This window comes from Xenopus laevis, chromosome 9_10S (genome assembly GCF_017654675.1).
Source record: "Xenopus laevis strain J_2021 chromosome 9_10S, Xenopus_laevis_v10.1, whole genome shotgun sequence".
Lineage (NCBI taxonomy): Eukaryota > Metazoa > Chordata > Amphibia > Anura > Pipidae > Xenopus > Xenopus laevis.
In genome coordinates this window covers 63,047,270-63,168,066 of record NC_054388.1, presented here as the reverse complement: position 1 = coordinate 63,168,066, position 120,797 = coordinate 63,047,270, and the positions used below count along the sequence as shown (strand labels likewise).

At 37.4% G+C, this 120,797-nt stretch overlaps 2 protein-coding genes across 4 annotated transcripts; both read right to left on the bottom strand.

Annotated features, from left to right (window-relative positions):
* Nucleotides 1-4,933: 4,933 nt before the first annotated feature.
* Nucleotides 4,934-18,610, bottom strand: tbr1.S (T-box, brain 1 S homeolog). Its single transcript, XM_041578759.1, has 6 exons — nt 16,195-18,610; nt 15,196-15,350; nt 14,843-14,964; nt 13,337-13,495; nt 12,294-12,355; nt 4,934-6,713 (listed from the first exon to the last, which is right to left on the bottom strand). Exons 1-6 carry the CDS (start codon nt 16,899-16,901, stop codon nt 5,876-5,878), a joined length of 2,043 nt encoding a protein of 680 aa, XP_041434693.1. The 5' UTR covers nt 16,902-18,610; the 3' UTR covers nt 4,934-5,875.
* A 7,752-nt stretch (nt 18,611-26,362) lies between these two features.
* psmd14.S (proteasome 26S subunit, non-ATPase 14 S homeolog) lies at nt 26,363-83,376 on the bottom strand. 3 transcript variants are annotated; one of them, XM_018237264.2, is made up of 12 exons: nt 83,275-83,330; nt 76,978-77,090; nt 75,028-75,079; nt 58,701-58,772; nt 57,350-57,469; nt 56,292-56,362; nt 52,157-52,307; nt 40,977-41,084; nt 30,456-30,530; nt 30,241-30,366; nt 27,269-27,331; nt 26,363-26,700 (listed from the first exon to the last, which is right to left on the bottom strand). In XM_018237264.2, exons 3-12 carry the CDS (start codon nt 75,073-75,075, stop codon nt 26,602-26,604), a joined length of 933 nt encoding a protein of 310 aa, XP_018092753.1. In that variant the 5' UTR covers nt 75,076-75,079; nt 76,978-77,090; nt 83,275-83,330; the 3' UTR covers nt 26,363-26,601.
* Nucleotides 83,377-120,797: the final 37,421 nt, after the last annotated feature.

Genomic DNA, 120,797 nt, shown 5'->3' with positions numbered 1-120,797 from the left:
GTGAATAAAAATGGAGTTGTATGAATGACTGAAACTGGAACATCACTTACAAGAACCTTTAGCTGAATTGGGCAAAATAAGTAGAAAAATAAAAAATAAATAGGTTTTGCAAAATTAAAAAATTTCAATACGGTTAGTTCCAAAAATCCAAAAAATGTAATGATTAAAGGCTGGAGTGACTGAATGTCTCCAAGGAAATTCACTGGCTCACAGGTGATACCAGCAGGATAAACCTTGCTAATTTATTAAGTGTATTGCAGCATGCTGCAATACACTTAATAAATTAGCAAGGTTTATCCTGCTATTATCACCCGTGTGCCAGTGAATTTTCTTGGATCCATTGGAAGTGGGGACAACGATTTCTCCATTGCTGTACACCAGGTATCACCGTTCGAGAAGGCCAGGGTGTCCCAGTGCAACTTGATTACTTTCCAATAGGGACTGGACGTCTAACATAATAGTCAGAACACTACTTCCTGCTTTTCAGCTATCTTGGTTTCCACCAGGCAGTAACCAATCAGAGACTTGAGAGGAGCCACATGGGTCATAACCGTTTGATTTTGAGCTTAATGCTGAGGATCAATTGCAAACTCACTGAACAGTTATGTCCTGTGTGGCCCCGCTTCAAGGACTAGAGAGCTGAAAAGCGGAAGTAGTGTTCTGTTATGTTAGACATCCAGTCACTCCAGCCTTTATACATTACATTTTTGATTAACTAACTATATTACAATTTTTTTTATTTTGCACAGCCTATCTATTTACCCAGTTTTTCTGTTCCTTTAAGGAAATAATTGTTTCTCGACACTGTTCTTGCAGTAATAAAGAATAATTGTTGTTTTCATTCACAACAAGCTTTTTATGCTGATGATTGGGCCCTTAAGGCACCCAGGGTGAAAAAAGGTACTTTGCAGTTGCCTCTTTTATTTTACTGTCGCTACCCACTGTTTGCGTATGTTATACGCGCTGCTGCTGCATATGTTCTGCTAAGGAGAAAGAGCTTTGTCTTTGTGATCCTTCTGTCTGTGTATGTATTACAATGTGTTTCCATTCTACCTCTGTATCTCATAGCTACAATATTCATTTCCATCATACAATTCTTTAAAAACACCTTTTTCGGGGTAGTTTTAATCAGCTGCCACTCTGGGACTGATCCTGTTGGTTCATTCACTATAATGTGTGCTAATTGCACCAGAGCTGTTGTCCATAGCAACAGGATCTTTGCTTACATTTTCTACAGGTATGAGATCTGGGACCTTCTGGATAAGGGGTCTTTCAGGACTATGCAATATGGCAAGTGTTGTATTTGAGTTTTCTGCATAATGGATAAAATATCCTACACATGCAATCACAACTGATTGCTGGTTGGTTGCTATTGGCAACTACACTCAAGTCTTGACTGAGAATAAAAATGGGCCCTGGAATTTCAAGTACACAGAAGCTTAAATAGCCCCCCTCAGGCCCATTTCAGTCGCATAACTATGGAGAAAGCAGACCCTGTGGTCGCAGGGGGTCTGGGGAATGGGAGGCCAGACTGTGGGGTCAGCTTCTTTTATAGCATTAAAATTCCCCCTCTGGCAGGGGAGGGAGGTTGCTGGCCACTCTGAAGATATTTTTGGTGGTGGGGGGCCAGCGTGCTCTTGTTACATCACAGACCCACTAAATAGTTGCTGTCTTTGGCATCTTACAACAATTCCTGACATTTGCCAGAATCTGAAGATTGACAGTCCAGACCTGAAACTAGAGCTATAGGTCCCCTATTTGATATCCTTATCCTACAGTTGTATGCATGGCATGTGCAACTGTCATGATAAAGGGTCTCTTTTGTATTTTGTTTTCTATTCATTGTTCAGGTATAGAATCTATGATCCGGAATGCTCGGGACCTGGGGGTTTACAACCCACCTTACAGCTGCCGAAAAACATTTAAATATCTAATAAACTCAACAGGATTGTTTTGCTTATAACAAAGTAGAAAACAAGAAACTTGAATTCCTTTATAAAACTTTGAATTATGTCTAATAATAATTTGCTAATCTCTGTTAACATTACTGCTAGATTTTACTTTATATGCACTATGGATTCAGCAGATCAACCACTATTGCAATTGTACTAAATTCCATTTGGTCAGCTAAAATCCAGGATACACAATGGCCTAATTTAATATATGTATAAAGGCATAAAAAGAAAGCCAGCATTCATTTATACAAAAGATAGGGATGTGCAGGACTGGCTAAACTGTCCTATGTTTTTTTTTCCAAAATAACTACTAAATTACTTGTTTTTGTAGTACGCCTTTTTTATTGCACTGACTTTCTAATGATACAGACCACTCATTATACGTGGGGTTCACATTGGTGTTTGTTTGTTTGACAAATGAAAAACAACTTGTTGATGTAGTACTGAGGATGAGTATTTAATACTAGTATAACTGGGCAACTAGGTTGTAACTAATCGCTGCATTTTTTTAAAAGAATAATTGTGGTGTTTCTTTGTGTCTTGTATCCCTTTATGAAACTGAAAAGAGTATAGTTATCTGGTGGTCATCGATGCAACTGTGTGACATAACAGTTCCTGTGCAAACATTACAATTTGGTATCCAGTTCCCTATTACTATACCCAGAGTGGTATCATCAGTCCCTGTAAGTGACTTTGGGAATGTGCCTCTCACTTGATCTGATAGGAATCATCAGTTTCCAGTAAGAATCGCTTTTGAAGGCAAAATATAGCCTTATTGGATTGTTGGACTGGGGATACACTGGGTTTGAGATTTAATTTTAATTTAAACTTTATTGATTTAAAACTGATAGGAAATGTGCCTTGTGTGCCTCTAGAATAACTGCAGTTTGGGGACTTGTGTTGTCTTTTCCACAAGAGATAACTAAAACACTATCCAAATATAAGTAAATAAGCAAGTGGCTCCAGTGAGTCTTAACTTCCCCTTTTAGCCTCAAAGGGTTTAAAGCGAGAGAGAGAGAGAGAGAGAGAGAGAGAGAGAGAGAGAGAGAGAGAGAGAGAGAGAGAGAGAGAGAGAGAGAGAGAGAGAGAGAAAGAGAGAGGGAGAGAGAAAGAGAGATGATGATGGATAGATAGATAGATAGATAGATAGATAGATAGATAGATAGATAGATAGATAGATAGATAGATAGATAGATAGATAGATAGATAGATGAGAGAGAGAGAGAGAGAGAGAGAGAGAGAGAGAGAGAGAGAGAGAGAGAGAGAGAGAGAGAGAGAGAGAGAGAGAGAGAGATGGTGGATAGATAGATAGATAGATAGATAGATAGATAGATAGATAGATAGATAGATAGATAGATAGATAGATAGATAGAAATATAAAATGGATAGAAAAGATAGATGACCGGTATATGTAGCTAGAGATAGATAAATGATAGAAAGAGAGAGAGAAAGAGAGAGTGAGAGAGAGAGAGAGAGAGAGAGAGAGAGAGAGAGAGAGAGAGAGAGAGAGAGAGAGAGAGAGAGAGAGAGAGAGAGAGAGAGAGAGATGGTGGATAGATAGATAGATAGATAGATAGATAGATAGATAGATAGATAGATAGATAGATAGATAGATAGATAGATGGATGGATGGATGGATGGATGGATGGATGGATGGATGGATGGATGGGGTGGATGGATGGATGGATAGATTAGATAGATAGATAGATAGATAGATAGATAGATAGATAGATAGATAGATAGATAGATAGATAGATAGATGATAGATAGATAGATAGATAGATAGATAGATAGATAGATAGATAGATAGATAGATAGATAGACTCAATGGGATTGCTTTGCTTATAACAAAGATTAATTATAAATTAATTATAAATTGTTTTGTATCATGTACAAGAAACTTGAATTAATTTATAGAATTATGTCAACCACTGTTGCAATTGTACTAAATTCCATTTCGTCAGCTAAAATACATATATAATATATATACTATAAATATATATTTCATGACCAGAAACATTGGATGCCCAGTGATGTTGCAATAAAAATTTGGTGATTGAAGTAATTGGTGTGCTGGTCCATCTTGAACTATCATATATAATTAATTGACCAAGCACCCATATATATATATATATATATATATATATATTACTAGACTACATATTACATACTTTCATACTTTAGCCTTTAATAAGTGACTAAAACACCTAACTCGTACAAAACTCCAGAACAATTTGACTTGTATTAAATGTTTTAAGTTGACGCTATTTTAAAACTAGTATCAAAAGGCAATATTCTAATTTGGAGTGCATATTAAATCTGGAAAAAAACAACTGTTCTGCTATTATTCCTGTACACAAGTGGCGTCGGGATACTGTGAGATCTATTTCTACCCAAAAATTAATTTGTGAAGAATTTAAATGTACATCTTTCACATTTTCTGCAAAAACTGGATTAATAACCATCACTTTAACAGGGTCGAAGTCTTAATTTAAATATCTAACCCTCATTTATTGACATACTATATATATATATATGTGATAAGAACATTATCTTAAATTCTGGTTTAAAAAAATGTAATTCAATGGCAATGAAAGGTTTCTTTGTGTGACTATAAAACTCCAGTGTATGAAGCAATTTCCCGGATTTATTTCAGTTGTGATACAGACAATACAAACGAGCAAAGCAACTAAAGCACAGACGCGTCTAACTCGGTCTAAGCGACAGAACAAATATATATACAAATAGAAGGTAGAAAATAAAATGAAAGCCACATCATTTACAGAAGAGAACCAAACAGAGGTTTACAGGGACTGTGTGGTATTTAATTTAGATTCCGTACAGGTCTGGACATTCTTGATATATAAGACAAAAATAAATTGGAGAAAAAAAAGTGCCTGGTCTTCTACAGAACCATTTTATCAAGACAAAAATAAACACAGAAAACATTTGGCTACTATTTAGCTTAGACACTTACGTTTAGAAAATGGGCCTTTAATCTAAAAAGCATTAATGATACAATTTACAATTCAATTTCACCGGACTTGACCACAGCCAGCAGTCCTGCACCCCCAAAAAGAATAGATTAAATGTATTGTTCCTTATTACAGAAGTTTAAAAAATCCTGGAGCATGTAAATGAGGGTGGATATAAAGTTTGGCAACAGCATTCATTTGGCACAATAAATGAGAGGTGATATGAATGGATATCAATTCTGTATTGATGACACTAACACATTCAAACACATGAGGGGAATTCGACAGGGCACTACTGGATACATTTTAAGATTGTAATATAACTTGAAAAAAAAATAAGTGACCACTAGTTTATTAATAAATTCTCACTTAGGTAAGACCTCACATGGCCGTTCGGTTGTTAATATAGTACAACTCCCAGCACCCCCGCCTTGGGTGCGGCTAAAAGTTGTAGTTCAGCAACAGGCTCCAGAACCGCAGCTTGATCATCTCTGTAGGATTAAAAGTCTGCTGGCGGCTTTAAAGGCGACAAATAAAAAATAGCATTATTAGTAAAGTCCTTTGTTATTAGCACATCCCTATCATAAACGAGAATGATCATGGGAGAACACATTATATATTGCAGTTCAGGCGCAAACCAGGCTCCAAGGGAAAGGAATTGAATAGAGGCCTTGCGCTGTCCTTGGTGCTGAAACATCTCGTTGCTGTCCGAGGTGCTCAAACATCCACAGGCCGAAAAGATATATCAGGTGAAACAGTTGCTACTTTAGATGTAGTTGAGGGGAGGTCCGTGCTAGACCCTGACAGAAGGTAATGGTTGGGTGTTAGTGCTGTTAAAGGGCTTCTTGCCTGTAAAGCCATAGGGCAGAGCCTCAGTGTCCCACCAATGATAGATTGGCCAGTGATTGTCCTCAGAATGCCTGACATTATGGAGGAGGTGGTGGCCTAAGTGTGAGTGTAGAAACCATAATAACTCAGGTCCTTGGTACAGTTTTTCTCACAGTCCCTATGGGGCACCACTTCACTCTTTAATGGGGAGGAGCTGCCCGACACCGCGGGGTCGGAGGGTGAGAGCCTCCTTCTCTTGGCCTGTTCGTATATCCCGGAGTCAGAGGAGTCCATAGACTTGATGGAAGGAGGTGTTTCGATCCAGCTGGAGTCGGATAGGTCTTTGGGTTTTGTATCCTCACCCAAGGGAGACCTATCTGCGGTAGCCAGATTTTCTACCTCCTCACTCCCTGTTAGGTAAGGGTTAGTTGTTGTTACCCTGCCCCCTGGAGCCCAGCAAGGTAGCACAGAGCCGGACTTGGTGCAGTACTGAGGGGGGCTCCGTGCTCCCCAACCTGTAGGATCACTGTAGTAACCAAGAGGGCGCGCTGTGCAGCCAGTCCCAGGCAGAGGAAGCGCCTTGACTCCGGCCGCAGCGTAGGACAACAAGGTGGCCGCGTTGCCAGCGAAGTCTGTGGCCGCATCGTAGGCAGAGGCGGAGGTGAAGTCAAGCCTGTTGTTGGCTGGAGTTACAAACCAGCGTTGTGGGGATGGAGCCCCAGGGTCCTCCCCTTGTTGGGGTGACAGCAGTCCATTAGTATGGGGGACACTGCGGTCCGTTCCTGGCCCTGGCACCCCTACCGGAGTGTGAAAACGGGACTTGGCATAGTTACTAACAAACTGGTCCTGCAGAAAAGTGCTGGCCATGGAGTAACGGGCCCCGGGCACAATCTGGGAGCGCGGGGAGTCATTGGGAGATGGAGTGAGCCGGTCCAAGTCACAGCCTGTGTAGATCCTGTTAAAAAGAACCAAAGTCAGGTATAAATTGCGGGATAAGTCGGGGTCCGGGGACTCTAAGGAATAGAAAGGAGTGTGGTTAAATATCACACACTAGAGATGTTTGTCCTACCAGGTGTAGCTTAATTCACAACTGCCCTGGGGTAAAAGGAAGATACAACAAGGGACAGACTACCAGTCTACAGGGCCCCACCAGAACACTACTATACATAATGTATATAATAAGGCAGGATAGAGTCAGAGGAAGGGCCAATAAGTGTGATATTATGTGTGTTTGAAAATAAGGAAGTGAGAAAGGGCATATAATTGAGGAATAATGTATACAGGTGAGCAAGATGCAAGCGGTTGATAATTTTGGGTAAAATGAAGAATAAGGCAAGATAGGATTGAGGAATGGAATTTAACTGTTGTGCAATGTAGGCATAGTATGAAAAGGGGCTAAAAATATGGGATATATAAGCCATCTGTCCTGACCAGTGATATCTAGGAGTATATATTTGATATTACAACATATTATTTTTACACTATGTGTTGCACATGTATCAGCAGAGGAATGATTATGCTACACGTTTTTACCCCTGTTGCCAATAAACTCCCTTAATTTACTTTTGCATGAAAATTGCTCTCCCTCCGCTCCATGTGCACAAACTAGTCACAAGCAGAGACAGGTATTTTGCCTAACACTGATTTCTGATGCAGGGCAGAAGCAGCCAAAATGAGCCATGTGCCACCAGCCTAAGCCTTCCCAAACAGATATACTATACACATATATAATAATATATATTATATAATATAAGTATAGCTTATTCAGTGGCAAGCCTTCTAATGGTTGCTTCCCAAAACGAATGTCTCCCTTCCTTCCCAGGATAAAATCAAGACTAGAGGAATAATCTGACCAAAGACAAAGTTACAAAACAATGCATTTGGCTCCAATTTAACCAAAAACAATATATGTGTAACACACAATTTAGCTGAAGGTTGCCCAGCTGGAGGCATGCAGTCCATTGTGGATCCAGAGCTCAATTGAACTTTATGGAACATATCGTCATTTTATTATTACCTGGCCCACGTTTCCCAAACTAGGGAGGTGCCCAGCCACTATTGGGGCTAAAAGTCTTGGTTGCGGGTAGCAACCTGAAGGCCAGTTAGGGAAAGATTTGGAATTAGATACTCCTGGAATTCCACCATGGAGGTCTTTTAGACTTTAATTTGGTGTCCTAGAAATCCTTGGAACTATGCCTAAACTTCTTATAAAGCCATGTAAATTAGCAACCTTCTTATGACCTAATACTGGCACTCAAAATGAGACTTGAACTAAATAAGTAGGACAAGTTCTACCTCAAGGGGACATCTGCTTTAACTTCATAATTCACTTGCATCAGTGTCCCCTAGTGGCAACAGTCTGTGCAGATTCATATCAGTTCCCAAGCCTGTCTCAACCACCGCCACTATTCCACACACTCTATTCTCTCTTTCTCCCCAAGCACACTCTCTTCAGGATCTACCCCACCCCATTAATAAACCCACCCTCTTCACTGTCTGTCTCTCTTTTGCTTTCGCTGTTTACCCACTACCCATAGTATCCATCACCCACAAACACACACACACACACAAGCCATGTGACTTTTTGCTTAGAATTAAAAATAAACTAAAACAAAAGACTTCAAAACGCATTCCATACTGCAATAAGGATTGTGGGAGGTAGATGACGGTTCTTAGGTAACTACTACCCTGTAACTTGGTTAAGGAGAAATTAGAAACATTTCTTTAGGGAGGAAAAGTTGTCATAGTTTAATATTTTAATTCCATTGTAGATTTTACAATATAATATTTCAAATTTGCTTCTCCATTACCTGTGGGAGTCCTGCTTATGGCACTAGGGAAGGGATGAGATGTTGAACCTACTCTCCCCAGCACCCACACATTCTCCAACACATTAGTGTTCTGCAGGGTATAAGATATTAAACGAAAGGAGAATTATAATATGAGATACAAGGTAATGACACCTAATATTCCCTCTTCACAATGAAAGAGGATTCCTATGCGTGGTCAAATTTCATGTCAATGTACATTATTTGCCTATCTTTAGCCGGAAATTATACTGGGAAACAGAACAAGTAACTGAGGTTACCAACCAATAATTTGCCAACTTTTCAAACAGGACAGGGATTCTCAAACAATTCGGATATGTTATATGAAATATTTATGAAAAATAGTATGAAGAGTGAGCTGCAGTTTCTAGACTGTTTATTGAGGGGTCCACATAACCTAAGCCTACTTGTAACTGGCAGATCTTTATTCAGTGACTTTACATTATAAGCATAAAGTGCTCAGTTTTTCTGAAAAAGTTGTGTGTGTAAATATAGATGATGATGATGATGATGATGATGATGAAGATAGATAGATGGATAATGGATGGATGGATAGATAGATAGATAGATAGATAGATAGATAGATAGATAGATAGATAGATAGATAGATAGATAGATAGATAGATAGATAGATAATGGATCGATGGATGGATGGATGGATAGATAGATGATCGATAGATAGATGATAGATAGATAGATAGATAGATAGATAGATAGATAGATAGATAGATAGATAGATAGAATGCAGAATTACAATTTTTGCACTAGGAAACCGTTACATCCCGCAAAGGGGATCATTCGTTTGAATAACAAGCCCTGCCCTGATTCTTCAGTTCACAAATCATTATTTAGTAGCGCTTCTAAATTTAATTCACTTACACTGACCGCAGACATATCTACATTACCATCACTACCTGGGGAACATAGTGCAGCTGCATTGCCTATACATTTATATAGATACTTGTGCAATGAATAATTATTCAAAACATTGAGTCTTTCTGATACCCAGCTGGATTACTCGTGGATTATCATGTTACTACGCAGGCACAGGGTCCATTATTTAAGCAGTTATGGTCATTCATTTAAACCGCATTGTACCTTCAACTCAGTGTATTTAGAGCCTGTGGCGCTGCAGATTTATCCCGTTACACTGTTGCAGATACATCTCCTTATCGTGTAGCAAATGTACACTTGGACACTTGATATTAAAAATACACGTATCTATTCCGCTTGCGAAAATCGTTCTGTTACTCTGTAAATCCATACACTTTCCGAGTGTTTCAAAATAATTCAGCTGCACCGCTGCAGAATCGCTCTCATCTTGTTGCGGAATAATTCACTTATATTATTGCAAATCCATTCAGCTTCACTACTGCAGAGCCAACGCACAATAATTCGGCTAAACTGCCTCACAGAATCGCTCTGCTACATAGTTCTAATATGATTCATTTACACTGTTTCCTAGTCATTCAGTGGTATTTCTGCAGTATCACTGCTGCACAGACAATTTCTGTAACACTTTTTAGCGGATTCATTTGCTGATAAATAATTCTGTTACACTGTGGCAAATGCGCACGGTTACACTGGTGCGGGATCTCTCCTGACATTGTTGCTGCAACAGTTGTTCTGGTACAACGAATTCCTTCAAAGAATGCCCACAGCTGTTTCATAATTAAGAATAGTACAATTATTAGGTTCGATGTACATTCTAGTAAGAAAATGTATAGATAAAGCTGCATTGCACATTCTTTTGCATCACTGCGCAATCCTTTGGTTTGACCTCTGTATATTCAGTCCATAAAATGCGCATTTTATAAAACGCGCTTCATTAAAAAAAATGACCATTCATTCCACACTTCAGTAGGGCAGGTTTCTAACCACCACCTTCCACAATAAATAGGGGAACTAAGTCTATCATTGCATGTACAACATTGTTGACAGGGAAACCAGAATAATCGAATCAACCAATCAATGGTAATTGTGTCTGTATATTTAATCAAGGCAAAATATCCACCCTCTACAGTCTTCAGTTATAGAGCATTGTTACTAGTGAATTCCCAACAGCCAAATCTCATAAAAAAGGCCCAGTGCAAACGAAGTGCACAATAATCCTTAGAGTGTTGATCACACGCCCTGTTGTTGAGCGCACTATACAAACCAAAATTAACTATGATAATGCCCATTGTTATGAAAAAACATATTCAAGTAAATTCATGAACATATAGGTAACTATTTCGTGTGAAATGTGTACTACATGACCCATACAGACTGGAATACTGTATAACGTCTATAGAACAATCATTCAACCAAATATGACATTCTTTTGGGAGGAGGGGTACCTGCTTGGAACGGCGTAAGAATAAACTGGGTTACACTGGTCCTGCAGCGCAGACTAACCAAGTGTTGATCGGTTGGAATGGAGAGAATTATACAGGTGTCAGTAAAGTGGGCAACTTCAATATGCCAGGGCGAGGATACAGGCAATAAAAAGGTCCATATGTTGGTTAACTGGTGGGAGGTTAAAAAGGTGACATTGGTCATCATCTCCACAATATAGGGGTGATTTATAAAGATCAGCACAGTGGCCATCTTAACTATAGAGAAGTCAATAGATTGCTAAATTATTAGATTGCAAACTTCAGAGAAAGATGAGTTATTTTTGTATAGGGTAGCTCACATGTGTTGGTGTTACAGAGAAAGAGATCAGTAGGGGGCTATACAGACATGAGTACAACGGCAGAAATACAAGGGCCTTTCAGCGTATCCCCAATTTTCGTAGTAATAGTAGGCTCGCCTTCAAAAGGTCGCACAGCACAGACCCCAAGATTCATCAAACGTAAACAGGTGTAGGAAGCCACAAATGCAGAACGCTGCTGCTTAGTGTTTTGTTGTAGACATTCATTGTATATTATTGTACACGTTCTGCATTTTGTGGCTTCCTTCACCTGTTTACGTTTGATAAGTACAATGGCATTTCAAGTAAAACTGCCCAAGGCCAACAGCTACCCACATGCCCAATAAATAGTGACTATTATTACAGCAGCCCCTCTGGCATGTGCCAGAATCTTAACTTCTTATCTTCAAATTTCCATTGTTGGCCTGCCAGCATCCCTGCCCAAATCAGAATTTATCTGTGTCAGTACATTGGTCAGCTCCACTATACAGAGAGCACCTGCAGGAGACAGGACGCTGGACAGCTCCACTGTCGCCTATAGCTATACTAGGAGAGGCCTCTGATCAGTTCCCTATATGGAGCAAAGAGATCGATATATTGCACAGATCTAGAGAAACGCAGGGAATTAGACTCAAATTAAGGCAACACATAAACATTCTCCCCATAACCCAAATGTAACCTAGCACACACTTATACAGACAGCCATACAACAACAGCACACACACAATCCTACATGAGAACACAATGGCATGCCAACACGCATATCTTAAATAAATACAAACACACAGCACATAAAGAAACAAGAAAGGAAATTCACACTACACTGGACAATAAAAGCTCTTTCACCTTGTCCCCAGACAGTATAAACAGAACTCTGTGCGCAATGAAAAATATTGCAAATATATCCCTTTATGCGTTCTCCTACGCAGACCCAGCAAAATTAGAGACCATAAAGTGCAGAGTAAAATCATCACTGTGAAATAAACATATTATATAACAAGAGATATTATATCCTTTTTAAACTGTCACTTACGTGTCATAATTGTCCCGAAATCCTTTGGCAAATGGGTTATGGTCAATTTTCAATTGTGTGATCTAAGAAACAAAAAAAAGCAGAGTGATCTATTCGGTTGTAAAAGATCAGATTGTTTTTATTCTTTCTATCTAATAAATATGTGTGGGGTGGTCATACACAGGCTGTAGTGGATTCTACTTTTTATCAGCCAGATATGTCGGCAGATAAATACAGGAAGCAATTCCAGATATGCTTCTAAATACGGGCAGTTGGTGGCTATAAGAAGTAGAATAAATTAAAAAACCAAAGAATATATATTAAGGCTATAATACCGGCCTATAATATTTTTATGCAGCTTATATATATTATATATATATATATATATATATATATATATATATATATATATATATATATATATATATATATATATATATATATATATATATATATATACTGTATATACGCTGCATAAAAATATATATATATATATATATATATATTTAGCTACAACATTTTCTTTCTATTGTGGATAAAGTAGCATCAGCATAAGAGGACAGCCTTTTCCCTATTTTTCCTTTTTAGTAAACTAAAAAAAAAACGTACCTATATATATATATATTTTTTTTTTTTAACATATATTTGTGGGGGTTTTATCTAAACTAAAAATGGGGAAAAATTGCCCTCTTATGCTATTAATAACAACAATAATAACAATTGTAAGAATTGCTTGGTAAAGAAAAAGCCCTGGACGAATTTGTAAAAGAACAATGCTGTAGAATGTCAGCGAGCCTTTCAGCCTGGATTTGCGAACTTTTCTACCTATGCCACTCTATCCACAAAAAAAGAAAATTAGAAATATTGTATGATTAACATATTGTCAAATTCTTGTATTTTAATGAAAATCTCAATAAAAAGGATTTCAAAAGAAAAGAAAAAGAAAATTGTGTATCTCTATAGATACATTATATATATATATAGTCTCTGCATAAGAATATTATCGGTCACTAAAAAGAGCAGAGACCCTGTGATTTGTGATTATCATTGATATCATTATTTACATCAGTATTCTGGTAGGCGGTCACAGCAATGAACTGATTCTCCGGGAAGGTGAAGGTCTGGACCCTTCCAGGTTGACTGGTATCTTCTGTGCCATCTTCATTCACCTCCACCACGTGTAGTCGAGGTTGGTACTTGTGTAGAGACTGCAAGACAACCATCTGCCAAAGGGAGAACAAGGAGGGGTGAGAGGAGGAAAGTGGCAGCAGGATAGGCTTTTCTCAAACAATAACGACCCGTCGCTACAAGGTTTATGAGTTAATTAGATCTAAAACAGGAGTCCATTTCATACTGAAAAGGGTTTGAATTCAAGCAGTTTGCATTTTTGCAGGAGTGCTTATAGCTGGCCTTTCAGCTTGTTGAAATACAACTTCCAGCAAATTGTAGGTGGCAGACTGGATGCCCCTGGGATAAAGCATACAGAGGATTGGTGGAGATCTGACTATTCTAAAGAGATTGCATCAATGAGTAGACAGAACGCTGCTGATATACATTATAAACATGCACAACATTAATTTATTCCAGGCTGATTTCTGTTTTTTCAGCGTTCGAAGTGCATGCAGATGGCTTGTAATGACACATGGTATAAATATATCCCATGCTGGGTGAGAAACCGATGGGACCTAGAAACGAGGGGCTGTCCTTTTATATTCGGTAATTGGGGATCAATGGATGTGCCCCAGGGCAGTTTCTATGTATAAGGGGGGATTTACACATGTGCCCCAAGAATAACTTTTTTCTTTGTTGTGGGAAACCATGCAGGTGCCTCCAGAATAACCTCTATCTGTAAATAGGGAACCATACTTGTGCCATCAAAATAACCTTTGTGAGTGGGAGATGATGTATGTTCCATCAGTGTTGGTCATGCAAAAGCCTATCCCTACCTGAAGAATCATACCTGTTTCCCTGCAATGACCGCACATACCTCTGGCCTAAAATTACATTTCTAGCTATAAGGAACTATGCATATGCGCCAAATCTGTAAAACTATCCAGCAGCTTCCCAGGATAAGCTCTCCAGGTAATGATGCAGCTGCCCACCTTGTTTCTGTATTCATGTCCCATCTAATCAGTCTGTAAGGACCCATTTATATATCTTCAGACCTATATCCATCCGTAGGCATGGAACAATTTATGTGCCCAAAGTAACCTCTGGTTATAAGGATGCCCCAAGATGCGCCAAAGTTTCATGGACCATTCAAATGCGCACAAAGGAATCTCTATCTGTTAACAATGCACCCATAGGCCATCCTATATCTTCCAAGGGAAAACGCTGTATATTCCCACAGACGCCACTATTTGTAAGAATGGGAACCAGAAATGTGTACCAGTCCAAGTCATCCCCATCTCCAGGTAAGAAGTGAACCACCTACTCGCCCCTATACTATAAAGAGCCCTATGTGAATAGGACAACAGCGTGTACCCTTGTAAAGTGTGAGCTACGTTTGACCAGTCTCTGTAATTATAAAGTCATGCATGTCAACACAAACTACCCTCCATGCCACTGACCTGCCCGGTGTTATTGGACGCCCCTTTGTTGTTGGTGAGTTTTAATTTGCCAAAAGAGATTTCCTGGCGCATCCAGTGGGCTCCTGTGTTTGGTGAGTCGGGGTGCATATACACCCTATTGCCTGTTATAGGAGATACACAAATATTACAGGAGAGCTGCACGATTTATCAAATAAAATCAGCCAAATGACAATGGTGTTTCCACCACTGACTTCATCTATTTCCATTTGCATTTTCACTGCCTTCCCCTATCATCTGCTCCCACAATTCGCTTTATTCGCATCACAAAGGGCTTTTCATGAATATTTTCTCACTTAAAGTGAATGAAAAGGAAATGTGTTAATTGGACTCGCCTTGAACGTTGGTGTCCGCTTTGCCACAAGGTACCCACTTGCCCCCTTGGAATCTCCAGTGATTGGGATCAGCCAGAATCACATCAACAAAAATATTGTAATGCGCCGTGGGATCCAGCCCCGAAATGTTAAAACTCAGGAAAGGGAACATGCGCCTGGCGAATTGAGATCAGATACAAGAGAAAAGGTGTTAGGAGAGGGAGGCACTGTGAAACCGACTAGGAATAAATCATTCATTATACTGGCAAATCAAACTTTTAAACAAAGGGGGAAAAAATATATATATAGCATAGGCGTACTAAATAACGTAAGGTATAATTAGTATGTGCGTGAATATAAAGAACAGAAATAAAATAGAATCGCAGAGGGACAGGCACAAAAAGGATAATTGCGTATAAATATATATATTGCTAGATAAAAAATTAATGACAGATGCATAGAAGAATACAGAAAGGCAATTGATACAAATTCATGTCAAAATAAAATATAGTTAATGATAAGGAAAAAAATATTCTATATACAGATATATATATAAAAGAGGCAGAGGAAAAATGGGTGAAATGAAAACAAAAGTAGAAGAAATTCGGATATATTCGTCTGGAAAAAGTTTGGAAATAGTATTAATCCTTATTTAATTCTGATTATTGCATCGAATTCAATAAAATATGATGGACACCTTAAATAATACTGCACACATTTAAAAACAAATAAACCCATATTTTATTCCTCTCTCCACAAATTGAATTATAATCTGTGTGCGAAAGTACAGCGAATTATATCAGTGAAGTGATTTAAACTGTTTTTTGTTCTTCTGTTTATTAATGATGATGATAATAACAATAATAGTAATAATAATAATAATAATAATAATAATGATAACAATAACAATAATAGTAATCATAATAATAATCATAATCATAATAATAATAAGTGACTGCTGATAGAGGGGATGCTGGATTATGCACCCACAGAAGGGCACACAGAGCACTTTGTACCTACCTGCCTTGCTTTGTGATGATCATTTCGGTTTGGTGCCTGTGAAACTTGAGCCAAAGTGGCCTATTACATAGGTAGACCTGGGCTTTGCCAGGGACTAGTCCAGGCTGGGTGGCAGAGAACTGGTAGAAAGGAGCAGCCTGGTAGGAATGAGCATACTGCTGGCTGTAGGGGTATCCAGTTGCTGGGTATCCTTGTGGAGAAGAATTGCCCAGGAGACTGTTGTAAGCTCCATTGGCGATGACAGGGTGGTGAGCCATGTACCTGCTGGGGCTTCCGATGGAGAAGGCTGGGTGAGCAGCTCCATGCTGGCTTGGATAAGGAAACATAGTAGTAGTAGTAGGAGCAGAGGCAGCAGACTGGGACTGACTGGACTGAGGGAGGAGATAACGATCTGCTGCAGATCCATCGAAATTGTGACGAATCTCAGAGACCCCATCCAAGACTGGAGACAGCTTACTCCTCTGGCCGTCCCCTGGTGTGTCCTTAGAGCCAGAGAAACTGTCTGCATCTGACTGATTCGTCATCCCCCTGACAGTCGTTTTTTTCAGAGGTGAACTTCTCTCCAGGTTGTCAGCAGTGGAGATAATAGGATGATCGTGCAAAGCGAGCTCAGATGCTGCTGGATGGGAGTAACTGCTGCTGGTGCTCACACTTAGGAATTTCTTGGAGAGCATCATAGATGAAGAGAGACAGTGATCCACCTGCATCGCTAGCAAGAGACACTTTAGTCCCCTACACTCCCCTCAGCCCTGCCATGAACTGCGACATCCAGGGGAAACAATCACAGCCCCCTTTAGCCTAGGACACTTTTCTGGAGCTTCCCAGAGCTTTGATCCCCTATCCAGGGATGATCCGATTGGCCAGTTGACTCCAAGCAGCAATAAGACAAGACTCACTTTTGATCCTGCTGCACCACTGGAGCTGATGAAACGACTCTTGTCATTGGTTCACCGCTGACAGTAATTTAATTAGATAGGCATTAATTAGGATAATCACCTGGCTCCCAGCCGCTGGGATGGCACAGTGAAGGGTAGTTTATTGTGTGCAGAGTGGGGGAGGGCTGCCAATTGTTTGTATATTCAACATTCCTTATCCAACATTAAGCAGGATTTATTAACCTTTTGCTTTACAAGCGTGGAGCCCTCCAGCTTCTGATGAAGTGCAAATAAAAAACGTTTTACCTAAATGCTAGGGCGCTGCAGAGGGAATATCGCAGATTTTAGACCTTAATCGAGTTGTTGTTACCGGTGCAAAAGCAGATGTGGCATCTCTAATCACCCCTCCAACCTTTATTAGCCTTACAGCTTAATAGAACCCTCCTAAACCAAGACACCCACTCATAAGGGTATGTGGAAGCTGCTGGACCTTCATCTGTAGAGAAATGAGCTGTTTTGGGTGCACATGGGGCATTCTCCAAGTTAGCACTGACATCATTTGTGTGATAAAAGTGCTAAGCCCCCCATTCAGAAGTGAGTGCGAGATGCTGGACCTCCAGCTATCCATAGAATGTTGGTAGCAAATTAGAGGGCAGCAGAATGAACATCATCTAAGTTAGATTTATGACTTGTGGTTATTGTGACAAAGGCATCCCCACATTCAGTAGTGGATGCTGTAGTTGCTGAACCACCAGCTGTCAGTGGAATTCTGGTAGTTGTAGTCCAACAGTAGATGCAGACTGGACAACCTGACTTTAGTAAGAAACAGGCGTCCAGAGCCATGCAAGCTCCCTATTCAGCAGGGAAAGCTGTAGCTGCTGGACTGTGAGATGTCAATAGAGAGGCAGAATATAGGGACCTTAGAAAGGGGTTTGAAATAATCATAAGCTGCTGTGATGGAGTGACTTGATGCATTTGTAGTGATGTTTACCACATCTTTGATAACTAAATATTTCATCGGAATCACTAATGCAGAAGGTTATGGAATGACAGACCTGTGTTCCGTATCCATCTGCACTTTGCATTGGCACTAGGGGATTTATTGACTTTATCCTATCATTGTGCTAATAGGGACAAGGTTCTTGCAGTGTTTTGTATAACATTCTCTCTCTCTCTCACACACACCAGCCCAGAAATTATTTGGTTCCCTCAGTCTTAAATTTTATTACATACAGTAAATTAAATGCCAATATGCCACATATATAACAAGCCAATTTAAATAGCTTGCAAACTTACAGGTGAAACAGTGCATATAGAATCTCATTTGTCGTTGAGTGTTCACTTTGTAAAAACCCCTAATAGATGTTAATGTAGATGTAGTGCATTATAATATAAACACTGGAATACCATAAAGTGTTGCATTCATGAATTGCATTTGTTTGTTTAGCTTCTACAAAGAAAACATTCTTGGCAACAATAATAATAATTTGTGCAGGAAAGAGTGGAATGGATCTTTCTGTAATTTGGATCTTCATATTTTAAGTCAACTAGAAAATCATGTAAACATTAAATAAACCCAACAGGCTGGTTTTGCTGCCAATAAGGATTAATTAGATCATACATCATCTACTGTTTTATTATTACAGAGAAAAAGGAAATCATTTTTAAAAAATTGGATTAATTTATTATAATGGAGTCTAAGGGAGATGGCCATTCCGTAATTCGGATGTTTCTGGATAATGGGCTTCCCGATTACGGATCCCCTACCTGTATTTCTTATCTAACCTTAACATAAAAAAAATTGGAATTGGAATAGAACAAGAGGTGATTTAGACAAGCTGTTTGTTGACAGTGCCTTGAGCTCTACTGTTCATTAGCTAAAGATCGCCTTTTGGACACTCCTGGTATATACCATTATAGCAGTGATCCCCAACCAGTAGCTTGTGAGCAACACATTGCTCTCCAACCCCTTGGATGTTGCTCCTAGTGGCCTCACATCAGATGCTTATATTTGAATTCCAGGCTTGGAGGCAAGTTTTGGTTTCATAAAAACCAGGTGCACTGCCAAACAGAGTCTCAATGTAGGTTGACAAGCCACATAGGGGCTGTCAAAGGACCAATCCCAGCCCTTATTTGGCACCTGAGAACATTATTCATGCTAGTGTTGCTCCCCAACTCCTGTTACTTCTGAATGTTGCTCATGGCTTCAAAAGGTTGGGGATCCCTGCATTAGAGTACCCCAGAACACGTTAAAGGGGCATTCATCTTAAAAAGAAGTTTTAGTACAAGTTAGACAGCAGAGCTCACACCCAGAGAAACACTCATTGCAGGGCTAATAGCAGTGGCAGGACATTAGTTATTTTGTAGATTATATATGATTAATACTCGAACTTTAACCTGTTCTATCACACTTTCTGTGACTGTTGCTATGTTGTAATGCTTTGTCCTTGTCTAGGATCTGGCAATACAATGTAAATCCTCACACAAGGCCTGTTTGCATTTGAGGTCTTCCATGTTTGTTTCAGGCTGGTCACAAGAATGAGGCATTGGACCTTGTTCCCCTTTCATTTGTAATTAGGGTCCCCACTTCTGGTGAATACAGCTCTGCCTGTTTTTGGCAGTATGTATCATAAGGGGTGGACTAGTTAGAGTATATACATCATGGATTCTATAACACCTTTAGTGTTTAGGTTTTAAAGTGATGGCTGCTCATATAATCTCACCTATGTAACCAATAAAACCTTTCAAAAACCTTTATTCGTTGGTGTCTTCTATGCTAATTCATTTGTTTGATGGGTTTACATAGAATATGTGTATCCAAAAAAAAAAACGCATGTCCAAGAGTCAGGCATTTTTCATTCGTTCTGTAGACTGGGTCAGTTGTAAGCTGGGGTGGCCATGATAACACACTGAAGCCATGGGGTGAAATACTTTTCTTGTTTAATTTCATGAACAGATGCATCTGCTTATCCACATATAAACTTCTGGATATGTTTACCAGTTTAAAGTGGAGGGAGCCTTTAGCCACTGAAATGTCTCTACTGCGTAGTGTGGAATCAGTCTTGTTTGTAATATTTCTTAGCAGGTTTGTTAACTGACTTCTGTCAGAGGACTCATATCTAATTAGACTGTTCACCAGGCAACTGCTCTGTATACAGCTTGTGCCACGTGGTGGCCAGTAACATCTGCTTTATTTCTCCTATTAGGGGGATGGTAAAGATATGATCAATGCGACACAATTCCAGCAAATTATTTATAGGACATGCCTTTCTCAATAAATTGGGGGTAGAAGTAGCTACAGAAATGTGGAACAGAAAAAGAGACAAAGGTTTCTGGTCTATTAAACTGGTTCCCAAATTGCACCCTGTATAAGTATATCTGGTCATCTGGCAGTTAAGTGGTAATTTCAGTTTTCTTCATAACAATGTTAAAGATAAATTAACACATGGATTTTGCCATCGTCCCGCTAAAAGGTCCAAGAATAACTACAACAGATAAAACCCACTTTAGCCTATTTGGCCCCAAATTCACTGCTACAATGAGGCCAGTCTAACAGTTTGATAACCAATGATCTAAAACAGTGTTTTAGGTTTTTTTAATATATTAAATTATCTGTTTGTGACCCAAAATGGCTTAGTACCACACATTCACCACGGTTTAACAATAGGAAACATTGTTACATTATTTAGAGGGATCATGGGCACCCATCCAAAACAGAACATGGCCTAATTCTTTGGTCCCGTATGTTTTCTGATCTTAAAGGAACAGGAAAGCTACGGAGGCATTTTATTGGCAATAGATTAGCTGCAATAGTGCAAGCTAGAATGCTATATTTATTCTGTAAACTATTTTACCATACCGGAGTTAAAAGCGCTAGAAGCTCTTCATTTGAATATATAGCAGCTGCAGTATTAGCTTGGCATGACCACTTCCTGCCCGAGTCTCTCCCTGCTCACTTATAGCTCTGGGCTCAGATTACAGCAGAGAAGGGGGGGGGAGAGGAAAAAACTGAGCATGCTCACGCCCAGGGCAATGAGGTTTAAGCTGAAGGCAGGAAGTCTGATACAGAAGCCCATGTGTACACAACAGAAGGAAAGAAATGCAATGTTTCAGAGGGTTGAGGGTTTACTGGTATATTTAGGTGGACATTTATCATTCTCCTTTAAGTATGGACAGAGAAGATAAAAATATTTTAATTGAAAATGCACATTCCACATGCTGTAGCTCTGCCTGTAGAGACTAAAAGGGTTGTCTAACTAAACAAGGACTCTTTTGAATTGTCTGATATTAAAGTGAACAATGCAAACACATTGGAGATCAAAATGTATTACTTAGGGGCCAATTCATTAACTTCAAGTGAAGGAATAGAAGAAAAAATACTTTGAATTTCGAAGTGTTTTTTTTGGCTACTTCGACCTTCGACTTTGAATCGAAGGATTCAAACTAAAAATCGTTCGACTATTCGATAGTCGAAGTACTGTCTCTTAAAGAAAAAACTTCGACCCCCTAGTTCGCCACCTAAAAGCTACCGAACCCAATGTTAGCCTATGGGGAAGGTCCCCATAGGCTTGGCTAAGTTTTTTTGGTCGAAGGATAATCCTTCGATTGTTGGATTAAAATCCTTCAATTCGAAGGATTTAGAACGATTATTCCTTCGATCGAAGTATTTGCGCAAAATCCTTCGACTTTGATATTCGAAGTATTTTCATTCCCAGTCGAATATCAAGGGTTAATTAACCCTCGATATTCGACCCTTGATGAATTTGCCCCTTAATGTGTTATTCCACTGGGATGCTAATAAAGCTACCCACGTCTAACTGCCCTGTCACCAAAATCTCACCCATAAATCAAAACCAATTAAAAAATATCTGAATTTTTTGGTGTCTTTTGGGTGCCTAACATATTGGCACCCCTCAGCGGATTAACCTTTCTTTGCACTTTAAAATACGGTATCAAAAGGGAATGCAAGCCACTTTTGCGTCCTTTTAAAGACTTTTTTTAGTGCTAATGCATTAAGGGGTGAAACTTAAAGTAAAATGTGCCAATTATTTAGACCACATGTGATTTTAACTGCAAAGGGGTTAACAACTAAACAGAACTGTATACAATAATGTTTCTATAGAAGCATCTCCAGCCCTTCTAATTTTAGCTGTTGTGTGTGTCAGGGTGCATTTCAAGCTCTACAAATGATATATATGACTGACAGATATGTAGATTTAACTGCCTTCTGGTCCTCAACACAATCTTGTAGTTGTTTAAGCCTGCAGCAATAAGTGCAGATGAAGAGGCTTATCTCTTGTTGTAGATAGAAAAGGCTGCTAGTTTGGAGAAAGTTTTAAAGGGGACCTATCACCCTAAGAAATAATTCCAAATCCTATTTTATGTTAGTCAAGCAGAAGAAACTTCATTTACACTATATAAATTATTTCAATCTGTTTTTTTTTTTATCTTTGAAATTACAATTACATCAAGTGGGCAGATGCCATTTTGTGGACACTGTTTTTGAGGCAATCTTTGCATCATGCTGAAATCTTCTTTGCAGCAGAATGTGGCACCCGATGCCTATGCACTGGCTACACAATTAACGGTGATGGGGTGAATATGGGGAGTGCAGTGACATCTAGGAAGGGCAGAAGCCAAGACTTTTAAACATGTTTATAACCGGAATTAATGTTTTGATTAGAAAAAAAAAAAATTGGTTTTATGTTTATTTGAAAAGGACTTTTATTATACATTTTCTTATGTTTGGGTGACAGGTTACCTTTAATAATGGGGATTTTAAATCACCTTGATTCTGACTGGAGCAAAAGTACTGCCAGGACAAGTTTAGGAATTTGTTACGTGTCAATTTTAAGACACAGATTGTTGAGGGCCAACCAGAAATCATGCTATACTGAGGCAAAAACAGTTTAAAACAATTTAAGACCAGTACTTCAGTGTATAGATGTTTAAGTTTCCCACTAAAAAGAGAGAACAGAATTGGTTGTCATTTAAAATAACGTTTTCAATTGATTCCCTTAAAAATGCATGTGTAACAGCATTAAGGGCCACCCTTTGTGACTTGAATGGGAGCTCAATAGGAATAAAGGTGAAAACATTAAAGAACTACACATCAGGGGACAAACATTCATTTTAAAGTTACATTAACAGCAAAAAATTAAAGTGTTTTAAAGGAACAACACCATAATGTAGTGTTTTCCTGCACTGGTACAACTAGTATGTTTGCTTCTGAAACACAACTTTAGTTTTTTATAAACAAGCTGTTGTGTAGCAATGGGGGCAGCCATTTAAGCACAGGGTACTCAGTAGATAAGTTCTGAAGAATCTCATTGTATACTACAGAGCTTATCTGTCATCTGCTGTGTATCCTGTGCATTTTTTTTTCTTTTTCAGCTTTGAAAAGCTGTTCCCATGGCTTCAAATCAGCTTGTTTATATAAACTATAGTAGATTTTCTGAAGCAAACACACCAGTAGTTTACAACTACAAGGGTTGTTAGAGAGCAAACAGGAAGGAAAAGATAGAAAATGAGGAACTCATTGCTTCATAGGCAAAGAGTAATCACACAATTTTAGTGGTAATTAAAAAGTATATCAACAGTAAACAGATGCAGGTTGAGACAGTGGCTCCATTAAAAGAGGAAATTGTTTGGCTACAAAGGGCTTGGAAAAGCAGATAATCCGACCTGCTTTTTTTCAAATATATACAAAAAAGGAAGCAGCGTTTCAAGATCAGCTGGGTAAGGGCACAAATGTCTCTGCTTTATCAATGGCTGACAGTGACACAGTATATGGTACTTAAACAATGTACCAGGGCCTGATGTAATAAAGCCTTGGTTAGAGAGCTTAGCTTAGTTTTAGTCTGGCTACTATGTCAGATATTTTCATACACTTTCATCTGGTATGGTAGGAATCAGCATAGCTTTATGAAGGACAGAACAAATATATTTTGTCACTTTTTATGATACAGTAAGTACCAAGCTGGACAATTGGGTTGCAGAAGATGTGATCCGTTTGGATTTTGCCAAAGCTTTTTACACTGTGCCACGAAAGTTTGTCGAAGGTCGTCAGCCTTGGTAATGTTTTTGTGGGATGGGAAACTGGCTACAGGATAATGTACAGAGGGTGGGTGTTAAAGGTACATTGTCTACATTGTATAGGGTTCTTTGTGGGGTCCTACAGTGTGTGTGTGTGTGTATATATATATATATATGTGTGTATGTATATACATATATGTGTATATATATATATATATATATAAATGATGATGATATATGTGTATATATATATATGTGTATGTATATATATATGTGTATGTATATATATATGTATATATGTATATATGTATATATATATATATATATAAATAATTAGATATATATATATATATATATATATATATATATATATATATAATATATATATATATATATATAATAATTATATAATATAGGGATGCACCAAATCCACTATTTTGGATTCGGCCGAACCCCCGAATCCTTTGCAAAAGATTCGGCCGGATACCGAACCAAATCCTAATTTGCATATACAAATTTGGGGTGGGAAGCAGAAATCATTTTTTACTTCCTTGTTTTGTGACAAAAAGTCATGTGATTTCCCTCACCGCCCATGTCAGTTCGGCCAAATCCTGCTGAAAAAGGCTGAATCCCGTGCACCCCTAATATAATATAGTAATATACTTGGCTGCAGCAAGGAATGCCAGTCAGCAGTTGCAAAGGCAAACAAAGCATGCAGATTCATGGGAGGAGAGGGCTATACTTCCCCTTTGCAAAACACAATGGGATGTTTATGAATTTGAGAAAGGTGCAAAGGGCAACTAAACTTGATTAAGCTATGAAAAGTTTCAGTTATGAGGAAAAACTGGACAACTGGGGAACGTTTACACTGGAGAAGAGGCATGTGGTTGTACTAGAAGATACGATTGCTTCAAGAAAGGGTTCAATGTCATTTTAGCAAGTGAGAAACTACAGAGTTACTGAAATTAGTTTTTAGCACAAAGTTTATCCAGGTACTGGTTGGTTTGGTTTCAGGAAGTGTTTTTTCCCCCTCTGAGGCAAATTGGAAAGGCTTTAGATGGGGATTTATGTCTTCCTATTGATCACCTACTAGTTAAGGCAGGTTTAGACCAAAATATTAAACTCAATGATGTGTATGTTTCTGTTTAGCAAGATAATGTAATCTTGCTGTGGCCAGTTCAAGCACCAATACAAAACAAGTCCTTCAGTCCGTCCACCCCTAAACTCAATAGCAGCCTGTAACCAGAAAATTGTATCATGTCAGGAAGCAAGGGTCTCGGTTCAATCAATAATCATTTACAAATACTGATATCATCAACTGAAGGAATTTACCAGCCAGAGGTGTGTTTACCATATAGACATTCGAGGCTCAGTGTCTAGGTTGGTGGCTTTAAGGTGGTGGCTGTCAAATACCATTTTTTTTAATATGGTTTAAAAATAAATAAAAAGCAGCAGAGGTGGGGGGGTCGATGCTTCATTGCGAGCGAGAAGGGACGTCACGTGCATGTGCCGTGACATCTTGTCTGTTGATGCCCCAGGCTTGTGCAGATCAGGCACTCACAAGTCCAGTGCCAAGGGCAGCACCGCACCTAAATACAACATTGTTACCAGCATGTATCAATTTACTTATTTTGCTGAAAACATGCAGGCAGATGTTGGCCATTGGTATAGCAAATTCAAACAGGTACAGCAACAAAAATATGTTGCTTTGACATGCACACTAGCATCAAACTCAGTATGGAGCTGATGAAAAGGGTGATGTCAATGTATTTTATTATAAAGCAAAAGAGAATACATTTATGATACAGATCTTTCAAATATCAAATGCAAACTTCATAAAATTTGCACTGATGTATTCCCGTGCCACCTTGCAGTCTAAAAAAGACCCTGATATCTAGGAACAAAAGTAATTGCACAACAGAGACTAAAAGGTGCTACTGCGCCGCTCCCAGACTGCAGATGATGCCAGCTGTCCCCCATACTAACCAACAGTTCATGTTATTGGATGTCTTTAAGTCACCTGTAATGGAGATTCTCCAGTGACAGTGAAGCTTTAACCCCTTAGCACCCAGCTGGGGGGGGGAAGGTCTGCCACAAAGTGAATTGCAATTAATTGTAAGACCGTTTGCTAAGAAGAGACTACCAAACAGGTCAGTCAAATGTTGCTTAACTACAACTCCCTGTAGTTACCAGTCAATGCGGTGTGGGTAAGGATAATGGAAACTGCAATTTAATAACATGCGAAAAGGCCTAACAGATTATATAAACAAAGATGGATTTATTTCTCTTTATCCTTAACAGGTTTTTTTTTTTCCTGATAGCAACTTGTTTAACTGTAATAAGATAAATCAAATACAAAGGCAAATAAAGATCTCCTTTATCATGAGTTCAGTGAAGGTACAAGGCATCCTCTAATATTGACTACTGATCACCCCGAAGACCAGAGGATGTGCTGTATCCCACGAATATAAGCAGACACAAAGAAATGCTCAGTCCATTATTTAAATACCACTGTGTCCAACATAGCTGCTAAACACTGAACAATATTTGAGGTCATCAAAACATCCACATGCTCCTCCAAGTGACGCTTGGGATCCTGAAGGATGAAAAAAAAATAAAAAGTAAAATCATAGTAATTCATTTAACTTTCATTTAGTAAAAAACACAGCTTGAAACAGTTACATATTGGAGGATGTGTACAAAACAGTATGTCCTGAATATCATGCTAAGGGATGGATTCTAGGTGGGCATCATCTAGGCATATCTGCTCTGCTAACACTGTACTTGGGCATCTCAAACATGGCAGCCTTTAAATAGCACCTCTAACTGCTACAACAAACTGGCCCTGGTGATTTTTTTTTAGCCTTGTTTTTTCAACTGTGTAGGAGTGTGTCATTAGGAATGTTTCAGTGGTCAGTATGCAGGGTGGTTGCTGAATGATTAAGGCAGTGCCTGAATGATTTAGGGTATAGCCAAGAGTCCAATGGCTTATACACTATTACATTACAATATACAATAATACAAACTGTTCTCATGCAAGTTATACCCATGGTTTTTAGGTAGCCTTGGAGGTTCTAGCAAACTACATCAGTATATGCACTGAAATCAGATACAGAACATGGGGGGCTACAAGCTAAGAACCCCTGTCCTAGGTTACTACATACCTGTTTTCCAACATTTTTTATTGCAAGTTGTTCTGGTGTCATTTTATCTTCCTCCTCTACAGCCTGCAGTGAATATAAACCAAATGGGCATTATCAAACACATATCAAATACATTTGGAAAGTAATAATACTATTAAAAATGCTAGACCCTATGTATTTGGGAAAGAGACTGTACATTGGCGGGGGCTTAAATACCTTTAAGAGCCACTAGACAACCCGGTCGCAGAAAAAACAGCAACATTTCCATATTGTTTAAAGGAAAACTAAACCCTAAAAATGCCATATTTTATATACTGAACTTATTGCACCAGCCTAACGTTTCAGTTTCTCAATAACAGCAATGATCCAGGACTTCAAACTTGTCACAGGAAGTCGCCGTCTTGGAAAATGGGGAGCTACTGGGGCATCTTTGGGGGCACAGATCTTCCCTGCTAAAGGGCAGAGGTTGCCTTTGGCTTGTACAGAAGCAGAAAACATAATGTACAACATTTCTAGCATACTTTTTTTAGTTAGGCTTTAGTTATTCTTTAAGACTAAGACAAATTAAGGAAATCTAGCTGGGAGGTGGTACTGTGCTGTTGAGGGGATGATGCATGAAAGCATTTAGCTTGACTGTCAGTTTCGCTTTAACTGCCCTTTAATATGTTAAGATAATTTGCAATTGCATTTACGACTATATATTTTTAGCACTTTGTAATAATTAGAAGAATAACAATTCCCAAAATCAACCTTCCCGCAATTAAACTGCATTTTGATAAAGACCAGTACAAAAAACTTGCAGAGGTGCCCAGGTGTCTCTCTGCACATGTGTGACTCCAATTAATGAAATCTATTCTAATCAAGTCCGACAGGCAGAATGTGTTTTTCCTGCTCAAGACAAATAATTACCAATATATGCTCTAACTGAAGAAACTGCTGTGTTTTCGAGTCATTCAAAGCTAACTAGCTCTGTTCTTAATGGCATGCGCGCGTCTTAAAGGGGATGTTCACCTTTCAAACAACTTTTACAGTTTACAGTAGTTTTCCCCATAAACAAAGACTTTTTTCAATTGCTTTCCATCTTTTATTTTTTACCATTTTCCCAAAATTGAAGCTTAATGGGATTGTTCATCTTTAAATTAACTTTTAGAATGATGTAGAGAGTGATATTCTGCATATATATGTAATTTGTTTTCATTTTTTATTATTTGTTTTTTGATTAATTTAGCTTTTTAAGCAGCAACTCTCCAGTTTGCAATTTCAGCTATCTGGTTGCTAGGGTCAAAATTTCCCTAGCAACCATGCACAGATTTAAATAAGAGACTGGGATATGAATAGGAGAGGCCTGAATAGAAAGACCAGTAATAAAAAGTACATACAACAATACATTTTGTAGCCTTACAGGGCATTTGTTTTTATACGGGGTCATTGACCCCTATTTGAAAGCTGGATAGTCAGACGAAGAAAGAAAATAATTTAAAAACTATAAAAAATAAACAATGACTGCCAATTGAAAAGTCGCTTACAATTGGCCATTCTGCAACATACTAAAAGTTAATGTTCCTATATGTAGTGTTTCTGTGTGGCAGCTCGGTGATCCAGGCGAATTAAGAACTGTTACAATTTGCTATATTTAGTTGATACATTTCTCCGCAGTATCTGTGGAATATTAGCAACTATTGTATCAATTCAGGGTTTCTACAAATCTAAGAACTGTAAGAATATTTAGACTAGAAACGTATCAACTAAAAGTATCAATTTAGATCAGTTAAAGAGTCGGAATAGAGAAGGAATAGTGCTCAGAAAAGTAATGTTTAGGGTTGATCTACTGAAAACTTTTGCAAAAACCCTACTCAGCACACTGCATTATAGGAACCAGCCAGCAGCTAGACTGACCTGATAGGGAACTGAAGCCTGCCTTTGCCTGTGTGATTGCAAGGCTGTGATTGGCTCTCCCACATGTTCTGGCAGGGGCCATTAGTACATATCTACCCCTCATGTGAAACGCACACAGGGACTATATTAGAACTATAGGGAGCTACAATAAAGGTATCAATAATGATCATTTCTAGCCCAGAGAGAAACCAGCACCATATATATATATATATATATATATATATATATATATATATATATATATATATATATATATATATATATATATATATATATATATATATATATATATATATATATATTCATTACTGCCTACAAAATGAGCGGTTTTTCATTTATACTATATGTCCCCTTTAAAGGAGAACTAAACCCCCCATGGTGAGAATTCTCCACTGGCCCCCTCCCTGCACAGTCTTACCCCTGAATTCTGTCCCCTCTAGAAATAGTTACCGCACATGCAGAGTGAGCACAGCGAAGCTCATGGGCGCCATCTTCTCTTTTGTAATATTGGTGAATTGAGCGGCGTATTGGCGCATGCGCAGTTGGAGCGACAACTGCACATGCGCCGAAAGATACGGAAATTGCCGAAGAGGAGGAAGAAGACATGAAGATTACCGAAGAGAAGAAGATGGTGCCCTGAGCTCCGCTGCGCTCACTCTGCATGTGCGGTCGCTATTTCTAGAGGGGACAGAATTCTGGGGTAAGACAGTGCAGGGGGAGGCAGGGAGGGGGCCAGTGGGAACTTATCACCATTGGTGGTTTATTTCTCCTTTAGACATCACAGTTCCAAAAGTGCTATAATTCCTTTCTCAACTATAAGGCTAATGACACAAGAATGCAGTGTCCTTGCTCATTGCGACCTTAAAGAAACAACTTGCTCCAGTGAGTTTGGAAAACAACCCGCCCAGGACATTTATCCCCAATAACTCTTAGCAGATGACTGTAAACCAGATGAATTTTAGATGGCTAATTACTTTGATGCACAAACTTAATAATGGACCCACAGTTTAAACGTTAGTTGCCATGGGAAAGACCCTTGCTGCATTAGCTATAAAACACTGACTCCCCTAAGTGAAATTCCAGCCAACATTTATTACCTTATTGTAGTTTTTCGCCAGCTCCAGCATCTCCTTTACAACAGTTTCATTAAGTTTACAGTGTTCACTGTAGTCCTGAAGCGTCAAGCCCTCCATCCAACTCTTTTTATGCAAATTCAACAGCATCTGGGGACAAAAGGAGACATTAGGCAGGACTTCAAATAGTGAATTTCAGAATATAAAAAATTCCCCATGCTCCTCATGTACACATTTACCTTTTGTTCAAGTTCATTTTTTCTGTAATTAATGGTTATTGAGTAGTAATGCCGGTTAAGACCATGAATAAGAGCCTGAAATACAAAATAGTCAATGTTAGCAATGTACAGTAAAAATAAGCACACTTTCATAAAGTCAATATTAGCTTGGTGTGACATCACTTCCTGCCCGAGTCTCTCATAGCTCTAGGCTCAGATTACAGCAGGAAGGGGAGGAGGAAGAAGGCTGGGGTAGAGGGAGAGTGGAGCAAACTGAGTCCTAGCCCTGGAGGTTTATGCTGAAAACAGGAAGTCTGATACAGAAGCTCATGTGTACACAATAGAAGGGAAAAATACTGACAGAGGCCTTAGAGCAGCATTACTTTGAGGGTATTTATATAGACCTTTCTGATAAAGCTTACTTAGTTTTAACCTTTCCTTCTCCTTTAAGAAACATTTACTTTATCTGTTCTATATCAGCAATGATACATTTGTGGGCCTCATGATGTTGTGAACAGCAGCTTACATCATACACCTTTAAGATACAGCCATGAGATGTTTTTCATACTTTGGCTAGTGCTTTGTGAAATCAACAACTAGGTAAAGGTCAGTTAAATTCACTTAAGCAATACAAATATTAAATTATGCCCAAACTTCATGCTCAGCCTTGGGACACTGAGTGCTGAGCAGTTAGACACAAACAGAATATACTAAGCAGATGCTATATTCCACCCAAGCTGAGCTAGAAGTGAACAAGCCCTAATTTTTTTTGGGAAGCAGTATTCAGTTTTATGAAATGAAATCAAATGTGAAAAACTGGCTGTGCAAAAATGTGGGTACCGTTGTAATTTGAATGCATGCAATTGCTCAATACGGATTACTGGCAACACCAAATTGGTTGGATTAGCTTGTTAAACCTTGAACGTCATAGGCAGGTGTGTCCAATCATGAGAAAAGGTATTATAATATGGCCAATTGCAAGTTGTGCTTCTGCTTGACTCTCCCCTGAAGAGTGACAGCATGGGATCCTCAAAGCAACTCTCAAAAAATCTGAAAACAAGGACTGTTTAGTATCATGGTTTAGGGGGAAGGCTAAAGAGGTCAGTTTCAACTGTAAGGAATCTTATCAGGAAATGGAAGGCCACAGGCACAGTTGCTGTAAAACCCAGGCCAAGAAAAATACAGAAGCAGCATATGTGGAGGATTGTGAGAATGGTTACAGACAACCCAAAGATCACCCCAAAGACCTGCAAGAACATCTTGATGCAGATGGTGTATCTGTACATCGTTCTACAATTCAGTGCAATTTGCACAAAGAGCATCTGTATGACAGGGTGATGAGAAAGAAGCCCTTTCTGCACTCACACCACAAACAGAGTCACTTGTTATACCATTTAGAAAAGCCACAGTCATTTTGGAAGTGCTTTGGACTGATAAGACAAAAATTTTGTTATTTAGTCATAACAAAAATGGCGGAAGAAGAACACTGCATTCGAAGAAAAGCGCCTGCTACCTACTGTCAAATTTGGCGGAGGTTCCATCATGCTGTGGGGCTGTGTGACTAGTTCAGGAACTGGGGTCCTTGTTAAAGTCGAGGGTCGGATGAATTCAACCCAATATCAACAAATTCTTCAGGATAATGTTCAAGCATCAGTCACAAAGTTTAAGTTACGCAGGGGGTTGGATATTCCAACAAGACAAAACCCTAAACACACTTCGAAATCTACAAAGGCAGTGGGAGACTTGAATATAATCGAAAATCTATAGGATGATTTGAAGCACGCTGTCCATACTCGGCAGCCATCAATTTAACTAAAAGGCTATAGGAGGCGTCTAGAGGCTGTTACATTTGCAAATGGAGGCTCAACTAAGTACTGATGTAATATCTCTGTTGGGGTGCCCACATCTATGCACCTGTCTAATTTTATGATGCATATTGCATATTTTTTGTTAATCCAAAAAACTTTATGTCACTGCTGAAATACTACTGTTTCCATAAGGCATGTTATATATTAAGTTAAGGTAGTTGCTACTTTGAAAGCTCAGTCAATAATAAACAAAAAGAATTAAGAGGGGTTCCCAAACGTGTACACACATACTGTACATACATAATACAGGTATGGGATCTGCTATCCAGAAACCCATTACCCAGAAAGTTCAGAATTACGGAAATACCGTCTCCCACAGACCCCATTTTATCCAAACAAATTTTTAAAAATTATTTCCTTTTTCTCTGTAATAATACAACAGTACCTTGTACTTGATCCAGACTAAGATATAATTAATCCTTATTGGAAACAAAACCAGCATATTACGGTTTATTTAATGTTTACATAATTTTCACTAACAGTATGAAGATCCAAATTACAGAAAGATCCCTTATCCGGAAAACCCCTGGTCCTGAGCATCCTGGATAATAGGTCCCGTACCTGTATATATAATCCAGGTTTTTCAGACTTGTTATTACACCACCAAAAAAATTGTATTAGTACAAATAAAATACAAAGCTGGATGTATATAACATGGTTGATGTTTAGCATTTAACTGTTGCTATGTAGTTAGTGGAAAAACAAAGCAGGGTGTAATCACTCTGGACTTGCAATATCAAGTTAAATAGCTAGTTAACTTTAAAAATAATGATGTTATGGTGCTATAGTGTTTTCCAAGAAGGTCATTACACACTGGCTAAAGGGTCCAGTTTAATATATTCTCTTGAAACTAGCAAGTATGGGCATGTCCACACGCATTCAAAAACAAACAGAAGCCTGTTACATACTCATTAACGCTAAATATGTCTCCTGATTATACTACAATGTTCTGTTGCACCATTCTCATTCATCTCAGTTATCGCCTATTTGACCCAATACGTAAAAAAATATACAAATGTATTAAGTATGAAAGACAAAAAAACAAATAAGATAACTAAACTTTTTAATCCAATATGCACTAGCCAAGGCTGAAATAAGATTTCCAAACCACAATCCCCATGAGAATCGGCTCCAACTACAACAAGACCCATCTAGAATTACAAAGGTGTGTAGAGGAAGCCAATTCTCTGCACTGAATCCATTGCATTTTGTACACAACCCTCACTAATGTCCTCGCTTGCAATTAATCATTAGAGAGAAAAATATAGGTTAAGAGACCTCTACAAGTTTTGTGGCAACTAAAGAACACCAACCTCAAAATCATAAAACAATCTTGCAGTTTGAAAATTTTAAACCCCCAAATTTAATTACTGGTACACGAGAAAATTCACCACTTTGAGAAAACTATACAGATCAAACACCTGGTGGCAGCCATCCCCAATGCACTTGAAAGGTGAAAATACTCACTATTGTGCCAGTAAGTGGTTACAGTTAAGAACGTTAACTTTTCCATTAAAACACCACAAATGTTGCAAGAGGCAACACATTTGTCATTCAAGTGTGAAACGTCTGCTAGTGGAGAGAGTACTTTTACTGTCCTTGAATGGCCGTGGCTCATGAGCCTAACCAATTTGGCAAATATGAAATTTGTGATTCATCTGTCCAATTGGGGACTGCCTGCCTACTCATGTGATCTATACACAAGGCAGGCCTATGTTTAGATGAAGGGTATATAAATAAATATATATATATATATATATATATATATATATATATATATATATATATATATATATATATATATATATATATATATATATATATATATAGTAACATAGTTATCCTTGAGAAAGAGCACAGTTGGTATTCGAGACGTCAGATTTTTTTCAATAAATTTCCGATAAAAATTTTTTAACCTGGCCGATAAATTTTCTGACAGATATCGGACTAAAAATCTTAAGATGCACGATCATTCGATTCCCACTAACCTCACGATAATTTGCCGGATTGCACTGAAATCGATCGTTCACCAACGAAAAATCTTTGCGTCTATGGGGACGTTAACTGACAGACTGAGATGGGACAATAAGGTTGGCAAAACAGGTCAGGTTTAGGAACTTCAAGTAATAATTACTTACAAAAGCAGAACTATCAGCAAAAAACGATCAAAGTGACCTATATATAACTTTTAATGTAGATTAATATTTTGAAAAGAAAATTTTTAGTGTCAGTATCACTTCAATATATAGCAGGAGTGAAGAGCCTTCAATCTCTGTTCCCAACATGACAGCATGTGTGTGGGGTGGTACATATAGTTTATTAACAGCATGGTATGCAACATGGAGAACACATAACCACATAGTGATGAGAAGATAAGTCACTTGCTTTACGATTAACACACATGGGTGAAAGGTGATCTTTACAAATGGCAATTTGCACAGGTAGAAGGTCAAAAGTCAGGAAACAGACCATATGGTTCTACACTAATATCATGATTATTATTCAGGGTCTGTATCAGAATACATTTCAACAACAAAAGTATTTACTAAAACCTGGTACTTCCCAACAAGAATAAAACTGCAAGAAACTTTCTACCAAGCTGGTATAAAGCTGGCCATACACAGAGAGATCCGCTCAGTTGGCGATGCTGCCAAACAAGCGGATCTCTCCCAGATATTCCCACATTGAGGGCCTAGGGCCCAACAACCGGATCATAATGCTGCCAATACGGGAGGTCGGATCGTGGGGCTGTATCTACGAACAGATGCTGCCGCGAGCTGATGGTATTTTTAACCATGCCCGATCGGGGAAGCCCGTCGGAGGGCCCCTTTTATCGCCCGTGTATGGCCACCTTAACGGTTGCGTTATTTATACATCTGAGCACACTAATTTAATAACTAATTGAATTTAATAAATAAAGTTGTAAAAGATCTCTGTCATGCTCTATACACTCAGAAGATTTGGACCTTGATCAGATGGCATTTATGTTTTATGTTAGCTTGGTACAGAAGACTTCTTGTTGGACTGGTGGAGAATATGTCCATAATTAGAAATGTACTAGTATCACCTTGTATACATAGGCAGAATTCCCCCCCCCCCCATAGTGACAAACATTTAAGATATTTTATATGACAATATCAGTCTCAGAGTAATTTATATAAGAAAAACTTTTGTTATATGAAAAGAAGGTATCCATCTGTATAAAATAGGTTGCTCTTTCCAGAATCTTGCTTAAGCAGATGGATAGCAAAATGCTGAAAAAATATTTGGCCTCCTTAATGGAAAAAATATAAGGTCATGTGTCTCTAGCATTCAAAGATCAATGCTGTTAGCAAAGAATGATGAACTATTTATACTGGCAGTGAGAAGACAGTTCTAAAATACAGTTTACAAAGTATTTATATTTACAAATAGCTTACTGAATATTGATTGTGAAGGTGAAAAAAGATCTACAATATTAACCTGACATTATCCAAATCAACATGTTACTGCAATGTGATGAGTTCACCAGTCCATAGGTTAAGCACTGCATACATATATACTTGTACAAGACTATTGAAAAAAACCCACAATATAAGATGGACAGATATGGAAGCCTGGTGTTTAGTATTGTAGCCTTGGAGTACTAGGGTACTGCACTCTGTTCAAACAAATCAATTATCAGTGTAGTGTAGGATTGTAATATCTTTAGAGTTAATATATTTTTGGTGTCCCTTCCAGGTGCCCAGCATAGTGGCTGACCTGACTAAGTGGCTTACATTTGCTAAACTGAACCAGTGCAGTACAGACAAGGGTGGAACTATCCAGTATCACGTACTTTCTAAGGATTTTAACAAACCTGATACAGCCTCTAATTAGAACAAGTAACAAGACATATTGTTTAGGACAGGCACACAAGGTAAGAAAACTCGATCCTCAGGTCGAGTGGAGATATTAATGACCTCCCCATACAAGAACAGGTGGTTCAGTCATTAGCACAGGTGCATCTGTCATAGTAAGTGATGCACAGTTTGACATAGCTGCGCTCAGATGGGGATCTTAAAGGCAAAGTATCACTGGGAAAGGCAGGTATCTCAAAAAACACTAATCACCTTCAAGTGTGCCCAGAGACTATAACCAGATCTATATATTGCGCGCTCATATAATTATCTAACGGATGGAGAGTGGATAGTGACAGTGTGTGGCTGAAGTCGGAACACTTGAGAAAATAAGGGTACAGTGCAAACTCAAATACAACAGTAAATTAAAAACAGACTGAAAAGTGATCTAATTCCCACCAGAACCTGAATATCTATTACATATTATTCATGGTTATATATTATTTTATATCAGGAGTATTCTAGAATACAGGTGTGGAACCTGTTATCTAGAATGCTCAGGACCTGGGGTTTTCCGGATAACTGATCTTTCTGTAGTTTGGATCATCATACCTTAAAGGAACTGCAACATAAATTTTTTTTATTAACAAATCCATTCTACCCACATTAATAATAGATCTACCCTGCATAAAGTTTATAAATAGCAATGCTTTATTTAAAAAAAATACTGTGGGCTTTGAGAGGCTCTTGTCTGAGCTGGGGTAGGAGTTTATGCGGACTCTGGGCTCGGGTGTGTGACCGAGGTGGCAGCTTCTTATTCTCCTCAGGTACCGTTGGCTTGTTATCACCTGCCTGCTAGCCTGGAAAGAGAACTGGGCAGCGCTCAGTGTTCCACAGTCCAGCCACTACGAGGTAAGCTGGCGGGAAAGGGGGGTTGCTGCCACTTCGCGCCCGGCTTGTACGTTGTATTAGAATGGGTTACATAGAGAAAGCTTGGAAATTGGTGGCAACAGGAGGTTTTTTTTGTCCTCAGTGCTGCTGAACTCTTTGAGCTGTCAGTAGTGTTCCCGCCACTGTCACAGCTGTATCGCTTAGCTTCTGGTTTTGGCAGAAGTCGGGTTAGGGGGAAGATGTGGAGTGCAGATCTGCATAATGAGTCGCCCAATCGCTTTTTTTTTTACCGTTTTTCACTAGACAGGCAGCAGTGTTTTCTCACAGTATTTTTTAATAAGGCATTGATATTAATAAACTTTTTGCAGGATAGATATTTTATTAGTGTGGGTAGAATGGATTTTTTAATTACATTTTTTTTACTTGTGTTACAGTTCCTTTAAGTCTACTAAAAATCATGCAAAAGTTAAATAAACCTAATAAGCTGGTTTTGCTTGCAATAAGGATTATTGAAGATAATAATGGAGTCTATGGGAATCTGACTTTTCGTAATTTGGACCTCTCTCGATAATGGGTTTCCGGATAACCTGGATTTCATATATTGATAGCATGAATATGTGTTCAGAATAATACCAGTAGGACAGCATTAGCATGATCAATCACTGTTTTTGGTTGAAATTATATTTCTACACAGTAATTCATTTACTAGTAGGTGTAGTAGAGTAATAGAAAACCCAACAGACCCGACAGTCATGACATTCATGCTGCTGATTCTGTGTAACTGAATCATTAATTGAGGCTTGTTCCAAATAATAGCAGTGTTCAAAAGAATAATAGCTTGTTCCAAATAATAGCAGTGTGGAGTTCAATAAGTGAGGTCATTCATTCTGTGAAAAAACAGGTGTCAACTACGCCCCTTATTTAAGGAAGGAAAGCAGCAAATTTTGTGTATGCTGGTTATAGTGCATTTCTCTCTGAAAATATGGGTTGTTCCAGACACTGTTCAGAAGAACAGCACACTTTGATTAAAAAGTTGATTGAGGGGAAAACATATGAGCTGATAGGCAGCTTAAGTAGAATTATCTCAAATGCTTTCAAATTGCAACGAAAACATGAAATACGTGAAAGGAAACGGAAAACTACTACTCAAATGGATAGAAAAAAAGACTCAGTCAATGATCTGCTCCAGGAAGATCAAAGAAGGTTTTAAAGGGGTTATTCATCTTTAAATTTGCAATTGGTTTTCATTATTTATTATTTGTGGTTCTTGAGTTATTTCGCTTTTTATTCAGCAGCTCTCCAGTTTGCAATTTCAACAACCTGGTTGTTAAGGTCAAAATTACCCTAGCAACCATGCATTGATTGGAATAAGATACTGGAATATTAACAGGAGAGGGTATGAATAGAAAGAGGAGAAATAAAAAGTAGCAATAACAATACATTTGTAGCCTTACAGAGCATTTGTTTTTTTAAGATGAGGTCAGTGACCCCTGTTTGAAAGTTGGAAAGAGTCAGAAGAAAAAGGCAAATCATTCAAAAACTATAAAGACGACAAAATAAAGACCTATTAAAAAAGTGGCTTCGAATTAGCCATTCTATAACATACTAAAAGTTAATATAAAAGTGAACCGTCCCTTTAAGTTACCTGTAAGTACTAAGTTACAATTAGAAGAAGTCTATGTGAAGCCAAGCTATTGACAAGAAGCCCCACAAAGTCCCATCGTTGAAAAAAAAGACATACTGAAGATGTTACAAATTGCCAAAGAACACATTGACTGGCCTAAAGAGAAATGACACAACATTTTATGGACTGATGAAAGTAAGAATGTTCTTTTTGGGTCTAGGGCCGCAGACAGTTTGTCAGACACTGAATTCAAGCCACAGTACATTATGAAGTATGGTGGCAGAAGCATCAAGATATGGGGGTTTCTCATACTGTAGACCTATTTATCTATTTACTATTGGACCTATGTATCACATGTTTTGATTTGGAATATAATGTGCAGTGTTCCCAATGCATTTGTGTGTATGGGAATGAAAACTGTTATAAGAATTGGAGATTTATTCACCTTTTTAAACACACTGCTATTATTCTGAACACAGCTGTAAGTGGTCCCACCACACTGGCTTCCAGTAAGACATTTGGGATTACACTAATGGTGCAGGTAACCATATTCTAAACCCCATTCACGCTAAAATTATTCTACTTGCCCTATCCATTTGCTAATTTAATCAGCAAGGTCTGGTAAGTAAAGTTAATTTCGCTCAAAATGGTTTAACATGGCTTTCTGAGAAACCTATTGGATCAGCTGGGTAGCTAAATAAGGATTATGTGAGCAAAGAGTTGAACCTTGAGGAGGGACCTTTTCATATTTAGTAACCATGTTGTTTTTTTTAATATTCAAAACAATATGGTTATATCCTGTTGCTAGGGAATGTGCTTCAACTTAATCAAGCTGACATCCATATTCTTGCTAGTGTTGTTGAAAGGTAAAAGAACCCCTGAACTGTGCTTTGTGGGCTGCCACTGTGTGTGAGCAGAGCTCTGCCATAGCAACAAGATGCAAAATGAGACCTTTCTGATGGAGAGGAGATTAACATTTTGAAACTGCATTATAATTGTAATCCTTGAAAGGAACTTCACAGAGACCATAACACTGAGTTAACTCCAATAACAAATTTCTTGATTCGATGATTATTTGTAAAAATGTGTTACCACTTGACCATTTCTCTCATTTCACTAAAAAAGAAGTAGATGAGTAGTAGATCAGTCTTCATTATTTATTTTCTATACTTTTTGAATTAATTGCCTTCTTTCCAGCTTTCAAATTGGGGGGGGGGTCACTGATCCCATCAAAAAAACAAATATTTTGTAAAGCTACAAAAGTATTGTTATTGCTACTTTTTATTCTCTCCTATTCATATTCCAGGCTCTTATTCAAATCATTATCAGGGTGATTTGGACCCTAGCAACCAGACTGCTGAAATTGCAAAATGGAGAGCTGCTGAATAAAAAGCTAAATAACTTAAACACAAATAATAGAACAAAACAAAATGCAAATTGTTTTAGAATATCACTCTCTACATCATACTAAAATGTAACTCAAAGGTGAACAACCCCTTTAAGTCTTTTGGGGTATATACATCTAAAGACTGTATAAAAAGATATATAAACTTTGCACACTGTTTAGAAGTGATCTAGAACTTAGTTTAGAAATGCTGTACACTTGTGAAAATCAATAATCAAAGCGTGCCATAGATCAACTGAACTGATATCAGGGCTTTAACTAGTCTACCAGAGGACGTTCATCCCATTGTTCTTGAGCCACTCCATTGTTACTTTGGCCTTGTGTTTCAGTTCACAGGTCCTTCAGTAGTTTAACCCAAGCTTCAGTTTCTAAGCAGACTAAAACAGGTTCTCTTAAAGTACAGTTGTTCTGTACCAATATTAACAGTTCTGCATAGCACTGGTATGTATGGGTGGGTGGTGTAAAAGAAGTAATGTCTCAAAAAAACATGTCTGCAGTTTGCCAAACAGCATAACAGTGAACAAATTACATTTCTCTTTTCTCAAAAACATTTAGAGTGACACATGATGGTGGTAGTGAAGAATGATAATGGTAATATCATATACTATGAATATATGTGCACTATAAATATACTGAATATTGTGATCATTTGAACACAACTGCATGCTTGCATATGCACTTTTTATATTGCGCAATGTACTTACCTTTGCAACATTTTGTCAATTTGCAATGGATTTAAACCACTTACTTACCCCTTACCCCTTACCCCTTACCATATAGAAAATGATGGCTAAACACACCAGGCATGATAGCCAACATGGAAATGATTGTCTTCAAAGGAGCTGTTTTTATTGCATTGGGCTTCCAGACATGGAAGCTATGCAGTTAATTATTCAGGAAAGTAATATGTTGCTCAGTCACAGACACATTACTTACCTGTATAGATGGCTTGTTTAAATGCCCAAGATTTGAAGTGGTTTGCCTTGGTTCGTGTCCTAAGACCATCATGTTAGCATTAATCAGTCTGAAAGCATCAATAACAACCTGTAAGAAAACAAGAAGAAAATCAATTCTTTATAAAGGAGTAAACAATGTGGACAATTGTGTGATCAACTCATATCAGTTCTGGCTGTTTTCCAGATATCCTTTTAAATATAACATTAATAAAAATAAGCTTTTCCTGTTAGCTGAGCCCACAGGACATCACCATATTCTTGTTAACAAACATATAACACCAATTATAAGTTTTCTTCTTGTATGTTGGGACAACAAATGCATAGATTTTCTTTTTTTTTAACGGGTAAATGCATTAAGTTTCATGATTTCCACAGGTTTTACACCTAGGTCCTATCTCATTATCTTCAATGTCATAAAGAAACTACATTAGAAAGTAAGCACAAGCTTTGGGACTGTGTTCTGGGTCCACTCCTGTCACATCAATTTAGCTACGACATGCATGATGACAATAAAACTGCAGCCCGCAGTAAAATTCCTTTAGAATTCTCTGCTTATACGATATACAGTATTTAAATGTATTATTTCTATGTAAACTTCATTATGATTTTGTAAGACATGTTCATTAAGGAGATATTAAGTAAAATAATAATATATCCAAGATTATCTCAATCAGAATTGCCAAAACAATTGCACTGCAGGAATCACTGCACTGCTTAAGAAGAGGATTCCATTCTACAGATAGCTATATTGCAACATGTGGGGAACAACACACATTAACTAAAGCAATGCTCACTGCTTATCTTAAGCAAGTTGCAATTCTCAAGTAATCGTCAACTTGTTCCTGCCTCCTAACAACTATAATAACAAAAACTATGGTGTTCAAATAATGATCATATAGCTCCACTTTTATTACACAACCTAATCTTTACTGTCAACAGATCCATTAAAACACAATGCCTTTCAGAGAGCCACTGTTACTTTCTTCGCATAATGCTATGTTTCCAGTTGGCCAAACACAGAGCAATATGGCACCACAGCTCTTTTTCAACCGAATGGCCCACTGAATTAGCCCAGTTTTTCAGATTTTTAAGACAGTGACAAGGACCAAATAATTGTTAAATTAGTAATATGTTTAGGTCATAAAAAACAAGAAATAGGGTAATTTTCAGAATAACACTTAGCAATCACAATCTAAAGCTGGAAAAACATTGTGAGATCTGCTGATCTTAAGGCAAACTGGCTAACAATTCACTGGGACACTGCAGCAGTCCAATTGCTAATTATTGGATTATGAGATCTGCTGATCCAGGGAGATGCATTGGAACACAACAACAGATGGGATTGATAACCTGGTTGATCGACATCTGATTTTTGGCCAGATATGGGAGTGTAGGCCTTCAGGGTGAACCCATGCATTGGCCAGTAAGCAACTTGGTCTGGAAGTTTTTATCCGCCCACGTATGGCCACACTAAAGGTTGTAGAATGTCTTATTCTTAACTACAGGATGCTCTGGAACTGGTGTTTTTCCAGGTATTTCTGTAATTTGGATCTTCATACCATAGGTGTACTAGAAACTCTTAACTTTAAATAAACCCAAAATGATGGTATTGCTTCCAAAAAATGGATCCCATACCTGTACTTCCAACTTTTTGGTCTTCATTTTTAGTTTTTTTTTTTTTATAGTTTAATTATTTGTCGTATAACTGTGCTAACAAAACGATTGCTCTACAAGGCTACAATTTAGTAATTTTATTTCTTATCTTTCTATTTGGGCCAATCTATTCCTGACATGGTTGTACATGATCACTGCTTTTAAGTACTTTGGCTTTCTTGCAGCTCCAATGTGAGGTTGCAAATAACTAAAATATGTGACTTAGAAATCAGCATAAAAATGTTGAACCATAATTCATGTGCCAAAAGAATTATGTGCTTCACTGGCTTTGGATTCTAAATATCTTGTCATCTGCGTATGCTTGATATGGCTCCCACAGATTTAAAAACCTTATGTACCGCTTTGGACTAGTTCCTGGTATTTGCTTTGATAAACACTGTTTGAGAGCTAACCGTTCACAATTGTTTTTGTTTTTTAAGACCCTTCTTAAAAGTATAGCCCATAATATGAAAAATAGTTTTTTTTAAAGGCAATTAGATTGTAGAGCCACCAGGAGAATGGCAAAAAGTAATACTTTTTTATTATTACTATTACACTCAACATAAAAATACACTATATACTATTTTACAAATAAAAAAAAATAAAGACCTATTATATAGTGTGAAAACTTCTACTAAACAAAATATTAAGTTATTCCATCTATAAAAAAAAAAAACTTAAGACTGGTCCTGTAAGTTCTGTAATTTATATGGACAAAGAATGTCGCCGAAAAATTTAGGAAGGGCCTGTCTGATTATTGGTGCAGACATAGAGGTGAGTGTTATTAGTGACGCTGTCTTGAAAACAATTAATATAGTGTCCTCCCTTAAATCTTCAGCAGGGAGACTGGCCAGGATTATTTATTTTACTCTATGCTTGTTGGAATTCCTTTGCTTTTATTGTCTACTACATCAAATAGGGCCTTGCTGATTAAATGCCTCAACAGCACAGCTAAGAACTAGGGTTTGAAATGCACACAGTACTCTGTGCAAATAAGAATATGCATGAAGTCTAGTAAAGCAGTTTGCATACAACACTGTTTTTATATATCCTTATTGCTTTTTTTCTTGTGCAATTACAGAAAGATTTTATACATGTAACAACCATTTCATTACAGTGCGTATAATGTATTCAATGCAGTGCTCCAAGGGGCTTGTTTTTAATATGGTGTGTTAGACTTCGTTTGCTCAGGCAAGTGAAAACTACTACAGAAAACTAATTTGGCTGCACAAATCATCAATCTGGTGTGTTCAAAATAAAAGTCGACCCAGCTATCCTGTTATTTTTATCATTTTATTCCACATTTATAAGTTAGATTTGCATATGTGAATTTCAGCGTTTTTTTTTTATTTTAGCAATAACAAAATACAAAGAATGTTGTGCCTGTAATGGACCGGTAATACCCTATGGTAGTAGTTGTCTGACTTTTTCAGTTCAAGCCTCCCTTGGAGGTCCAATGCTTGGTCAGAGCTAGTTTACCATTAGATCAGAACAAGAAAAGTTGGATAGGAAAACATTGGTGTACTGAGCAACCCACCCAAATTTCACCCCAAATTGATCTCTGTGGGTGTACTCTAATTGGCTATTATGCTGAGCACCCTACAGCCAACTCCACCAGATTTTTTGGAACCAATGCCCTAAAGCCATGTCCTACAATGGGGCCAATTTATCAAGCTGTGTAAAAAAATGGTGACAAAACACAGCAGCCAACACCAGGCATAACTAGTAATTATCAAGCTGTATATTGGTTTTCAGCCATTGCATGTGTAAAAATCCGGTGCAATCGGCAGCAGCCATTTGAAAATGCTATGGGAAAATATAGCTTTCATCCATTAAATAAAACACACACCTTGATAAATTCTCCATTTAGTTTACACAGCTTTTCACACCATGTTTCTCATGTTAATAGGTTTACACCGTCTGATAAATAGGCCCCTTTATGTCTTCTGTGCGAAATCTGCCCAGTGTCACCGTGTGTAATAATGGACATGAAGGGTAGACTGTCACTGTATCCACATGGTGGAGTGCTTTTATTATGCCGTAACATTACATTACATCTAATAACACGTAACCTTGTTTTAAAATGACACATTTTTAATGGATTTTGTTACAAAAATGACTGCCTACTTTAATATTGGGGGAATAAACACAACAGCATCAACTGCCATCACTATAGCAACTGCCTTAAGGAAACTAGTATATAGAACTAAGTGGTTGCTAAAATTGGAATCGATACATGAAAAAATAAAATTCTGCACATAAATACGATTAGCCATTTAGTCTGCATTCTAGTTTTTACGAAGTATTTGAATTACTTTTATCTATTGCACAGTGAGAAATCAAGGCTTCTCTCAGACTATTATATCAAAATAATGCCAGTCGTTCAAGTCCAAAGCTCTAATGAGTTAGGGTGAAATAGGTGTTAATTATGCCACAGTAAGACTGGAGGAACATGCCCCAGTGGACTTATGGATTTATATTTAAAGTGACTGCGATTAAGTGGAAAAAAAAATGCAGAACTAGTGTTGCACACGTTATTTCTAAAGAGCAAAAACGGATGGTAAAAAGAGCACAGAAGGATAAATAAAAACAAAAGCAGAATGTTCTCAAGTCAAAACAATGTTTGTGTGGTTTTATAGGTTAAAAAATATATTGATGCTCGTTATCAGGAAAGGAGTTGGTAGTAAAAGAAGCTCTTTATCTGTAATGGTGCATGCACAGATTATAGAGATAGAGAATGTATATGCAGGATAAGAAATGCACAGTAAAGAGAGACTTTGGCCATACTTTATTCTGTAATACAACAGCATCCAAAGCCCAAGGTTACCCCTATAACAAAAAAGCTGGTATAGATTAATAGCCTCTTGAGGCAGCAATGGGGCTCCGCTATCTATAAATGTAGAAACTTAATAACCAAATTCCAAATCTTCAATAGACAAAACTATAAAATACTGCTGATTTTTCTGCCTGCTTTAAGACATAGAAGGTTGTTTTGCAGAAGACATTTTGTAACAAACCCATTAGCGGGTTGGCTAGATTAGGAAACCATCTATTAGTTTCCTTTTATTATCGCCGCATGAATCGGCAGCATATGATGGCTTATAATTTTGTAGGCTTGTTAAAATCATGTTAAAGGTCTGTTTTCTTGTTGAATAAATTTGGTTCATATATTGCTGCCTATTTCATACACTCAGACTTTAATAGCACCTTTGGTCTATGCGTAACTCACAGATCAAAACACGGGACTAAAATAGGGGTTGATGATGCTATTTAAATGTGTGATTCCTGCTGTCTTCTTGTTAGAAGCTTTAATATAATAGAAGACCTTGTCTGTTTTGTAATTAACACATCTTTACTGAAGAGATATTTGGAAGTGATTGCTGTGAATATACTGGTTAGTAAAATAAACACAATCACACACACCACTTTCTGTTAGCAAGACAAATTTGTGAATTGTACACATTATATTCCAGATCAACAAACTGTGATATAACAGCCAAGTAGAAGACGCACATTAATAAAGCCCTTTATCTTTCTGGAAATATGTATTTTCTCTGACCTTGCAAATATAATTAGCTGGTGGGATGTGCCGTTTCAGTACCATGGATTCCGTACTAATTGCAAGTCTTGGAATTAGATACTAAATATTTGGAAGCTGTCAATAGAAAATAAGAAGCGCATCTTTTTTGTACATCTGTGTTCGCTTGAGGAATCGTCATGATTTGGAAAACAAGAACGCCATTCCATATTTATTCTATACAAAGATGGCAGGTGACTGACCCATGGAATGTAAAAAATAAATATTGTTCAGTTCAACTAAATAAATGCCAGATTATTTTCAAACAATAGAATCCTTCCAAATTTGTCTTCTTTTAAGGATAAAGTGTCTGCTTTTTGTCATCTGCCTTATTCGCGTATTTTTTTTTTCCAGACAGGCAGACGCCTGCTTATTAAACAGTACTGTGCCGAAACGATATCCTACATAGAGATGCCAGCTGTTTAGGGTTGTAGGGTTTACTTTATAAAAATCGAACCGAAAAATATAGTCTCTTGGTATTCAAAGCTTATACTTAATGTATTTCCCTCTAAATACAAAACAAAAAGGTTGTAATTGCAGAACATTACCTTACTGTATATACAGTACACTGATTCTTGAGAGTAAAAACTGACGCAAATCGGAAACATTTCTTTTTGAATATGTTTCACCACTAGATGGCAGTGTTCTGGTCATTTCTACAGAGAATGCCTCTGACAATGTTCTGCTCATGGTAATTTTCCAGAGACAGCAGGTCTGATAACATAATTACATGCCTATATGTATGGTGGACAAGTTACAGACTGCTACAAACATTACATAATTGTAAAAAAAATATATAACCAAAAATATATATTTCTACCAATTAAAAAATATTATAAAATATTTTGAGCTTTATTTTAGAGCCCCTATTAAACCATAAACGAGTCATACAGATGTCCAGCATTGATATTGACATGGACACAAATGGAAGCATCATTAATGAAAGAAAACAATGGCAACTCAAAATGACTTTAGGACAATCTACTTTAAAAAGCCAAAATAATTTTCTTTATACAATATTTATTTTTGCATTTTGCCTTGGACTGTAGACAAGTAAATTGTATTGCAGAATGGTGCACTGTATCTATCTATGCCAGTGTTTGTTGGACATTTTCAACTTAATCCCCCCTAGGTGGTTTAATATTTGGTCAGGGCCCCTATTAATGAATAACAAGGTTACAGACATATAGAAAACATTCATGTTGAAGTCATTCAGCCATAGTTTCATGAATATCAAGGACATTAAAGGGATCCCTGTCATCGGAAAACACGTTTTTTTTTTTCAAAATGAATCAGTTAATAGTGCTGCTCCAGCAGAATTCTGCACTGAAATCCATTTCTCAAAAGAGCAAACAGATTTTTTTTATATTCAATTTTGAAATCTGACATGGGGCTAGACATTTTGTCAATTTCCCAGCTGCCCCTGGTCATGTGACTTGTGCCTGCACTTTAGGAGAGAAATGCTTTCTGGCAGGCTGCTGTTTTTCCTTCTCAATGTAACTGAATGTGTCTCAGTGTGACATAGGTTTTTACTAATGAGTGTTGTTCTTAGATCTACCAGGCAGCTGTTATCTTGTGTTAGGGAGCGGCTATCTGGTTACCTTCCCATTGTTCTTTTGTTTGGCTGCTGGGGGGGGGAAGAGAGGGGGGTGATATCACTCCAACTTGCAGTACAGCAGTAAAGAGTGATTGAAGTTTATCAGAGCACAAGTCACATGACTTGGGGCAGCTGGGAAATTGACAATATGTCTAGCCCCATGTCAGATTTCAAAATTGAATATAAAAAAATCTGTTTGCTCTTTTGAGAAATGGATTTCAGTGCAGAATTCTGCTGGAGCAGCACTATTAACTGATTCATTTTGAAAAAAACATGTTTTTCCATGACAGTATCCCTTTAAGGTTTTTACTCTCATTCTAGCTGCACTTTCAGGTGGAGTGAATAGGTATTTTCTTGAAATTTTACTCTAAGGGTGTAATTATTAAAGGGGAACTCCACACATACATAAGCTTTTTGAAGAGTAAACAATTTTAAGCAACTTTGCAATATAAATCAATTAAAAAATATGCAGACTTTTTAATGGTTTGGAACAGTTACCTAAGCCTAACCCCCTGCTCTACTGCTGATCTGTCTGACTACTTTGCTGAGCTGGCTGACTACGGTTACTTTGTACCAGCAGCCATCTGTCCTCAGCCTGTATCCTCCAAAACCCACTATTCCCTGCACACGTGATTTCAATAAGGAACAGAACATCACAGCGCAATGCATTGTGGGTTATGTAGTTCCTGCATGCTGACTGTAAGCTGTGGAGAAGTTGTTACAATTTGTAACACAGTGTTTAGTCCCTCCTTCCCTGCCAAGATTGATGATGCAGAAAGAGAAGATTTCAGAATAGGAAATGGCATTTATTAATACTTTTTAAAGAAGGTTTCTGTGTTATGTGGGCTTCTTTATCAAATTTTGGTTTGGAAGCCAGAAACATTAAATAAAACCAAAAAAGGCTGGTTTTACTTTATATCTTAGTTGAGATCAAGTAGAATGCATTGTTTTATTATTACAGAGCAAAGGAAATCATTTTTTAAAATTTGGATTATTTGATTATAATGGAGTCTATGGGAGACGGCCTTTCCGTAATTCAAAGCTTTCTGGTTAATGTGTTTCCACATAACAGATCCAATTCCTGCAGTAACAGTAATAGTAGTATAAAGTGGCTATTAAATACAGACTATTTTCTGTTATTGTCCATATAGGATAGGTATTATTGCTCTTTGCAAGCTTTGGAATAATGAAAAGAGTTGAGAGAGACTAAGTTCAACATGCTGCTTGCTACAAGCTAAGCTCAAGACCATACAACAGTGCTGTAAATGCTGCCTTTATGAACATTTTAGATCAAAGAAACAACCTTTACAGGTAATACTACATGACCCATTTCATTTGCCTGAACAATTGAACCAACCTGCATAGAGCATTCTAAATCTAGCACGCTCTTGTAATGTATTCCGTAAACACAAAAGCATTGCAGATATGCCAGGTGTGGGGGAAAAAAAGGACTAATGTCCCATCTAAACATCTTTTATCACCTGCTTCAGACCGGTTATCAACTTCTTGCTCTCCTTCTGAGAGCTTTAAAAATTAAAATGGGACATGTGACACAGAGTGCAGCTCGGGTTCTTTAGTATTAGGTTATTTCTGCTACTGTGCACTGTCAAGCATACACAAGAGAAAAACATCATTTGCAGTCTCCTGTAGGCCCACAGCATAAAAAATTTAGGGAAATCAGTCATTTTAAGCCATTTTCACTGGAAAGCAGAAACAACAGAAATTGACTTATGCCAAATGCATATGTCTAAAAATGATGTGATTGTGTGCTTGACGTTCAAATTATTTATACAATGTCAATTTTGGTTCCAGAAAACCCATTCCTAGGAGTATTTGCATTCTCTGGCTATATTCTCAGAGGATCCACTCTGGTTCTATTTACTAAACATCCTGGAAAACCAGAAGTAAAATTAACCCATCGGTCTCAGTACAGATAATGGGGAAATATGATAGAATCATATGATTTTTAACAAGGGCAAGGAGCAAGAATCAAAGTATCTGTTTAACATATGAAAAAGCTCATGGTATTTTTGTTTTTGTCTCAAAGCAATATGTATGTAAAAACTGCATTCACCAGCATTACCTTTATTAGCTACCTCCTAGCACCACCCTGTGTCTATACAGCCATACTGTTTGGAATTGAACAAGAACAGAGTGAAACACCACAGAAAACACAAAGAAATCTAAATTATATACAAAGATATAAACATATACAGGTATAGGATCCCTTATCCGGAAACCCGATATCCAGAAAGCTCCGAATAACGGAATGGCTGTCTCCCATAGACTCCATTTAATCCAAATAATCCAAATTTTTAAAAATGATTTCCTTTTTCTCTGTAATAATAAAACAGTAGCTTGTACTTGATCCCAACTAAGATATAAATAATCCTCACTGGAAGCAAAACCAGCCTATTGGGTTTATTTAATGTGTAAATGAATTTCTAGCAGACTTATGGCATGAAGACCCAAATTACGGAAAAATCCGTTATCCAGAAAACCCCAGGTCCCGAGTATTCTGGATAACTGGTCCCATACCTGTACCAGGAACAACCCATTACATTAGGCTACATGGACTTGGAAAAGAATCCTCCTTTTGTTGCACCCCCTTTGTTGTATACGATTCATTTGTCTAGGCTTTCCTTTACACACTGTGCTGCAGAATACCTATGCCACACATCAGACATGCCACCGATTATACAAAGATACTGATTATCAGTCAAGCTAAGCCATATACAACCATAGCTATTTTTCTACATCCGGTTAGTATAACAGATCCTGAGGCATTATTTCTTTATCACACCTTACTATTTTTTCATTTTACGATTGAAGGTGGAAAAATTAAGGAATGTATTAAGAACTTGAAAACCATATCCTCTAGATGAACAATTATTAATGAATACCGATCTATTGTCAGGATCTTCCATATAGTCAACACATAAACTGCAAATTTAACCAATTTCAAGTCATTTTCTTTCCAGCTTGCAAAGAATTTCAATGTATGTAAACACAAATTTAAAAAAAATTCTTTCCAGCAACAAAGTAAAACAAATGGTGGGCATTATTTGTAGCCATAAGTTGGACTGCTACCAACAGAGCAACGATTTAGTATTGTTTTTGAGTCCTCTATGTGCAGCGGATTTAGTTAAGGGCTTTTATTTTGTTCCATAAGAATGGCAGTTGGATGTTACTCTGTAAATCAATAAAATTAGCTCATTAAGAGAATGAGCATTAATCGCTGCAGTCTCAGAAGTTCTTTGGCCGTCACTAAACAAACCAATTAATACTCTGTATGAATAAAAAATGAACAGGAATGTGGAGAGAAGAATGTATATTTTGATTCAATAGATGACTTCACTTCAGTGTCTTGTCAAGAATCGTAACATATTCTGTTCGGCAAATCTAATATTATGTAAATGCCGATCAGGACTTTTACCAAACCTAGGAAGCGCTGGTTCTTGTGCTCCAACACACAATGTTTAGCAAGATACATAATGATCGGCTATTTTGAGAAGAAAAGCAAACTTGCACAATAATGCATTGCAATCATTTTATCATATCTTTTATTTTACATTACAATGGAAGTGACATGTTCCTACAAGACACCTCAGCAGTATTTTAAAGCAGTAAACCATTGAAGCCAATTTCTGGAGATTCTGAGTTTTTCTAATCCACTCTCCCTGTGGCTGAGCAAAATCGAATTGCCTCTCACATTTGCAGACAGCTCTGTGAAGGTGATAATAGAGCTGCGCCCTGCTGTCACGAGGCAGGAAATAGGAAAATGGCATATGGGGCTAGAAAAGAAATTTAGAAAAGGAAAAAAAAAGGGAAGAAGAAAGAGAAAGGGAGGAAATCCAAACAATAACAAAAGACATTTAAACAAAGGACAACCAGTCTATTTCTTTTCAAATGCATTTGAATTACCATTCACCTGCTTCCATGTAATAAAATGTGAATAGCTGAGAAACGTAAATGCCTTACATTTTAGGAGTATAAAGCAGATAAAAGTAAAGCCAGATGTTGTGTGGTGGATAATGACCGTTAAAGCTTGGCAGTGATCTAATGATGTAGAACACATCAATGCCCAATTAACCAAGCAACAAGGTCTGCTTAGGCTGTATGTAAAAGTATATCACTCATCTTAAAAGCAAATAATTGGTTATTGAGCACCACGTTTATTGAATTTCACACTATTCAAATTTAAAGCACAGAAAATGAGTGATCAATAGAAATTGGAAATAGGATTATAAGCAAACTGTTAAGAACAAATTCCCAGGAGAGACATTTCACTCATAACAACTGTGTGCAAATATGAAAAAAAATGTAATCGTACCTTTCCTTTAACGCTCTGGATAGGATCCACTACTACTGCTACTGCTCTTTCCGAAAGGGCTTCAAAGCTCTGCTGGGTATTAATGTCAACGCCAGAAAGCCAGCAGCCAAAGCCAGGGTGGCTGTGATACCAACCGACTACCATTTCAGGCCTGAAAGCAGAAAATCTTTCAGAATCCAAACAGTACAAACAGTATCATTGTAAGATATGAAAAGAAACACTAAACTAACAAGGTATAAATTAGGAAGATGAACAGGGAAACTCAGCAGTGTGAAAAAGCCACCATTAGGAACATTCACCATACTATCATTGTGAACGCATGAAAATGAATATGTGTGACAAAGAAGTGCTATCATTAAGGGATGCACATTAGCAATAGTAGATTGTGCTTTCAGTATTTCACCCTGTTACCACACCTTCCCCGAGCCAGTTTTTACCCTTTCAGCACTCGAGTAAATATCTTCTCTTTAAATATCAATTAAACCAGCAGTACAACTAGGAACCTGGTCAAAAAGCAATTTGCACCGTTCCGCTCAGCTGCTGAGCCTTTTGCTCGCATTAATTTTTACGTTTTGGTCACAGTAAAAGAATGTAGAGCGGGCACATGACAACTGTTGAGAGGTAAAGAACAAAACTGCATAAAAATCATGAGGGTCGCTACAGTACGGCTCCTTCGTAAGATTTAACCGTTTATCAATAAAGCAATTAAGACCAATCTACAGTAAAGGATCCTGTATCCGTGTCTGTAGAAACGATTATTTTATGTAAAATAAATTGTTTTTACCTCCTTAAAGGATAGTAGAATGAGATAAAATAGGGCAGGCCAACTGTCACATACTTTATTAATCCAAGATGCTTTAAAAAATGGTTGATTTTCAAACAGATATTGGGAGGGCAGGCTGTAAGAATGGCCCCACACAGTGAACAATAAGCTGTCGACCTGGACTGGTCTGATTATGCAAATATTACACACGGCACTCCACTGCTCAATTAGTCTAGAAATTATACAAAAATTAAAACTCATTGTTCCATACTATGCGTACATTTTGGTTTCCACTGGGACCTTTATTCACCCCAGTGGAATTTTCCATATTTAGATTTTTACAATTTGATTGATTATTTTTTGTGACATAAAAATGAATTAATCAAAAACAACTTGGATCTTTGAGGAAAGCTAACTTTTTAGAAGGATAATTATCCCAAACACAAGGCCAAAGTAACACTAAAGGTGAACATCCTGCAATAGCCCAATGTAAGCCCTGATCTCAATCCATTATTTAAAAAACTGAGATGTAAATGTATCATTCAACTAAGATGAACAAACTGGAGAAAATGTGCCTGGAAGAGTGGGCCAGAATCCAAAAATTCGATAAAGACAAAGGAGAACTAAAGCCTAAAAATAAATATGGCTAAATATGCCATATTTTATCTATTGGACGAACTGCACCAGCCTAAAATGTCAGCTTCTCAATAGCAGTAATGATCCAAGACTTCAAACTCGTCACAGAGGGTCATTTCCATCTTGGAAAGTGCCTGCAACACTCACATACTCAGTGGCCTCTGAGCAACTGTTGAGAAGCTAAGCTTAGGGGTTTTTGCAAATTATCAAGTAGAAAATGAGGTTGGCTTGAAATATAAGATGATGCTATAGGCTGATTATTAAATTCTGCTGCTAATTGCACTGGTTTCTGTGCTGCCATGTAGTAATTAACTGTACTAATCAGCTTTATACTGTAACATTTATATTCTATGTGTACTGTATACTTTGAGTTGGTCCATGAGCTCAGTAAGTGACAGCAGCACAGAGCATGTGCAGTGAATCAGCAGAAAAGAAGATGGGGAGCTACTGGGGCATCTTTGGAGACACAACTCTAATGCTAAAGGGCTGTGGTTGCCTTGGGCTGGTACAGAAGCAAAAAAGTCAAAGGGTGTGAGGCCAATACTTACGCAAGGCATCGTATTCATAAATATAGTGGAACTACTCTACTGGAAGAGGCTATTTGGCATTTGTGACCAGTTTGCACCATTACCTACAGATTGGGCATTCAGCTAAATTATCTGAGGTAGGTGCAGAGAGAGGCAGCAAATGAGACAGATACATAGAAGAACTTCAACCACATGCTATTCTATATGAAGATGTTTGCAATCTAGTTGTTTTGCACAAGGTAAAGTACAGTTTACTGTGGGTTTATACCATAGTTAATGAAGAAATAAATGTTCTAGCAGTGTGTCAATCTCGACTTTATTAAGGAAAAACTGTATATCCTGCAAAATATCTAACCATAATGTAAACGTCATATTTGTCCCTGGTACAAGCTTGGAATTCTATACAGTTACTTATGAGTTCAGCTTATATTACCAATGGGCAGGCAATTATTGCAGAGATAGCATGGACAGCCTTTTTCCTGCAGAAAAATACTACACCATATACTGTATATAACAGATAACATGAGAGAACATGTAAATTCCATGGATCTAAAAGATAAGATGAACTTGTAGAGTATTTACTCAAACTCAACTTTTTCTCACTATAATGTAAAAATAAATTCAACCAAACGCCCAAACCAGAATGCCCTTAATTTACCATTAAAACTCGCAACAAAATCGTGTGTCAATTTGAATTGTGACTTTTTCGAATGGATGGCCAGAAAACTTTTTATTGAATTGTCACAGCGACAACTCGAATTTATCAGATTATCAAACAGAAATCAGTGCAAACAGCTCAAAACTATTGAGAATCCAGCAGGTATAAACCATGTTTCAATTGTTAAAGGAACCATCTGCCATTGACTTCTACATGATTTCGACTGGTTGTAGCTGGAGTATTTTCGGAATCTGATTATTAGTGGCTTTAGAGCATAATACATTTTGAAAAATTCAAGTTTTTTTCCTCTAAAAATTCCAAGCTTTTCCCTTTACAAATTCAACCAGAAAAATTGGAGGTTTACTAAATACTTGGTGTATATATTTAAGCGGCACCTCTCTTAAGTCATTGTCCAGACTTATTTATTGCACGATTGCAGATCCAGTACAAACAACCCCCATTATTGTGCGTAAGGTGAAAACTGTCCATACCTTTAAAAGGGAATCTAGGATAGCCTGGCTATGTGTACATATTTCACCACATTGATTATTCTCAATGTAGTATCTGAGTGTATTTATTTTATGTATGTATATAACCTATAGGCCCATGATAGGTATTTTTCAATACAAGGATGCTTCCTACTCAGAAGTTTAAATCATTATATAAGTGCCTTGGGTTACCTGAACTATTTATGCCAACTGTCAGGATGCATCAGTTGGCAGTAAATGGTCTGGTTTTTTGCAAGTACAATTGTTACACTATATTTATAGATAACTGATGGAAATTTATAGATAACTGGTGGAAAACGACATTCCTAGCTTAACAGAAAACAATTTCCTCATATACTTTAGTTGAGACTTATACTATACCAGGAGCTTGTGTGGGTGTTAGGTGGGTGCGGGTTACGTTTTTTTAAAATCATTTTTATCATGTAGGACAGCATAAGTGAAACATATGGTTAGAAGCTGCCTTACCTAGAAGCCAAAATCTTGCAATGACTGATGAATTTTCAGTCTGACTTAGAAGCTATGTTATAATACACAACAAACCTATTTTATAAACCCTATGAAGGTCAGCTGTAGGTAAACAAATGCAAAAAGAAAAAAGGCTGGCACATTCAGGACCACACTCCACAAGTTGATGCAGTAAAATAGTATTTATTTAGGCAAAAAACAGCACAGCAAAAAGCCTTACGTGTTTCGTGCCTTAGAGACACTTAATCATAGGCTACTCAGAGCAACTGCAGTAGAATAGTCAAAGCAAATTGGTTGCAATAGTTTAAAGTTTGCCCTGAGTTAGTAAAAGAACAAGGGGTGGTTATCTACAGTGTCATTTTCAGCTGTGGTGACGTATTCAAATATATGGGTGCATTTCCATTAGCTTTTTTCAGATAATAAGCCCTATGAATGCAGAGGATTAAATTAAAAAATATGATCTAATTTTCCATAGAAGATCTACGGTATTTTTATTTGTGCAAAGGAAGAAAAACAGCAATTTCAAAAGCAGTAACATAAAACATCACTCAACAGCAAACAGAACAAAAATTCTTACCTTCCAGTCTGTTTTAACATATCCAACATTTTAGCCTGGAAAACGGGATCCACAGCCTCCACACTAACACCCTAGAAAAGAAATAGAGGTTAGGGAAAAGACTTTTCCATGTAGTGTCTGCATGGAAAAATACAAAAAGAGTAATCTGTTTCTTCAAATCTAGCATGCTAAGTGTGTGTGGTTTATTTCAATATTTTCAGCATGAAATGCAAGTTGCAAACCAAGCTGTTCAGATAGCTAAAAGTAAAGGGTTATTGCTGTTACAAAACAAGGCACAAAAACTGTTAAAAGAAGCAGTATTTTTCTTCTAGAATCAAGTTAATTAGCAAATGGAGCAATTTGTGACAAACATGACAGTTTCAGAAAAAGCCTACACAGTTATGAGTAAGGCCAATCCAAACATTAACGACTTTGGTACTGATAATGCTGTCAGAGCTGCACAAAATCTATTACGTGTTTCAGGTGTACAGGAACATACAACTTTTCTCTGGGCTTATATGGTTAATTGCTAATATTAACAGGGTCGAATATCAGCCTGTTATATTCCAGAATGTGATATGTGGGCACTGTGACCTTATCTTTTATTACTTTCTCTGTGGAAGAGCACAAACCTTACCATCCAGGTGCACATGCTGGATAAAGTCATTCAGCTAAGCCTATAGGCCTCAAGGGAATTCACTTTGGGAAGTTGAAACAGTTGTTTAGATTCAGGAACAAGCATATTACCAGATGCTAAGATTAAGGACATATAATTTTTAGTTGACTAGATAAGCATAAGTTATTGGGTTTCATTTGTCACAGTTTTTGGGCTCTTTGCATGAATAAATCTGAATGCTTGGTACAAATGAATGAATGAATGAAACAGTTTAAAATGGGGTAAGAATATGACTGCAGCTCTTTCCGCCATGCATGTATGTTTTGCCTATTGGCAATCTACAGCAAAATGGTTACTGCATGCCTCGCCATTTTAACAGTGCACAAATGTTCCAGTTCTTTCATATCTCGGTTTAAATATGAATGAGTGGTGAATGTTTAATAGTAATGCTGACAGGACTTACAGTTCCAGACTGCGGCATAGCAAAAACATCAATGACCCTGACTGTGTAATCATCCACAAACTCTCCCAGCATCAGTCCCATGACTTCCATTGGGACACCAGCTCGCCCGTGTTTTAGCATCTAGAAATAGGCAGAAAAAAAATATATAATCCAAGATGAACATTAGTGGAGATATTTTTAAGAATAAGAACAGGAAGAAAATAAATGTTGTGTGATGTAGAAAGTGGCATTCTTAAGAAAACTGCAAGGTAGAAGGTGAATAGTAGAAGAGCTAAACACAGCTAGCATTTTTTGTTGCAAGCAATAAAAAAGAGGTTGCATAGGAAGACTAATAAAATGAAAAGCATAAAAAAAATAAAAAGATCTAATGTAATATATTAGGTATTTATTTGGCGTGTTTATACAAAGACACTGGTAAGTTTTATTCACTCCATCTTAATTTTATTGATTTCTTTTGTTGGTTTAGTCATCTGTGCTACATCCCCTGGCTTTAAATATACCCTAGGTCACGCTCTTTATTATGTTACTATTTTATGTCTCCTATTATGTCTCCCACCCAGATCCTTGGTTTCCAATTTAGATAATATATACCAGCAGCCTATCCCCTATGTCCATTAGCACTTGTTTCCCCATGCTGTGAACTATTTCTCCTCCCCTTGTTTCCCCTTCCCCCATATACTTGGCCCAAGGGCATCACTTAGTATCCACACTTCCCCATAATCTGAACAGCCGTATACAATAATATTTTACAAATTTGCCTGTCTCTGTGTTTTTAGTTGTTTTTGCTCCCGTTCCACATTGCCTCATGAAGCAGGAAAGGCCTGCGAAACGCGTTGCAATACTGTTTTGTGAATAAACTATTATTGAAAATTACCACTTTCGTTGGTGTCTGCTTGGAGGAGGTAAGTTCACTACTACCTCCTCTGAATTACCCATTGGGTTTTTAAGTGCTTTTAGCTATTTTTATTCTTTTGGAGCCTCTGTTTTGTCTTACTACTATTAGGTATTTAATGTTTTATCTCACCCTTTTATTCTGTGACATATAATCCAAATTCAGTTGAGTTACTATTTTCTTACTTAACAGAGAAAACCGCATAAAAGTATAAACAGAGTGCAATAATTAGATTTAATTTTAATACTCTATTATATCATATTATAATCATAGTTTATGCCACTATTTCCCCAGCAAATTGGTTTTAACCAAACTTCAGTAATTGTAATCTCACCAATATATTTACTATGATTCATAATTTTGCAGTAATTTCCAATAGCTTTAAACTTTGCTGTATAGCAAAGCATCTGTATAGCGTATAGGTAGAAACAAAAAAACAACAAAAAAAAAACAAATTACCTTAAGCAAAGCCAGGGAGGAGATATAAACCTGTTCGGCAGTATCCACTGCAGGAGCATCAGTGGGAGGGCCCTGGAAAACGAATGACAACTATAAGCACTGTTGCAAAGAAAAACCCAAAAAACAATGGACTGCATGCCTCTAGGTCAGTGATCCCCAACCAATGACTCTTGAGCAACATGTTGCTCACCAACCCCTTGGATGTTGCTCCCAGAGGCCTCAAAGTTGCGAAACCCTGCTCTAGGAGGAAACAGCTGTAAAAAAAATATGGTTTAATAGCAACAACTCAAATATATGTGATATTAAACCAAGGATTTACATGATAAAATATAAAATACAAAAATCCAAAGTTGCCAATGCTCTCCCCCGAGAACCCCCAGACAGCCAGTCAGTTGAGAGAAATACTGTTGGACAGAGATGCAGGTTATTTTGTCAAAATTTGCACACCAAATGCATTGAATGGAAATAAGAAGCATTTGTCATTCTACCACCGCACATAACTGTAATTTCAGAAAGGACAGTATTGTGCCCCCTAAGATCAACACACTCCACTATGAGGCTGTCATTTTTTTAAAAAAAAAAAATGTGCATGGAAACTACATAAGTTAATCATCTTCCTAGTAGCTTTTTAAAACCCCCTCAAAACAAGTTAGCCAGAAAGCTTTGAAAAGCCCATCTCCCATCGACTTCCATCCAAATAATCCAAGTTTTTAAAAATGATATCCTTTTTTTCTGTATTTATAAAACAGTACCTTGAACTTGATCAAACTAAGATATAATTAATCCTTATCGAAGGTAAAACAATCCTACTGGGTTTAATTCATGTTTAAATCGTATTATAGTAGATTTAAGGTATGAAGATCCAAATTACAGAAAGATCCATTATCTGGAAAACTCCAAGGTCCTGAGCATTTTGGGTATATCTGTACAACAATATTGTCATGGGACTACACCTTAAGCTGGCCATACATGTAAAGATTTTTAAAAGATCTTTCGTTATCGTGAGACCACAATTATCTCAAAACAATCTTTTAAATGTATGATTTGTCCAACTATTTGACAATTTCAAGCGATATTGCCAGGAAAATTGAGGGTAGCTGCCTGCTTGGTCCTGCAAACAGATAGATTGCACTGGGACCGATTTTTTTAACCTGGCCAATCAATTTTCTGACAGATGTCGGACGACGATGCACGATCGTTCGATTCCCACTAACTTCACGATAATTTGTCGGATTGCACTGAAATTGATCGTTCACCAACGAAAAATCTTTGCGTCTGTAGGGACCTTAAGTCTATATAATAGAATGGTAGTCGTAACCTATCTAGTATGACATTCTCACCCAAGAAATCACACTTAGGTGCTCAGTTTTGCTCTTAGGAATATCAAGGAAAGCCAACAAGCACTGGTCTCTGTTGCAAACTGTTATTTATAATGCCTTATTAGGTTTTAAAAAGGCATAGGATATCACTTTTCCAACAAGACAATTTTTTTTTTTCCCTGCTAGAACTGCCACGACTTATATAATTACCTAACAGACCTTGCCCATTATCCTGCAGCTGTGTCTTCTCTGTATTCTGTACTAAATGTAAAGATTTTTAAAAGATCCAATTGTTATCGTGAGATCACGATTATCTCGAAATGATCGTTTAAATGTACGATGTGTCCATCAATTAAAAAGACCATTTCAGGCGATATTGCCAGCAAAACTGAAGAGAAGCTCCCTGCTTGGCCCTGCAGACACAAGATAGATTGCACTGGGGCCGATAAAGATTTTTTAACCTGGCCGATCAATTTTCTGACAGATGTCGGCCGAAAAATCGTAAGACGTACGATCGTTTGAATCCCACTAACCGCATGATAATTTAGAAGGATTGGTCGGACTTCGCTAAAATCGGTCGTTTGGCAAGAAAAATCTTTGCGTCTATGGGGAGCTTTAGTCTTGTGAATTACCAATGAGGATTACCAAAGATGATTTTTGAGTCTGACAGCAATAACTACCCCTGCAGGTAATACCCGAACATAAGGATTGACTGCAGCAAAGAGAAGAAGCCTAAAGAAGTAGTTTAAAGGGATTACCTTTGAGGTAACTATTAGTATGATGTAGAGGGTGATATTCTGAGACAATTTCAAATTGGTTTTAATTTTTTATTATTTGTGGTTTTTGAGATATTTAGCTTTTTATTCACCAGCTCTCCAATCTGCTGTTTCAGCAATCTGGTTGCTAGGTCCAAATTACCCTAGCAACCATGCATTTATTTGAATAAGAGACTGGAATATGAATAGGAGAGGGCCTGAATAGAAATATTAGTAATAAAACGTAGAAATAACAATAAATGTTTTGCCATACAGAGCATTTGTTTCAGATGGGGTCAGTGACCCCCATTTTAAAGCTGGAAAGAGTCAGAAGAAAAAGGTAAATAATTCAAAAACTATACAAATAAATACTGAAGACCAAATGAAAAGCTGCTTAAAATTAGCCATTCTAGAACATACTAAATGTTAGTTTGAAGGTAATCCACCCTTTTAAAGCAGCAGTCCCCAACCTTTTTTGGCCCGGGGACCGGTGTAGAGCCAAATCTTTTTGCAAGTACAGGTGCCAGGTCGGTGTCCAATTCATCGCACCTCGTTAATTGGTCGCTAGGCTCGGCGGTCAAGTTCAAGACTATCCGCAGCCTGGTTCTGGGCCGCGGCCTGACGGTTGGGGACCCCTGGTTTAAAGTGTGAAGCATTCCAAGCAACTTTGGGTAATCTGATGCCATCTATTCAGAGGTACCACTATAACTTTTTACACAGTTCTAAGCACTTCACAACAGTCAGCAAATTATCGGATAAATAAAATCATTTTCAAAACTGGTCTGGGAGTTATATTGCCTTGCTCATTTTTGTTTTATTTCCAACACTGTTCCAACACTTAATACAGTTCATTGCTAAAAATCCTTTGGTGGTGTGAACAGTTGGTTGCACAGAAGCACTACACACTGGATTAAAAAATTCAGTTTTGCTAAACAAATAAATAAAAAAAAGTCACCACAATCAGAGCAAAAAAAGCACAAAAATGTCACTCAAAATGCATTCACTTTTTTCAACCTACTTTATTAAATTTAAAATTCTTTTCAAATGCTATTTTTTGAATCAACATGTCTCTAACAACTGATAATACAGACCCATGCCCACATGTATTGTAAATAATTGCATTTGTATTAATTGAATTAATTAATTTGTATACATTTATATTAATGTTTATTAAATATTCACCAATAAAGGATATATGGATAGATGGAGATATATATATAGATAGATAGATAGATAGATAGATAGATAGATAGATAGATAGATAGATAGATAGATAGATAGATAGATAGATATAGATATTGTCAGGAAATTTCAAGCATGAAAAAAGTAATAAATTACTTCATTAGAGAATATGCCTGTGTAATGGACTCAGTGCTTTTTAAAATACACAGCAATCAGAGCAAAGTTCTATTATGTTTTTTATCCTTTAAAAAAACAAGGGCGATCAGTTGCATTGTTATGCCCTTCCATACGCCTAATTATATTTCTAATTATGAAGCTGAAATTGCGCAAGAGACCTGACAACAAGGTCCTTCTTAAGAATGATTTTACAGCATTCAAACCAGTGGCAAAATTAGAAATAGGGGAATGTAATAATAAAACCAAAGAAAGAAAACGAACAAAGCAAATGGCTTTCTTAGGAAGCCTGTACCAAGGCACTCGAAAAATGTGACGGATTTATATCTAAAAACTAATATAGCTGCTTCTTTCTGCTGCTGTCTAAAAGTGTTAGTTAGGGTGCTGACCTGCCTGCAGGGCAATAATCACAGCCTTCAGTCAGGACATTAAATCCATCCAAAGCCTGGTGCACCGTCATGGGATTACACATAGTAACAATGCAGGGAAACGATGATATGATAATGCAATAAGAAAACGCTCTGAAAGCCTTTCTGTGGAATTAAAGGAACAGTAACACCAAAAAATGTGTGTTTTAAAGAAATGAAAATCTGTTGCCCTGCACTGGTAAAATTTAAATTGAGCCTTTTCTCATTTGAATGGCTGCCCCCATTGCTACACAGCAGCTTATTTATTTAAACAATAGGTGTATTTCTGAAGCAACACAGCAGTTTTACCAGTGCAGGACAACACTGCATTATAATGTTATAATACACAAAAGCCATGAATATCTTGTAAGTTATATCCTTATAAACAGAAAGTACCCCCAGTTGCAAAATATAAGGATATTAGAAGCTACCTCAGAGTTCCTTCTGCCTCGTGTTTTTATATGGTCATGAAACTCCTCGGTAACTTATAATATCCTTATAATTTACAAGAGGGGGTACTTTATTCACTATATAATACACAAAAGCCATGAATATCCTGTAATTTATATCCTTATAAACAGTGACTATTATAAACAGTAATGATGGCATTTTTGTCACAACTAACTACATTTTTTTCATGTTACTATTCGAGACTATGACATGCAAGAAAGTTATGAATAAAGTATTTAAGAGATCATACTTGGGACGTTGGACTATTTAAACATCAAATAAATGCTCGAGAGATGATTACTGATAAGAGAACCAAATAATTATCTAAAGAGTTTGAGATATACAAATATATATATATATATATATATATATATACACATACATATACACACACACACGCTATTTACTATAAATAGTTTACCATAAAGTGGGGCACGTGAAAAAAAAAAAAGTCGTTGTGGTATTTCTGTTTAACTGCTATTTACTGGCTCCTTGGTTTCACATGGACAGTGCTTGTTGACAAAGTGCTACAAGAGGCACTTGAGATGGTAACAGCACAAACCTAATGTGTTATCTACCAAGGACTTTTAGCAAATTTGTTAACATTATTAGCCATTTCACTTCACCTTCCTGTTAGTGTGAACTTCCAGCACTTACTTAGCCAGGTTTATTAAATACCTGCTGATTAAACAAGAGTCAGAACGACAGAGAGGAAAACTGCAATGCAAAGCTGATCTCTGTTTTCTGTAAATAAGACTGGAAACTAATAATAATAAATAATCACAGGCTTTAAAACAATCCAAATTAAATACTTTTGATATTAGTACAAATCCTTTGTTTCAACAAGATGCGATGCAAACATCATTTATGTTATGCATTTAATATCTTTAAGTTAGGTGTTAACGGTTGATTATTTTCTCAAGGAGGTGTAAGGTCTTGGAGAAGTAAAAAAAAAAAGTATAAAAATAAATAAGAACGATATGCAGATAATGAGCTTTAATGAAGGGCGATGTGTGTGTTAGTGGGGGGATGAAACTACAGCTTTTTCGAGATCTGATTACCAAACCCAAAGGGCGCAGTACAGTTATAATGTGTAACATTTAGCATTCCAATTTCTTACAATGTACAGGCTTAACAATACAAATTGTAAGCATCTTGCATTTTTAGATGGTGGGGGTTTTTTTTGTTTTTTTTTTAAAGGTACTCTGCAAGCCAATATGCAACCTTTTAATACTTTAATTTCATGAGCATTAAACAAGGAGTGTGAAAAACAAGCTGCATGTAAACTACAGCTACAGCGTCTGCTTCAGTGACTAGCTGCGGCAACCTGTTATAGGAGGTGTTAATTGGCAATAGGAGTACAAGTCAGAAGCTTGTTCCCTATTGTCCAAACTCGGCAGAGCTTGGTCATTAGAGGGAAATGAATTCTTTCCTGCTGTTTTTAACCCTAGATGAGTGGGATTTGATCTGGCAAGCCTTGTTTCTTAACCCCCCCCCCCCCCACAATGTTCTATACCAGAACCAAAGCATTTTACTTTGAATATTTAAATTTTTCTATATTTATTACAGATATTAATTTTGTAAGCCTGAAGCTTGTATTATTTTTGCACATGCAGTCTTTTAGACACAAATCTCTCCAACCAACCCATTCATTCCCATTAGACATATTTTTTTAATTGTTGGGTTGGTTGAAGAGATATACTAAACAGTATGTTACAGACGAATATCATTTATCCCAACCAATATATTTAACACATTTCCAAAAGATTTGGCAACAATTTTTTTTTGCCTCAATGGAACCATCAAAGCAGTCCTCAAAAGCTTTTTTTATTGTGTACTTTCAAATGGTAATATCAGAAAAATATTGGAATTGACTAAGGAGGATATGAGAAATTATAGTTTAAACATTTATTAATTTTCTGCATATAGTTGCTTTGTTTTATCTGCCAATGGATGTCAACTTTTCAAGGTTTATTGTTCACTTCTAAATGCATTTTAAATTGCTTTTTAAAGGGGGTTTTCACCTTTGAGTTAACTTACAGTATGATGTAGAGAGTGATATTCTGAGACAATTTGCAATTGATATTCATTTTTTTTATTATTTGTGGTTTTTGAGTTATTTCGCTTTTTATTCAGCAGCTCTCCAGTTTGCAATTTTAGCAATCTGGTTGCTAGGGTCCAACTTACCCTAGCAACCATGCACTGATTTGAATTAGAGACTGGAATATGAATAATTAGTGACCCCCATTTGATAGCTGGAAAGTCAAAAGAAAAATATATATAATTCAAAAAGTATAAAAAAAAAATAACGAAGACGAATTTAAATATTGCTTAGAACTGTCCATTCTATAACATACTAAAAGTTAATTTAAGGTGAAACACCCCTTTAAATTACAAAAAAATGGTCTACTTAGTACAAGATAAAATATAGAGATTGGAAGAGATTTTTGTTTTACAATTTTAGGTGTACATATTAAAAATAAAGAAATGTGAAATTTCTGTAAATTTTAGAGATGGGCATTATAAATAAACCTTATTTGTCCTCAAAATGCAAGTAACACACTTGTCTTTTGGAGTACACATTTGTTTATCTGGTGCTTTTTTAGTGCAGACAAAACTGCTGCATGTTTTAAAATTAGTGAAATTGGTTCAAAATAAAATTGGATTCCAGATTTATAGAGAAAATCATGTTTATTAAAAAAAAATTGCCCACCAACATTCTGACAATGAAGTGAGACCTCAGGCCATTAACACATCTTTAAAGAACACCCCACATAACCCAGTTGGTGGCCAAACTGACCAGAGCACTTGTGTTTAACCTCTACTGATTGCTAGCAGTAACTGAGAACTCAATTTGTATTACTACATCTAAAAAAAATAAATTCCCCTTTTTGTGCAATCAGGCCTAATTCTGTAAACACCTAATTAATCATCATTTTAATTTGCTGCAGATTTTTTTTTTCAGTCATAATCGAGGCAAACAATAAGCAAATCACTAGAGAGAAAAAAAAAAAGGTGTGACATATTTTTAAGAACTATCTAATGACCTTAATGATGTCATAAGTGGCTCTCCTGTGAGTGCAGATTCGCAGGTCACTGGATAACGAGGACAAATACATTTCATATTTTTTCCCATCAAAAAGATTGTACATACTTACAAAACCAATTACCGACTCTTCATACTGTAACTTTTATATTAAAGTAGCATTGCTGGGATTAAGAGGTTATTTTCAGTTTATTTCAATTATTTATTTTCATTTAAAATATATTGTCGGTTAAAAATATTATATGTATAGTTCATTGCAGGATAAATTGCCTGGGTGCAAAATGCAGAAAAACATCCCTTGTCTTCGTTTAGGATTAACACAAGAAAAATACCTTGACAGAGCAAGACTGGTTACATTTTTATAGAAATTATGTCATTGAATGTGTTACTTTGTAGGTATTCTTGAAAGTAGAATCTATTATCCTATACACATGGACTCCTCAAAATAAAAAATACAGCATGTTGTTCGGCTTCTTACCACATTCCCCATGGTCTCTTTGTCAAGAGCCTTTTGTCTCCACGAGTAGCCCAATAATATGCTGCCTACACTTGTATCACTTGAATGCTAAGGGCCATCCCTTCTAAAATGAAATTACATCAAACTGCCAAGTGATTTGCCAGGGTGGTAGAAGGTGAAAAGTTGAATGCTGCAGAATGATCTTAATAATTTACCAAAGGCAAAAAGAAGTTGTAACAGGTCTTAACTAGGAAACAAACCTAGGTGTTCCTAGAAAAATGGCTGGATAACCAACCTATTGTAACAATTCTTCTCAGCTGTACCGACAGCCTCAGCTAGATATGGTGAAACACAGATTAAGTTTATCCAAAACTGGATCTACATCTGCTCTGTTGTGTCATACTCACAATGATTCAGTAACTTTGTAGTGGCAGTGCATCACAAGATCCATTGACCAATACAGCTATTGGCTTTTAAACATTTTTGTATTCTAAACACATCTTAATCACACAATCCAACTGTTTTGGGACTACATACAAAGCAATATCATGCCGATCTAGGTAAAAGCTGCTACTTTCCTATTGATCATTACATAGGAGAATTTGTAAAGCTGTTCCAATCAATACACGCTCCTTAAAGGAGAAGGAAAGGTAATTTTTTAAACCTATCTTTAAATGTTGCTTGGGTGCTCCCCTCCTGAACCGCATTACTTTAGCTGCCCAATTCAGTCTCCTGCATTCACACCGTCCATTTGAAGTTTCAGCCCTTTCCAAACTTTGCGGCCACCATGTTGGCCGAGTGCATAGTTACATAGTTAAATCGGGTTGAAAAAAAGACGAAGTCCATCAAGTCCAACACCTCCAAATGAAAACCCAGCATCCATACACACACCCCTCCCTACTTTCATATAAATTCTATATACCCATACCTAAATTAACTATAGAGTTTAGTATCACAATAGCCTTTGATATTATGTCTGTCCAAAAAATCATCCAAGCCATTCTTAAAGGCATTAACTGAATCAGCCATCACAACATCACCCGGCAGTGCATTCCACAACCTCACTGTCCTGACTTTGAAGAACCCCCAACGTTGCTTCAAATGAAAGTTCTTTTCTTCTAGTCTAAAGGGGTTGCCTCTGGTACGGTGATCCACTTTATGGGTAAAAAGGTCCCCTGCTATTTGTCTATAATGTCCTCTAATGTACTGGTAAAGTGTAATCATGTCCCCTCGCAAGCGCCTTTTTTCCAGAGAAAACAACCCCAACCTTGACAGTCTACCCTCATAATTTAAGTCTTCCATCCCTCTAACCAATTTAGTTGCACGTTTTTGCACTCTCTCCAGCTCATTTATATCCCTCTTAAGGACTGGAGTCCAAAACTGAACTGCATACTCCAGATGAGGCCTTACCAGGGACCTATAAAGAGGCATAATTATGTTTTCATCCCTTGCGTTAATGCCCTTTTTTATGCAAGACAGAACTTTATTTGCTTTAGTAGCCACAGAATGACACAACGTGTTATCTACAAAGACCCCTAGATCCTTATCATTTAAGGAAACTCCCAACACACTGCCATTTAGTGTATAACTTGCATTTATATTCTTTTTACCAAAGTGCATAACCTTGCATTTATCAACATTGAACTGATTTTCCAGTTTGCTGCCCAGTTTTCCAATTTAGACAAATCACTCTGCAAAGTAGCAGCATCCTGCATGGAACCTATAGTTCTGCACAATTTAGTATCATCTGCAAAAATAGAAACAGTACTTTCAATGCCCACCTCCAGGTCATTAATAAACAAGTTGAAAAGCAAGGGACCAAGTATTGAGCCCTGCGGTACTCCACTAACAATACTGGTCCAATTAGAAAATGTTCCATTTACCACCACTCTTTGTAGTCTACGTCCCTGTTAGCATGCGCTAACTTTAGTCCTCCCCCATTGCCTGTTGCCTTGTACCAACTGACCGCAATATCGCCACTCGCATGGGGGAAGAAAAGGATATTGGACGCATGCGCAGGGCTTACCAATTTTTTACTGCGCGTGTGCCAGCCCTATTAGAACAGATTTTGATAGCGAGAGGGATGGATTTTCTTTTATATGTACCTTACAAATTTTTTTACTATGATCTTGGATTACAGAAAGAGGGGAAAACGTATAGAGCAAGGAATCCTGTAAGTATCTCTCCATTTCGTGGGCAATCTATACAACTTTATTTGTATTTTACCTTTCCTTCTCCTTTAAAAAAAAATCAGGTCCCGCTACCAGTGACGTATGTTTTATTTCTCCTTTAGCTCACCTGCTTTCACACATACTTTAGTTCAGCTGTGTACTGAAATAAAACTGCCCATACATAGACACAGGTTCCATTATAGAAACTGGCAAATGCACCCCTGAGCAGTAACCCATAGCAACCAATCAGTGATTAGATGATCGATTAATTGGTTGATTGTACTTGGTTACTGCCCAGGAGTAAATTTGCCAAGAGTTGATAAATATCATGAAGAAAAAATCAACATAAGGATGGCAACTTTCAAACAAGCTTTCTATAAAGCTTTCTGTAAAAGCTGTGGGTATTCTTTGTCAGCTACAAAAATGCAGAGTAATACAATGTAGGACTAAATCAGTTTGGGGTTGGCACTCTGTAATTCAAGTGTAGGACGAAATCAGTTTGGGGTTGGCACTCTGTAATTCAAGTGTAGGACTAAAGTTGCATTATGATGAAAACTCGAAGTCCCAACTGTCCATTACAAAGGCCAACCACTTAATTCAAGAAAGGCTATGCAGGCTGAAATATGCCAACACCTTGTAGTGCCAAAAGCTTTTTAACATTTCATTTGTATTGCAAAATATTCATTTTAACATTGATGTCCTATGTTACTCTGTTTAAATTTTGGTTCTTTCTTCCTACCATTTGAAAGTGGTGTCAGTTTCTTTTAGCAGAACATTGCTAGGAGTGTACCCTGATACACACTGCAAAGAAAACGTTCACATTTCTGCAAGTAACGTGTTGATGAAATTGGATAGATCAGATTTATGATGAAAGATCAAGCAACAGGTTTAAACCTGTGGGAAGAACAATTGGATTGGAATATGAACGGAGAAAAACCGTTAAACCTCACTAATATATTTGAGCATGACATACAAATGTACTGCTTGTTATCAAAGCATTTGTTAAGGAAAATTTGTGTATATATATATATATATATATATATATATATATATATATATATATATATATATATATATATATATATATATATATATATATCTGTATATATCTGTTAAATTTGACAGGGACATTATATCTGGTAGATGGGGCTGAAACAAATAACAAATGTGACCAAAATGTGGTCACCCACAGAATACCATCCATCTACACAGTACAAAGGCTTAAAAGATAGTAAAAATATATTTAAGAAGAAAAGAATCCATAAAGCGAGAATTACTTTAACAGGGGATCTCAAAAGTAATTCTCCGCTATACAGATTCTTTTATTCTTAAATGTATTTTAACTTTACTTTGGGGGGGGGGAGCTCCAGGTGAACTTTCCCTTTACTGGGTAATTATATGTATATATATATTTTCTTTTAAAAGATAGTAACACCAATAACAGTAAAGCTGGTGTATTTGCTTCAGAAACTCTACAATAGTTTACATACACAAGCTGCTGTGTAGCCATGGGGGCAGACATTAAAAGCTGAAAAAGTAGAAAAGGCACAGGATACAAAGCAGATAACAGATATGCTCTTTAGTATACAATGGGATTCTTCAGAACTGGTATCTACTGTGTATCCTGTGCTTGAATGGCTGCCCTATGGCTACACAAGTAGCTTGTTTATATAAACTAAAGTTGTGTTTAAAGAAAAACGAAAACCTAAAATATAACAAACAGACCATAGGTTTAGAAGCCCTATAAAAGCAGTGATCCAGGCCTTCAAAGTTGTTATCAGGACATTCATCTTCTTCTGAATTTATTAGACCAGATTATGCTAGTGCCAGTGACATCACACATGCTCAGTGTGCTCTGGGCTGCTTATGAAAAGTTCAAAGTAAGGGTTGTCACGTTATACAAGGCTGATGCAGAAACAAAAGGGCTATCATTAGGGCCACTACTGGCGTGTGGTTGCCTCTGCAGTCTCTTTTGAAATAAATGGGATTAAACAAACTTTGTTATGGACTAGTGATGACCGAATTTTTTTTGCTAGGTATGGCCATAGACTCCAATAGGAGAAAAAAATTGTTGCACTTCAAATTGCCCCTATGACTTCAATGCATATGGCAAATACACACATTTTCTGCGAAACAGGTCAGATTTGCCCATCACAACCAATAACAACTAAGCAGCAAGTTTCATTTAGTGATCACCTTTTTAAAAGCAAATATCTTATTGGTTACTATTGGTTATTGTACTGGAAAAACTTTATGCCTTTTATGACACAAATAAATCAAGATAAAATCTACTAATAATATATGGGATATTTTCTTTTACTCGTTTGTTATCGGGATACACATAGCAACCTGAGGGCTACAGAGTAGATATTATTACTGGCTATTTAGGAAAAAATAAATCTCTATAAATGCATTTCGTACCATTCAACGCAGTAATGGAAGTGGATGCTTGATTGGCAACTAGTTCTCTGTTCAACTTTCCTTTAAACGTGAATGTGACAAGTCTCAGTGACGAGCAGATGAGAGACTGATTTCCTGCAACTGCCAGGTCTTACAGGTCTCCGTATATATTATGACTGTGTTCTCAAAAGCTGTAGCAAACAGTTTCTAATAACCAGCCCCAATGCTGGGAATTCATCTTCCAAGTGCTAAGATTTGAATGCCATTCATAATGCCCTGATCTGGAAAAATCCCAACTATCCCATCTGATAAAATACTTTCACAGATGGAACAAATTGATGGCTAATTGGCAACTACATTACTGAAACATAATAATGGCGATGCATGTTTACTACCGCTCAAAACCAAAAAGCAAGGCATTTGCGAAGGCTGGGAATTATTTAAAGATTAAAGGGGAAAGGGGAATGCATCATGTATAATATATCTGTGTCCATACAATCAGAGAAAACTGAAGAAATAAGAAAAATGTTAGGAAGACCTTTTAGATTTAAATGCATATAGGGACAAAAGCAGTTAAAAATAGAATTTAAAAATGCTCACAAAAAACTGAGCAAATGCATTTACTGGATAAAGCAATAAATGTGAGTGCCCTCTAGTGAGCAGATCATGAAACAGAAAAACAAGCTTGGTTGATCTGGCAATACATTTGGAACTAAACATCACAAACTTAGGAGACCCACTAATACGCTTTTCACAAAAACCCAATCAGAACAGCTTTGGGATACTCTACTTTCCTACTCGAATTAGGTCTCTTTCATTGTCATTTACAAGGTACCCCATCCAGGTCTGGACTGGGATTTAAAAGAGGCCCTGGCATTTCAGACACACGGAGCCCACAGCCCAATAAATAGTGATCTTACAGCAGCCCCTCTAACATTTGCCAGAACCCACAGATTGCCAGTCCGGCCTGACCCATTCTCCAAAAAACAACAACTCAATGAATGATATTACAGTGTACTCCAAGGGGAAGTTATTTTTTTTTTTGGTCAAAACTCTCAAATTCGAATTGTGAATAATCCAAATTTGATTCAAATTTTAATTTGAAAATAGTGATGTATCAAACCTTGACCCTTGGACCAATTTGAATTTGACTATTTGCCACCTAAAACCTGTCAAGTTCATGTATAAGTCAATGGGAGAGGGCGAGTGACCCATTTAAAGATGTTAATAGCCTTCCTGACATTCGAGTTTTTTTCTGAGAAAAAAAATCAATTCGAAATTAGTCGACTTCGATTCAAATTCGATTCATTCATGTTTTAGATATTCAATTTTTTTTTATTAAATAACCTCCCAATCAAATTTTAAATATATTCAAATTTATTAGAGTTTAAAATAATTCACAAGAATTTGAAATTCGACTTTTGATAAATGGGCCACAAAGTGTAGGACATCCCTACAACCCAAAACATAATATTATGCTAGGAGGTTCACACAGGGCAAACTGACAGACAAGGTAAGATTGTAGATAAGAAACAATAATGGCAGAGACATGTGCTGCTATTTTGGGAGATTAGTCGCCCAGCAACAAAAATTGATTCTTCTTCGGGCGACTAATCTCCCCAAGGAAACTTCAGGCGACTTTAGAATGCCGAAGCGATCCGAGTGCCATCCTGCCGGCGATTTACATTGTAGCCAATGGGAATGCAGTTCAGGAAGATTAGTTGACAAAAGAAGCGATTTGTCGCTGGCTGACTAATCTCCCGAAATAGCAGCGTGTGTCTCTGCCGTAAGGGGATAAGGAACGGAGCAATCTCAACTCAAGAAGAGAAGATTTTTACATGTTATGTATACACCCTTTTACTTTACAGGACTGCTGTATGTTGGTAAACTATTTACCCTGGGGTAAAACCATAATCAAATATACATTTGAAAGGATGTAAAAACAAAAAGTCATGGCCCTATAGGGAGACGGTCCAAACCAGTCACCAATAGATTAAGACTGACTAACTTTATCTTGCATTTCTCAGAGAAAACGTTTCAGAGCCATGTTTTGGGGCTACTTCGAAGCACTTACACCCTTTATTCAAAACAGATTCCAAAATTGGTTCTGTATGCAATTCACTATAAATTTTATTTCATATATAAATTCATTTTGCTCAATTTAAAACACAATCAATTGTATAAAGCCCATATGTCGACCTTTCAGACACATTTTCTCACATTTCAAGAGACAGATGACTAAAGCTGGAATTAAGGACGATTGCTTTTGATTATAAAAATCGTCTGATGCTTAGTTATGACATCATTAAATATGCGCATTAAGAACCTCTAATAGAAGTCAGATTTCACATGAAAGGTGAGAAAACCATCTGACTTTTCCAAAGCAGGCTTTGTACTGGGGCATTACAGACAAAAGTCAAATACATAGAGATGCACCAAACCAAGATTCCAAGTACATTTGGCATGGTTCATACTTGGTTCAGGAGAACACTCAAAAGTCATAAGATTTTACAGCTCTAGACAACCAAATGCAAAGTGTTTATTTTTCTAAAACACAAATTTGAATATGCCTTTCAATCAATATTTAGTAAAATATGTGGATTTTTTGAAGCCAAAGTATATCCCTACATGTCTTAAAATTGGCATCAATTTCAATGGCCTGTAGATTTAAAAAAATTAACCAAGAGGAGATACAATTAATTAATATGTTAAAGGAGAAGGAAAGGTTTTTTTTACTTGGGGGTGCCAAACGTTAGGCATCCCCAAGTGATCGCATGTATTTACCTGAAACCCCAGGCCAGTGCTCCTTTTAGGAGAAAACTGCACCGGCATGGGATTTTTCCAGCGAGCACCATGGAGTGATTGTCTTCCTGCTTCTTCTTTCTTCAAATTTCCTGGTGCAGAAGCATGTGCAGCAGAAAGAAATAGCTGGCTTTTTCATTTAAGTTCACAAGAAAAAAGAAGAAGCAGGAAGACGATCGCTCTGTGGTGCTCGCTGTAACAATTCTGGGCCAGTGCAGTTTTCTCCTAATAGGAGCACTGGCCCGGGGTTTCAGGTAAGTACATGCGATCACTTGGGGATGCCTAACAAATGCAAAATGTGTGTGTGAACCAGCATGTTGGCACATTCACATGTAAATACATATATCAGATACAGGTATATGTAAATATTTTAATAGACCTGGGAATTGACTTTTTTATTAATTTGTTGTTCTGTTCTGATATAAAGGAGTGCTACCCTGGTAAATGGCGCAAGCTCCAGTTCTCTGAATTAGTATGAAGTTAAACTCATACTACGAAAGCTGCAGCAGGCACGGACCAGATAACAGAGTAACATAGCAACCTGCTACTTATGGGCCTATGTACAAATGGCAACGTACAGACAGTAGAATTTTATAAAGCCACCAAGTCATTCTATATGATTGTGTGCAATGCAAGTGGCAAAATGCTGAGCGCAGGTGCAACACACAACTTCTGTTACCTGGTGTAAAGTACAGGGATTCTAAAATACAGAGATCTCTTGTGTCCAAACATAAAGCTCCTAGGTGCAAATTGTAAACTGCTTGGTGGGTTTCAGATTTGAGAGCACAGCATTGTGCATTGGATTATTTGATTATAATGGAGTCTACTAATTCTGAGCTTTCTGGATAATGGGTTTCCGGATAACGGATCCAATACCTGTACCAATTTCTGGCCTATTTTGCTAAACTATGAGCAGAGCCTGTAGTGAACAACGGCTACCAATTGTGTATTGTGTGTAGATTGATCATCAGGTATCTAGCTTAAAAAAAGTACAGATATGTTATTTTTCCTACAAACAGAAGGCAGTTCAAGATTTAAATGGATATAAAGGAACCCCTACTTCTGTAAGCTGCCTACAGCTCTTTAATATGATATTGTTGGAGATCATATACTGTAGATTGTGCACAACATGAAAAAAACCAAATTATTAAAAACATGACTGACCTGGCCAAGTCCAGGCATCCCTCCTCCAAGCCTTAAAAGTCGGTCCATATTCCTAAGTGAACAAAGACAGAAAACAGATCTGATTAGTTGTTTTTTCTGTATAATATTCACCTTCAGTCACTCAGTGTGCCAAAAATATTGGTGGTAATTGCAACACAACAACAGTCTTCCTGTTAATTAACACCACATTTTAATTCAAGAAGCTGTCTTCTATGCTAATTAACAGACCTCATTTGCTTCTTTATGGGTTGGTTACCCTTAACCACAAAGCCAAATATTTTATTACTATTTTAAGGCAGCATTTGCTGAATATTTACATTGTGTTACTTTTACAATGTTCATAAGTATGTGCCTATACTATTGTTAGGGTACAATGATTGATTCATATTGCATATTGCATTGCATAGATTGATATTTTAAAAACTTCACATGGAAAACAATGCTCCTTATTAGTATATCCTTCAATAATAAGGGAACATCGTGTCGGTTAGTATAACAATAAAGATTAAATAATAGTATGCAAATAACATGCAAGTGTAATAATAGTTGCCACTTTGGGTTGCATATTTGGCAACATACTCTCCAATTGTTAGTTTAAATTTGTTGATTCCAAATTGGGATCTACCAATTCCAGGATTTATTACGGGAATACCAAATCTGAGATTTGGCCAAATCCTTTGTGTTCAGCCTAATCAAATCTAAACCATGAAGTCATATGACGTTTAAGCTCTAGACAAGTCAACAACTTAGATTTTTACTCAAATTTAAATATGCAAATTGACCCATGGATTTGGTTCAATATTCTGTCTACTCATTGGCTGATGATACCTAGCATTTGTGTTCTCTTGGTTTTTAGCCAGAGGGCAGACTTGTAGGAGAAATTGATGGTTATATCTAATATATCTTTTGGGGGTGGTTAGCGGCTAGTGCTAACACTTTCCATATTATTGGCTCTGGCACAAATACGGTTGTTCAGAAAGAGCGATCTTTAATACATCTTCTAGACAAACGGAGTCCCCTCCAATCTGATATGTTATATTATTAGAGCTAATCACCAATGAGAATCTGGCTAGGACTCATGCATGCAAACAGACAAATGAAAGGGGGATACTGAAAGAGTTATTTGATTTCAGAATTCTTAATTGTTTAAATTGAGAATGTGCATACAACTTTTCAATTTCACAATAATTCCCCTTTAAGTACTTAATATGGAAGTGTTACGTTCGGGAATATAAAGTCGCATACTACAAGAAAAGTAGATTTTATAAAATGGCTTTTTTATATGAAGCAGGGTTTTATATATGGATTGTTTTATGTGATATACTTTGAAGACACCTGCAAAGCTTAGGACTGTAGATTCCCTTTAAAAGCAAAGTAAGAATTTAAGTAGAAGGAAAATGTAAATCACAGAGGGGTGCCAAATGTTAGTCACCCCCAGTGATTATAATCACATAACCGGATACCCCAGGCCGGTGCTCCTGATAGCAGGGTACATCTCAGCGAGCACCATGGAGTGATACTCTTTCTGCTTCTTTTTTCAAGCAGGTGCCCATGCACAGTAGAGTGAAAAGCCGAACTTTCACCAAAAAGCCATCTTTTTCACTCTGATGTGCATGAGTCTGCCCAGAGCATTGAAAAATAGAGGAAGGGGATGAATAGGATCACTATGTGGCACTTGCGAAGAAGAACCCATGGCCAGTGCAGTTTTGTGCTAACAGGTGCTCTGGCCTGAGATGTCAGGTGAGTGATTACAATCACTGGGGGATGTCCAACATCTGGCAGCCTCCCCAGTGATTTACACTTTCCTTTTTCTTTAACCACAAAAGCTTGAGTATGGACTGTATGGTCCATCAATCATGTTAATAAAACGGAAATAGTCACTGGATAAGTGCATAAAGGCAGCACCAGGTGTTCAGCATTTCTAGAGAATAAAAAATACATCAAATATACCCCAATAAAATTAGCACAAAGACTTTCAGGATTCTTTTTTTCCAAAAGCACAAAAATGTTCAGTTTGGGGAAATAAAAGGAAGCATCTGAAGGAATTCATCTGTAAGAAACAACTGTGGGCACAAATATACATTTTGTTATTCTGATTACTATAAATAACACATATGCTGCTTAATTAAGGAAAAAATAGCACTTGCATGGAAGCCATCCAATAGAACTGTCTACCACTACACTGGTAGAATGCAACATTGTCTGACATTCCAAATGACAACAGGCAGCATTAACCTGTCAGAATATCAAAGTGATGAGAGATTAAACAATGGTTTGGTTCTTTCTGGCAGCAAAATACACTGGTTCAATGAAAATTCTGTTTCTACAGGAGGCATTCAAAACATTCATACGCATGTGAAATAATCAATTTTTACTTGCTCATCCAGCTCTTTACAGTTCAGCCATACACATGGAGGACCTTTTGGGCAGGTGTGGTTATGGGTAGAAAAGTGTGCCCGTGTCTTAAGTATTTTATACTGAATTGTCTGTTTTTTGGTAGTCCAAACACAAAGGGTGATTGTCAAAATCTGGCAGACAAACTGACCAACACCTTAAAGGAACAGTTTGGGTAAATAGATATGCTGTGCGAAATAAAAAAATGTTTCTAATATTGTTAGTTAGTCAAAAATGTAATCTATAAAGGCTGGAGTGACTGGATGTCTAACGTAATAGCACACAACACTACTTCCTGCCTTTCAGCTCTCTTGGTTTCCAAGGATTGGTTAACAGGCAGTAACCAATTAGTGACTTGAGGGAGGGGCACATGGGTCATAACTATTTGCTTTTGAATCTGAGCTGCATGCTAGGGATCAATTGCAAACTCACTGAAAAGTTATGTCCTATGTGGCCCCCCTTAAAGTCGCTGACTAACTCAGAGTTAGAGAGCTGTTAGTAATATAGTTCCTTAGGCAGAACTGCTCAGTATTGATTTCAGTAGCAATTTCTATTAAATTTAAAGGAACAGTAATGTCATAAAATGAATATTTTGAAGTAATGAAAATATAATGTACTGGTGAGCTGGTAAATCTGGTGCGTTTGCTTCAGAAACTCTACACTTGTTTATATACACATAGTATAGCAATGGGGCAGCCAGTCAAAGCTGAAAAAAGAGAAGAGGCACTGGATGTAACAGATATGCTCTGTAGCATCCAATGGAATTCTTCAGAGCGTATCTGTTATCTACTGTGTATCCTGTGCTTGAATGGTTGCCCACATGGCTACACAACAGCTTGTTTATATAAACTATAGTTGTGTTTCTAAAGTAAACACACCAATTTTACCAGTGCAGGACAACAGTGAATTATACGGTCAGTTCTCTAAATCACTTCCAAGCATTCTGTTGCCCACCATGGAAATATGGACAAAAAGTCCAGAATCTTGCCTTGTGTCATCAGCCTAATAGGATTAATTAGATGTATTGAAAATATTAAAGATAAGCAGGCACAGAGGAAAATCAAATCATTTATTTTTCAAATAAGATATTATATGAAAACCAAGTGCAAATCAAAATAAAGATCATTAGAAAACTATACAGCCCTACTCATGCATGCTCTAGACATGCATAAATTTATGGGGAGAAAGGCATTAATTGAAGGTAATAAAAATTCTCATACTAGTAAGAAATAACACACCCTTAAGCTGGCCATAGACGCAAAGATCCGATTGCACGAATCCTCGATTCGTACAATTTTCCGACCGTGTGTGGAGAGTCTCGAAATCTTTTGTCCCATGGAGATCGGTCGTTTGGTCAATGGCCAGGCTAAAAGATTTGTCAGCTGCCGATAATTTCTCTGCATGTATTGTCGATCTGACAATTTTCAGTGGGGGACTGTCACCAGCTTTTGTCACACATAACTTCCGTATGATTGCTGTAGGGATAGAACATCGGCTGATCTGTTCTTTTTTTACTTTATTTGATCTGAAAGGTTAGTGGCAGGTCTGGAGATGAGGATTCGAATGATCGGATCTTCGCATCTACGGCCAGCTTAACACTTGGATCAATAAGAAAATATTGTCTTGCGCTGTCTTTTTAGATTCATGAAGTTTGGAATGTGAGTATATTAGACTTGAGTGGAGAAAAGCCAGGGATAAATACATCAATTGGTTCCCACAGAATAACTGTACCATAACAAAATCGCAGCATCACTGAATATTGAGTGCACCCTATTATACACAATTTTAAAATATATACCCTAGTAGGTCAGAGAATGGAATGAGAAAAAAAACTGATTTCGAAGAGAGTCATGAACCTATTACAGGGTGTGAATCATGCAATGCTGCAAAAGCTTTATTCTATTCCGGTTATAGTTAATATGTGCAGTGAGGAAAGGGTTATAAGACTTGTTTTCAATGAAATGGACAACATACACTTGGCTAGACCAGATTTTGTTCCATCTAGATCAAACTGTGATTTTTAATCATGTGCAGTATATTTAAAAAATGGAAGGTGAATATGAAATGCGAAAAAAAATGTTTAGTTCCCATTTTAAATAATTCAAGTTACAATTCGCGAACAAAAGGTAGCCTGAAAAAAACAAAGAAAATACAACTGGTTGCATACAGACCCGTCACCCATCTAACCAGATGGCCATTAAGATCACTGATCATACTGAAACTGCTTAAAGGAACAGTTCATTGTAAAAAGAAAAAAAAAACTGGGTAAATAAATAGGCTGTGCAAAATAAAAAAAAATTCTAATATAGTCAGTACGTTAAAAGTTTAATGTATAAAGGCTGAAGTGACTGGATGTCCAACATAAAAGCCAGAAAACTACTTCCTGCTTTTTAGCTCTTAGTAGGTTGGTGACTATAAGGGGGGCCACATGGGACAGTGAGTTTGCAATTGATCCTTAGCATGGAGGTCAGACTCAAAAGCAAAAGATATGACCCATGTGCCCCCCCCCCTTCAGTGGAAACCAAGAGAGCTGCAAAGGAGGAAGTAGTGTTCTGGCTATTATGTTACACATCCAGTGACTCCAGCCTTTATAGATCTTATTTTTGGCTAACTGTATTGAAAACATTTTATTTTGCGCAAACTATTTACCCAATTTTTATAATGAACAATTTTTTTAAATGGATACGGTCACAGAAAAACATGTTTGTTTCAAAATGTCAGTTAATAGTGCTGTTATTCAAAAGAGCAAACAGATTTTTCTTATAGCTATTTTTTAAATTGGATGTGGCTAGACATATCACCAGTTTCACAGGTGCCCACAGTCATGAGACGTGATAAACTTTAGTCACTCTTTACTGCTGCACTGCAAGACAGATTCCCTTTAAGCTTACTAACATATCTTTAGGGGGGGGGGGCTCCTTTTGCCTAGACGTATTAGAGCTCAATATTAAAACCACCAGAAATCCTGTCACTCTACATGCAGAATTTGTGCAAAAGGCAGTTTTTTTTAGATTTTGTTTGTACTTGAATCAGTTATTTGAGTGAGCTCTACTACAGTCATATGAAAAGGTTTGAGAACCCCTCTCAGCCTGCATAACAATTTACTCCACTTTAAACAAAAAAAGATAACAGTAGTATGTCTTCAGTTTTCTGAAGAAAGATTTTTAGTGAAGCAGTATTCAGTTATATGTAATTAAATCAAATGTGAAAAACTGGGTGTTTGAATGCATGTGTTTGAATGCATGTAACTGCTCAATACTGATTACTGGCAACACCAAATTGGTTGGATTAGCTCATTAAGTCTTGAACTTCATAGGCAGGTGTGTCCAATCAAGAGAAAAGGTATTTAAGGGCCCTTACTCACAGGCGTTTGAAGCTGGGCTCCCCTGCATTCTCAGGTTGGGACGCAGCATGTTGCATTTTACTTGCGTTTGGTGCTTACATTCGTCTGTGTGAGTACAGCCGCTCCACTGCGACTGAACACATAAAACCGGACGCAGGGGAGCGCAGCTTCAAACGCCTGTGAGTAAGGGCCCTAAGGTGGCCAATTGCAAATTGTGCTTCTGTTTGACTCTCCTCTGAAGAGTGACAGCATGGGATCCTCAAAGCAACTCTCAAAAGATCTGAAAACAAAGACTGTTCAGTATCATGGTTTGAAAAATGATGATTTGAAGCAGGCTGTCCATGCTCGGCAGCCATCAAATTTAACTGAACTGGAGAGATTTTGTATTGATGAATGGTCAAAAATACCGCCATCCAGACACTCATCAAAGGCTATAGGATGCTGTTACATTTGCAAAAGGAGGCTCAACTAAGTATTGATGGAACATGTCTATTGGGGTGCCCAAAATTTATACACCTCATTTTATGATGCAGATTTTCTGTTAATCCAATAAACTTTGTCACTGCTGAAATACTACTGTTTCCATAAGGCATGTTAATGAGAAACATAACCCCAAAGAATTAAGAGGGGTTCCCAAACTTTTTTATATGACTGTACATCTGCTAGGAAAGGGAGCCCCCCCCCCCATAAGATTTATTGGATCATTCATCTGACACCCAACTGCTGCATGAAGATAGAATGAAGAGAAACAGATGCGGAGAGAGGAATAGTGAATATAAACTTTATTTCAGAAACAATGCATTGAATTTTTAATTGATTGTATTTAGAAAGTTTCTTACTTTAGTATGAGGTAGCTTGTATTTAATTTTCATTTTAGCGATAGTTCCTCTTTAAAGGAACAGTTCAGTGTGAAAATAAAAACTGGGTAAATAGACAGACTGTGCAAAATAAAAAAAACATTTCTAATATAATTAGTTAGCCAAAAATGTAATGTATAAAGACTGGAGTGACTGGATGTCTAAAATAATAGCCAGAACACTACTTCCTGCTTTTCAGCTCTATAACTCTGAGCTAGCCAGCGACTTGAATGGGGCCAGATGGTACATATCTGTTCAGTGAGTTTGCAATTGATCCTCCGCATTCAGCTCAGATTCAAAAGCGACAGATATGACCCATGCCCCCCCTCAAGTCTCTGATTGGTTACTGCCTGGTAACCAGTCAGTATAAACCAAGCGAGCTGAAAAACAGGAAGTAGTGTTCTGGTTATTATGTAACTGCAGCCTTTATAGTTTACATGTTTGGCTAACTAACTATATGAAAAACATGTTTATTTTTATACTGAACAATTCCTTTAAGGGTGGCCTGCCCCATGACAGATTGATTGGGCAAGAAATCAAAAATAATCAGAGTTCAGAGTGCATTACATATATGTTGGTCGAAAACTGGCCAAGAATATCTGGCCCCGTCCCAACTTCACCGAGATCCTGGGGTCAGCAGACCAACATATGTTTGAATACACTGCTAAGCCTTTGTAAATATGCACATGCTGCTTTTTGTGCTTTCCTCTCAATGCATTTTAGATACAAATAAAGAATATATGTAGAGGTAATATTTGAAGTAAAACAGAGATAGAACAAACAAGAAAAAAAAAAGACAACTTCACCCAAGAAGTAAACAGAAAAATAAAGTATGGCTATCTAATTTGCCACAGGCTGGCCCCTCATGCTCCAGTTTCCTGACTGTCATATGGTTGACATCAGTCAAGATGCAGGACCAAAGTTAGAGCTCAAGGGGCCCAATAAATTGCAAAAAAAAAACAAAACAAAAAAAAACAATTTGTATAACCTGCCACATTTTTTGTTAAAATAAAAATTTAATGGCAGATGGATAGAGAGAGTTGTCGGTCAACACAGATAAGGTTACACATTAAGTAAAGGGGAAGATCACCTCTTAACTAACTTTTAGTATGTAATAGAGGGAACTAATCTCAGCAATGTTTTAACTGGTCTTCATTATTTATTCAGTAGTTGTCTGCCTGCATTTCAAGATGCTATTTATTATGGTTAACTTGTCCCAGTAAACAAAAAAAAAAAAAGACATTGCCTATTTGCCTGTGAAGATTCCATTAAATTGCTGTTCGTATTGGTTTTCTGTTCCGGCCCACTCCTATTAATCTCCCATTCTGACTTCTTCACTGCATCATAGTTGCTAGGGTACGTAACACCTAGCAACCATACAGCATTTCAAATTCCAAGTCAGAAAGCATCGAAAATGCTTATTCACAAATCATTAAAAAGGCAAAGAAGACCAACTGCAAACAGCATTAAACGATTGCTCTCCGCATCATATTAGAAGTTAAGGCTCAGGTAAAGCTGCCCTGTAATGCTGTGGGCCCAGTGCAAACGCCATGACTTCACAACGCTTGCCGGGATGAGTATGCAGTATTACCCGAGCCAACTGCTAGGCTTCTCCAATTGTTCAGCTATTAAAATATAAGAACATGTACATACAGCCCAATGGTCCCGCGGTCCCGATAATCTTAACACAACCCACAGTCCCGAATCACTACTTACACAAAGCCGGTATTAGCAAGCAAATTGCTTCTGTCTTACAGGAAATCCCGAATCAGAACTATCATCACGCGAGACTGCGGCGTCATTACTACGCGTGTGCGCCATGATGCATCACGCACACGTCTTGGGAGGTTTACGCGTATGGATGGCACGCTGCCTCAGTATAGTCTAATAGCAGCACTGTAGTGATTTTCACTATCAGTTTTTAATTTTGTAGAATAACCTTTTTTTCAGTTTGTCAACAGTCCTTGCTGGCTTCAGATCAGGGGCGTAGCTACAGAGAAAGCAGAACATACCTCCCAACATTTTGGAAATAAAAAGAGGGACAAAAAAGTGTGGCGATTTTGACCACGCCCACTTTGTGGCCATGACCCGTAATTGCCATGTTTATTTTACAAAATGTTGCAGGTTATAAATGTTTGAACATATTTCTGTGGGTCTTTTTTTAGTTAGTACAGTTTTGCTAATGAAGGTGAATTGCCCTTAAAACTGTGAGTCTAACTTTTCCCAAGGGACCTGTTTTCTTATATTGTTACAATTACTTATTTGTTTATCTAGATACATTTGAATTGTTACAAATGTATCTTATCTTCCGTTGTAGCTGTTCTGGGCTCTCTGCCAAAAGACAATTAAGTTAGAAACTTAGTTTCTTTTTCTGGCTGTTCAGTGCAGAGAAAAATGAACTTCCCAGTACAAATGAGGGACTGCAGGTTGAGCTGTCAAAAGAGGGACTGTCCCTCTAAAAACGGGACAGTTGGGAGGTACCCTGTGGCTGCGGGGGGGGGGGGGGCTAGAGGTATAGGGGCCCTGGGAAGTATAGGGTCCCCATGAGGCTCTAATTCATAAAAAAGCTCAATACATATTGGTAAAGCAGGTCAACCTTTAGACATTTTAGGGGTCTGAAAAATAATTTGCTGTAGGGCCAGGGTTACTATACTCTGGCCCCCCACGCACATGAGCGAATGTCTTGGCGCACACCAGCACACATGCGTGAACATCTGTGTTTGTGTGCAAACTCCGGTGTGCTTGTGCGAATGCTGATGCGCATGCACTACCGGTGCATCCATTCATTTTTATTTGGGGGCCCGGAGATCAAGGGAGGGGGCTGGGCCCACCGGGTTTTTTTTTGTGGGGCCCATTAATATCTACTTACGCCTCTGTTTCAGATCATCTTTTCCCAACTAAATCAGAACTGGAAAGAGTTTTTTTGCAAACCATGACCAGGTGAATGTATTTTTTTTATTGTGGCAGTAACTAGTGGGTTTTTTTTTTTTTTTTTGCAAACAATGGGCAGGTTTTTCTCGCAATGGTTAATTTAATGAATTAAATGATGGGGAAAATTTTTCAAAATTAATCTTGGGTTTTAGGCTCTTTGTGCAAAACAGAAAAAAAGGGGCGGTCATTTCACAATTCAGTTACAAGGGGTAATTTAGGCAAAGAAAATTGGAAATTTACTAAAAGTAATCTCAGATCCATTAAAATATGATTAGAGTTTACCAAAGGAAAAAAACGTTCTATTCATTCATTTCTATGGGATTTGTAGAAGTGTATTTATCAAATGGTGAACTCAACTTTTCACCCGTTGAAAAATATTATTCTAAAAGTCACATAGGAATGAATAGAAAGTGGGTGAGTTTTTGATATATCTCACAATTTGATAAATCTGCCCCCTTAGTTCTGCAGCAGAAATTCTGGGGGTTCAAAAAGGGTATCAGCAAAGACTGGTGCTGGCAGGTTTTCCCTCTGTTCCAGGAAGGAGTTAGACAGCTGTTACCCACATTTATCCATAATCAGACTTTCAGTTGTTTTGAGTTCCAAAACTGGAAGAAGTCTAGTACCATATTTTTCACAATTTAAGGGCAACATATGGGCTAACTTAGGAGAATTGTATGGGTAAGAAATACCAACAATAATCTTTGGTTTTAAGGTTTTCATAAGGTGGAGTTGCAGGGCCCCAGGCTTTTGTTTCCTGGTAGCCAACAGTACCTACTGCCATCAGAGCCTCTTCTCCCAGTTTTACTAGAGAAGTGTTTTTGGGCACACTATGGCTGGGTGAAATAAAGTAATATTTTTTAGGGTTTTTTTGTTGTGTTTTTTAGGGTTCCAGTCTTTTTAAATGGGTTGATCACCTTCAGATACATTTTTCAATTCAGTTGATTTCAGACAGTTCACCAGAAATAAATACTTTTTCCAATTACATTGTACTTTCTATTTGTGACTTTGTGTTTCATTACAGGCAGCTGTTACAATTGATACAATAGTTTCTAATATTCCACAGAAACTGATAAGAAGTGTAGCAACTAAATAGAGCAAATTGTAACAGTTCAGAATCTGCACCTGTATTACTGAGTTGCCAGACTGAAACACTGGAGACAGAAATATAAAATTTTGGGAAAACGGTAATTAAAGATGGAAAACAATTGAAAAAAGTCTTTGTTTATGGTGAACTATTTGAAAAAAGCTGAACTGAAAAAAGTTTTGGAAAGTGAACAACCCCTTTAATAGGAAATGAGTGAAATTCACCAATTTTTTTTTTTTTTTTTTTTGCAATGTCATTAGAGGGCTCCAGTATTTTTGTGCAAACGGGGCACATTTTACAAACTCATGGACAAAATAAGGCCTAATTTAGAAGAAGACCAAAAGTAATCTGCTAACCTTAGGTTATTCTGGTTCTAACTCTGAAGTGTACAGGTTCCCTGTGATTTCTGCAGCAGAAAATTATTTTCATTTTTAAGGCTCTGTTTTTACAGTGGCATTGGGGGTCCCAGTGTTTTTTGTGTGTGTGGAAACAGCCAGATTTCTCACAGATTAATCTTAGGTTAAAAGGCTTGTTTGGGAATGTAGAGATAGAGAATTGGTCCTGGGTTCATCTACCGGTGTGTTTGCATGAATATGTTTATCAATACAGATACTTATAATCTGTCCTTGGTATAACATTTCCTCAGGAAAATTATGGGAACAGGATTTCTGTAAGTACTGTACTATAAAACTGTTTAGTACATTTCTAAACCAAGGGCCTAACAGACCTTTAGTCTGGGTTTTCAGAAGTCTTTAGCAGAAAAGTCAATGTTCTGACCCTGCCCCCAGTCCCATAGATGCCTTTTTGTCTCGCTATGCTATTTACTTTCTAAGATGGGAGGGGTGGGAAGGGGAAAACATTTTTTACTTCCTTGTTTTGTGACAAAAAGTCACACGATTTCCCTCCCCGCCCCTAATTTGCATATGCAAATTAGGTTTGAATCCCAAACCTAATCCTGGATTCGGTGCATCCCTACATAAAAGGCAATTCAATTTGTTTGGCAAGATCGGTTGCGCAAAAAACCATGCTGGAACAAGCTCATAGTATTATGATTTGCTATGAAGTCCAGTATCTTATCCCTAAATAACCCTTCGAAAAGCTTTCCTACCACTGATGTAAGACTAACTGGCCTATAATTTTGAGGCTGAGAAAAGGAATAGCGGCACCACATTAGCAATTCTCTTGACACCATGCCAGACCTCAATGAATAATGAAAAATTAAATAACAAAGTTTGGCAATCACAGAGCTAAGCTCGTTTAGTACCCTGGGATGAATACCATCTGGTCCTGGACCTTTGTTTAAGGGTAGAACTACATGGGCGATTTAGGTCCGATCCAACGCCACGAGACGAAACTCTGGCGTCAAGTCAGATGCGCCGGAAATAAGGTAAGAAATAGAAATGTTGGATGAAGTTGAGGTATCCGACACGACACAACTGTCGGATGCAGATGCAGCATGTAGCATCTGCATCCGACAGTCCTGTCGTGTAGGATGCACACTGCGACTGCATGCGACATCACTATTTTTTACCTTACATCTGGCGCATCCGACTTGACGCCAGTGTTTTGTCGCATGTCATTGCATCGGACCTAAATCGCCCATGCAGTTCTACCCTATCTTAACATGTTCTAGTCTCTTTTGAATTTCCCCTTGCGTGAAGCATGCACGTTGTATAAATAGAATTGGGACTATTAAGAAGGAAAGCTTCATTACTTGGTTCTTGTGTAGACAGATGAAAAATAACAGTTCTCTACGTTATTTCTTTTCTGAACCCCCCCCCCATCTCTGCCAACAAGGGTTCCATCCTGCTTTATTTTTTACTATTTACATTCTGGGTTCATTATACTTCTTGCTGCAATACCATTTCCATATCGATTTTAGCCTGTCTGATAGCTTTTTTGCAAGATTTATTAGCATTCTTATATGTGACAGAGATTTCGGCTGTCCCAGTTAAATTGAAAGCCTTAAAAGCAAGCCTTTTCTTACCAACCTCAACACCAACACTTCTGTCAAACCACAAAGGTTTTGCTTTGCAACAACGTCCCTTGCTTACAAGGGGAGGGAATGTACAGGCATGTATATTTATTAAGCAGCATTTTAAAGACATCCAGACTCTTCTGTGTATAACTCTGTGAAAAGCATTTCCAAGTTAATATATTGCAGAGATGCCCTATACCATCTAAAGTTAATTGTTTTAATTACTCCCTTATACAGTTGCCTCTAAATGCTCACCCACACAAATGCTAGATATGAATTCAGTATTATTAGTTGTTACCAGGTCCAAAAGAGTAATTCCTAATAGGTTCTTGAACTAGCTGAAATAAAAAGTTTTCATTAAGCATATTTATAAACCCATTAGCTTTTTTTTTGACTGGAAACCCCATTACCCCAGTCAATGTCTGGATAATTGAAGTCACCCATAATAATAACTTGACCTAGTTGTGAAGAAGCCTCCATTTGTAAAAGTAGCTGTACCTGAAACTCGTCACTTATTCAAGGTGGTTTATAGCATACACCAATGATAATGTTTTTGTATCTTTTTGCCCAGTCGAAATCTCAACTCAAAGGGATTCCACACCCTCCCCAGTGCCATCCATGGTTATTTCTTTAGAGCATGGCTTTAATTTGGGTTTTACATAAAGACAAACTCCTCCACCCTTTTTAATCCGTCTGTCCCTCCTAAAAAGGGTGTAGCCTTTTAAATTGATAGCCCATTCACATATTTCATCCTACCAGGTCTCAGTGATACAAATTATATCAGTTTTAGATTTTACTTGACAAACTCCATTCATTTGTCAGCATACAGAGGAGGTTACTATTTTCCCTCTGATATCAACAATATTTAATGGAGAATTGCATAGATCTTTATAGATTGTACTCCAAAGACAAATCAGCTCAATGCTCTAGGAACCCAAACCCTTCCTTCCAACAACAAGACCCTAAGCTCCCACTGTCTTCCTAAACCTGAGTGTGGCACAGGAATTTTTTTTTGAGAAAATGACATTGGAAGACCTTTCCTTTGAGCCTAGATCCTAAATTTATTCCTTAAGGTCCATCTACGAGTAATTTTGTCATTACTACTAATATGTACTAAGACAGTTTGTTCATGCCTAGCCCCACCCAATAATTTGTCTACCTGATCAATCACATGCCGAACCCTGGCACCAGGAAGACAGCAAACTGTTCGGTTGTAGCGATCTGGACGACAAATTACCCTATTCACTTTCCTAATAATTGAATCCCCTAGAACCACAATCTGTTTAGGCCTGGCTCGACTCTCCTCCCCACCACTACAAGAGAAACTGGTCTCCAGGCTGTTAGAGAGATCAGCCCCATCTAGAACTGCTAATGCAGAGTTCACACTTCCATCTTCTTCACACAATCTGACAAATCTGTTGGGATGTATAAACCCCTGGAGCAGCCTCCCTTTTCCTTTTGCCCACACTAGATTTTCTAACTGCCACCCAGCTAAGTGCCTCATCATCCTGCTGTTGTTCTGGTCCCTCCAAACTATCTGACCCAGCTAGGTCCTGCTCAATAAACAAGAGACTCCTCTTAAGATTGTCAGAGTGTTAGTGCTCTAACACAAGCAAATTGTTGACCTAGTTTGGAACTCCTGTGTTTGTAACTTCACTTACAGAGTCCACACTTCAACTCCTGTGCTTAAAACACCAAATGACAGGGTCTCCACTTAAAGATAACCCACTTAATAGCAGCTATCCACTGACTAGCGCAAGCTCCACTGGAGTCTCAGGGGTTGCTGTAAACACAAAAGCATACAAAACGTTGCTAGTTAGCACCTAAGACTGAGACTAAGGCAAGCTAAACCAAAAAATTAAAACAATTAAACCAAAGTAGTTAACTATACAAACCTTTATCCAAAAATAACAGTTAATAAAAAAATAGTTATCCTTTTTGTTTATTTGAATGCTCATTTGCTTTCACCAGTCACCAGCCAATTAGTAAGCCTAGGTAAGTGCACTGTTGGTCTTACTACTCAGTCACACTGTTTGCTGGGGGACTTGATTTTGAGTGCTGGCACATAGCAGCTGATCAATGCCACAGCGTGGCACAGCTTTGGACCCGGCCCCCCCCCAGACCAAAACATTGTTACAAAACAGTCTTTTTCACTTCAACCACTTCCAGTCTGTTTTCTACCAGTCTTTTCTCCTGTACACTCTATACTAAACTCCAGTTTATCATGCCTTAACCCTAATTTAACTGCTATGTATTCATCACCTTTTCTCTCTCTCCATTTTCCTTCTATGGTCTTTGCTTCTTTTCCTGTTCTGTTTTTCTCTTATTTTCTTATCTTCTCCTTTCCATTCTGTTTTATAATTTTCTCTCCCCTTCTCCGCTCTATAATTTTGCCATTTTGTTGCTCCTTCTTGTTAATACCATCCTACTTTTTTGCAATCCTCATATAGCTAAAATGTAATTTGTCGGTCATTTTCTGCTGGTGTCTGTAGTCCATGCTTAGTAGAAGGTGGTGCCCAGGAGGTGCTTGGATGAATATGCCCCCACGTGTCACATAGCAATAGTTTGATTGCTTATAGCTAATGTCACAATTGATATCTTTTTCCACTTCCATAAAAACATTAATGTAAAAGGTAGGAAAACTTCCAAATGTCACCAGTGTCTGCAGTCCAAATGTGCAGTTACCTGAGCATGGGAAGTTGGTTATCAGTCATGCTGGGATAGGGCTGGTATAATCTTTCTGAAGACTGATTTACTGTTAATTTTTGCATTCCAGCCTATTATGACCAATGAAATGTTTCTCTCTGCATGTCGGTGGCTCTTTATTGGTAATGGTAAGTGCTGAGGGTGGCTCAAGGTCACTTTTGTGTGATCCATGCCCGATAACACTTGTGTTTCTTAAAGTTAGAGGAACATGTCAGTATCACTTTATCTTTTTAAATGTAATAATTTTTAGTACTTTTAATTTTTTATGTAGGCGGTTTTATCCAATTAATTCTGTCTGCTTCTACAATTTAAAATCAAATGTTCTCTTTTAACTACAGATGCTATTGACTGTTTATGCCTAATTGTAAGTAATGTTGATTTTAATTAGACATATGTCATTAGACAACTACCTGCTTATGAACATGGTTCTCCCTATGTATTATCTTAGAATTATTTTTAAATCTTACAAAGGAAATTGTACATATAAAAAGGCTCACTGATGAACACAACTGCAATGTACAAAGTGCAAACATTTACGCAAATCAAAATTTTTCTGAATTTGAGTGCATCAGGAGGTATGTGCTTAATAGGGTGCATCACACATTGTGCGGGAGTTACCAATACAATGCAGATTAGCACTTCCTTTGGTAAATTGCTCTTAATTGCTCTTGGTAAAGTAGCACTTTATGGCTGCCTTTCTGTTGCTACGTTCCGTCAGAGTAGCCAGAAGTAGAAAGTAGCTGCAACAGTCCCCGAACTGACCAATATTGTAAAAGTAAATGAATATTGGTTGGGGTTTTCTGGCCACCATCCACATAATCATTCTTATGAAACTTTGTTTTTCCATGATATTAGTGGCACCTCTAGGCAACATGTCTAGCTGTACTAGTGCCTTTACCCCCCTCTTGTCTAAAGCAAATTCAGTAGCCTTCTCTTGTGACCCAAACAGTTTGTAAATTCTAAATGTTTAACTGTTAGTGGCTCCTGCATTCATACAGTTGACAGACACTAAGGGGCCCATTTACTAAGGGTCAAAGTGAATTTTTGAATTCAAAAACTTCGAATTTTGAAGTAATTTTTGGGTACTTTGACCATCGAATAGGCCAAATTCGATCCGAATTACAAAGAATTCGACCTCAAAAATCGAAGTACTGTCTCTTTAAAAAATTCGACTTAGACACTTCGCCACCTTAAACCTGCCGAATTGCTGTTTAGTGTATGGGGGACCTCCTATAACCTTTGGTTAAATTTTGAGTAGTCAAAGTATTTTTTGGTAAAATCGTTCGAATCATTAGATCCAAATGATTTAATCGATCGATAGAACAATTTTTACTTCGATCGAAAATGGCCGAAAAAATACTTTGACTATCGAAGTATCAAATTCGTTTTTTAACTTCGAAATTCGACCCTTAGTAAATGTGGCCCCTATTTCTTGCAAGAAATTTGTGATATCACACTTGTATAATAATATTGTTGCAAATAAAGTTGTGATATCTCAACTCTATGATTATAACACAATATGTTGTTTAACTATATCAATATAGCATCACCATTATAAGTGGCTAATTTTCGAGCCTTTGTATGGTGGACAATATATATACACACACACTCACAAGCATATATATTAATATATATTTTTTTTTTCTTCAAATTAACTTTGCAATAGGTGTGATTCTGAGTTATATAGCATTTAATTAACACCACTTATCAGTTGTCAGATAATATGATAACCTGCTGGTTTTCTTTGTACTACCAGTGCAAATACTGATTGTGCTTCATTAACTGCCCATGACCTCTTGTCAATCATGTAAATATTAGACTTGAATAGGTTCATAAAATAAGCTGTAAAATTGTTTTACTTTTAAAGGGGACCCATCACCCAAAAAAATGATTCAAAATCCTATTTTATCACATTAGTCAATCAAAATGAACTTAAATAACACTATATAAATTATTTAAATCTTGTTTCCTTCAGTCTGCGAATTCATAATTATAGCAAGCAGGCAGGAGCCATTTTGTGGACACTGTTATTAAGGCAAGCCTTGGGTCATCTCAGAATCTTGTTTGTGCACCAGAATGGTGGACACAATGTCCATCCCCATGCCCTGGCTACACAATTAAATGGTTAAGAGAACTGGGGGGATGTGGGGAGAGCAGTGACATCTAGGAAGTGCTGAATGGAAAGTGAAAGTAATTGTCTGCCCCACCTCTATGCCTCAGGCATAGAGGAGGGACAGACAATATTTGATTGGCAGTTGAGATTTTTAAATGAGCTTACAACAGCTATGAATGCTTTAATAAAAATGAAAAATTGGATTTCATGTTTAATTTGAAAAGGACTTTTATTATACAGTTTTTTGTGTCAGGGTGAAAGGTTTAAGTAAAACTTAATAAAAAAATAGTGGTAAAGACCCATGTCCTAAAACAGATGTTTTTTTTTTTACATGTGTTTTATACCATTCCTTAAAAGCAAATATGGTATTAATTCTATGAATTATTCTATCTTATTAAATAAAAACTCAGCACTTTTATTTTACAATACTGCAATTATAGCCATAAATACATCCAAGCACAAGGCTCAAGTTCAGTTGCTCTTGGAGTTACTCAGGCTAAGCCAGTACCTGAAATGTGCTAGTCTGTCTGTTGATGGTACATTATCATTAGGAATTCTAAAGTGTACATTTTTGTGGAATATACACAATGGATATTATGTCTAATAAATCAATTGGTTTGTTTTACATTTCATTTTAATTAATTTATTGATATCCATAGAAGACAATTTCTGTATTACAATATATAGTCATTTTTGTTGTTAGCTTGTCTAATGTTTATTAAACAATCTGGTATGTTTGAACATTCTTAACAGATATTTAACAGATCTATAATTGCCATTAATAAAAAGAATCACAGGTCTGTTTTAATAGTCCCAGATCAGGGAATTTGTCGGGGGTTGTATTATCAAATCTGATGAGCTTCCAAAAAGCTGGAGGCTAGAAAGTGGCACCTTCTGGTGTACCAGCATTGAGTGATACCATGTCTTGGCTTGACCTTCACTGGGAGCAATGCTGTGCTGCACAGAGCACTTGTCTACAGCAGCAATGATAATCTCATTTACACCAAGGCACAAGATTAGTTAAGGCTGTTAATGTGTTGTGGTCATAGTATAATTTCCTGGGGAATTACCAAAAGATGTGGGAATTAAGGCCTATTTATATGTTCTATCTCAGTTCTAGCAATTCCCTAAAGCTGGCCATAGACGCAAAGATTTGATTGTACGAATCTCCGCTTCGTACGATTTTCGAACCATGTGTGGAGTGTCTCGTCATTTTTCTTGCCTTGGCCAGACGATCGGACAGGTTAGAAAATTTCTGTCGGCTACCAATAATATCTTTGCATGTTTTGCCGATATCAGTGGGAGACCAGCTTTTGTTGGACATAACTCTTGTCTGATTGCTGTCAGGGGCAGAACTGTTATTTTACTATTTTATTTGATGTGAATGGTTAGTGGCAGGTTGAGAGATGGAATGAACGATCGTTCGTCCGATATAAATTCTGCACGTCTATGGCCAGCTTAACAAACTGGCTTCTCAAGCTATATAATGTAGCCTTGGGCTAAAGATGGCCATAGATGTACAGATATAATCAGTGTCGGTCTGGCCTGGCAGGAAACCGGGAGAAAAACGGTGGGCCCCAACCCTCATGGGCCCCCTGCTGGGCCAGGACCCCTCCCCCCAAATTGGGATTCCGCCAAAAAAAATGTCTGCACTACGCCACCTGCGCATGCGCATGCCAAGCGCGCCTTCATGCGTGCACGCCGATCACTCCTACAAGTGTAAGCGCAGAGCGTCGCATCACGGTAGGGGGCGGGCGGGGAAGCCAGAGGGGGCCCTGGACAACGGTCCCTGTGGGCTCCGGGCCCCTCAGTTCCACCCTGTATTTAATCGTACAAATCCTCAATTCGTATGATTTTCGGATCGTATGTGCAGTGTCCTGACATTTTTCGTGCCATGTCGATCTGTCGATCAGACAGGTTAGAAAATTTCTGTCAGCTGCCAATAATATCCCTGCATGTATTGCCGATCTGATGACCTTCAATGGGAGACTGTCACCAGCGTTTGTTGGACATAACTTTTGTACGCTGTCAGGGCAGAACATTGTCTGATCTGTTCTTTTACTACTTTATTAAAACTGAAGGTTAGTGGTAGATCGGGAGATGGGGACATCCATTCATTCATCCGACATTGTAGGTAAACCTGCACATCTATGGCCACCTTAATAGCTCAACACGCTTCCACAACAACCGACACTATATTCACAGTTCGTTCAGAGCTTAATGTTGGACATTAAACTACTTACAGGTTTCTAGATAGATAGCCATTTTTTTAATGGATTAGTGAAAATTGCCATAAAGCATGGGGCTGAGGTAGAGACTTCTCTGGGGGCTGCTAGCCTACTTTAATGTTGAAAAAATTGTTCTCATATATGTAATATACACTTGTACTACTAGATTGTGTTAGGAAAGGTTAATAAGTCATTTTTATTTTAGGGAGATTGTCATAACAAATGTTGCTGCTAGGGCAGCAGGTCATTTCACCACTCTCTATGTGAACCTTTCTTATGATCATAATAACATATAATATCTGTAATATTACACATACTTTTTATTTTTTGGCATGAGTTTTGTCTAGGGTACAAACTGTAGCTTGGCTTTGGCAACCTATCCATTAGAGTATATATTCATCTAAGCAAGTTATTAAAATTGAAAAGCATATTGGCAATTACTTTGCAGCATAATAATTATTCTCCTACTTAAATTAATCTTCCCAAATGGTAATGGTAGCGTTGTGTCCCTTACAAAACATCAGGGGGACAAAATGATCCAAATCGCCCCTTGTAACATTATCCTAAGCCTGTTTTCTTATATTTATTCCATTCAATTATCATCTTACAGCTGCAAAACAAGAAAAGGTTCTTAAGGAAGAAAACTGGAGAAACAACCTCCAGAGGGCAATTAATCCTTGTCCATTCAAAAAACACAAGAAAGAAAGAAATAACTCCAGCTTAACGCTAAGGTTAGAGCTCAGGTAATTCCAATGAATTTTTAGTTTGGATTTTTTTTTTTATTTGCAGAATGCTATACTATTAATTGCCAATTTGCATATGTGTGCAGCTGCTGTTTTGGCTCCTTATCTGAATCCGATAAGCTTGCTGGAGGTATTGCAGATCACTTGGCAGCTTTCCTATTTGAAAAGCAAGCCTTCCCTAACTACAGAACAGCTGATAGACCCTGATGGCGTGAATTACAATTACACTAGTTTTCACACTAAATCTGGGTGATAGCTACTTGGAAAGAAGTTTCATCATTTTTTACCACAAACTGGAAAGAGAATTACATGGTCATGCTGTGCTTTTAAAGGCAGGTTGGTTCACTTTTTGTCTATTTAACACCTAATGCTATGAAGTCCATAGGCATTCAGCGATCAAAACACTATGCAATGAATCCGCTATTTTCAATAAAGATTTTTTTAAACTTCCTTCAGATTATATTTATTAACGAAACAGTAAGAAAGTGTTATAGTTGTCAGACGCCTCATTTATGAAATAATTTATATTTTCAGTTTTCATATTAACAGTCACAGGGTTTCCTTTTTTTCTATTAGTAATCAAAAACATGTAAGTTAGATGCTTGCATGAGGCAGCAACAAGACATTAAATTCCTTGGGCTCTGGGGGAGTTATCTGCTCACAATACATTAGTTCTTCTTAACACTTCCAAGATGGCGTTCTGATCAGAAATATTAATTCTCTAGAACCCATAGGTGAAAAAAATTTTGAAAACCTTTATTAGACTGTGTACTTATTATCTGGCTATCTACCACTTTAAATCTCATATTTGTCAGATTTATCCTTCGGGACATGCTGAAATCCCAACTTTTCATGGCAACAAGATGTTTATTGTTGGAGTTTATTAAATTAACTATAGTTTAACTCAGAGAATTCCCTTCTAGGACAACAGTGTTTTCTTCCATAAGCCTATTTGAGAACCAAGTTCCTATTTAGAATAATGTAGTTAGGTAGTATTAACATATGTTTCTGTCCTATTGGGGTGTCCTGTAGATTATATAGGTGGACAGTGTGTGCAGAGTCTAAGGGGCTGATTTACAAACCTTTGTATTTCTGTGGTTGTCGCCACTCATACCTTTTAGCTCTATTTGTCATATTTTTCTTATATTACTCAAACTTTTTTTGTAATTTATAAAGTGTAAAAATCACAATAATCTCTTATACAAAAAGACGCCATCTAAAAGCTGCCATGGTCATGTAAAAGTCAACGGGAGTTGTCCTTCTTCTCTTGTAAATAATTGTTGCTTTGTAGTTTTTGGAATCCGTTCATTTTAAAACATACTGTAAACAAATTCACATGAAAACAAGGATTTCGAGGTCTTCTTATTCAGATCATTGGGGGCAGATTTATCAAAGGTTGAGGTGAATTTTCTAATTAAAAAAAAAATCAAATTTCAAGCTATTTTTTGTGTACTTCGACTAGGGAATGGTCCAAATTCGATTTGAATTTGAAAAAAATTAGAGTATCGAAATTTATCATGTACTGTCTACCATGTACTGTTGCTTTACAAATTTGAGTTCGACCATTCACAATCTAAAACCCGCGAATCGCTGTTTTAATCTATGAGGGACCTCCTAGTTTTTTTTTGGGAAAAACTTCTATTGGAATTCGACTCGTACGATTCTAATTCGATTGAATACGGACCTATTCGATCAAAAAGGGACCTAGTTGGCCAAAAAAAAAACTTTGACTTAATTTCGTTGGTCTTTTTGCATTCTAATTTCTAATTTTTTTTAATTAGAAAAACATAAAATTGGGGTTCTATGGTATTTACCAATAATTATTCCTAGTTTAGGCTTGCAGTAAAGCCTATGTGCAAAATGCTTTTTCTTCCTTATCCTATGGAAGTTCATTTGTATATTTACAAATAATTTTTCCAAGTTTAGGCTTGCAGTAAAGCCTACGTGCAAAATGCTTTTTCTTCTGTACCCTATGGAAGTTTAGCAAATGCAACCTTGACATTGTTTTATATGGGCAGTGCACATCAAACACTGCAATCCAGAAGTCAGCATCACCCTAAATCCTTGTACATGGGTGCATAGCTGGTCTGTGCCAATAATGCAAATAAAGATGTTTTAACTATATAAAGAAATTCCTATGGAATTCTGCCCAGAATCTCAATGCAGTGAACACCAAATGAAATGGATTTAGCCATTCTCTGCAGATTTTGGAGTGCTTGTGATTAAAACATTTCTCTATAAATGGGCTTTGTGTACCTATCAAACATAAATACACATTTTATTTGGTATTATTTTTTTCATTATTTCATTGTCTTTCTGCTCTGCCATATTATATAATGTTTGTGATTAAAGTTTCTCACTTTCTCCAAACAGTATCTGGTTGCTAGGTAAGTAACTGATTGTGAGGTTTGATTATCTATAAGGCTAATGTTCCATTCTTCTGTTGATGCCATTCTCTGCATTGTGCTAATAATGACTTTTTGAGATGAAATTGCCCTTTCATTTACCTGTTGTTGCAAACAGTTGATTTTACATTTTATTTCTGCGAGTGTCCATGTTGGCACTTCCTATGTTCTTGAAGCTTGAGTTGGTGCGACTTCATTTTTACTGTTTCACGTTTCAATGCTTTTTATTGAAAGTTTTCAAAGATTTAAACACATAAATCTGTAGAAATAAGTCAAATCAACTGGACTTGCTGTGTTTTTTTTTTCCTTGAAGACGTTTCACCAGTCATCCAATCAAAAAAAAACACAGCAAGTCCAGTTGATTTGACTTATTTCTACAGATATACCATGACCTGGATGAATGAGAATCTTCCCAAACTTAAACAATACAGATACAGATATCCATCTAATATCAGAAGAAATCAGAGATCTGCATGTTACAGGCCTTCGTTTTTTGTTTTGAGGAAAATTTCATGAATGTGTTTTCACCATTTCTAACAAACCACTGAGCAGGTAGCATTTACTGGTCACCTGTTTTAAAACAAACATCTGATTGGTTGCCCCCCACATGATGCAAACTGTGTGGCTTTCTTTACTGAGATATTTTTTTGTCATTTGCCTTTATATCACATATGTTTTCAATCTGTTGCCATTTTTTAGCTGAGGAACGAGGGCTCACATCTTCGTCCCAATATATGTCTGTCTCTAGCCGATCTCCAAATAAATGGCTGCACTGTTGGTTTTGGGCGATACTTCCCCAGTGTTTTTTTTAGTCACTTGTGTCATGAGCCTAAATGCAAACTCCTATAAGATATTTTTGCTTCATTTATCGTTCAGCTCATGATTATATATATACAAGTATAGGATCCCTTATCCGGAAACCCGATATCCAGAAAGCTCCGAATTACGGAATGGCTGTCTCCTATAGACTCCATTTTATCAGAATAATCCAAATTTTCAAAAATGATTTCCCTTTTCTCTGTAATAATAAAACAGTAGCTTGTACTTAATCCCAACTAAGATATAATTAATCCTTATTGGAAGCAAAACCAGCCTATTGGGTTTATTTAATGTTTAAATGAATTTCTAGTAGACTTAAGACATGAAGACCCAAATTACGGAAAGATCCGTTATCCGGAAAACCCCAGGTCCCGAGCATTCTGGATAACAGGTCCCATACCTGTACATATATAATAAATATAAAATAATGTGAAAGACTGTATATCTGCATACACAAGAAGATGTAGCATTACTTCAAAGACGAGGTTGTCTCTCCTGTATAAAAGAAAAATAATTCAGTTGTATTTCATTAAAGTGTTTTATAAAAATAGAGCAGTCACTTACCATAATTTACAATATTTCAGCTTTTAGACATATCACCCTATGCATTTATTAGGTGTCTGTCTACAAGTTGAGTTTACAGAGCTGCGCTGTGGCTAATTAAGTGTGATATTATTTTCTAGAAAATAGAAAAATACGATAAATTAGCACTAATACAAATACCTAATAAATCTAATTCCATTTTTCTATTAAAACTACAATGGAAATGCGGCAGTTAAGGTGACCTCATTTATGTTCTAAGGATTCCATTTCTCTACCCCCTTGCACTGCAGCAGCCTTGTTTATTAGATGTCTACTCCCACACAATAGCACAGACTAACCAGTCAATGATCACCTGCAGTGCTGCATTTGGAGGAAACACAAATCCTCACAGCTACACTTGATCCCTGGAGACCTAAAGAACCGAATGAGATATTGAGGAAAACTAATCATGCTTTAACAAGATAATAACGAGAGGTTAAACCTTTGTGAAGTGCTGTAAATTCTTGCCGCATCCTCTATAATCGGGGATTGTTCAGAACGACAACAATAAGAATGCATTATATGTTCTCTTTATTTCTGTGGTTATATTTTTAAGCTTTATCATTTGTTTTGCTACTTAAGGAACCTTGATGAAAGGTACTAGCCTGATTGTCTCAAATTTACACTTTGTAATATGTAATGATTGTCTTGAGAAAGGTCCTAGAACAGGACAGGAGGTTGTCATTTTTTGTTGGGGGGACTTTATGATTGAACTAGGGTAAACAGAACAAAAACGTTCACCCAAGACAATTCTAAGATAATTTCTAATTGGTCTTTTTTTATTCAGTTTTATTGCATTCGTTTTATCGCATTTAAATTTGGCTGCTTGTTTCAATGACTTCACCAATAAGGCAATTTAAATGGCAGAAAAAGAATGCAATAGATAGAGCCTAACAAAGTTGGACAATGAAAAAATAAATATGTACATAACATTGTCCGTAGGGGCATTATTGAATGATTCGATCTATCCTTAATCCCTAAGGATAGAATTTTGTCTCTTTCCTCAGTGCAGAGTTTAGTTATTTATGCAAGCATGATTATAAAAAATACCTGGTGCTACTTAGGTGCTGAATTAGCTGTGCCACAGTAGTCAGTACTTATGATCAGGTCCCCTACAGCAAATACATTTCTTTCTAGTGTCTGTGATACCTTGTGCATGAATAGTATCCAATCCAATGATGCAAATAATATTGTAGGTCCAATTCAAAGTAATATTTGAATGAAAATTATTTAGAGATACGCTGAATCCAGGATATGGATCAGGAGTTGACTTAAACGCCAATGAAAAAAAGTTTCTGTGTTTTTATCCTTTATTTGTGCTAATAAGTAGGGGCAGATTTACATAGGGTGGAATGTCGAGGGTTAATTAACCCTCGATATTCGACTGCTGAATGTAAATCCTTCGACTTCGAATATCGAAGGATTTACCGCAAATAGTTAGATCGAACGAAAAATCGTTAGATCGAACGAAAAATCGTTTGATCGAATGATTAAATCCTTCTAATCGTTCGATTCAAAGGATTTTAATCCATCGATCGAACGATTTTTCTTCGACCTAAAAATTGTTAGAAAGCCTATGGGGACCTTCCCCATAGGCTAACATGGCACCTCGGTAGGTTTTAGGTGGCGAACTAGGGGGTCGAAGTTTTTTTAAAGAGGCAGTACTTCGACTATCGAATGGTTGAATATTCTAACAATTTTTACTTTGAATCAAAGTCAAAGGTCGAAGTAGCCAATTCGATGGACGAAGTAGCCAAAAAACATTCGAAATTCGAAGTTTTTTTTATTCTATTCCTTCACTCGAGCTAAGTAAATGGGCCCTGTTGTGTATGAAAAACATCTTGCTGAGAAATTTGCACCAAAGAATTACACACACTCCAAGCAGGTCTGAAACATGTGCAATGCTCATTAAAATTGCCATGTAATAAATGGTCTCATGATTTGCAAAATGCTTTTTTTTCATCCTGTACATTTTTATTCCATTAAGGGGTTTTTATTCCATGTAACGTTGTCACAGTAAAGCTCTGCAAAAAAAGAAGCTAACAGATTAAGCTTTTTTTTCAGATATGTGGTTAAATTCTAATTCGGACTTTAGTATAAAAGTTCAAATGAAGATTTTGGTGCACCCCTAGAATAAATCAGATAAATAGGAACAAAAGACCGTACTGTTGTTTGATGAAGCTCTCGGCTACTGCAGTGCAGAGTAATAACCATTAGCCTTCAATAATCTAATGAACATTTATACATTTGTACATTTCCCTGCTGTAACAGTTACCCATTATAATGAATATTAACATAGCAGCAAATCACATTCCAGGTGTGATAATTACTGTATATTTTTATGCAGCTCAGCTATCTTTAGCCAAACCTGATTTTCCATGTTTATATAAGACTGTACTACCTGTGAAAAATGTCTGTTTCTTGTACTCACTAATCCTAGCGTAAAATGCTTGGAGACAAATTTAGCCACATCCAAGCTACAGTAGTCCAGGACACTAGTATTGTGGAGAGGGTTTTTGTAGATTTTAAACCAAAAGATGACATGCGTAGGGCAGAGACACACGCTGCTATTTTGGGAGATTAGTCGGCCAGCGACAAATCGCTTCTTCTTTGGACGACTAATCTCCCCGAACTGCCTTCCCGCTGGCTGGAATCTAAATCGCCGGTGGGATGGCTTCCTTTTCCGAAGTTGCCCCGCAAGTAAACTTCGGGCGACTTCAGAAAGCCGAAGCAATCCAAGTGCCCTCCCGCTGGCGATTTACATTCTAGCCGGTGGGAAGGCAGTTCGGGGAGATTAGTAGAAGAATCGATTTGTCACTGGGCGACTAATCTCCCGAAAAAGAAGCGTGTCTCAGCCCTTAGAGTTGTATTCAGTCAGGACAAATGTGTTTTACAAGAAGCATAGCTGGTGCCTAAACTGTTGATGGCCAACTCCCTGAACATTACTGCAGCATTGCTGGGCATCGTCAGTCTGTAGTGCCACAGTGATGTCATCATGATGCGGCGACACACAGTGACCTCATCCCTAGGCTCTTAAATGGTTTGGAACGATCAGTTCACTCTTGGCTCTTGTTTCATTTTATAACCTTATTGCTAGGTGTGTTTCATTATTGTTCCTAAAATACTGACTTTGACTGTATATCATCTATGTTTGATTGCCACCTGCCCCTGACCCCTTCTTTCTCCAGCTTGCCATTGCTAATGGCTTCCTCCTTGTCTCCATACTTCCATGTTACATGTGTGAAGACATTTGAGATCTATAAATATAACTTTTCTGTTCTTGATATCTGAATTTTTCAGATTCCTTCCTTTGCAGTTCCTTCTTTCTACAGAGGAAGTGAAAGGGTAGGTCTCATAATGTATTTACAGTTTATTTAAACAAAGCATGATAACAGATATTATAAATACAACAGAATGTGTTAATTTGTTGCGATGTAGAATTACTGCTTGTCACGTCAGACAGATTACACCTCTTGATGAACTCTATTTGCACAGTAAGACTCACTGTATCTGTGCGGTAAAACCGATAAAAAGAACATTTCTTCAAAGGTAAGGAACGGGAAGACTGATTTCTGTCACTATGATCCCCAAATGTGACATTTGTAATACTACTAAAAACTCAAAGAGAAAATCCTGTGACTGTTATACACTTTGTCACAACACTTGTTCGGCTGTAATAGATGTGTATGCTTTTTTTTGACAACGGTGGTTATCAGGGGATGGTGAGCTTCTTTGCAAGACATCAAGGGCAACCTCAACTGAAATGTAAGGGTAGGGCACAAATAAAACACATCTCCAAAATATTTGCTTGCTCTATCTGAAAGGTAAAACAATTACACACAAGGAACTGGAAGCCTGCAAAAGATGTAGTTAACCACGTAAGCTCATAATAAACTGTAATTTCAAATAACAATATACAAAAAAACACACTCATACAAATATATATATATTTGTGTGTGTATATATATATATATATATATATATATATATATATATATACGGTATATGTGTGTAGTTTTGGTAGTAACTGAATTTAAGGAAAAGACATTAAAACATTGCCCGTGTCTTTTTGTCTTAACTTTGAGTGCCTGATAAAATAAAACCCAACCCTTAATATAAAATAAATTTTAAAGCACAGATAACTGAACATGACACAAAAATGTGTTTGTTTGTTTGATTTGGTGCCACTTTAATGAAAAAAAAAACAAGGAAAAAAAAAAAAAACCATCGCCCTTTGTCTTTTTGGAATGCAACATTTCCAGACTACTTTTTATTTGTGGTGGTCTGAGATACTGGGGTACATTTATCAAAGAGTGAAGTTAGAGATCACCACTGTCCTCTAGAGTGAAATTCCACCACTCTCCATTCATTTCTATGGGATTTTTAAAAGAGTATTTCTCAATGGGTGAAAGTTCATCCTTTGATAAATATCCCATAGAAATGAATGGAGAGTGGCGGTATTTCACTCTAGAGGACTGTGGTGATCTCTAACTTCACTCTTTCATAAATATACCCCAGTTAGTCCGGTAGGATTCCCAGTTTGATAAATATCACCAAAGTTTTTATTTCAATCTTTTTTTCTAAGGCTAAATTCCCAAATGTATGCTCTGTTTTATGATCACAACAGGGATCCCCTGCTAGGCCAGCTTCCTGCTCACATTCTGGTAGGGACCTGATAACCTAGGCAATGTAATCTGTATCTATAATTTAGGATTGTGGTTGCCATCTCTGAATTCATATAGGGACTATATTTTCTGGATGTATCATGATTTTGCCTGCCTCGCCCCCACCCCAGTTCCATCTGTACTAGGCCCACCCCTGCTTTGTGCTCCACAGTACTTTAAAATGAGATTTCTATGCATTTTATATTGGTTAAGTAAGGATTTGGGTACAATTTAGACTGAGTGACAGTGGTGTTACTGCAGGTGACTTGGTGAGGGCGGTGGCCAGTTGACATCTGTAAGTGCGTAGTTATTTTGAATAAATCAAATACAATTTAAACAATGACAAAGATGCAAGACCAGGGATGACTTACTGTAAAAGCCATCTTAAATATATTGAAATATATGGACTAACACCTCTTCCTAGAGAGAATTCCATAAAACCAGATTTGGTATTCTTTGTATTAAGCATATTTCTACAGGAAAATCTGAATATACTGTATATATAGCTGGGCCAGTTGGATAAGGGTTGTGGTGAACAGCGGCCGACAGAGTATGTGGGTCAATTCCTATTTGCCAGCTTAGTGGCTTTTTCTTGTGTGCATAGGCTGCAAAATAGTATGTTGCCATCCAACAAATTTGTTTTGCTAAACTGCAGCGCAAAATTGTTGCGCAAAAAAAAAAAACAGCAGCACCAAATATAATGCCCATTGACTTTAATGCATTTGGACAAAAAAAAGTCACCGTAAGAAATAAACACCAATTGACTTTAATGCATTTGGAGTGAAAAAATTGTTGCATTTATCAAAAAAATTGATATGCGGAAATTTTTTTACGTCAATTTTTTTTGCAGTTTTTGGCAAAACGGGACAAAGTTGCTCATCACTAAGGGGCCGATTCACTAACGTCGAGTGAAGGATTCGAAGTAAAAAAAACTTCGAATTTTGAAGGTTTTTTTGGGCTACTTCGACCTTCGACTTCGAATCGAAGGATTCGTAGTAAAAAACGTTCGACTATTCGTCCATTCGATAGTCGAAGTACTGTCTCTTTAAAAAAAACTTCGACCCCCTAGTTCGCCATCTAAAAGCTACCGAAGTCAATGTTAGCCTATGGGGAAGGTCCCCATAGGCTTGCCTAACTTTTTTTTTGATCGAAGGATATTCCTTCGATCGTTGGATTTAAATCCTTCGATTCGAAGGATTTTATCGTTCGATTGAAGGAATAATCCTTTGATCGTTCGATCGAAGGAATAATCCTTCGATCGAACTATCTGCGCTAAATCCTTCGACTTCGATATTCGAAGTCGAAGGATTTCAATTCCCAGTCGAATATCGAGGGTTAATTAACCCTCGATATTCGACCTTAGTGAATCAGCCCCTAATTGTCATGGTTTTTTTCCCCAAAATGCAGAGTTTTTCCCAGAATTCTAGCAAAAATGCTGGTGCAATGGGTGATTTGATTTAATACTGGGGGGGGGGTTCAGGCTTTGTATATTTTCAAATGAAAAATCTGCACTTCCATTTGACTCTCCTATAAACAAAGAGCTACACAAAATTAGCATAGCCGTTAGCCATAGTGTCAAATACTTTCCGCAACACCACCAAACCTCCGGAGCAATATAGAGTATAAAATATGAGCAGTATGAATTTGTCACTTGGCCATTTTTGCATGTAGGTTATGAATAAAAAGAAATTCATGGATTCTGAAGCCCAAGAGCGATCATTCAATCTATTTCACATCATCGCACTTTATTGCTTTGCCACCTTTACATTTTAGCTCACTATGAGATTGCCACAGTTTTCAGTGAATGTGATTTGCCTTTGTTGCTGCCAGAATTAACTGGGATATTTCCATTCTAGTTTCTCTTTTATTTCCAGCTGTATATATTTTTTTTTAAACATTCAGGTGTTAACAAGTGTGAGCAAGTGTACAGAGGCAGGCAGTCGCAATGTTCAAAACTGTCACAGGCAAGAGACATCACACAGAAGTTTATTATGCAGCTGACATATCGTATCACTGCTTGGCACCTCTGCTACAGAGAAAGGGTCCAACCAACTTGCAGCCGTAGACTCGTGGTGACAGATGGGCATAAGTTTGGGTAGCCAAGAGACCATGTATGCGTTTGTGTGGCTTCTGAGGGCTGGATTCACAGCTTGCTTCATCAGAATGGCTGTCTGTCCTGACAGTATACATGTTTATAATTAAAGAATGTGCCATTTTAACTATCTCAATAATAAACATGGTTTCAGAGTCACAATTTGTTCATTGAATAAGGGCACAGAAGGATAAGTTATCGGATTTCATTTAAAGGAATAGTTCAGTGTGAAAATAAAAACTGGGTAAATAGATAGGCTGTGCAAAAATAAAAAATGTTTCTAATATAGTTAGTTAGGCAAAAATGTAATATATAAAGGCTGGAGTGAACAGATGTCTAATAAAACAGCCAGAATCCAACTTCCTGCTTTTCAGCTCTATAACTCTTGAGTTAGTCAGCGACTTGAAGGGGGGCCACATGGTACATTTTTGTTCAGTCAGTTTGTAATTGACCCTCAGCATTCAGCTCAGATACAAAAGCAACAGATATGATCCATGTGGCCACCCCTCAAGTCTCTGATTGGTTACTGCCTGGTAGCCGGGGTAACCAGTCAGTGTAAACCAAGAGAGCTGAAAAGCAGGAAGTAGAGTTCTGACTGACATGTTATACATCAAATCACTCCAGTCTTTATACATTACATTTTTGCCTAACTAACTATATTAGAAACATTTTATATTTTGTACAGCCTATCTATTTACCCAGTTTTTATTTTTACACTGAACAATTCCTTTAAAAGAAAACAAAAAATGAATTATGCAGAAGAGTTCAAATTAAGAAGAGTTCAAATTAAACTTATTTCTGGAAAAATTAAAATGTGTTGGTTAAAAATAATTTTATGTATTACCTACAATAGATAGCAGATTGGTGAACATATTATGCACAAATATAGGTGTTTTAGCCTATCTTCTTAAATGCTTGCCAGAGGGACAAAACACCTTTAGATAAAGCTAACTGGAAAGACTGCAAAACGTTCCTTTAGTTTAGGTTGTGCTTTTTGTCTAATATAATATATAGTAGTAAAACAAATTTCTTCATTTCTGTTACTATGGTAATAAAGTTGTGTGTGGACAATAACCAACTTGCATTGGCCCCTAAAAAGGTGGCACCAGCTCTGTATTGATATTCAAAATAGACCCTGGCATTAAAAGTACATATAGATTCAAACAGTCCCCCACAAACCCAATATACACTTGTGTTCAGATTAATAGCAGTCCGACATCAGCAACCTGATCAATCACTGTATTTGGTAGAGATTATATTTCTACATGGCAACTTCTACTAGTAGGTGTAGTAGAGTAATAGAAACCCAACAGTCATAGTATGCATGCTGCTGATTCTGTGTATTTGAATCATTAAGTGAGGCTTATTTAAAATAATAGCAGAGTTCAAAATAATAATATCTTGGTCCAAAAAATAGCAGCGTGGAGTTCAATTAGTGAGGTTATTCATTCTGTGAAAAAACAGGTGCATTTCTCTCTCAAAATATAGGTCGTTCCAGACATTGTTCAGAAGAACAGCATACTTTGATTAAAAAGTTGATTGAGACGCGAAAACATATAAAGAAGTGCAGAAAATGACAGGCTGCTCAGTTAAATTATCTCAAATGCGGAGAAGTCTGGACCAAGGAGGAAACTGTAGGGTTAAGTCCAAGTTTGCGGTAACCAAAGGCATCAGGAAGTAGCGTAAACAGCATTCAGGTAATAGTTCAAGTGGCAGACAGTAAAGGGTTGTGGTAAAAGGTTCAGGCAAGAGTCAAAGTCCAGGAATCAATAATACAGGAACAATAAAGAGTATGACCTATAATCGGGCATTGAACCCGTGACCTCTGCGCCTTGTTATTTCGAATTTTCGCACCAGGTGCGTGACATCACGACACCGGTGTCATTGCACCGGTACCCATGAGGGCTATGAGCGCCATCATCTTGGACACGGCTCAGACAGAGATGGGAGCGCCGTCGGGGCGAGCCTGACAATGCAAAATCAAGACACGAAGAAGAATTGTGGAATGTAACAGGTGCCAGAATTTGATAAAAAAAATAAAAGCTATTACAGGTATGGGACCTGTTATCCAGAATGCTCGGGACCTGGGGTTTTCCGGATACCGGATCTTTCCATAATTTGGGTCTCCATGCCTTAAGTCTACTAGAAATTGATTCAAACATTAAATAAACCCAATAGGCTGGTTTTTCTTCCAATAAGGATTAATTATATCTTAGTTGGGATCAAGTACAAGCTACCGTTTTATTATTACAGAGAAAAAGGCAATCATTTTTAAAAATTTGGATTATTTGGATAAAATGGAGTCTATGGGAGACATAACTGAACATAACTGTATAGTGACTGGCTATGGCATCTCACAGCATAGAGGTGCCAGCCCCCCGTGAAAAAAAATCCAGAAGTATATTTTTTTCCTCTTTTTCTGTCCCATGTTATATTGCAGTGTTGTCAATAGTAGGAGAAGTATTCAGCCCTTCTAATACATAGCATATACATTGTCAGACCTATAGCACAGGGACATTGCTCTCTTTATACAATAATTATACAGATGCACTGTAAAGAAATTTCCCCCATTTATGTATTCATTAGCTGTATGTGCACAAGGGTGACATAAATAAAATGGCATACATATAGGGGCAGATTTATCAAGGGTCGAAGTGAAAATTTGAATTTCGAATTGAAGTTTTTTTTTATGGCCAAAACTGTCAAATTCGACTCGGGAATTGTTAAAATTCGATTTGAGTTTTTTTTTTTTCAATTCAAATTTGATTTTCGCAGTTTATCATACACTGAAGAACTCAAAATCGACTATTCAATTGCTGTTTTAACCTCTGGAAGATGTCCTGGGATCAATTTGGAGTTGTTTGCAGCCTTCCTGACATTCGAGTTTTTTGTCAGAGAAAAAAACTCAAATCGAGTTTTAAAAACTCGAATTAGCTTCAAATTTGCGGGTCAATCGTTTTCACCCAGGTTTAAAAAAATTAGATTTTTTAAATAAATTGCAATTGGTCTAAATTCGAGTTCATGGGAGTTTTAAATAACTCAGATGAACTTGAAATTCAACCCTTGATAAATCTGCCCCATAATGTAATATATAGTCCATTACCAATGTATTTGAAAGTTTATTTTAAGGTGTGGGGGGGATGAATATAGTAGAAGAAACATTTTAACCCATCCTTTAATTAAGAAATGTCACTGTATTCTCCTTCCCCTAACAGAGCATTGTTTTGTTTTGCTTTTTGACATGGTTTGCCATTTTAAATATCACATGAAACACAGATGCCAAAGTGTTTTAGAGACTCACATGTAGACAGAAAACAGAATTCCCTGAAATGAACCAGAGTCATTTCAATGTAATACTTCCTCACATTTCTTAATAACCATTAAGATCTCATGCAGTATGTTGGTCCTCCATCTGTCACAGCGCAGTAGCGTCTACTGAATGCCACTGAAATCCAGCAACTCCCCGTGGAGACGTCTTAGGTCTTATAGCAGTGGAACCATTTGCAGAAGAGAAACTCTAGTGAACTTACAAGTCTTTCCAGAACTACAGTTACCATAGCAACATAGAGAAACAGTCTTTTCATAATACTGGACCACTGCGTTGTCTTATTTCTCTTTGGTTTATTAGTTGATGTCCTCATACACACCAAGGTTTTATGTTCTCTCAACTGTAGTGCAAATGAACACATCTTCAGCTTGGTGTGACTGCAGGTACAAACAACATGTACACAGTGACCTGCAAAAGAACAGGTTCATTATATGCTGCATGTGGGTTATTATTACTGTGTAACTAATGCAGGCACTATATCAGCCTTTATACTGCTTTTATATGCTGCATATGGGTTATTGTTTCTGTGTATCTAATGCAGGCACTATGGGGCAGATTTACTCAAGGGCGAAGCGGCAAATGCTTGCGACAATTAGTCAGTGTTACCGCCTGCGCCTGATTTACTGATGAACGAAGGCGCCATTTCGCTAGCGAAAGAGATAGACACTAGTACTCATTCGCACTCTATCACCAGGCAACAATTCGCTCTGGCGAATGGACGTTATCAGAGCAGGGCCAACTCGCACATGCGCGCCTGCATCAACTCGTGTATGTGCCGGCCAGGTTTCCTAGGGTGCCTTGCCACCTGCGGCCATCGGCGTGCGCGCATGCTCAGAAGTGCAGGAAGACGGGGATTTAGGGGTGCCTCCTCAGCTTTGCACTCTAGACACGTGCCTACTCTGCCTACCCCTAGTTCTGGCCCTGTACATTACTCCACAAATTCACTAAAATGCGGATTTTACTCAGACCAGACGAAGTGCATTGGAGTGCATAGATCTTCCTCAATGTTCTGTTTCTTACATCATATTTTTTATTGGAAAAAGCTTCCAAAAAACACTGGTGTCGTTTCCTTTTTTCAGAGTGATAGCCTACAAAAGTCCTTTACATTATTTTGGGTAACCGGGTTCCCCCATACATTTTCTAACATATGGAACATTAACTATACAGTGGGCTCATGTGTAGGGCATTAAAACAACTCTATTTTCTTTATAAGGGATCCCTGCACTTATGTAATGTAATGTATTTGCTGCAACATATATGTCCATTCAACTTTATAATTTCCCGCCGTATGCAAATTAGCCTGAGCACAAGACCTCTATCGAATTTACTCTATGCAGAAATGAACCCCAACGCATCTTTGCTTTGAATTGCTCACATTCCCAAAGTAATGCTAGCAAAAAGTCGTCAGCGTCCGCCGTCCAGGACGAAACTCTGCATTCCGGTAAATTTGTGTTGTCTCATCGAATTTTCGCCTGGCGAAGTGTGATGATGGGTGCTAAAGGATCGCTGGTGACTTTTCGCCATCATCTATCATGATGAAACTGGCGATACTTCAGATTTGACTGTGTATAAAATAAGTGAAAAATAAATTTGCTTGAATGTTGAAAATACACCTCCAATTGATACTTCTGTAAAAGCTTACTTTTAGGTTTAAGTTTGTGATATGGAAATTCAATGTTGGAAAACTCAAATAAAAAAAAAATGTGATTTTGCTCATTTGTTCGAATCGCTGAACAAAAATGTAAGCTCATCTTTTAATAAATAGGCACCTTACATTACTGAATTTGAGCACAGAACATATAGGGGCATTATAGGGGGCATATAAACTAAAACTTGACTTTTTCTCACTCTCAAAAATTCAACCAAACTCCCAAAGACGAATGCCCTTAATTTACCAATAATTATTCTCGACAAAATCGGTGCAAGAAAAAGTCCCAAAAAATGTAAGCGTCAATTGAAATATAAACTTGAATCTATTGTATCACTGAGCGAAAACCAGAGCACAGCCCCATACTATAGAGAATCCTCAAAGTAAAAAACATGAATTTGACAAGTTTTAGCTGGTCATTTTGGATTTGGATTTTTAGCAGTTTAGAAGCATAATAAATCTTGAAAAATGCAAGTTGTTTCCCCCCTCTTTTTCTGGATTTCTGCAGTTTAAAACTCAACCAGAAAAAAACTGAGGCTTGATAAATAGGCCCCATAATCTTATGTATTGTCTGTTGGAAATGAGCTGCAATCATAGGTCTAAGTTATGGGTTTCCAATGTTTTTTTTACCCATGAGCAACATTCAGATGTTAAAGCATTAGGGAGCAATGCAAACATTAAAATGTTCCTGGGTGGTACAAAAAAAAGTGCTGTGATTGGCCATTTAGCAGCCCCTATTTGTACTGGCAGCCTAAAGGAGACTCTGTTTGGCAGTACACCTGTTTTTTATGCAAAAAAACTTGCCTCAAAAATAAGCTCCTAATTTGAGGCCAATGGACACATCATCTAAGGGGTTGGTAAGCAACATGTTGCTCATGAGCCACTAGTTGGGGATCACTGGTCTAAGTAAACATCTTCTGTAGGGATAAACAAACAGACGCCTTCCTATTGACACCAATGCATCTGACAGATTTTGAGTTCCAGTATTAATGTTTCCTGTACAAGTCAATGAGAGACAGCAGGAAGATATTTCAAGTTGCTCTTCAGATACCTGGAAATTGCCCAGTGGGCCATCACACAACGATAAATAAAGAGAATTCTTTAGTACCAAGCACCATTGGCTTCTGTGCGGTTATTAAACACCATGGTCCAAAAATGGCATTTAGTAACAGTTTTAAGGATGCAGTACTTAGCTGCATAGTACTGCCCACAATCTATCCAAATGCAATCAGGTAATACAGCTAAGTTCTCTCATATGCATTGTATTCCTTATGCCCCATTACAGTGGCCAGGGGTACAGGGGGTGCGATTGCACCAGGCCGCATCCCCATAGGCCCATCAAAGATAAGTGACATGAAGAAGATAAAAGTATATGGATCACTTCTGGATTGTGGGGGACCTGTCCGGAGGGTGGTGGGGAACAGGTGTAGGACCCGTCTGTGCTTGTGTAGTTTCACCAATGAATTGAGGGATACTTGAATGACTAGCTAAGTCAAGGATGGTGCCCTGTTATAGTATATTACTGCATATATGTGCTATAAGTGGAGGCCTATATCAGTGAATGGCGGGGGCAACCTGAAAGTCAATTAGGATGGTGCTTAAAGCTATTGTCACAAATCGGCACCTAAAATCCAGAACCAATGCTAGGCTCCCTGGTCTCGGCTCTTGCTTCCGCCTTTAACAGCCACCTTTCACCTCGGGAGGAGCCCTCGGCTAATTGGATGCCGCCAGGTCTTATTAAGAGAGGAGCCAAGCGAGGGTTCTGGACGAGCAGAGGGGCACGATTGTTAGCAAAGTCTTTTGGGCAGAAAGTCACAATTCAAGGAATAGACAAAAGCGTAGTCAAAAAGGCAGGGTCGGTACAGGCAGAATTCAAGCGGAGTCAGACAGGCAAAGGTCAAAACCAGGAGATCAATCAGAAGAGTCAAACAGGCACGGGTCGGATTACAGAAGTCAGAATAGTCGGTTTACAGCTATGGGTCAGGATCACAGAAGTCAGAATAGTCAATCAGGCAGGAGTCAAACAGGAATCAGATAACAGGAATAACAGGATAACAGGAATATACAGAAATAGCACCCAGGAACTCACTAGGGTGAACCAATAACGGGCAATGATCTCAGTGCCGAAGTCCCTTTAAATAGTGTTTTAATTTCGCACCATTGCTCGCTGATGTCATGTGCCTATAAGAAAAGAGATGCGTGCTGCCCGTGCCCTAAGGAACCGGCACTAAAGCAGAAGAGGAGCAGCGTGGCGGGCGTCCCCGCCGACCCACTAGACCACCAGGGTGAGGGACTGTTACAGCTATATTATGATCTAAAGCCATAGCACAGTCAATATTTTAATTTATGTGGAGCCTTGTTTGCATCTAATATAATAATGGAACTCTTAAAGAGCCTGGACCCCCCCCCCCCCACAAAAATCTGAATAGCTTTGTATTGGAATGTTGTACAATACTAAAATATTATGCAAATGTCTATTTCCAAGAAAGTGAAGTTCCTTAACTACAGGAGGTGTTAGTACAGACATGCCAGGTGCTCTGAAGCAATAAAGAAGATTTTTAGAGGACATACCTTGGTTCAGCTCAGAACACTTGGCACGCCGCCCACCTGGTGATCCTTTTTGGCCTGTCCAAGTGATAGTTTTATTGGGCTACGTACAGCAGTCTGTGTATATTGCCTTTAATGACAGTTATCTGCGCTGACAGGCAGTAATTATAACAGATGGCTTATTACAATAGGGCACTTTTGAAAACCAATTCCTTGCAGGATTCTCCTTCACAATGTTCAGTCACATTACAGAGCTTGCGAGTGCCGCTGGAAAATCACACCTACTGTTTTAATTATCAAACTGATTGTACGTCTTTCGTATTCGCACACAGAAACTGATTTCTACCGATGATCTAAATGTTGTGTTTCGGGACTTAAAACTATTATTAACTTAACTTTGGTTGCCAAGAATTGTCAGAGTTATTATACTGCACCGAGATGAAACATTACCAAAAAAAGAATCTTAAGGAATGAAATAACGCGGCTAAGGCCACTGCTGGGAGGAAGAGAGAGGAACAAAATTCATAAATATCTCACTTGCTGGGGAATGTCTGTGCTATTTTACCTGGCATGACCCAGTTGTTCTTACTGTAATATGGAAGAGGTGGCATCAACTTCTCTTATTGGCCAGAAAAGGGCTTTACAGCTCAGCCAATAGCTATTTGCAACAACGGCACTCAGACATTTTTTGACATTATGGGGTATAAAGGGTATTTATAAGTGTCCAAAACCAGCATTAATACTACCCATACTGCCTTATAGAGCCCAGAAGAAAAAGGGATTTTCCTGATTGTGCTTAAAAAATAGGCAGTGAATCACTACATGGCAAAATAATTTGTTCTTTAAAAAATAAAAAAAATTATTATAATTGCATTGGAATTAATATATGGCATTCTTGGGACCTAGGCTTTTATGGATGAGGTATTTCTGTAATTCAGGTTACTAAAAACTTTCCCACTAGAACCCAGTTTTTCGCTTCCCAAGGGCCTGTGTCAAAACGGTGCAAATTCTAGGCAACTGTTAAGTCCAGGAAAAAAAAAACAGTTTGCCTTAATTGGACCATAAAAAAAGGAGCGGTTTTGAGAACATGTAAAATCTAGGGGTGTAAAATCAAGGGTTCTATTGTAAATGTTCTAATAGCCTTGTTTGCGATTACCATGGATTTATACTAACTAAGTTAACATCAAGTTCAAGAATTCGTCGTTGAAGGAGTACTCAGTGGCACTGTTGTATTGTAGAACCTTCAGGATAATGGGTTTCTGGATAGTATACCATAGCTTTGTTGTGAGTGCGAACAGAGAATAGTCTTTTTTATACATTTCGTCCTTTGCCCAATTCAGAAATAATTAAATCCCACTCTCTTACTTAGTGGGACACAGAAAATGGGAGGATAAGCTCCCAAGTGAGCTGCCTATCGAAGGCATAATAAAGGAGGAGGAGCCCATTATTCAGGGTGATACAATTGGGTTGAAGAGTGAGACTAAATTATCCACAGTTTACCGTGTAGAGGTAAGAATATGCACTTACTGCTTCATTCATCAAACCACAAAGAAATGTCCTGCTGCAGTAAGCCATAACAAGCAATTAGAAATGAGATGTAATTAGTCTACAGTATGTAGTATATAGTAAATTCTCCTGTCCTTATTTTGTAGCTCTTGTGCCAATCATTTTTCAAGAAACCAACAGGGTACAAGTGATCATTTTATCGGGCTACGTACAGCAGTTTTAAGTCGGTTTTAATGTAATTTTTTTGTTGTCACCCACTTCTTAAAGGAAATATACACATAACGGGCTGGTTTATCTACGTTCAAATTAGAGTTTTTGCAAAAATCATGAATTTTAAAGGTTTTCATTATTTGCAATAATCTTGAAACAAGTCAGTAGAAGTTAATTAAATATTGAAATAAATACTTATAAAAATATGTATATGAAAATGTATATTGTCAAGCTAAGCTATTTTTTAGTTTCGGTTTTCCAAATTAATTTTAAATATGGCAGACACATTAAAAATGAAGGGAATGTTTCACAGTGTGCAACCAGTTGTTTTTTCACATTTGTGACCAAGTTTCTTCATAAATAAGCACACAATCGAGATTTTCAGTTTTTTTGGAAAAAAAATTAAAATTCTATCTATCTTTGATAAATCTGTGCCATAGCAATTGCCATGTACATTTTTTCATGCTTCTTTGCAAACAAACAAAAATCTGAGAAAGTAAAAACCCATGCTATTGGGATGTAAAGTAATTGTCATTTATATATACAGCGGAACCTCAATTTCGCATCCCCTGATTCTCCGTTTTCTCTAATTTAACTTTTTTTTGTGGTCCCACCTGTATATTATGCATAATGCATTTCCCTGATTTTATATTTTCCTGGATTTTACACCATCTGTTTTTTGGTCCCCCCGCTAAATATAAAAAAGGGATTCTACTGTATTTCTTTTTTTATAGATTTTTTTATAGGGTCATCTAAAATCATTAAGTTCACTGCTAGCATTGAATCTCTTATATTTTAGGTCAGAAGACTCTACTCAGTCTTGGTGCATTTCCAAGCAGTAATAGTGATGAGCTGTATCACTTCCTAATGTCAATGGGAAGCAACCATTATAAGTGTCTGAAACATTAATATTAATATAGGGGGCTAATTTATCAACGTTCAAAATTGGGCTTCAACTTTGCGTTAAAACTGACAAACTCAAATTCAACTTTTGATTAAGCTAAAAAATGTTGCCATCTAAAAGCTTGAAAGGACCTCTAGAAGACCTGTCCTAGGCAAAATTTAAACTATTTTTTGAAATTTAGTTTTTCAAAAATTTTTTTAAATGTAAACTCAAATTTAAGGTATTCAAGTTTTACTCTGTTTTATCTAATTTTACAATTACACAAATTGAAATTCTGATAAATATGCCCCTAAGTATCATCGAAAACATCCCTGAAAAATAGCCATTAACGGAACATTTTTTTACTCCATGGGTTATAGGCTCAAGTCCTCTTTTAGTTCATAGTAATTAAATATGATGAAAATGGTCTCTAAATCATCCTTTACCAAAAATGTAATTCAGACATTCAGGATTAGGTACATGATCTATAGCTTTGGAATACTTGGGGGCCAACCCCACAGTTTGGCAACAAGTGCTACAGACACAAATAAAATCACCTAGAAAGAAAAACACAAGGTCTCAGCTACAGGAACTTTCTGTTCAGTTGCTCATTATTCAATACAACACTTAGTTCCATATACACTATATAAATCTGAACAGCTAGCATTCAGTCAGGCCAATGGCTCCCAAAGTCAACCATTATACAGACACAGAAAATCTATAAAATCTTTAAAGTGGTATATGTATGTGTATATATATATATATATATAGTACAAAGCAATCTTGAAAAAAACCGCACTCACAGGGCTTGTTATATATATATATATATATATATATATATATATATATATATATATATATATACACACTAATATATAATTTTTATATTTAGATCTCACAAGCATAATGTTTGCTATTGTTTTCTAGCAACGGCTACATTAGCTATGGCCAATCTGTGTAACACCACCACGCTCCGTTGAATGTGCAATATCCAAGCTGCAGGACCCTTGGACGCAACACAAATATACACATATGCCCACAATGGAAGCCGTCGCTCTAAGGCAGCCAAACAAGCCTAAGATAAAGCACGTTAACGAACTGTGCAGGGCTGGGAACGCCTCATAGATTTGTAAGTGGTGACTGGGGAGGGGGTGCTGGGCTGGCCCCAGAGGCCTGGCTGTATGAGTGCTTGGGTGTGCTGGCCAGTATGATGCCTGATTAGCATGCAGAACACTCCAGTGTGCCTCCCTCTCACCGCTCCAATCTGTCACTGCTCAGCCAGAGGACGCTGCTGCCTCAGACGCTGCTCCTCAAATGAGACGGATAATTAGTTGCCCCGTACGGATGCCACACTCTTCTCACCCCTGATTGCTATCACCTTCTTGCTCCTGGCAGTTTTGACACCTCATAATCAGCCTGCTGCTTTTCTCCTTCATTCCATTTCTTTCTGCATCCCCCCTCTTTCATGCCTTCTTCTTATTTTACTTCCCCTAAGTCTTTGTATCGTTATTAGTATCATTTTTTCATCCAGATTTGATCAAAGTAATTCCAGTTGGATGGAGAAATTAATTGCCAACGTCCAGTAACTGGATCTGGACTGTATAACTTTTCCTTTCCCAAACCCTAATCATCTCTTCATTCCCAACTGTGACACTGCTCCACTTGCTGCCCTTATGTCAATGATTTTAAGGGAGGTCAAGAAAGAAGAAAAACATTAAAAAAAAATATATATATATATATTTATATACACGCTTTATAATAACTAGATTTTTATTTAAAAATACATTAATATATTTGACAATGGAATATATTTTAGTTCTAAGCAAAATATAATCATAATAAACATGCTGCTGCATTCAGGCAAACTTGCTAGGGAAATCCAAGCCCTGCCAGTATCACTTTGGGTGAAATTCCCTGGTCAATACATATGGGATTCGGCCTTTTTCAACAGGATTCGGCTGAATCCAAATTTGCATATGCGAAATAGCGTGACTTTTTGTCACAAAACAAGTAAAAAATGTTTCTCCTACCCACCCCTAATTTACATATGCGGATTCGGTTCGGTATTTGTCCAAATCTTTCACAAAGGATTCGGGGGTTCGGCCGAATCCAAAATAGTGGATTTGGTGCATCCCTAGTCACAATATGAGGCTGATTAGTAAATAATTATTGGCATGTGGCAGCTCAGAAACCAGCTCAATTAGCATCAGAATTTAATAATCAGCTTATATGACACACAAACCTCATTTTCTGCTTCATTGTAAAGACCCCCTAATCTTAGCTTTTCAAAAGCTGTTTAAAACAGGGCCGGAACTAGGGGTAGGCAAAAAAGTACACCTGCCTAGGGCACAACGATGGGAGGTGCTGAGTAGGTTCCTGATAAAGGGTTAGCCTATCCCTAATCTGTGTTCTGTCCCCTCTGCTGCTCTCCCATCCCTCCGTCACTCTCCCCTCTAACCCTGCCATCCCCACTGCCCCACAAGATGAACTTTCAGTAGCAGGAAAAAACATCCTTTGAAGCGTGATTTGAACCCAAGCTTTCGGGTGGGTAGGAATGCTCGGCGCTGTAGTTTTATATCCATAACACAGAGTTTTTTTCCCTTATTACTATATCTAACAGGAAAGACGACTATCTGCGATCATTATATAATTTTACAGCATAATTAGACGATTCTACTATACAAATAATAACAGCAATTCTATCAGATATGATAATAAATAATAATGCTCAGCTCTGTAACAAAATGGAAAGCCTTGGAATCTGTCAGAGTGCTGTTTTCCTCTCTAATATAACAAGCAGTGACAGTATAATTATCTACAAGCAGCTGTCCATGACTCTGGAGAGAGAGAGAGCTACAGGCTGTGCGTAGCATTACATCCTCGTTGTGACAAAATAATAAGCAGCCCAAGGTGTGGGACTGGTGTCAGTTTCAGTGTTTTCTCCCTCCCTTCTCTTCTGCAGATCTGAAAAACAGGACAGGAAAGCAAGTAGAGAAAACATGGTTGTTATGCATAAGGGCAAATTCCAAGGATTACACTGAGACTGCTTGGGTTGAAGAACAATACATTTTTATTTTTTTTATAAGTTTTATTATAGCAAGATTTTGTTGAATACAAGATCTAATCTAACCATAACTGGGTTTTAAAGGAGACGGAAAGTCATTTTATACTTGGGGGTGCGAAAGCCCCAAATGATTGTATTTACTTACCTGATACTCCGGACCGGTGTTCCAATCAGCAGAAAACTGCACCGACCAGGGGGTTCTTCCAGCGAACTCCACGGAAAGATTCTCTTCCTGCTTTAATTCTTCTTAAAAACCTCAAGTTTCAAACATGTTCTTAATTAAGCAAAAGTGTTAAAACAATTTGAAATTTGTAATAAACTCGAACGCATGAGTCTGCCTAATTTCAAAACTCAAAAACTGAAAAATAACTTGAAGTTTCAGAACACAAGTTCTATTGACTTCTAAATGAGTTCCCCAGGTTTTAGATACCGGATTTTTTTCATTGGAGTTTTTGGCACTTAATAAATCTTGAAAGTCTGAGTTCCAGTACCTCCCATTTGAACTTTCTATTCAAACACTTGAATATTAAAATAAAATGTAAAACAATGTTCCCCCTGGTAAAACTAGATTTTGGAATTAAAGTCACAGGTCTAGTAACTCATAGCAGCCAATGGTGTTTAATTTCAACTAAATAAGCAGAATTTGGTACTTGCTGATTGGTTGCTATAGGTTTGGGTTACTATACCTTGTGCAAAGACTTTAATTAGGTTACCCCCTTGTATAATAATTTTAGTAGATTTACATTGTGGATGTACAGCCTGTTACTCTCACCACTGTAGAGAAGCAATGTTAATCACAAGGTCTCTCCTTGATGCGTGTGAGCTTATACGCTTCAAGCTGGAACACTTAAGTCCTGCTGACAGGATCTTGACTAAGATATTCATGACCAGGTTTCCATAAGGGGACAATTCATACTATTAAACCATTTATTAGTATTAAAGTAAGGATTTTTTGGCCCACCAAATAATCTGTGTGCCTCCATTTTCTTGTACTAGTACTACAGCGACCTTTGGCTAGAAGCTTGTGGATATGGTGAGCACCAGTACTTCATAGTGACATTGAAACAACATGCTCAGATAGCGCTAGCAAAAATCATTAATCGCTGCTGCAAATTGTTAACACAGACTCAAACACTGGAACGAATGGTTAAATATTAAGGGGCATTTTTACTAAAACTTGTATTTTTCTAATTTTCTCATGAAAACAAATTTGATCTAACTCCCTGGCTTACTTTACTAACAATTCAGACTGAAAATTGTCCGTGCGGGAAAAGTTTCGTCAAAATCGTGCAATAATTCGAATTGTGCAACTTTTTCAAATTGCCATTCGGAAAACCTGACTTTATCAAATTGTTGCCCAAAAAACTATAAATTTATTGGATTATCGAACAAAAGCCAGCGACAAACAGTCCAAAACTATCGAGAATCATGAAGGCAAAAACATCTTCCAATTGTTAAACGGACCATCTGCCGTTGACTTTTACTGTACATGACTTTGACAGGTTTTAGCTGTAGTATTTTCGTTTTTCAATTTTTCGCAGCTAATGAATCTCAAGGTTCAAATGTTTTTGGTCTAAAAATTCTTATTTTCTCCCCATTAATTCAACTTCATAAATAGGCCCCTATATGTTCATTTTTTACAAAT

Excerpts from the sequence above, each read along its gene's own strand:
- psmd14.S (XM_018237264.2), bottom strand. The coding sequence starts at position 75,075 with ATGGACCGACTTTTAAGGCTTGGAGGAGGGATGCCTGGACTTGGCCAG. Across the intron at positions 27,332-30,240 it reads TGGCGAAAAACTACAATAAG|GCTGTAGAGGAGGAAGATAA; the intron begins GTAATAAATGTT and ends TATTCACTGCAG. Across the intron at positions 26,701-27,268 it reads TAAAAAATGTTGGAAAACAG|GATCCCAAGCGTCACTTGGA; the intron begins GTATGTAGTAAC and ends TTCATCCTTCAG.
- tbr1.S (XM_041578759.1), bottom strand. The coding sequence starts at position 16,901 with ATGCAGGTGGATCACTGTCTCTCTTCATCTATGATGCTCTCCAAGAAA. Across the intron at positions 14,965-15,195 it reads AGCGGACACCAACGTTCAAG|GCAATAGGGTGTATATGCAC; the intron begins GCGAGTCCAATT and ends CTCCTATAACAG. Across the intron at positions 13,496-14,842 it reads CGTCCAATAACACCGGGCAG|ATGGTTGTCTTGCAGTCTCT; the intron begins GTCAGTGGCATG and ends TCCCTTTGGCAG.